This window comes from Pseudonaja textilis, chromosome 9 (assembly GCF_049901715.1).
Source record: "Pseudonaja textilis isolate UNSWEBS1 chromosome 9, rPseTex1.2, whole genome shotgun sequence".
Taxonomy (NCBI): Eukaryota; Metazoa; Chordata; class Lepidosauria; order Squamata; family Elapidae; genus Pseudonaja; species Pseudonaja textilis.
The window spans coordinates 16126954-16271132 of NC_141998.1; the positions used below are offsets into that span (position 1 = coordinate 16126954).

The following is a 144179-nucleotide window of genomic DNA, read 5'->3' on the forward strand; positions in this document are numbered from 1 at the left end:
CCACCCCTGATGTGGGTAGAAGTTCCTTCATTTTAGTTTATCTTCTGAGAAGGCCACCAAGAGTCCAGTGGTCCTGCAAACTATTCCTTGAGATGAAAATTGGCTACTGTTCACAAAAGTCCACCAAGAACAAATGAGATGTGGCAGATTTGTATCTGAAAGGCTTAAATGGCTTGAGTGGTGAAAAGGGAGTCTTGGATATGAGGTTAAGAGTGCAAGGATCTGCTGGGAAATTGGAGCTTCCTCAGGCCAACCCTCTGGCTTTGAAAGAGTCCAGAGGTAAGAAGCCATTAAAACAGAATGGAAAGAAAAGCAGAAACTGTGGTAAAGAAAACACACTGTTTTCTATGAAGCTGCTCTGCTAGCCAGAGATCCAAGCAAGCCTCCAAAGACACAATGCTAGTAGTCCCCAAACAGTCATTCAGTTTAGCAACCATATGAAGTTACAACAGCATTAAGAAAAGTGATTTATCCTCATCCTCACCATTATGATCCCCATGGTTACATGGTCAAAATTTGGGTACTTGACAACTGGCATGTATTTATAATGGTTGCTACATCCCAAGTTAATGGGATCACCATATACAACCTTCCCAGCTGTCTTCTGACAATCCAAGGCAGTGAGGGAAGTCGGATTCACTCAACAGTCACACAAGTCACTTAACTGTGGTGATTCACTAAACAACTGTGGCAAAAAAGAGCCTTCTATCCATCCCATTTGATCCTACTGGAAGGGATATTCCAGGCATTCTCAGTTAAAGAATGTCATCTATATAGGACCAAGGAAGCATCGCTTTTCTGTCACACCACCTGCCCTCCAGAACACCCAGAGGTGGTATTCAGCAGGTTCTGACCAGTTCTGGAGAACCGGTAGTGGAAATTTTGAGTAGTTCGGAGAACCAGCACCTCTGACTGGAGATTTTTCAGTATCCTTCCCCTGCCACGCCCACCAAGTCAGGCCCACAGAACCGGTAGTAAAGAAATTTGAATCCCACCACAGGGAACACTGTATCCCCTGAGATTATATTGGCCCTGACCTTGCCAGCATTTCACACAGTGTTGAAGACTTGGATGTGTTCCAGAGACAGAAGGTCAGGAGGTGAGATGGCCTGTTGAGAGATGTTTGTGATTGTTTGGTTTGATTTTGCCCTGTGCGACCACTGTAGACCCTACCCTTTGTTGCTATCTTTTTCCTGCAGTTTTTGACATGTCATTGGCTGCCCCAATTTGTATTTGCAAGATGGATGGCCATGTAAATCGATGAGATCAATATATAAGTCCAAAGCCTAGTGAGAAAGAGACGACAGATCACATACACCAAAACCCCATGTGATTCCAGCAAGGTTCAAATCCCAATGGCACAGGAAGAGTTCTAATTTCACAAATGTGTTCAGGAACAAGAGATCCTTAGCTTCGTGGTCTGAAAATTGGGTCTTGCTTGACTAGAGAGTGAATAATAATGCTACCTATTACATGAGAAGAAAAGAAACCCTGAGACATGAAGAGTGCCAAGCTACATTAATGTTATTTACGGAACTCTGTCACCGATGGAGACTGTTGCATTCCATTGAAACCATACTTGCTCTTTTGATGTTGGGTTTCCAGCTGCTAAGCATTGCTTGAGCGTCTTGTTTCTGGTGAGCAGGTTATGCCTTGTCATCAGCATGACTAATGGTTGCAAAGATATTACACCTCTCAATTTTTATATCCATGAAGACAACGTATGGCATGACTTTAAAGGCTGACATTTAGCACGAGTGAGACGCGAAAGAGGGGAGAAGAAGCATAACGGAGCATGATGTTTCTCTACCATGTTACACCTGAAAGTAAAACTGCACAGAGACACACACACACACACACACACACACACACTCACTTATGTTAACTAGCAAAGTATTCATCACAGCATTCCAATTGTCCCTGATCTCATTCGAGGTAATTAAAGAAACTGTTCATTGGGCTCCAGACATTTGGGAAATTCTCCAGCTCATGTTGTTTGGCATACAAATCCACCAAAATGCACATATCGAAGTAAATCAAATCAGAGGAAGAAAGATAGTTTGACAGATATGTTCATACATATGCAATGGCAGTGCATTATGAGCAAGGTCATGGCTAAAGAGCCTGGCTTTGGGTCAATGCTGAATTGGTAAATTCAGAGTAGCTTTCACTTAAGACTCTTTCTCATTTAACTGACCGGCTTTGTTTTATGATCTATAAGTGCACGTTTCAAGATTGGGCATCAAGATTGAAGCTTTTATTTTGAGGGGAGTAATTTGGCATGGGGTGAAAGTGAGGAAATCAGCAAGAAGGTGGGAGCAAATACAGAGAAAGTATTGGGAAAAGAGGGGAACAAAAGCAGGTTGATCAGGTTCTCCTGAGTAGAAGATGTTGCAAATTAATATATGAAGGCCAGTTGCCCGCATCACAATCACATGACCATTGGGATGGTACAACAATCACAACTTTGAGGATGGGCCGTAAATACTTTTTTCCCAACATTGTTGTAATTTTGAACCATTGTTAAATAAATGGTCATAAGCAGAGCACTATCTGCATATATATTGAAATCATTCGTCAATAATATATCCGCATTCTAGTTCTCCAAAAATGATCCAAAAGAGTTTTTCCTATAAAGAATGTCACACACCAAAGACTCCCACTTGCAGGTTATATTCTCTGCATAGAAAACAATCATACCCCCAAGATGGCAATGAATGGATCACAACCAACCAACCAACCAACCACACCCACCCACACACACATACACCGATGCCAAACAACCAAAAGGATGCCCTTAAAACACGTGGCAAAGAACATTCATGGAAGACTTAAAGACTCTAAACATCACATGGAAACGCTGAAGCCCTCACACAAGACCGAAAATGCTGGTGATTCCTTGCTACTTGATAAGCTAGAGAGCATGGGAGGATCTAATGATAAAATATTTCTACTTCCAAGTAGGCTCAACCCTAGAATATCTTGGTTTACATTGTGCAGCCTATTCATAGTCATTTCCCAGACCCAGATACTTGGGGGCAATATGCTGACTTTCTAAACTGCTTAGAGAGGGCTGTAAAGCAGGGGTCTCCAACCTTGGCCACTTTAAGACTTGTGGACTTCAACTCCCAGAGTTCCTCAGCCAGCGAAGCTGTGGGAGTTGAAGTCCACAAGTCTTAAAGTGGCCAAGGTTGGAGACCCTGCTGTAAAACACTATGAAGTGGTATATAGCCTTTCACTCAGCCTTTCATCCTTCCAAGGTGGATAAAATGAGGACCCAAATTGTTGGGGGCAAGAGGCTGACTCTGTAAACCACTTAGAGAGGGCTGTAAAGCACTATAAAGCGTCTAAGTGCTATTGCTATATAAGTCTATTGCTATTGCCAATGAGATGTAATCCTTCTAAGATGGGGTCCCCAAACTTGGCAACTTTAAGGCTTGTGGACTTCAACTCCCTGAATTCAGGGAGTTGAAGTCCACAAGCCTTAAAGTTGCCAGATTTGGGACCTCTGTTTTTAGACATGATCCATGGAGAAGTTTCTCCAGACCGTACGTGTGGGTTTGAATTGAATATACAGAACCACATGCCTACTCTCTCTTCTTGGTCAGAAACAAAGTTCATCCCAAGTGAAATCGATTCAGAGACGCACAACTCCCAAGAGAACTTGATAGAAGGAAATCCAAACAAGTCTGTGTTACATGTCCATGCAGGGAGGGGATTGCACTGGGAAATGAGGGGGAGAAGTGGAGGGCAAAAGGAGCACCGGCAAAATTCAGACTAATTATCCTCAAGGCTAGCATCTATGAGCTTTGGAAACAATGAAAGATCCTTAATCCAGAATGAAAAGCAAACACGACCTCGGCCATTGTCTCCCTGCTTCCCCTAATCAAGGCTAGAGGTCCTGCTCCTGTTTATAACACACATATTCAATTAAAAATCCCCAAAGACTCCCGTAATTGGTTCTCAAGAAAGGGGAAGGGAGGTGATGCCTCCTTGCCCCTCTCCTCCCTCTTCCCACCCCTACGAGGAAGGATGAAAGGAGCTTTGTTGTTTTCCTCTTAGCACTCCAGCCACTGCAAAAGTAACCTCATGTTTCAAGGCTGGGAAATCAGCCCGGCCAGAAGGAGCACTGAGAGGCTCCATAAGGCATGACAGTTGCAACCTGCTTGTGGATCTGAAAAGGCTCACTGGGTCTTGCAAAGAAAGAGGAATTTCATCCCTCGAAAATTTTGCAGGACGTAACTCGACTCCATTTTCCTTTCAATTGAGATGAAACGCGGAAGGCAAGTACAGCATTAAGGCAGAGGGCCCAAAGCTGTTAAAAACCTGGGGAGGGGGAACAGACATTCTGCATTCCCCCCTCCCCAGATTAATGGTATCTTCTGAAATGGGGGAGCTCATCAGCAAAGTAGTCCCCCATAGTTATTTCTCAAAGGGAATTCATAATTACATTGCTGCCTATCTGTCAATTAATCCCATATGAACTTGCCAGTTAGGATTCAGAACTGTTGGTAGATTCCACCCTTTTTAAGAAACATCCTGCATGCCATTTTCAGGTATGTCACTTTTCCACAAAGCTGAAAAAGCGAGAAAAACAATCAAATGAATCAGAGACAAGCAGGTCTTTAAAACTGGAAATCCTGAGCTTTCTTAATAAATCAACTAACTGACCAAGGCTCTTTGCGGTTCGTTGCTGATGTTTCTTGGCAGTTACTTGTTCATTAAACTCAGAAACAACAATTAAAAATCAGGCTGAGTGGATTCCCCTATCCCACTCCATGAACTTATTAATGTAGGCACTGACCTGATTCAAAAAGAATGACCTCAATATGAGAACTCAGGGCTAGACTTAGAAATGAAGGTGGAAGTTGTTTGTGGTGAACTGAATCCATGGATTCTTCAGGGAAGAAATGCCCTATTTGACAATGCAAACTATTGGTCATGCTAGAAAGACTAAGCCAATTAGGCTCCAGATTAGACCTGAAGTCAAAGCCAGGAACCTTGGAAGGCTGAAATGGTGGCAGTGCTCATCAGCTGGTGCGTTTGGATGAATTGTTTTTAATCATCAGCTCTGGCCACTGCTGCCAATTGCAGTGGCTCATCCTCCTCCTCCTCCCCCCCAGATCTAGTTGTCTAGTTGTAAAATATCATGCCATGGATTCAGTGTAAATGAATGGACTACCACTTCTGCTTCTTCAGCTCCCTTACTGTTCTGTCCTCACTACAAGTTAATCTGTCTGCAGCTCGACATGAAGCTAAACCCACCTATCCTCCAATAGAACAGATTATGTATATGGATTTAGATCCTTTATTGAAAGAATAGGATATGGTGAAACTGGAGAAAATAGGGATACATACAATGAGAACCAAATACAAAATAGGCAGTATTGAGTTGCTGCTGCACATAACAATTAATAAATACACTAAACTAAATCTCACCAGCAATGCTCTGTGTGGCATGTGGGTTTGTCCTTGGATGAACATGTGCCACAGATTAAGATAGATTCCTCTTTGTGCTTCTGTGTCCTCCAAATGCTAAAAGAAAATTGAGACTGGCTTCCCAGCATGCACTTGCTTTGAGAGTGCAGGCTGATGGGTAAAGGGATTGCTTCAGCTTCAAAAAATATAATTGGTATTTGTCCCTCTGGCCACTAGATGGGGCAAGAGAGCTACAACAGTATATATCAAAAGTTATATGCTGGGGCATGACACTTACCATTTTGATTCCTGGACATATGGAATATCCCATACAAAACTGGATCATATATAGATCAATGGGACTTCCATAATGTTATTGAGGGCAAGAGAGAGCATCTGAGAGGAAGACCATTTATGCAAATAAGGATACATGTTCAGACAGCAATCTAAACAGCAATCAAAAACTCCTTCAATTTCATAATTTGAATATTTTTATGTCCAAGGAATGGTGACAAAAGTTTTATGTGTTGGGATATTTTTTCCCCCAACCCTCCCATTCTCTGTGTTTTTCAATTACTTTCACAAGCTTGTTCCCATCTTCTCTTTTCATTCAGGTAATTGACTTAGAAAGGTTTAAGGAATTACCGTTAAAAAAATACCAAGTTGGATCTGAGACTGGAGACGCACATTCAGATCCATAATAAGCCATGGAAAGTCTCTGGATGATATTGGGAGAGTCTCTCTCTTTCTCCAGCTAACCAGCCTCAAATTATTGTCACTATGACAATGAACAGGGAAGAGACCTGTGAGTATGATGTCTTGAACTCTCAGAGGAAAAGAGGGAACTACACATTGTAATAACACACTAATGTACACAATGATTAAACCCAAACCAGCAATAATATAGTGACAATAGACACTTCTCATCCAGTGGTGGGATTCAATTTTTTTTCTACTGGTTCTGTTGGCGTGGCTTGGTGGGCATGGCAGGGGAAGGTTACTGCAAAATCCCATTCCCTCCCCACCCCACAACCTGCTTTCCAGCTCCGTTCTCCTGTGCAGGGCAACAAAAGAAGACCCAGCCAATCAGCTGGGACATGGGAGGCAGAGAATAGATGGGGGCGGGGCCAGTTAGAGGTGGTATTTGCTGGTTCTCCGAACTACTCAAAATTTCCGCTACCGGTTCTCCAGAACTGGTCAGAACCTGCTGAATACCACCTCTATTCTCATCCTATTCTTTTCTCACAGATTCAGGTCTAGAATTTGTGGGAAACTCTACAATAGAAATATGAAGATGGAAACCAGAAAAGGAATAGCATGGAGGGGCTACAGCAAAATGTCAAACTTTTCTGCTGCATCTTTTTGAACAAATCTCAGATGGGAACAATCAGGCTTTAAACTTAGCCCTTCTGAACTGTAGAAACTGCAGTAAGCTTTGGGAAACTGCAGTAAGCATACCCAAATGACAGGGTATATAAATGGGATTCTGACTAGGGCTGTGTGTATGTGTTTGCGTGAATGAGAAAGAGACTCTTTTCCCATTACACAGAAACAGCTGAAACAACATCTGCATTTTGGTATGTGTGGATTCTGTTATGTCCTGAGGACTCAAGGAGTTCTCACTCAGGTCCACTCACTTTATGTGGGCGTTATTCCCCCATTCCCATTGGTTGGTTCTCCCCAGCAGCCAGCTATAAAAGCAGGCTGCGGGGTCCAACCGGTTGCTGATTGCTGCGAGCCAGTTCCAGGCTTGGCAAGCACGGTCAGCCCTTTATTGTAAAATAAAGTATTGTTGCACTCATGCTCTGGTTCAGCCTCTCATTGCTCAAACTTAACACTGGCGACGAGGATGGGATGGCTACCAGAAGCACCTTGCAACCGCTGAGTCACTAGCCACCGATCCGCAGCCCAGAGAAAGCGATCGGCTGGCGACAAGGGAAACGCTGATCCGCAGCCAGAGAGAGAGCGGTCAGCCAACAAAACGAGCGATCAAAAAAGAGCAAACGCTGATCCGCAGCCAGAGAAAGCGGTCTGATTCAAAAGTTAGAAGCGTCTGTAGCCGCTTGTTAGCCCCGCTGCAGGGAAAGTGAAGTGCTGCGAGCCGCAGCCGCTCTGTATTTGGCGCGAAATTCAAACGGGTGTCATTTGAATTTCAAGCCAGTAGGAGACACAGCACAGCGCTGTAGGAAGTCACTAACGCCCACTTTTTGGCGCAAATCAAGACACCTCCAACGGCTAGCAGCCAATGTGGTAACCCAGAGAGAGAAAGAGAGGGTAGCAAAAAACCTCTCCAGAGCTGATATCACTAGTAACTCACGAGCGCCCGTAGTCCCAGAGAGATTTTTTTCCGCAGGTAGCCCAGCCGTTCCAGCACCATGAGTTCCAACCCAGTGTTCCCGGCGTTTAAACCAGACGAAGAGAAGTGGGAGTCGTATAAGAACCGCTTCAATCATTACATCGATGCGGTCGGCCTGGCGGACGCGGGAGAGCATCGGAAAAAATCCTATTTCCTAATCTACTGCGGAGCCACCGTTTACGATACCGCCGCAGCACTCGTAGCACCGAGAGAATTGAAAAACGTTCCGTGGTCCGAGTTACTTGAGATCCTCACTAACCACTACGCTCCCAGACCTTCACAAATCGCCAGGAGGTTCACGTTCCGTATGAGGAAGCAATCTAGTAAGGAGACCATCAATCAATATATGGCCGCCCTCAGAACAGCAGCCCTGCACTGCGGGTTTGGAACATACCTGGAGGACATGCTCCTCGATCAATTAGTTTGTGGGGTCAAGGATCTCAACCTACAGAGGCGCCTGTTAGCAAAAAAAGACCTCAACCTCGCGCAAGCGGTCGAGGAGGCCCTAGCAGCCGAGCTAGCAACGAACTCAGCCACCGAAATTCAGGGCCCAAGTGCCAAGCTAGCATCATTCCCAGTCCATTCCGAAGAGGTGGAAGCAGAGGAAACCCACAACGATGAAAACGACGTCCACCGCCTCGCCAACGACAGACGGTCGCAGGTAGGGGCCAAACAAGAATACACCGGTCCATCCAAGCACATCACATTGTGCCTAGCCTGTGGGGGATCGCATCAAAGGGCCACCTGCAAGTTTAAAGGAGCCACTTGCAACAACTGCCATAAGAGGGGGCACATCGCGAGAGTCTGCCAAGCCCCCCAAAGCGCTGCACACAGACCCCCGTCCTCGCACTCGGGACCACAGAGGCAAGTATTAAACTGTAGCACGCACCGCCTTGCCAGGCGTACTTGCCACACTGTTAGTAAAATTTCTCTCTCCGTTTCCCTAGAAGGTAAACCGTGCCACATGGAGGTTGACACAGGGTCAGCGCTCTCAATAATCTCGTGGAACACCCTCAAGAGACTCCACCCCAGCCTATCTACTACCCGGCTTCAGAGATGCCAGTTCGGTCTGAAGGACTACCAGGGAAGGCCATTCCCGTGATCGGCAGAGGCAAGTTCTTTGTCAGTTTTAGAGCTTTTAAAGGCCACCTACCTCTAGTGGTAGTTAACGGCAATCTACCCACCTTATTGGGGCTCGATTGGTTTCCCCACCTCGGCCTAGGGTTAACAGGAGTCCATGCTGTCTCAACCTCAGACACTGACTCCTTATTCGCTGACTACGCAGATGTGTTCAGCGAGGAGCTGGGGTGTTATAATGGAACCCCCATCTCGTTCACCGTTGACCCCCAGGCAGTCCCAATCAGATTAAAACCACGTAGAGTTCCATTTGCTATTCGACCAAAACTAGACGCTGAATTGGATAAACTACTAAAACAAGGGGTCATTGAGCCAACAGATTTCGCCAAGTGGGAGACGCCCATCGTCACACCCTTAAAAAGATGGTAGCCTGAGAATTTGCTCGGACTACAAGACAACAATCAATAAATATTTACAAGTTAGCACCTACCCTGTGCCCGTCATTCAGCACTTATTGCACACATTCGAGCCGGGCAGTATGTTTGCTAAATTGGACATGTCTCAAGCATATCAGCAGTTCCCTGTTGATAACCAAACAGCGGAACTTCAGACCATCGTCACTCACAGGGGTGCCTTCCGATGCAAGCGTCTCCAATTTGGCGTAAGTGTTGCCCCGGGTATTTTTCAATCCCTCATGGAGCGGATTTTGCAGGGCCTCCCTGGTGTAGTACCCTACTTCGACGACATCTTGGTCTCGGCCAGGGACAGACCCCAACTCTTCCAGAGAGTGCGAGCAGTGTTAGAGAGGTTCAGACAGCATGGCCTCAAGTTAAAAAAAGAAAAATGCGCCATTGCCACTAGACAGGTGGACTTTCTGGGTTATAAAATTGACGCCTCTGGCATTCACCCCCTGGAGTCCAAGGTTAGAGCAATCCACGAAGCTCCCACACCAACCTCCAAAACGGAGCTACAAGCTTTCTTGGGGCTGCTGAACTTTTATGCATCCTTCTTGCCCCATAAAGCCTCAGTAGCCGAACCCCTACACAGATTACTAGACAAAAAATCACCGTGGCACTGGGGGCACAAAGAAGACCAGGCGTTTAACGCCGTCAAATCACTACTTACGTCAGAGGCAGTGCTCATCCAATTCGACCCCAACCTTCCTTTAGTACTGGCAGCAGACGCATCCCCTTTTGGAATTGGGGCGGTCCTTAGTCACAGACTCCCCAATGGCACCGAGGCCCCCATCGCCTTCTTCTCCAGGACGCTCTCGGCCACGGAGCGAAATTACAGCCAAATAGACAAGGAAGCCCTAGCAGCTGTTGCAGCCGTGAAAAAGTTTCACGAATTCCTTTTGGCCACTTCTTGAACTGGTCACCGACCATAAGCCCCTCCTGGGCCTACTGGCCGGTGACAAACAGACACCTCAAGTCCTTTCCCCTAGGATGACAAGGTGGACACTTTTCCTAGCGGCCTACTCATACAAACTTATTCACCGCCCGGGCAAAACTCTATCCCACGCCGACGCTCTCAGTCGCTGCCCCTTACCCGCTCCGGCTGAAGACCCAGCTCCTGTCAACGCCATTTTCGAAATCACCCAGTTGGACCTGCCCATCACCGCCCTTGACATCGCCGCTAAAACCAAGGCAGACCAAACGCTCGCCCAGGTGCTCGACTGGGTGAGGGAGGGGTGGCCGGGAGGCAACGTTGATAACAAATTCGCACCCTTTAAGACTCGCATGCAGGAGCTGTCCAGTTTGCAGGGTTGTCTACTGTGGGGCACTCGAGTGGTCATTCCGACCTCGCTGCGTACCCGAGTCCTGGAGGCGTTGCACGAGGGACACCCCGGCATTGTGAGAATGAAGGCATTAGCACGCAGCTACGTGTGGTGGCCGGGTCTAGACGAGGACATTGTCAATTGGGTAAGTTCCTGCAGCATTTGCCAGGAATCCCGTCCTGCTCCCCCATCGCCACCCCTACCAGATGGGAGAGCCCCGCGCCCTTGGTCTAGAATCCATATCGATCTGGCCGGCCCGTGCATGGAAAGATGTTCCTAGTGGTCATGGACGCTTATTCCAAATGGATAGACGTGGCACAGCTATCCACGACCACCACACACTAGCAATCACCAACGTGTTAACGCGCCTGTTCGTTACACATGGACTACCCGACTCCATTGTCTCCGATAATGGCCCACAGTTCGCATCAGTAGAATTCAGCCGTTTTGCTGCCAACCTGGGCATTCGCCACATTTTCACAGCCCCATTTCACCCTGCCAGTAATGGGTTGGCTGAAAGGGCCGTCAGGACCACCAAAGAGGCCCTCGCTAGGTTTGGCAGGGATGACTGGCACCACAAACTCGCACGGTTCCTGATGAGCCAGCACTCAACCCCTGTGCAGTCACCAATAAGTCCCCAGCGGAACTTCTGATGGGCCGGCGCCTGAGGACTGTATTGGACAGATTGCACCCACAATACTGCCCTGACTCTCCCCTCGCTTCTACTTCGGGGGTTAGACATTTTATGTTACAGGAGCCGATATTCGCAAGGAATTTCGCTGGGGACCCACTTTGGATTCGAGGCGAGGTCATCGCCATCACCGGGCCGAGATTGTATAGAGTCAGGCTGGAGGATGGTCGCGTCTGGAGGAGACACATAGACCAGCTTAGAAGGCGCCTCAGCACCCTTGCCAACAAGAATCCAGAGTCTCCAGTCGAAGGGGAACCGTCTCATCCGCCGCCCAGCCACATCGTACCCAGCGACTCGTCTGCACCAGCGGTCGTTCCGGTCAGCCCAAACTCGGACAACAGCGCCCAGAGTGTTGACCAACCTGATCCAACCCACGAGAGCTCGACCCCAGTAACCAACCCGGTGGTTTCCGAGGATGCCCAGTCCAGAGAGAGTGTTGGCGACACTATGCCGGCTCGACCATCACAGACTGATACCGAACAGACAGACAATGTTCCCGAGTTGCGCCGTTCGGGCGCCAACACAAACCCCCGTCTACCTCAAGGACTATGCATGTTCGCATCTGGGGGAAGGGGTGTTATGTCCTGAGGACTCAAGGAGTTCTCACTCAGGTCCACTCACTTTATGTGGGCGTTATTCCCCCATTCCCATTGGTTGGTTCTCCCCAGCAGCCAGCTATAAAAGCAGGCTGCGGGGTCCAACCGGTTGCTGATTGCTGCGAGCCAGTTCCAGGCTTGGCAAGCACGGTCAGCCCTTTATTGTAAAATAAAGTATTGTTGCACTCATGCTCTGGTTCAGCCTCTCATTGCTCAAACTTAACAGATTCCTTAAAGCAATGTTTCTTATCCTCAGCAACTTTAAGATGCATGGGCTCCCACTCTCTTGTGGCTGGGGAATGCTGGGAATTGAAGTCCATACTTCTTTAAAGCTCCTGAGATTGAAAACCGCTGTCTTATAGCAGTGCCCTCACCAGCCACCTTAAGATAGAAATCTATAAATGTAAGAAAAATAAAATAAATAACAAACGTATTGTCATTGTTTAAGGGTAATAACGTTCATGTGACTTTTAAAACAGCAATAATTATTTTTTCTGCTTGCAAGGAGTGTTGACAAAGTTGGGCTGCTTCCTTGTATAGCAGAGAGATGTTATGCTCACAAAAGATCTGGAGAACCTCTTCCCAATCATTTTTGAAGTCTTCGTAGCCTACATGTATGCATGAATAAAGTATTTGTACGTGCATGAGCGAATGTGGTGGCTGCATTGGTATGGTCACCTTTGAAATATCATCGCAGAAGGACTCTGGGTATATTAAATAAAGCTTTCCGGCATTGATGTATTCACTTTCCCTCATTTTAGCTGGGACAGGAAAGAATGTAGCTGTTTGGTTAATGTACTAGTAAGTATCCGGAACCAAATTTCTGATTTCTATATCTGCTGAGATCATCTTCTGGATGCAACACACTTCTAAATTCATAGGCAAGGTTTGAAACAGAAACCAAACAAGACCTCCAGCCTTCCTTGTAAGAACTTCCAAAGATGCTTCCAGATTCAGACAGGGGAAACTTAGCCGCTTTATCTTTGCTTTTGCAGCAGCTGTCAGATTAAAAAAACAACTGGAAGAAATCCCATCTTACCTTGATAGTCCATTCCACAAGGGTATAAAATGTTGCCTGTGGTTAGGACTACACAAAGCATTCAAAAGAAATTCTTTGCACCACGCAGGAGTCAAAATGAAGCACTTTTCAAATTGCTAAAGCAATGATACGTTTTGCAAGATTCACACCGCTGTTTTAGAAGCAGTTTCCATTTCTCTCAAACTGATTTTTGGTCTTCAATGTCAAATCAGTGAGTTGTGGTTTTTTTTTCTTCTGCTGTCATCTCAATCTTCTTGAGAATTTCATTCCTCATGGAAAAAAAAATCTGGATATCCTGAAAGCTTGCATACTTTGTGACCTTCGAATTGTCCTGGAACAAGAAATATTGCTTTAAGATTGATTTAAGGAACAAACCTATCCTCTCCTTTCTCACAACATATTAACAGTTTCAGAGAACCCAAGTGCTTTATTTTGAACTGAGTATCATCACTGTGAAGTCTTAAGTCATGCTGTTCCAAAATCATTGACCATTTACTGATCACCAGAGATAATATATTACCCCAAACACCAATATTTATAATGAGAGGGGCACCAGGCAGAAATGATGAAACGCACGCCATGCAAAACTCTACTCTGTTCATACTTGCATTATAACATCATAGTTATGGCTGAGATAAATTTCTTCACATCGACTTACAGGTATGCACATTTCCCACAGAAGTCCATTGTGGCTTTTCCTTAACGTCTCTAGCCCTGTCCCAGAGTATCTCCAGCTTTGCTGCATTGGGTAGGAAGATAAGTACTTTTCCAGCATTAGGGAGAATATTATCCTGGACGCCATTGCAGTAGCCATGCCAAAGTTAGGCCTGTCAGGAAGCTCACGTAAATTTACTGGGCTTTCTTCATAGTTGGAATCTGAAACCAAGTCAGAGTGTCTTTGGTTATAGCTTCTTATTGCTGTCATGGTGCTACACAGGAAAGAAACCTTCAATCAAGACAGTTTGAATGAATACAGATATTCAGCCATCATGGCTGCATTTTAACAGACTTCTCCTGTGGTTAATTTCAACAGGAGTAAGAGGAAAGGTAGCATAAATTTTGGGTTTATGCATTGTTTCTGTCCTTGCATTTGTCTGTCAATTAGTAAATTACACCAACAAAGGGTCCTCAGTGCTGTCTGAGCTTGGTTGTTTTCCTGCAGACATTTCATCGCCCAAACTAAGTAACATCATCAGGATGATTTTACCAAATTTAGGTAAGTTGGGTAATGAAACATTTGCAAGAAAACAACCTGGAAATAAGGAGAAACTTTCTGACAGTGAGAACCACCAACCAATGGAACAGAAGTTGCCCTCGGAAGTTGTGGGAGCATCATCACTTGAGACTTTCAAGAAGAGATTGGACTGCCATCTGTCAGAAATGGTGTAGGGTCTTCCTGCTTGGGAGTGGGGGTGGGACTAGATGACCTACAAGGTCCCTTCCAACTCTGATTATCTGTATCTGTATGAAACCAAGCTCAGAGAGTACCAAGGGCCCTTCATTTCAACCCTGAACTACAGATATTGTTTTGTTGATAATGATGGAAGGTCCACACCCAACCTTATTCTTCAGTTTGCAAGGTTGTCACTTGGTGGTGTTAAACAGGTCTCTTTGCCATCTGATTAAAAGAGATTGAGAAATAGTTTAAGCATTAATGAAAAGAGCACAGCAAAAGACACAAATCTGCATGGCTATTCATTTAGCAATAAAGGCAATCCCTTAAGTAGAACAGCAATACTAATCTCTTCACGCAAATGATGGCCATCCTCAGCCTGTTGTTCAAGTATTAGCTGTTGATCTAGTTGGCTCCCATCCTCTCGATATTTATTATTTAATTTACACTTCGGCAGGCTTTCAAATAGAGAATTAACTCATAATCAGCCTTACATAGGAACAACCATTTCTCACTACAGGTTCCTTTTCAGCTGTAAAGGAGTAGCATTCAAAACAGTGGCTTTCATCCCAACATTCAGTCCTTATTTATATTCCTTCCTTCCATTTATTCATTTCTATTCTTTTCTTTCCTCCAAAAATTCACAAGGGTATATTTGTCATTACAGACACAACCCAGACTCTTGTGATTAATGGTAATTTGATTCCTGGTCTCCACAGACCTAATCCAACACTATCACTATCACCTCCAAGCTCTGCACTTTTTTAACAGATTAACAGAGTTGGAAGGGACCTTGTAGGTCATCTAGTCCAAACCCCCACCCAAGCAAAAGACCCTATACCATTTCTGACAGTCTCTTCTTGAAAGCTTCCAGTGATGATGCTCCCACAACTTCTGAAGGCAAGCTGTTCCATTGGTTGATTGCTCTCATTGTCAGAATTTTTTTCCCTTATTTCCAGGTTGAATCTCTCTTTGTTCAGTTTCTATCCATTATTACTTGTCTGGCCTTCAGGTGGCTTGGAAAATAGCTTGACCCCCTCTCCTCTCTGTGGCAGCCCCTCAAATATTGGAAGACTGCTATCCTGTCTCCCCTGGTCCTTCTCTTCACTAGACTAGTCATGCCCAGTTCCTGCAACCATTCATCGTCTCTTTTAGCCTCCAGTTTCACGTTCCCCCCCCCCCACCAATCCTCTTGGTTGCTCTTCTCTGCACTCTTAAATACTTAAATGCACTCTTAAATACAGGGACACAATCAGCGTTCATCTCATTGCTAAAATAGTCTAGCTTTTAGATAGCTTAAAGCAAATGGCAGCAAGCCACAATCAGGCTACCCGGCCAATCCCTTACACCTCTTCCAAATTGCAGGCACATTACTGCATATGTCAAATTGGGTGAATCACGGGGTTTCAAGAAACTAACGTGGTCTTGGTTCAAATTCAGCATCATGTTTTGGATTTGTTGATCTTCATAGCTTTTCAACCCCACCCCAGTTTTGGAATAGAATAGGATGAAATGCAAAGCAATCAAGCAAGTAAACAGATAAATAAATAATGTGAAACAGATGGAGAGGAGTCTGAGTAAACGTTTGGTAGCAGCAGTCTGTTTTCTTTGAGTTTCCACCTCAAAGGCAATCATAAGCCTTTGTCATACCCTCAGCTGAATTCCTTGAAGACTTACAAAATTCTTCATAAATCAGCTTCTGACAAACCTCAGGCCATCTGATCTTTCCCTATTGCTAATCCTCATCTGCCAGGGAAAGTTTTAGATCTCAGAGACCAAAGCTGAGAGAATCATTATGTGACAAGAAAACACTGCATGTTCCAATGGGTGGTATATATTAAAAAAAAAACTTGTCATTCTTTTCTTCTCTTTCCCAGTTTGTTCTGGAGGAGGATTGCTATCGTTTTAGTGGAAATCACAGATTTCTGCCAGTAACAATATCTTTAAAAACACTCCATGCTGTTCTGTTCCCATTTTCCTTCAGTTTGAGGTGGTAAAGACATATGGACAGCTAGATATAGGAAATCCATACCTCATCAAAACAAAACATTTCTCTGAAACAGGGAAGAGGAGAAGAATGCTTTTAGGGGTGTTAATTTACAGTTACACATTTTGAAACAACAACTGCCACTTAAATAAGATAAAAAAGATGGAGAATAATTGCTAAGTGCTCCAATTTCAAATTTTTCCATTTTTAGCAATCTCCATAGGCTTGGACTTGTGTTGCAAACAGAGAGCAGGTCATGAACACAGGACTAGCCTACAGTTATTCATATCTGATTTATTGGATATTTATGAACCAATTTTTTTTTTTACAGTTTGTAGCTGGAAGAAAGAATTGGCGTAACTATTGTGATGATATCAAATTTAACTGAATAAACAGGAACCCTGCTTCCCTTTTATTATCTCATGCCTTATTTTTCTCCTCCACCATGTTCAATCATCCCTTGCCATTGGATTAATGAAAACTGGAACAACAGTTTTAGGGAATCTATTGTCTGGTAAGAATATTTCCCTGAGCTTCATGTCTGACAAAAGATTTGGGCACTCTTAGGGCTTCTCAACCTTAGCAACTTGAAGAGGTGTGGACTTCAACTCCCAGAATTCCTCAGCTGGCTCAGGGATTCTGGGAGTTGACGTTCACACCTCTTCAAGTTGCCAAGGTTGAGAAACACTGTCTTACAGGGTAATTATTTGTTCGTTGCCAAGATCACCAATTTACACAACTTCCCTGACTGGAAAAGTTTGTAGAACAAAAAACAGCACAGAACTGGTAAGCTGTCTTACTTTAAGTATCCATTTCAACTTTCTCTCTTTTTTGTGGAAAAAAAGTCCCCTTGGCCTCCTCCCAGTTCCAAAATCCAACAGCATCTTTCTTTTGGTGTTCATGGTTATTCTAGTAATCTGGCAAGTCTCGAAGACTGAAGACAAAGCCAAGCTTGGTCCCTCAGATGCTGAAACCTCAGCCTGAGCCTTTGCCAGAATGAAAAAGAAAGCTCAGGAAGTGATGCACAAAATTAGTGATGCCTGCCAAGTCTCACTGGTAGAGTGCTCAGGTTGGCCTGCTTCCCTTCGGATCATTTTCTAGGTCAGACTAGGAAGTGAGCCAATGTGGTACACTCACCCTTCCTCCAACACTCTTCATCACTGCTCCCCTTTTAAAACTATTGGATTGTTTTAATCCATCCTGCCTGCTCAGAGCACTGTTAACCCTGGTTCCTCTATCTTCAAAGAGAATGAAACAAGACTTATAGGTCTACAGGCCAGTCAGCAAGGAATAATTGATTCCATCTTAGGACACGGCTATGGAAGTCATCAAATCACAGCCCATGTTTCCTCTCCAAGCTTTTCAGCTCATAAACTACTGACCTAGGAAGGATGGAAGGCTGAGCGAACCTTGAGAATATTCTTGCATCATGGAAGGCCTTGCCCAATTATCAACCAGCCTTTCTTGGCATCTTCTAAAAGTGTGGCTGGTTGGAAATCAGACTGAATACATCTGGAAGGCACCAAGATAGGGAAGACAGATGTCTCCTGGATCTGGGAACATTGAATAGGTAACATCTGGGACTTGCATGTTCCTTCAATGATCTTGTAGCATTCCAACTCAGAATTCCTGAACCATTGAAAAAAGGTATGCTTACTTATCCACTGAGATAAAAGAATTTTGGAATTTTGTTAGAATTCCAAAACAGAAGTGGGAAGGACAGTGGGAAGGACATCAACAGAAGTGGGAAGGACAGTGTTGGAAAATCCATACAGTCCTATCTCCTTTGAGAAAGATGATAATTTACTTGGTTTAACATAATGTTCCTTCACTTATCAACATTTCATGACTTCTTTTCTCCCTTTCTTTCATTTTTTCTTTTCCAAAATATGTTCTTTCTTGGTACATTAAAAGTTCATTCAGTCTCCGGAAATGAAGCATTTCTGCCAAGACCTCCGGCTGAGAAAATAGGAACAAGATGCTTCTTAGTTGCAAGAGATTTTTCTGCTGAATTGTCTAGTAGTATCTTAGGCTGAAGAACTCTGAAAGCTCAAAGAGCACCACTGGCAGATTTTAAAGCCATCACAGAAACACGTGGGATGAAAACAGCAGAAAAAACTTCCATTGCAAAAGAAAAGATGTCCCTCCATTGTACTGTAAGAGACCAAACATAGATCAAACAACATCTGATGGCCAGATCATAAGGGAACAGGTGATCTTCCATCATGTTACTTGTCTATGGAGATTCTCAGCCATCCAGGACATGGTTGTTCCAAAGGTGTTTTTTCAAGAAGCAATTGGACTTTCTTGTTTTTCTCTGAAGATGTTTTGCTTCTCATCCAAGAAGCTTCTTCAACTCTTCAAAGAAAAACAAGAAAGTCCACTTGCCTCTTGAAAAAACACCTTTGGGACATCATGTTACTTGATGACAGCAGGCTGGCCTAAGTAATGCAAGATAATCAATGTGGGGCTCACAGATCACAATCTCACAGCTAAAGCCTCTGCTACAAATAGTAGAGTTAATTGGAATATTCTGGTAAAGCTTAGGTATAGCTGAGGAGACATCAAAGCTCCATGGTGAAGGGTGGATGCTTCGAAGGCAGATGTTCAAATCCTAATTCAGAAGAATCGGGAAATAGGAAAGATCTCTGACACAGATCCTGGAAAGATATCAACCAATCAAACTGAACAACATTGAACCAGAGACAAATGGAAGCAACGATAGGAGACGTCCTTATGCAGGAACTGACAAGAGAGATCTTGTGCACATAAGCCTACCTGATGTTGTTGGATGAAATGTCAAATCGTGATTTGCAATGCCTTAAATGGCTGTCACTGGTGCAGTGCTGTGGACATAAGTGCGTATCATTTCAGGGTTTCCAATAAAATCAGTTACTTAGCAAGTGTTGTGCTTAGTAATGAACTCTTGAGAAATCATTTAGATAAAAGAAATAAATGGGAATTATCACAGTGGGGCTGTGTTTCCATCACCTAAAACAGGGGTGTCAAACTCAAGGCCCGGGAGCCACATCCGGCCCATGGGGTGCTTAGATCTGGCCCTTGGGGCCATCCTGGAAATAGCAAAGGACTGGCCCATGGTGCCTCTGCCAGCAAAAATGGAACTTGCGAATTTCACACATGCTCTGTCACCCAAGTTCCATTTTCTCTGGCAGAGAGTTGCAAGAGGTCATCACAACTGAAAATGGAGCTCAGGAGCCCGTTTTCGCTGGCAGAATGCTTGGCCACCACAAGCGCCCATGACACTGGTGATGTCATGCTGGCCACACCCACCCTGGTCACACCCATCCCAGCCCCCCAAGGTCAGACACAACCCTGATGTGGCCCTTAATGAAATCATGTTTGACACCCCTGACCTAAAACCTCAGTTTTGTTAACATTAACCCTATTGTCTATATTTTACTTTGGCCAACAAGTTTTAAGGTATTCTATTGTGCTTTAGGATTGCAATTTGCCTTTATATGTGGTAAACTGGAAATAAAAATCAATCCTATTCACAATTGCTCAGAAATGTTCATTCTGTTGCAGTTGCTTAGAGGAAGGGAAGGGAAGGGAAGGGGAGGGGAGGAATCTGGGGAAGGAGAGGGGAGAAAGCACGGAAGAGGGAAAAGGAAGGGGAGAGGAGGAGGAATCTGAGGAGGGGGAGGGGAAGAATCTGGGGAAAAGGAGGGACAGTGAGGGAATGTGGGGGGAAAGGAAGGGAAGGGAAGGTAGTTTTATAGACATTCTGGGACCATCAAAGCTTTGAGATCACAATGAGTGCGCTAGACATTATGGACATATAATCTGAAACAAAGGACTGTTAGGAGCTGACTAGGCCCAGCAGTTTCTCTCCACAAATCATTTCAAGAGGCCTTAGAGGTAAAGGTTGTATATTTTTCTAAATGAAGAGTCTGGATGGTGTGGCTCATAAGGTGAGCTGTGCTCTCCAGTTACACATAGGCAGCCAGAATGGCCTAACCACTTTGTGCATTTGTCTGTGAATCTCAAGTCAGTGACAAGCAGGCTACGATACTGTGAGCCAGATGGGAAATGTGGAAAACCCATTGCTGGATTTTGTTGGTTCATCTATTTCCAAGTTGTCAACATCCAGTTCTCCATCGCTCCTTCTCTCTCCATTCCCCAGTTCCAAGTGTAATTTGAGACAAGTTCCTGCCAGAGGGAACAGCTAGTGGTGTAGACTTCTCCTTCTAAGAATATTATAAAGAAATGAATTTTGTGCAGAACTTCTTGCCCTCAGAATGTTAAATGAAGATATAACCACTGACAGGGCTTGCTGTGTTCAGGTAGACTGAACAGATTTTGTGCAATTTTTAAGCTGCCCATGAATTTTGATGAGAAAGACATGTATCAGATAGTTGTCTATGGAGTTTCTCAGTCATCCAGGTCATAGTTGTCTCAAAGGTGCTTTTTCAAAAGGCAACTGGATTGTTTTTTCCTTGAGGGAGATGTTTGGCTTCTCATAGGCAAAAGTTTCTTGGGGTTCATCATTATGTCATTAAAAAGGGATGAAAAGCTGTCAATCAATATACACCAGCCTTTCATGTATGCCATAAAGCCCATCACCCCAATTGGTGATTGGAAATTTAGGTGCAGCAGTCCATTAACAATGGAAGTCCACCAGGAGACTGAAGAAGACCAGACTGAACCAAATAGATCAATAGTTTAATTAGTCCGTTCCCTGTAGTTCAAACACAAGGCCATTCGGCTGTCCCTTTCATACACCACTAGCCTGTAAATCTGTTGTATTTGCATACTGGAACTACTGTTAGTACAAGAGTTTTGGTTCAAGGCCTTTTTTTCTTGAGAATGTCATAAAATTATTCAACCCTCATAAATCAAACCATTTAAAAGTGGAGAACTCAAAGACATGTGCCTTGCAGTTATTTTATTTTATCCCCCCAGAAATTCCAAGTCTGACTATATCTCATCATCAATTCCAGACATATGACCTTTTGACCCAAAAGTAGCAAGCCAAGGAGATATCTCACTGTCTTCCATGGAGGGAGGGAGAATTTTTCAGGGAAATGGGGAATGAATAATCCATGCAAACTGATGTCAGCCTGCAGCCATGAACCTACGGACCCAGCTATAAATCAAGAGAGGGATAATAAGCACATCCATCAAATCATTGTTCGTGGTTTCAAGACAGAGATAAGGTTGATGTGTGCAGCCAAGGCTTATGTTTTCACAACAGTTGAAGAGTCACACATAGCCAGGCAATTAGGATTAACCCCATTTCCAGAGCTGCTGCAGTGCCCTGCCAGTTTCCTTGAAGGAAAATGTTCCAGTCCTTTGACAAAACCCACTGCTTCTCTGCAGAATCTTTTCTTAATTTTGCGAACAATGTCTTCACAATCCTGTCTATGGAGATTCTCAATCATCCAGGTCACGGTTGTCCCAAAGGTGCTTTTTCCAAAAGGCAACAGGACTTTCTTGGTTTTTGCCTTTGAAAACATTTTGCTTCTCATACAAGAAGTTTCTTCGATTTTTTAGAATTTTTCTTCGATGAAAAGCAAAACTTTTTTCAAAGAAAAAACCCCAAAAGTCCAGTTGCCTTTTGGAAAAGCACTCTTGGAACTTTCCCCATCCTTCACTATCACTAGGCTGTCCATCAGATGGACAACTTCTTACTAAAGATCTTAGAATGATGTTCCTTAAAGAACCGTATGCTCAGTATTGTTTATGAACCAAAATAGAATCATTTAAAACAATCTCTGATAATGTAGGATAAGTAGAAGAAGATGTATACAAGGCTTTGGACACATTCATTCAGAACCTTGTCAGATCAGAATCCTACTTATTGTAGCATTATTGACTTCCATTGATGATTCTGCAGTTTGGTGGTTAAGTAAGACTCCTTCTAGGGGTTCATATCAAAGAAAACCACAGAAACCTCAGATGAGATGGGAAAGCATGATGATCACACTGCCTGAACATAATAACCGCCACTAACTTAACGATACTGCTGAGTCCATGTAAAATAAACATAGCTGAGGACAGCTTTCAGATTCCCTGCAGGCAAAAAAATGGGCATTTGATTGACTCTGTACTCCCTCTTGTTCTGGTCTCCCAGGACCGTAAGCTTTGATCCCAATTTTTTTTCTTTCTTGGAACATTTTTGGAAAAACACTTTGAGGTACTTTGCAGTAAATAAACCCTCTTTCTCTCCAAGTGCTTGCAAAGAATAATTGAAATAAGATTGCTGTCTTCAGTTATAAAAGGAGCAAAGTCGATTTTGAACTGCCAAGTATAGTTGCAATTGTCTGGCAGGAAATCACCCTCAGCATCAGGCCATGGCTGTGAATATTTTTGTACTTGGCTCAATTGCCAGTCATTTCTTGTGGAGTCTAAATTACTGATTTAGTTTATATTAAATTTGAGAGATAATCCCTGAAATTATGGGCGTCTTTTCTGTTAAGGTTTCTGACTCCATCAGGTCAACAGCTCGGTTTTCAAATCCCTTTAGATCCTAAGCTGATCAATGGTGATCTGGCAATATAAACCACTTGAGTTGACACAATTCTGAATTTGAGACTTGGCAAATGCAAATCAAGATTTAGGCTGCTGTAAAAATGACTTGGCTAAAAAAAACCCAAAACCCTGAAATTCTTTTGAGCCCTTGAAAATTCTTCTCTTTCTCCAACTCCTCCCCACCTCCTCCTCCCTCCCCTTCTTGGTACAAACTTTAAAACAAACCACTTTAGGGTTAACGAATTTCAGTTTATACTTCAGTTATGTAACCTGTATATGTGTGGTGGGGGGAGGGGAAGGATTTTCTCCATAGAACCCTGTGGCCTCCAGCCACAGAAGAGAGAGATAAGTGGAATAATTATTTGTTGGCAGTGTATTCTTGCTCTCCTCATGCCTATCTTCTTATTTTGAAACCCAGTTACACCCTTAATGGGGCCGGTACCCAGTACCACCAGCTAATATTCTTGCAGTTCAGCCAGACTCAAAATTTCCTCAGATTTTCTCATGTCACTGCAACCTAGGTGATGGGTTGGGGAAGAGGGAGGGTGGAGGAGAAAGATAGATAGAGACAGGAGGGATGAGGAGGGGAAAGGGAAATCTGGTGGCTTTCCCAGAATTCGATGTCTTTTGGACGCTTGTGAATTCTTTCACATATCCCTCCCCTTCTGCTGGAAGCTTCAATCACAGCGCCTTCTGACAGTTGAGAAGAGCTGGTGGGGGCTCAACTCCTCCCTGGGGCCCGGCCCATTGTGGGAACAAACATATCATGCCTGCTGGTTTCATTAAAGGGCATCTGTGAATGCATGAAACCACTTAACTCCTTGAGTGCCTCAGGGCTCCTAAAGCACCACTCCAAATTGAGCGGTTAAATAGACACACCAGTCAGCTACAGAACTGGGCAGGGCCAGAGAGATTGAAAAACACCAGCAACACATTTTGCACGACAGGTAGTCCTTGACATAACAACAGGCTGTTTAAAATTACAATGGCACTGGAAAAAGTGACGTATGACCATTTCCCCATACTTATGACCATGCTCACGTGATTTACATTTGGATGCTTGGCAACTGGTTCACATGTATGACGGTTGCAGTGTCCCAGAGTCATGCGATCTCCTTTGCAACCTTCTGATGAGCAAAGACAATGAGGAAGTCAGATTCACTGAACAACCGTGTTACTAATTTAACAACCGGAGTGATCCACTTAACGAACGCGGCAAGAAAATTCGTAAAATGGGGTGAAGATCACTTAATAAATTTCTCACTTAGCAATTAATAAATTCTGGGCTCAATTGTGATTGTAAGTCGGGAATGAGCTGTATTTGTATTTAACCTGAGAAGCAGGGCGTTGTTCTGGAACAATTGCAGGGAGAACCTAAAGCCCAGAATTGGTTCCAGTTTGGCTGCCTGAGTACAGCTATTGACTTCCATCTAGTCATTTTCATCAAAGAATGTTTTGAGAGGAGGGGATGAAAAACATTCCTTCCAATAATGGAAGAATGCTTAGACAGAATTTCTTTCAACTCTCCTCTTTCTTCATAGAGAGGCAAGTTACCGACTGCACAAAGGCTGCATAACTTCACACTGCTTGATGGCTTACACCAACAGTTGAAATTTTCAACCCCATAAATATACTGTCTATGTTTATATAATACATTATACCTTACCACCATCCCACAAGGGCCTGGCTGATATCACTTGCTAAGACAGTGTCTCAATTTTTGTTCTGACCCATACCTGGTTCCAAAGAAGCAAACATGAGACAAAGGTAACAGCACAACCTTTTAATATTTCTTTACAAATCCGGTTCCTTCATGGGTAAAAGGCTGCTTCAAACCAATTAGCTCCAATAAGAAAGAGTCTTGCCAAGGTTTTGCAAGGCTGCCAAGAACACCAGAAAAAGTTACTAAGCAATAATTCAAACACAACTCAGATATTCCTAACGTCCACCAGGCTCGAGAGTAAATTTGCCTTCTGCAAAGAACTCCGGTTTCTCAGCTGGCTTTTAACTCCTCAGGGAGGGGCCATTACTTTTGCAGCCTTACTCCCGAGTCCGCCATGCTGCTGAAGCTGTCTTTCCTTCAAGCAGCCCCGTGTGCATGTGTGCTGGGTATGGGCTCCTCGGGGACCTCTTCATCGCTGCTGACAGCCTCCACAATCTCCAAAGGCAGCATTCCACTGCCTGATGGTCCTGGCTCCATTCCTGCATCACACACAGGTGCCTCATCTGAGTCTTCACTTTCGGAGCCCTCAGCCATCCACACCTGCTGCCGGAGAACCACAACAATTTCTCATAAAACCCTGAACCACTAACTACCCAACTCCATTTTAGCCTGGTTTAGCGAGTTGCACCAACTGCTCTTCAGCTTCTGAAGTCCAGTAGAATTCAGTAGTCAACTTCTTGAGCATGTAGGCATCTCTTCTCCAAGTATCAACTCATGTCTGATGCTTTAGCATTCCTTAAAATATAACTGCGTAAATCCTCGACTTATGACCATAACTGAGCCTAAAATTAGGATGTAAGTCCTGCCAGTCATTAAGTATGTCACCAGCTATTAGGAGAATACATTGTCCACAAAGGGCTGGGTTTTTTTTTTTCCTTTTGCTGGAAACTAGAGGTAAGTGCCAGCTTCCAGCAAAAAAAGTCATGAATTACTGTCATGTGTGGGATGCTGCAAACAGCCATAAATGCAGGTCAGTTTTCAGGTACCCAAAATGTGATCATGTGACCCCAGGGAGGGTATTATAACTTTGGGTATTTACTAAATGATTGTGATGACCCAAAGGGGCGTGGCACAAAGGCAACACAGTCAGATAAGCAATAAGAGTCCCTTTATTATCTCCAACTTCGGAGAAAACTCTCCCGGCAACAGCCTTTGACTGCAGAGAATTAAGTCCAAAACATGAGCAACACAAACTGTAACTTAAAGTCCAACAAGCCAAACTGAAGTAATTAGATTGGCAGGGCAGAAGCAAGAATTTCAGACTTGAAGGCACGGCAAAATTTACACAGTTGGGAAGATGCCAGAAACACAGATAAGCCACGACAACACAGGATAAAGTCATGTTTGCTCCCAGCAACCTGCCACATGCAGCCTGCCTTTCTTATCAACTGTCTTCCCAGCTGTAGCTAATGAAGGGAATCAGGGCCCTTTCCTCCCCCCATAAGCCACACAACCACATTGCTCTCTTCTCCGTTCCTCCCTGTGCTCCCTAGGATGAAGAGGGGTTAGGACTGATTCTTCCTCTGAATTCACCCTCCCTTGTTCTATCTCTTCCCTGCTCTGGCCAGCCAGACTTTGACCTTCCCCAGTTTTCTCCACAGCCAATGGAGCCACACTCCCACTCCCTGTTAGCTGTTTGACTTCCTCCTCGGATGCCAACAGGGGCATGACAGTGATTGTTTATAAGAGAAGACCTACCTGTATGCAGTATTGTTTCTAGATTGTAATTAAGGGAAGTGAATCTATATCTTGGACCAGTCCAGGGCATTTTACTGCCCCCAGGCCAGATCTGGCCCTTTGGCTGTTCATCTCCAGTCCTTTTAGATTGCTTTTATTTTGAAGATGACTATGTATTTTCTTCAATTTACATATATGCATGCAGGTATGCCTACACACTTTTACAGCCCTATTGGTTGAGCCCTCCACAACAGTCCCAGTTTCTCTTGTGGCCTCTTGGGAAAATGAATTGCTCACCCCTGTCCTAAAGAGCTATTGTAGTGCAGTGGTTAGAATGCAGTATTGCCGGCTAATTCTGCCAGCTGCCAGCAGTTCAATCCTGACCTAGAGGGTTGACTCAGCCTTCCATCCTCCTGAGGTTGGTAAAATGAGGATCCAGATTGTTGGGACAATAGGCTGGCTCTGCAAACTGCCTAAAGAGTGCTTTAAAGAAGTGGTATATAAGTCTAAGTCAGTGTTGGCTAACCTTTTCAGCACTGAGTGTCAAAACAGGAGTGTGCGTGCATGTGGGAATGCCAGAAACCAGAAGAGCAGCTCCCTGGTGCACGCATGCAGGAGCACCGGAAACCGGAAGAGCAGCTCAGCTTCCAGTTTCCTATGTGTATCTTTGGTTTCTGGTACACATGTGCCACAAAGACCAGCTGGCTGACATGCATGCGTGTACTGAAAACTGGAAGAGCAACAGGCGATGGCTGGCATGCCCAGAGAAATGGCTCTGTATGCCACTTCCGACACGTGTGTCATAGGTTCGCCATCACAGGCCTAAGTGCTTTTGCTATTGCTATAAATAAGCTAGGAGCAAGTCAGGTGAACAAGCAAGCAAGCAATAAATAAATAATTTTAGTTAGTTAATTAGTTAGTTTAGAAGCAAGTCAGGCTCTAATACAGAAACAGGTTTGAAGAAATTGTTCAATTGTCCACATCCTGCTTTAGTTTCTCCTTTTCTTTCTCCTTCTCTGTAACTGAGATGGTTTGTTTTCTTGGGCTTCTCACAAGAGCTCCTGTGTTTCCCCTTCATCCCCTTCCCTTTTAAATCCAATTGTGGTGCTCGAAGCTGTGGTGGGTCTTTATGCAGCTCATAAAACTCTCGGATAAAAGCTGAGATGGACAGCCAGGGTCAGAGTTCATACAATATACCCCGCCCTGTTTCATTTACAACTGGAAGTCACCTCATTAAATACAACACTTCTCTTCCCCACTTCCACCCCTTGGCTGAGTCTCCCTGCTCTTATTCAGGGAGGGGCCATGAAATTTCAGGTATAAGGCTGTTACTTTGCTGACTTCATACCCTTCCTATGGGCTGTGTGATGTTCATTTTTCATGCTTTAAGCCAGGCAGTGCTCACAATCACAAATATATTCTTGACTCTTTCAAGTCTCTGCCTTACTTGACTTTATTATTTTTAAAGAATATTTTAATGCAAATAAATGAATGGGAAGCTGATAGGTTGTGAAATCTCCAAATATGACTTTGGATTTTAAGTAGGTGCTTTAGAAAATAAAAATGGCAATGGGCTAGAACTCAGTGCTTTGTAAAAATGTAAAACTATTATAAGGATAGTGTGACGTATTAGCATACTTACCTGCAGTTGGTGGGTCCGTGGCAGGAGGAATTTTGAAGAGCCGTCACTGGCCACAGCTGTGAGCAGCCCGACTATAACAAGGGCTGCCATGGTTTCTTCGGCGCTCAGTCCTATACAGGAGTAAAACAGATTGGAATCATGCTGGTGTCCTGAGTCTTATTCCCATGACTTAACACTGGCAACAAAGGTGGGATACTGAGACAAAGGGAACCAGCTAGCACGTGGCGACCGACAAACACCAGCAATGCATCAAAGCGACGGCTGGAAACAACACGCCACCTGCACCTTTCGACCCGGCAACTGAAGACTGGGAATTGTATATCGACCGATTCCTCAAGTTACTTGAAGGAGTGAGCTCCATAATGTATTCAAAAGCAGGAAGAGAGCTGTCTTCCTCACCCATTGCGGTCCCACGGTATTTAAGATGGCCAAAGTGTTAGCAGCACCCTCCGATGTGAAAACGATGGCCTGGCTGGACCTGGAAAAATTACTGAAGGCTCACTACACACCAACCATTTCCTGCTTAATCAAAAGACATGAATTTTAATGACATGACCAAAAAGAAGGCGAGAGCATTGGCGATTTAGTTGCAATGCTGCAGGACATTGTCGGAGCATGGAAATTCCTAAACTTGGATGAAGCCATGAGGGACCGAGTGGCCCTGGGACTGAGAGAACTTATACTCCAGGGCCGATTATTTACAAAACCCAAAATAACGCTAAAAGAAGCAATAGGGGAAGCTACCACAGCAGAAGCAACGCAGAAATCAGTGGCCACCATGTGGAAGATGAACAAAGTGACACCGGAGACCCCCCAAAATACCATCACAACCCACCATGAGGACATCGAGTCCTCATCAGAAGACGACGAGGAAGAAAAAGGGGTAAATCAACTCTGGGCAGAAGAGGGCCGAAAGGACCAGAACGGAAAAAGGAGAGAATCTCGTTGTGCCAGTTGCAAGGGGAACCATCCACATTCTGAGTGCCATTTCCTAGATGCCATCTGCAAACACTGTGAACAGTGGGGACATATTGCTAGGGCATGCTGGGGATGAGAGAACTATGGCCCTAGACAAAGATGGAACAGCCCCCCCCCCGCCCCCGAGAGAGAAAGACAAACAGGGAGCCACTGGAACCAAGACAACAGAAACAGGTGAGGGAAAGAAACAAGCAACGGAAAGGAAGAAACACACTAGACGGTGACCATCAGATACTCCAACATGACAAATGCCAAGAAAGTATATGTCCAGGTCACCATAGAAGGCCAGTCATGTCAGATGGAAGTAGATTCAGGCTCATACTTGTCAATGGTATCATGGGACACCATAAAAAGACTGATACCAGACATGAGCTGGGAAGAACTTGAAAAACAAACACTAACACTGAAAGACTACCAGGGGAACAAAATCCCTGTAGCAGGTACCAGAAAATTCAAGGTAACATTCAAAAAATACACCAAAATTCTTCCATTAACCATAGTCAACTGGAATCGACCCAGCCTAGTGGGACTCGAATGGTTTGCACCATTAGGAATCGAGGTTACAAGGATAAACAGCATAACCAAAACAGAGTGGGAAGATGACCTGATGGAAGACTTCTGAGATGTATTCAATGGAGAACTGGGCAAGTATCAGGGGTCCCCAATTTCCTTTAGTCTAAACCCAAATATAGCCCCCATAAGACTAAAAGTGAGGCAGGTTCCTTTTGCACTAAAACCAAAAATCGATGAGCAATTGGATAAACTCATCGTACAAGGGGTTTTAGAACCAATTGACCATGCTAAGTGGGAAACCCCAATTGTTACACCAATTAAACTGGATGGGTCGGTGGGGATCTGCGGGGACTACAAAGCAACCCTTAACCACATGCTACAACAAAGTGCATACCTGGTTCCAGTGGTACAGCATCTATTAAATTCCCTGGGGGGTGGTAATCTTCACAAAACTAGACCTCGCACAGGCGTACCAACAGTTGCCCGTTGACCCTGAAACAGTGGAAGACCAGACAATTGTGACACACAGACTACAAATGTAAGAGACTGCAATTTGGTGTCAGCGTCGCCCCAGGGGTGTTCCAAAGCTTAATGGAACGCCTATTGCAAGGTATAAAAGGGGTGGTACCATACTTTGATGATGTCCTGGTATCCACCAGGAACAAAGAACAACTACATGACTGCCTAAGGAAAGTTCTGGCAAATTCAAGGAGGCAAGACTAAAAGTAAAAAAGGAGAAGTGCCAATTAGCTGCCAACAAAGTTCAATTCCTAGGATATTTTATAGACAGCGAAGGAATCCACCCCACTGGAAATAAAGTCAGAGCAATCAAGGAAGCCCCCAGACCCACAAATAAAACCGATCTACAAGCTTTCTTAGGACTCATTAACTTTTATAATATATTCCTACCGCAGAAAGCAACCACTGTGGAACCACTACACAGGTTGCTTGACAAGAAAGCAACCTGGTCCTGGGGGCAATGAGAAGAAATGGCATTCCAGGAGATAAAAAACTTGATCACATCAGACTCTGTACTAATACAATACAGCGAGACACTTCAAATAAGACTAACCTGTGATGCATCACCTTTAGGCATTGGTGCTGTACTCAGCCACGTACTACCCAATGGGAAGGAAGCACCCATAGCCTTCTATTCAAAGACTCTGTCAAAGCCGGAGCAGAACTACAGTCAACTAGATAAAGAGGCATTGGCCGCTGTCATTGGAATAAAACGTTTCCATGAATATATCTATGGGAGAACCTTCACACTAATCACAGACCACAAGCCACTCCTGGGCATAATTGCAGGAAACAAAGCTACACCTAATATATTATCACCACGAATGACAAGTTGGTCAGAATTTCTGGCTGCCTATAACTACAAACTGACCTACTGACCCGGAAAAGACATAAGACATGCTGATGCCCTCTACCTGACATAGAAGAAAATCCAGCACCAACCACATCTACACTACAAATACAGACATTAGAAAACCTACCCGTGGCGGCAGCAGACATTGCTAGGGAAACAGCTAGAGACAAAACCCTGGCGGGGATTTTAAATTGGGTAGGAAAAGGATGGCCAGAAACTGAGAGCAACAAGACCACCAAACCAATCCAGAATAGACAAACAGTACTCTCAATGCTAAAGGGATGCGTACTATGGGGGGGATGGGGTGGTCATACCAGACATTTTAAGGAAACGCATACTTGAATTGTTACATGAGGGACACCCGGGTATTGTAAAAATGAAATCCCTGGCAAGAAGTTATGTATGGTGGCCAGGGATGGATAAGGAAATAGGGGACTGTGTGGCAACATGTAAACGCTGCCAGGAATCTAGGCCAACACCCCCCCACAGCACCAAAACATGAATGGGAAACACCAAGGGGACCATGGTCAAGACTACACATTGATTTTGCAGGCCCAACCAAAGGATATACAGTTTTAATAGTCGTAGATGCTTACTCCAAATGGCTAGAGGTAAGCATCATGCACCCCACCACAACAGAAGCCGTCATTAGACAGCTCAGGAAACTTTTTGCAACACATGGCTTGCCAGATCTAATTGTATCTGACAACAGGCCACAATTCACAGCAACAACATTTGAGGAGTTTTTAGCACAACATGGGATAAGGCATGCACTGACAGCACTGGGATACCCAGGCACAAATGGACAGGTGGAACGTATAATACGTTACACAAAGGAAACATTACAAAAGCTGGGGCCTGGGGACACACAAGAAAAGATAGATAAGCTACTAAGCATTAGCACATGACACCCAGTGCCACAACAAGTAAAAGTCCAGCAGAATTACTAATAGGGAGGAAACTAAGATCACACCTAGACAGACTACACCCCACATATAGCCCAGAAAAACCAGCAGACTCCTCTAGCAGTTGCCACACATTTCAAACAGGGGACCCAGTATACACAAAAAATCTCATGGGGGAACCATTGTGGATACCAGCAAAAGTGACCCAGATAACCGGACCCTGTTCATACAGGGTAGACACCGAGGACGGGAGGAGCTGGAGGAGACACATAGACCAGTGCAGAACTAGAACCATGAAGGGAAACCTAAACAGACCCATGGAAGAGCGGGGAGACCTCTCAAACAGACAAAACACAAGTAGAAAGGGAGGGAAAGACCCTCCACGAACAAGAGAAATAACAGAACAAACCCTGACAACTATGCAGCAACCACTACTAACACTAGCCCCGGTTGGGAAACGCAAACACGTACCTGAGGCCAGGGAAGAAGGCAGGTCGGGGAGACAGGAACAGGTCCAGAAGGTTAATGGAAAAGCAGTCCCTAGTGGGAGCGGCCAGACCAGCTCAACCATCCAGGAAATTCCTGGTGGGAGCAGCATGGCCGACTCAACCTTCCAGGAGCTTCCAAGAAGATGGATCAGAAGGAACAACAGATCCGTCCGAACAGTCCAGAGGCCAACCCTCAACTGAGTTGTGCAGGTCCAGTCAAACCCATAAAAACCCCGCCTACCTACATGATTACGTATGATAGGCGAAGCTCAGATTGATTGGACTGGACCAAGGGGGGAGGAGTGTTATGTATTAGCAATTGGTCGGTCCGTGGCAGCGGGAATTTTGAAGAGCTGTCACTGGCCACAGCTGCGAGCAGTCCGACTATAACAAGGGCTGCCGTGGTTTCTTCGGCACTCAGTCCTATACGGAAGTAAAACAGATTGGAATCATGCTGGTGTCCTGAGTCTCATTCCCGCCACTTAACAGATAGGGTGACTTGGTAGATACCTTTAATTCTGAGATGGGGAGAGGAGGTTGTAACATAAAAATCTCACTTCCAAGTTTTAACAATGGGCTGGTAGTTTCTCCTTTGACATGCAATAGCAGGATCTAATATACAGTACAATAGAGTCTAATATTTTGAAACTAATCAAGGAGAGAAGAACCTAGAACTAAGAAGAAATTTCCTGACAGTTAGAACAATGAATCAGTAGAACAACTCCAGAAGTTGTGAATTCTCCAATGCTGGAAGCATTTAAGAAGAGATTGGACAACCATTTGTCTGAAATGATATAGGATCACCTGCCTGAGCAGGGGGTTGGACTAAAAGACCTCTAAGGTCCCTTCCAACTCTGTTATTCTTTTCTATAGTGTCCCAAAGATTTGCAGGCAGAGTGCTTGGGTGTCTGCACAATAGGGAAGACATCACCTTCAGAAGACGCACTCATCCTATTTCCCCAGCCAGCAGGAATTACATCATTCTTCTCAGAATCAGAATCAGGGATGGCATCACAACCAATGCAATGGTTTCTGAACCAATCCTTAATAATCCTTGTATTATTTTTGTACCTTACAGGCTGCCTTTTTCAATCTGATGTGCAACACATGTGTCTAAAGGGAGAAGAGAGGCCAACAATGTTTGATAGGCAATCAAATCTGGTTCTGATGTAGAGTCTTGTTTGCATACTGGGCAAGTCTCCAGCCTGAATTACATTTGGAGTTGACTTGACATAGAGCCCTTGCTTTCAATCTGAGTTCTTATATTTTATTTGGAACTTTCAAGCCCAAATAATATTATATTTGTACAGATAATCTGTTATGCTCTCTTTTGATGGTGGGGAAAGGGCTGGAGCCATTTATGAATAAACAAAATTTTGTAATATCTGGATGCTCTTCAGCAACTAAATATATATTTTTGAAGGAAGCAGATCAAGTCCATGAAGAGCATTAAGATGGTCTTCAAAGGAAATGATAGATTTTTTTTTGAGTATCAGCTGCTGGAGAACATGAGAAGGAGGTATTGTAACTAAGCAGTAGCAATTACACTTAGATTTATATACTACTTTGTAGTGGTTTACAGCTTTCTCTAAGTGGTTCACAGAGTCAATATATTGCCCCCAACAATCTGGGTCCTCATTTTACTAATCTAGGAAAGCTGGAAGGCTGAGTCCACCTTGAGCTGGTCAGAATCAAACTCCTGGCAGTGAGCAGAGTTAGCCTGCAATACTATGTTCTAACCACCTCCTAAGCTTAGCTTCTTGGCCTTCTTTAGACAGAGTGGGCCACTAGGCGAGGTTAAGAAAAGCAGATCATACTTCTACGTCCTATGCCATTATGTTCTTTTGCTGCTGAAGTCAATGTATGAAATGAGTTACTGTATAATATTTGAATAAGTTGAACAAGGGTCTCAAAACTGATGTCAATCCTCTCAGAGATCTGAGACATTAATTGTGATGTTTAGCTTACATACACTGGCCAAATTTGCATAACCCAGCCAACTCTATGTCTCCCAGGCACCTAGCTCATCTTCATCCACTGGCAGATCAGAACATGGGATGGCTGGGACTTTTGTGTTCCAGCCATTTGTTACACTTTCCCAGCCAGGGCAAATGGGACCAGGATGCTACTGTTTTTTTTCCCCTGGCCCATTTGTTCTCCTTCTGCTCTTAATCTTTTTTCTCTTTCTCCTGGTTCTTTTAGTCGATGGAACCTTCAGTGCCTTCATCTTGGCCCCCTAGGTCAGAAGGTGAGGAGTTTTTGGTGCTGACATTTCATAGTCTAGCTCCTGCCATTTAGTTTTGATTATGCTTCTTTCACAAACTGATGTCCTACAGGAATGGGTGGTGGGCTTTGCATATTAAAAGAACTAAATTGTTATCACAGAGACCCTTGATGTCACTGATTTTTGGATAGGAAGCAAAAGACGAAGGAATAAGAATGTCTCCTACATCATTATGAGACAAAAAAAAAAGCAGATACGGGAGGCTGATGATGTTAACCCACTTGACAAAATCCAAGTGCTCAAGATCTACTAAATTAAATTTCTATTAAATTTCTACATTGTTCAATCATGTACTGGCAGTGAGGTCATTAAGGAGAAAGAGTGCTTGTGGAGAAGACAGATGCTTCTCCCAGTCATCAAGTTGGAGAAAGCTAATATCAGCATTCTGGCAGTCACCCCCATTTACTGTAAATCATGAGTCTCGAGCCAAACTTCCAAAACTTAAAAAGGATTTATTGGGAGTTAACATGTCTGGCAATGCCTGGGTGATGCCACCTCTGAGACACATAATTCATGGTCACCCTTGACCCTGGTTTTCCCCACCCCCCTAGGGAATGTATCATAATTCATATTCTCCAATGGGACACATCCATAGCCAAGAGTCATCAATCATGTTCTCCAGTTAGAATTTTGCTCGGCAGAAACTTCAGTCACCTAGTTACTATCTTTTAAAACATTTGTGGAATGCACTTTCGATTTGCAAGCTCGTTGCACTGCTCCCCCCTCCCTTTCTGTTGGCAACTCTAAAAAGAGCATAGAAATATTTTATGAGTTGACAGCAGAACTTTTTAGGATACTCCTAGTGGGTCAGTTCTGAACAATGACAGAATGTCCCTTGAATATAGCATATCTGAGGAAGAGATTTATCTAAGCATCGAGTTTTCCTGGAAATAACTATGTTTATCTATATTGCAGGTAGCATGTGGACCAGGATCGAACAAAGGTGTAAGCAGGTCTGACTTCAATGTTCATCCAGATCTTCTTTCATGTCTATTAAAGCTGCAAGTAATCCAGAGGATTAGAGTATTGTACTCTGATATTTGGGGTGAACCATTCTCCTCTGGAATTCTGCTTCCTGCCTAAACCTGCTTGTATTGGCATCTTCAGCCAATGTCTTCCTGCCTTTCCAACACAACCCATTTGGTGCTTCCTTCCCGCTCCCCCAACTAAACACAATAGTGTCAACCAAAAGTGTGGATCTGTGATGAGATTCTCTCAAAAGTCAAACGGTGGTGTGTCTGTCTGAGAATTGTGCTGCCCTCTGCAGTTCATGGCATTGGTTCAGAAAATAGAAGGCCTCTTTTAACTTTAGATCCCTTATTTAAAGAGAAATGTACAATTTGCTTGTATTAAAGAGCTAAGTAAGGTTATTGGGGGTAATGGCATTCCTCAGCGTATTGCCTGCAGAACATATTTAAGAAACAGATGTGTTGCTTGAGGGTTTTTAAAAAAATTGTTAGTATTCCATTGTGCATTATTGCAGGTAGTTCTTGAATTATAGCCACAATTGGGACCAGAATTTCTATTGGTAAACAAGGTGATTGTTAAAGTGAGTCATGCCCAATTTTACCATGTTTTTTGCCCATGGGTTGTTAAACAAATCACTGCAGTTGTTAAATGAATTACACAGAAAATTCAATTGCTCCCATTGAGTTTGATTGGCAGAAACCATCTAGAAGCTTGCAAATGGCACTTACAGTACATGACCTCAAGATATCGCAAGCATGATAAATGCAGGTAGTCCTCAACGTACGACCAGAATTGAGAGCAACATTTCTGTTGCTAAGTGAAACATTTGTTAAGTGAATTTTGCTCCATTTTATGACCTTTTTTGCCACTGTTGTTAAGTGAATCCCTGCAGTTGTTAAATCAATAACCCGGTTGTTAAGTGAATCCTTGACTTTCCGTGTCAGAAGGTCACAAAAGTGGATCACAGGTTCCCGGAACAATGTGACCATCATAAATATGAGTCAGTTGCCAAGCATCCGATTTCTGACCATGTGACCCCGGGGAAGCTGCAATGGTTGTAAGTGTGAAAAACGATCCTCAGTCACTTTTCTCAGTGCATTTCTAACTTTATGACTTGTTAATCTAACATGCTAAACAACCTGTTGTAAGACGAGGACTACCTGTACACCTGTTCTGACCCAACCAGGTTCCCAAAGAGCAAACACAGACAAAGGCAGCAGCCCCCACCTTTTAAGGTTTAATAACAAATTCTGTTCTGAAGGCTGCTTTCCACTAATTAGCTCCAACAATAAAGAGCCTTGCCAAATTGTTTGTTAAGGCTGCCAAAAACCCAGAGATAAAAACTAATTTACAAAATTCTCCAAACACGAACTAAGATGTCCACCAGTTGAGCTTAAGAGCTTCTTTGCTTTCTGCAAGGAAAGTTTTTTCAAACCTGGCTTGTATCCTCTTGAGGGAGGGGCCATTAGCTTGCAGCCTTACTCCTGAGTTGCCTGTGCTGCTGTAATTGTTCTTTCCTCTGAGTAATCCTTGTGCATGTGCACTTGGCACAGGCTCCTCGGAAACCTCCTCGGCATTGCTGCTAGCGCCCGCAATCTCTGAAGGCAGCAGTCCACTCCCTGATGGTCCTGGTCCCTCATCAGAGTCATTGTTCTCCTCAGCCATCCACACTTGCTGCCGGCTAACCACAACACCAGTGGTGGGATTCAAAAAAATTACTACTGGTTCTGTGGGCGTGGCTAGGTGGGCGTGGCATGGCTTGGTGGGTGTGGGTTGGTGGGCATGGCAGGGAAAGGATACTGTAAAATCCCCATTCCTGGGGGAAGCTTACTGCAAAATCCCCATTCCCTCCCCACCCCACTAACCTGCTTTCCAGCTCTGTTCTCCTGTGCAGGACAACCAAAGAAGACCCAGCTGGTCAGCTGGAACTCAGGAGGCAGAGAATAGACACAGGTGGGGCCAGTCAGAGGTGGGATTTGCTGGTTCTCCAAACAACTCAACATTTCTGTTATGTCCTGAGGACTCTAGGAGTTCTCACTCAGGTCCTCTCACTTCGCGTGGGCGTTTCTTTCCCCATTCCCATTGGTTGGTTTCCCCCAGCAGCCTGCTATAAAAGCAGGCTGCAAAGTCCAAACCGTTGCTGATTGCTGCGAGCCAGTTCCTAGCGTGGCAAGCTCGGTCAGCCCTTTATTGTTACAATAAAGTATTGTTGCATTCATGCTCTGGTTCAGCCTCTCATTGCTCAAACGTAACACTGGCGACGAGGATGGGATGGCGACCAGAAGCACCATGCAACCGCTGAGTCACTAGCCTCCGATCTACAGCCCAGAGAGAGCGATCGGCTGGCGACTGGAGAAACGCTGATCCGCAGCCAGAGAGAGCGGGCAGCCAACAAAAAGAGCAAACGCGGATCCGCAGCCAGAGAAAGCGGTCTAAGTCAATAGTTAGAAGCGTCTGTAGCCGCTTGTTAGCCCAGCTACGGGGAAAGTGAAGCGCTGCGAGCCGCAGCCGCTCCGTATTGGCGCGAAATTCAAACGGGTGTCATTTGAATTTCGAACCAGTGAGAAACACAGCACAGCGCTGTAGGAAGTCACTAACGCCTACACTAGTGTGAATAGAGACACCTCCAACGGTTAACAGCCAATGTGGTAACCCAGAGAGAGGGAAAGAGAGGGTAGCAAAACCTCTCACGAGCTGAAGTCACACGAGCACCCGTTGTCCCAGAGAGATTCTTTTCGCAGGTAACCCAGCCGTTCCAGCACCATGAGTTCAAACCCAGTATTCCCGGCGTTCAAACCAGACGAAGAGAAGTGGGAATCGTATAAGAACCGCTTCAACCATTACATCGATGCGGTCGGCCTGGCAGATGCAGGAGAGCATCGGAAAAAATCCTATTTCCTTATCTACTGCGGGGCCACCGTTTATGATACCGCCGCAGCCCTCGTGGCGCCTAGAGAGTTAAAAAACGTTCCGTGGTCCGAGTTGCTCGAGATCCTCACTAACCACTACGCTCCTAGACCTTCACAAATCGCTAGGAGGTTCACGTTCCGTATGAGGAAGCAATCGAGCAAGGAGACCATTAATCAATATATGGCCGCCCTCAGAACAGCAGCCCTGCACTGCGGGTTTGGAACATACCTGGAGGACATGCTCCTCGATCAATTAGTTTGTGGGGTCAAGGATCTCAACCTACAAAGGCGCCTTCTAGCAAAAAAAGACCTCAACCTCGCGCAAGCAGTCGAGGAGGCCCTAGCCACCGAACTAGCAACAAACTCAGCCACCGAAATTCAGGGCCCAAGCGCCAAGCTGACATCGTTCCCAGTCCACTCCGAAGAGGTGAAAGCAGAGGAAACTCCCAACGATGAAAACGATGTTCACCGCCTCGCCAATGACAGACGGTCGCAGGTAGGGGCCAAACAAGAAAACACAGGTCCACCCAAACACATCACGCTGTGCCTAGCCTGTGGGGGATCGCATCAAAGGGCTACCTGCAAGTTCAAAGGAGCCACCTGCAACAACTGCCATAAGAAGGGGCACATCGCGAGAGTCTGCCAAGCCCCCCAAAACACCGCGCACAGACACCTTCCCTCGCACTCGGGACCACAGAGGCAAGTATTAAACTGTCGCACGCACCGCCTTGCCAAGCGTACTTGCCACACTGTTAGTAAAATTTCTCTTTCCGTTTCCCTAGAAGGTAAACCGTGCCACATGGAGGTTGACACAGGGTCAGCGCTCTCAATAATCTCGTGGAACACCCTCAAGAGACTCCACCCCAGCCTATCTACTACCCGGCTTCAGAGATGCCAATTCGGTCTGAAGGACTACCAGGGGAAGGCCATTCCTGTGATCGGCAGAGGCAAGTTCTTTGTCAGTTTTAGAGCTTTTAAAGGTCACCTACCTCTAGTGGTAGTTAACGGCAATCTACCCACCTTATTGGGGCTCGATTGGTTTCCCCACCTCGGCCTAGGGCTAACAGGAGTCCATGCTGTCTCAACCTCAGACACTGACTCCTTATTCGCTGACTATGCAGATGTGTTCAGCGAGGAGTTGGGGTGTTATAAAGGAACCCCCATCTCATTCTCAGTTGACCCCCAGGCAGTCCCAATCAGACTAAAACCACGTAGGGTTCCATTTGCTATTCGACCAAAACTAGATGCTGAATTGGATAAACTACTAAAACAAGGGGTCATTGAGCCAACAGATTTCGCCAGGTGGGAGACGCCCATTGTCACACCCCTCAAAAAAGATGGTAGCCTGAGAATTTGCTCAGACTACAAGACAACAATCAATAAATATTTACAAGTCAGCGCCTACCCTGTGCCCGTCATTCAGCACTTATTACACACATTCGAACCGGGCAGTATTTTTGCTAAATTGGACATGTCTCAAGCATATCAGCAGTTCCCTGTTGATAACCAAACAGCGGAACTTCAGACCATCGTAACTCACAGGGGTGCTTTCCGATGCAAGCGTCTCCAATTTGGCGTAAGTGTTGCCCCGGGTATTTTTCAATCCCTCATGGAGCGGATTTTACAGGGCCTCCCTGGCGTAGTACCCTACTTCGACGACATATTAGTCTCGGCCAGGGACAGACCCCAACTCTTCCAGAGAGTGCGAGCAGTGTTAGAGAGGTTCAGACAGCATGGCCTCAGGTTAAAAAAAGAAAAATGCGCCATTGCCACTAGACAGGTGGACTTTCTGGGCTATAAAATTGACACCTCTGGCATTCACCCCCTGGAGTCCAAGGTTAGGGCAATCCACGAAGCCCCCACACCAACCTCCAAAATGGAATTACAAGCTTTCTTGGGGTTGCTGAACTTTTACGCATCCTTCTTGCCCCACAAAGCCTCGGTAGCCGAACCCCTACACAGACTGCTAGACAAAAAGTCACCGTGGCACTGGGGACCCAAAGAAGACCAGGCATTTAACGCCGTCAAATCACTACTTACGTCAGAAGCAGTGCTTATCCAATTCGACCCCAACCTTCCTTTAGTACTGGCGGCAGACGCATCCCCTTTTGGAATTGGGGCGGTCCTTAGTCACCGACTCCCCAATGGCGCCGAAGCTCCCATCGCCTTTTTCTCCAGGACACTCTCGGCCACGGAGCGAAATTACAGTCAAATAGACAAGGAAGCCCTAGCAGCTGTCGCGGCCGTGAAAAAGTTTCACGAGTTCCTTTTTGGCCATTCCTTCGAACTGGTCACCGACCATAAGCCCCTCCTGGGCCTACTGGCCAGGGACAAACAGACCCCTCAAGTCCTTTCCCCTAAGATGACAAGGTGGACACTTTTCCTAGCGGCCTACTCATACAAACTTATTCACCGCCCGGGCAAAACTCTATCCCACGCCGACACCCTCAGTCGCTGCCCCCTATCCGTTCCGGCTGAAGACCCAGCTCCTATCAACGCCATTTTCGAGATCACCCAGTTGGACCTGCCCATCACTGCCCTTGACATTTCCGCTAAAACCAAGGCAGACCAAACGCTCGCCCAGGTGCTCGACTGGGTGAGGAGGGGGTGGCCGGGTGGAAATGTTGATAACAAATTCGCACCCTTTAAGACTCGCATGCAGGAGCTGTCCAGTTTGCAGGGATGTCTACTGTGGGACACTCGAGTGGTCATTCCGACCTCGCTGCGAAACCGAGTCATGGAAGCGTTGCACGAGGGACACCCCGGCATCGTGAGAATGAAGGCATTAGCACGCAGCTACGTGTGGTGGCCGGGTCTAGACGAGGACATTGCTAATTGGGTAAGTTCCTGCAGCATTTGCCAGGAATCCCGTCCTGCTCCCCCCATCGCAACCCCTACCAGATGGGAGAGCGCCAGCGCCCCTTGGTCTAGAATCCATATCGATCTGGCCGGCCCCGTGCATGGAAAGATGTTCCTAGTGGTCGTGGACGCTTATTCCAAATGGATTGACGTGGCACAGCTATCCACGACCACCACACTAGCTATCACCAACGCGTTAACCCGCCTGTTCGTTACACATGGGCTACCCGACTCCATTGTCTCCGATAATGGCCCACAATTCGCATCAGTAGAATTCAGCCGTTTTGCCGCCAACCTGGGCATTCGCCACATTTTCACAGCCCCATTTCACCCTGCCAGTAATGGGTTGGCGGAGAGAGCCGTCAGGACCACCAAAGAGGCCCTCGCTAGGTTTGGCAAGGATGACTGGCACCACAAACTCTCACGGTTCCTGATGAGCCAGCACTCAACACCCTGTTCAGTCACCAATAAGTCCCCAGCGGAGCTCCTGATGGGCCGGTGCATGAGGATCGTATTGGACAGACTGCACCCCCAATACTGCCCTGACTCCCCCCTCGCCTCTACTTCGGGGGTTAGACATTTTGTGTTACAGGAACCAGTATTCGCGAGGAACTTCGCTGGAGACCCACTATGGATTCCAGGCGAGGTCTTCGCCGTCACCGGGCCAAGATCGTACAGAGTCAGACTGGAGGATGGTCGCGTCTGGAGGAGACACATAGACCAGCTAAGAAGGCGCCACAGCACCCTTGCCAGTAAGAATCCAGAGTCACCAGTCGAGGGAGAACAACCTCATCCGCCGCTCAGCCTCATCGCACCCAACGCCCAGTCTGCACCAGCAGTCATCCCGGTCAGCCCAAACTCAGACGACAGCGCTCCGAGAGTCGACCAACCTGATCTGCTCAACCCCTGCAGCTGATCCTGTGGTTCCCGAGGATGCCCAAACCAGAGAGCGCGTTGGCGACACTATGGCGGTTCAACCGTCACAAACTGATACCGAACAGACAGACCACGTACCCGAACTGCGCCGTTCCGGGCGCCAGCACAAACCCCCCGTCTACCTCAAAGACTATGCATGTTCGCATCTGGGGTGAAGGGGTGTTATGTCCTGAGGACTCTAGGAGTTCTCACTCAGGTCCGCTCACTTTGCGTGGGCGTTTCTTTCCCCATTCCCATTGGTTGGTTTCCCCCAGCAGCCTGCTATAAAAGCAGGCTGCAAAGTCCAAACCGTTGCTGATTGCTGCGAGCCAGTTCCTAGCGTGGCAAGCTCGGTCAGCCCTTTATTGTTACAATAAAGTATTGTTGCATTCATGCTCTGGTTCAGCCTCTCATTGCTCAAACGTAACAATTTCCACTACCGGTTTTCCAGATCTGGTCAGAACCGGCTGAATACCATCTCTAATCTACACCCTAGTTGCCAAGCATCCTGATTTTGAACCGCTGATTGTGCAGATGCCACAATGTTCATAAAGTCAAGGAGAGGGTCGTAAGTCACTTCTTTTTAGCGCTGTTGCAACTTTGAGCCATTGATAAACAAACAGTTGTAAGTCAAGGACTAGCTGTAAATAGAATTCACCTATGGATTCTCCATCCAATTTCCTTCTTCAAAAGACACACTCATTGTTTCAACTACCTGGAGATGTTCTGTCCACTGATACTGTGAGAAGACGATGCCACTCATTTTCAGTAAATGCGCGTCAGCAGAAACAGAATTCTGGGAGCTTTTCAATCTCGACTCTTATATAATAGCAATCCCTGGGTGTGTTTGACGCAACTCTCAACGTTGCCTCTTCTACCTTTATTGTTCTCCAAGGTCTGGCCACACAGTAAGGGGACCTATCTGAGGCAGCAACGCTGTCCTGACTCAGCATCTCCTTTGTTTAAAAGAGAAAAACTTCCTGAAGTTTTAACAGTCTTTGTTTTTTCTTCTTTTTAAAAAAATCCTCTTGACCCTAGTCACATAAGAGAGGTCAGGGGCGTGAAAGGTTAATACCTTTTCACATGTAGGGGTCAAGAAGTTGCTACTGTTGTATAATTTGCCCCTCTTGTTTTCCCAGAGCCCTGTTCCTCCTTGGTCCACAAAGGCGGGGGAAAAAATCCAAACAAATCTGGTTGATAGCAGAAGACTTCAGCTGATGGGGGGGCAGGGGGCACGGAGAAGTACTTGATTGGGGCATCATCTTTTTGCCTTTTGACTTTGTGATGGTCTTCCCCAGGCTGGTGCCCTCCAGATGTGTTCATCCATGGAACGCACACTTATCAGCGGGAGTAGACAGCTGCATTCGTTCCTCCAAAATTGGCGTAGGCTAGCTGTCCTTCCCTGCCCCATTAATGTTGCAGTGGGCAGTTGAAATCCTGGTCTTTTGCACTGGGGGATGCCCCCCTTATTTCCTTTTTTAAAATATATTTTATGAACTTTTATTATCAGATAAAGTTAGAAAAATGAGAAAAAGTTAGAAAAATGAGGAAAAAAAAGAGAGAAGTGCAAAGAAGGAGCAGAAAGAAATGACTTCTGACTTAGGTTGTAGCAATGACAATCTACTTTGTCGCAATAGATTGCAAAAACAACACAACTTCAACTTTTTGCTTTTATATTTTATGACATTTCAGGCCATTTTGATGAAAACAGAGTCATCCTAATCATCAAAACCTAAAATCAAAGTTTCAATTTTTTTTCAGCTGCAAGCAAAAAGTCTAGAAGTGGTTTCCAAGTAGAAACACAATTAGATATATGTTTTTTCTTTTAGCAATCCCTTATTTTTTTAATTTTTTTTATTGCTTTTCTGTAATCCCTTGCATGGGGTGAAGTCAGGGTGACTGAATGGAGCTGAGCGTTTACTGGCCAGATGCCCTTCCTGACACCTATGCAGTGTTCACAGCAGACAATAACTCTTTGTGCCCAGAGAGAAAAATATCTGCCGATACCTAGGATTGAACTCACAACTTCCTGATTGTGAAACAAGAGCTCTACCTCTACCACCACCAGACCACTCAGAAACAAAATTAAATAAATATTTTTCTTTAATTAAAACAATCAATTTCACATCTCCATTAACTCCATCACCTGTACCACCCACTCTTTCATTGTAGATTAGGTTAGAATGATTAACAGAGTTGGAAGGGGCCTTGTAAGTAATGTAGTCCAACTGCCCACCCAAAGAGGAGACCCTATATCATTTCTGGCAGATGGCAGTCCAGTCTTTTCTTGAAGGCCTCCAGTGATGAAGCTCCCACAACTTTTGGAGGCAACTTCTGTTCCATTGGTTGATTGTTCTCACTGTCAGAAAGTTTCTCCTTATTTCCAGGTTGAATCTCTCCTTGTTCAGTTTCCATCCATTGTTCATTGTTTGTTCATCTGGTGCTTTGGAAAACAGCTTGACCCCTTCCTCCTCTCTGTGGCAGCCCCTCATATATTGGAACACTGCTATCCTGTCTCCCCTGGTCCTTCTCTTCACTAGACTAGCCAAGCCCAGTTCCTATAACCGTTCTTCATATGTTTTAGCCTCCAATCCCTTAATCATCCTGGTTGCTCTTCTCTGCACTTTTTCCGAGAGTCTCAACATGTTTTTTATAGTGTGGTGACCAAACTACAGTGACTTTTGAAAGGGAGGGAGGGAGGGGGAGAGGGGGAGAGAGAGGCTATATAATCAAAACTAAACCAGTTTCCAGATAAAACAAATGGATTCTGCACGAAATGGCTTCCTCAGGTTGGAATTGCCACTCCCCACCCTTCCTCTATTTTGACACCTTCCCATAAGGTTTGAAACAAGCCAGACGCTCCTGCAGCCTGGCCTCTTTTGAAAGCAGGAGATTACACTGTTCCAATTTAGGCAGACATACCCCATATATTACAGTTCAAGAGGGACAGGCAGAGGGGAAAGCTTAGTATCGTTCCCATCCCCCTGGGGAGCGTCAAGCCGGTATCTAATCCCTGCAGGATGAAATGGCGGGTGTGGGGGTGGAGGGGGGGGGGGATTCATACAATGGCCAGCAAAATTGTCTGGCTGCGCTGCACCAATTCCATAAGGAGGCCGCAAAGAGAACCACCTTCAGGGGTCGCCCCGCTGAAAAGAGGAGGTTGCGGCCAAGAATGTCTTTTCTCATGCAGATGCGTGGCTCGCTTGTTTCTCGCTCGCTCTTTTGCAGACACTGGCAAAGGCCTGACGCTGCTTTCTTGCCAGCCGCAGATGGTATCTAACTCTGAGCCCCACCAGTTTGACAGGGAAGGGGAAACAAATCTCCTTCTTTCTCTCTCCCTCTCCCTCTCCCTCCCTCTCTCTCATATGCGCTCTCTCTCTTTCTCTCCCTCTTTCCGTCTCTCATGCACACTCTCTTTCTCTCTCTCCCTCTCTCCCTCTCTTTCTCTTTCCCTCTCTCTCTCATGTGCTCTCTCTCCCTTTCTCTCTCTTTCTCTCTCTCTCTCTCATGTACTCTCTCTCCTTCTCTCCCTCTTTCCCTCTCTCATATGTGCTCTCTCTCTTTCTCTCTCTCTCTCTCTCTCATACGCTCTCCCTCTCTCCCTCTCTTTCTCTTTCCCTCTCTCTCTCATGTGCTCTCTCTCCCTCTCCTTCCCTTTCTCTCATACATACACTCTCTCCCCCTCTCTCTCTTTCTCTCCTTACTCTCTTTCTGTATAAAATTACTTAAAATTAGTAAGTGATTATTGATGTTTCATTTCAAAATAGCCATCAGCCAAACTAGCAAAAAGCGGGGAAAGCCTTGTTGTGCAAATGTTTTATTACAATTGCCATACAGCTTACCAACAGGATGGCTCCTGGATAAAATTCAGAAATATCTTTCAGAGGCCTGTTTTTCTTCCTCATCGACAAGTTGCCAGTCAAGGTGTATGAGCCCAATGTAGGGAAGAATAGCTTGGTTGCCTGCCCTTAATCCAAAGAACATTCCCTAGTTCAGAGCACAGGATTGCACAGCTAATATAATAGTTGAAAACCAGGGGTCAACGTAAGCAGTTGACCTGTAGGAGGAGACTTTGCCGTTAAGAGAGATCTGGTTTTCACTAGCTTGACAGCAGGACTGCCTTTATGATCCCAAACGCGCGCCACACACACACACACAAACACACACACAAACACACACGGGAAGACAGGGGAGGGAGGGAAAGGGAGAGGGGGAGAGGGAGGAAGAAAGAGAGGAAGGGAGAGGGAGAAAGGGAGAGGGAGAAGGTGAGGGAGAAGGAGAAGAAGAGGGGGGAGGGGGAGAAGGAGGGAGGGAGAGAGAGAGAGAGATGCTATCAGTTTGGATTTGTGAAAACAAGGAATCGGCCAAAGAACAGAGCAGAAGATTCTTCAATTGCATCACTGCTCATTGTTTCCCCAATACTACAAAAACAGCATCTCCTGGTATGATTATTCTGGGATCAAGAATGAATTGCACAATTCTATGCACAATGGGATGCCAAGATCAACTGTTACTCAGCCAAACGTTGTCATTTTCATCATAGTCTCTCAACCCCCCTCTACCCCACTATTTTTGGCAGGAACTTCAGAAAAGTCAGCCAGAATAATATTGTGCACCACTAAGGATGGGAACCTGTAAAAATGAAGAAGCCCCTCTGGCTAGTTCTGGAGGCCCAGGAACTGATGTTCATGGTTACAAGAGAAAGTTTTGGCAACCAGCTCCACTAATTCAAATTGCCTGAGCCATTGAGACTAAATAATCAGCAACCGGTGTTTCCCATAAACAAATGTTTTCATTTAGAAATAACAAACAATTTATAAAATGAAGGGATGAGGGGAAGATTCCACAGTATTTCAGGGTGGTTTTGTTTTTTGTTTACAAACAATTACACCAAAGTGACACCAACCGCTTTCACAGAAGAATGAGCAACTGGAAAATGTTGGCCTCAATTAGTTCTATTCATTTTGCTGGACACAAAATGGCTCACAGCAAAATAACCTGAGTTGGCTTGGTTTTCATGTTAGGGCCAGCTGAACTTGTCTTCTTCAGCTGGCAGATGTTAGATTCTGGGGTTTAGTTAGGGCAGGATTTTGCTGCTGATATCCAAAACTTTCTCATCATGAAAAGCAGGAGGGCTCACAACCCCGCTTTTAGACCCCTGGCTAAGAAGAGACTGCATAGCATGCAACACAACCTAGTGTGACTAATTCCTGTCTTTTTCACTTCCCCTCTTCCAGACAGTGCTAATCCCCTGACTCCGTCTTCCAATCTCATCTCCTTATCAAACCATATTCCCAGGAGTATGGCATGGTCAGGGGAATCTTCGATCAGAGGCCTGATTGATGCAGAGTGATTGATATTGTCTCATTCATCCTTAAGGGCAGAAAGACCCATACTGACAGTTCTTTTCATGCCCTGAAGATTTTGCATGACCTCATTAGTTTTCCTAGATGATCCAAGGTCCTGGAAGACAGCGTGATTCACTTTGATCCCAACTACGATTGCTGGCTGAAGGAACTCATCCTGAGAACATATAAGGGATGTTGGGTATGGTTAATCTTCAAGATGGTGCCCAGATCAGAGTTGGCAGCCCGTATCCTTGCATTTGGGTAGAATGGCCAAATCAGTGTCTTCTTTTCTTTTTGTCCTCTCTCCAGCCTATAATATGAGGGCTGCTGTGTCACATTGACAAACCAAGAGGAAGGAAGGAAGGAAGGAACAAAGGACCCAGTGTGCCATCCTGGCCATGTTGCATTCATCTACCTTCTCTTTCAAAGCCCAGTCTTATTTTTGCGTCTTTCTCTGCATGATAGGATGGCAGCTAAATTACCCAGGGATGAGTGATGTCAAGCTGGGAAGACGTTTTCCTGATCACAAGTGCTGACATATCGCTGCCAGAGAAAGCTCAGACCTCTCCTCTCAGCCTGGTGTAGTTGGAGAAATTGTTGTGATTCCACCCCTTGTGACTAGCTGACACTGAACAGGTCAGAGATACTTTTGACCTTCGTTGAAATGCTTTGGAAAATTACAGGATCTTTAATGCTCTTAGACATAGACTTGAGTTCATAACAGATAACATATGAAGGCACAATGCAGACTTTTGTATATTGTATACCATAAAGAGTGCCATTGTATATTAAATCACACCCTGTATGAGCATGCCTTTCATTTTACAGTCTGTCTTACAAAGAAAATTTCTGCTACTCCATGGGTCAAATGGTTTTTTGGGGGGGGCGGGGGTTAGAGGGAGGAAACTACTGGGGCTCTGTATGTTTTTTAAAAAAGTAAACAGATATAACATAAAACAGTGGTTCAGGCCAAGCCAAAATCTGATTTAATCAACATTTAACAGAATTAATCTCATTTCTCCCCATGAATGTAATCCTTTCCCCTTTCTGTCCATCAAAAGTGGCAATTCCCTGGCAACTTCTAAAGAGGCCCCAGTGGTTGCATGATCCAAGATTTTCCAAATTGTGCTTCTTTAAGCCACAAACCTTCTCACTGAATCTGTCACTGGCAGATGCTGCTGCAGGTTTCTGCAGGTAAGAGCCTAGAGCAGCCCAAATGGGTGGCCTGAACACGCAATCTCCCATTCCCTGCTTGGAGTTGTCAGTTATACGGCCGTCCACCTGCAAGCTCCAGCAACGGCTTCGGAATGTGACCTCTGTGCCCTCTTTTGCCTCTTGCAAAGGATCAGGCTTCATGCCACCCCATTATATTATAGCCCATGGCAGGAATCTAAGGGGGAGGGTTTGGTTCACCCAGGAAAGTAGATTGTGTCTTGGCTGCAACTAAACAAGCCCACCAGGAAGGAAGCTTATTAACAGTTGTGGACAGACAGCTGGTCTTGTAAGATAAACTCATCCCCTCTTGTTGCCCCAGAATGCCGGTCTCATGGCAACCCTTTGATTTGACTTGCTTTTGATTACTCTTGTATGTAAAGAGCATGGAGCAAAGCAAGTCCTCTCTCTCTAGAATCACCCTTTCCTACAAGAAAGACAAAGTGCCCAATAGAGGCCCTGCTGACGTTCTTGGAAAATGTAAAGTGTGGCTGGCCACAACTGAGCCTTTGTTCAAATTGGCCCACCTGTTCAGGTTAAGAAAAAGACATAATTTGAGGGCAGTAGAAGGCATTCTTGGCAGAAGAGGAGCATCAAAGCATCGATTCAGCCACTCCTGGTTCAGTGGAGCTCTCTCATGTCCTGAGGTGGTGGTAGATGTGGCTCTAAGTGCCACAAACAATAATGCTAAAGTGCCACCAAACCACTGGAAATTAACTCACTCCCCTCTGCACAAATACCAGAAATGTTGTCCAGTGGTGGGATGCAAAAAAGGTTTACTACCAGTTCTGTGGGTGTGGCTTGGTGGGCGTGGCTTGGTGGGCATGGCAGGGGAAGGATACTATAAAATCTCCATTCCCTCCCCACCCCACTAACCTGCTTTCCAGCTCCCTTCTCCTGTGCAGGGCAACCAAAGAAGACCCAGCCAATCAGCTGGAACTCAATGGGAGGCAGAGAATAGATGGGGGCAGGGCCAGTCAGAGGTGGTATTTGTCAGTTCTCCAAACTACTCAAAATTTCTGCTACCAGTTCTCCAGAACTAGTCGGAACTTGCTGAATATCACCTCTGATGTTGTCTCAGACAGATGCAGCCTCTGGGTTGAGTCTGTACGAAGAACAATGGTGAGGAATGGAGACCAAGTGGCATCAAATGCATATGGCATCTTCATACAAATGAAACGCATCAGGTAACTTCCTTTGTGTCATCATGACTATGCATTGTCCCCAAGGATGGTGTCAGGCATCTTGGAAAGTGGAATAAAATGGCTGCCAGAGGATGCAAAGTCAATGCAAATTCTAAGAGAAGAGTTGAAGAATTGTAGCAATTCTCAGAAGATATGTTCTGATCTAAGATAATGTTGACCCAGAGTTCTATTCCATGTACTCCACGTGCTTTGGTGGTTAACAGGGTGCAGTGTTATGGAAAGTGTGCTTCTGCAGGTTGGAGTCCCAGGCATTTAAAAGAAAACAGAGTTGGAAGGGACCTTGGAGGTCTTCTAGTCTAACCCCCTGGTGAAGCAGAAAACTCTATACCATTTCAGACAAATGGTTGTCCAATCTCTTCTTAAAAATATCCAGTGTTGGAGCACACACAACTTCTGGAGGCAGGTTGTTTCACTGGTTAATTGTTCCCCTTGTCAGGAAATTTCTCCTTAGTTTTAGGTTAGTTTGGAGCATTTCCCCAAGCATGCCTTGGGATGGGGTGGGGGGGGGGAGAGAGAGAGAGAGAGAGAGAGATTGCAAGCATTTGTTTTCTCAGAAATAGTTAAGCTCAGAGAGATAGAGAGGAAAAAAAACAAGCCCTAAAGACTTTCTGGAAAATTCTGTATCTGCAGACAAGAAACAGACCAGGGTGGTAATGTTGCTGTGACTTGGCATCCATTCAAGACAGCACATTCAGAAGGGCCTCCGGTGCGCTGTGTTCCTGGGAAGAGAAAAATTCAGCCAGGTCTGTTGCAAATCAGGACAGCCCCCTTTGCCAATATTTTCAGTCGGGTTTTTTTGGAAGGGGGGGTCTCCTTCACCCTTCCCTCCCTTTGCCATACTAGCACAGATAAATAATCTGATAAATATATTAAATAATGTGACAAAATTGCACCAAGTTCCCTAGCCCAAAGCAAAGCGGGACAATCCATTCGTTGATCTAGAAGGTTACTTTAGTTGTTATTGCTCTGGAAATTTGAACAGTCAGCTATTTATTAAGGAGAGTTCCATGCTAATTTTATTTTTACTTAAAGTATACAAACACTAAACTGTATTCATTATCTTTCTTTCTTTCTTTCCCCTCCCCTCCTCTCCCCTCCTCATTGTAAATGACAATAGCTATTAGTGTGTTGATTCAGAAGTGATGCCCATCTGGAGAAGAGAAGATAGTGTAATTGCTAGAAACTTTTGAAGAAATAAATCAGGAACTGCCTGCTTTTGGTCACATCTTTATTTCAAGACCCATATTTGGACTTTCACAAAGAGAGGAAAAAGTTTATTCCCTGACCCCATTATTTTAAAAAGAGTATGAATCCATCTCTCCATAGCAAATAGAAAGTTGGAGGAATTTTGGGGGGCAGCTACTCACAGCTGGGGTTAGCTTGTGTTTCTGAGAATTTATTGTGTTTCCCTTAGAGATGAAATACTGTTTTTCATTTATAATACTCAGTGCCCCTGAATCATTTCAAAAATAAGATCTCAAATGTCTTCCGCATTCATTGGAAGACAGGACAATAAACTTCAGCCATCTACATGAACATTGATCCAAATGGGTCCACATTATATTGGTGTGAATGCAGACACTGCTTCTTTGCTGCCTGATATATTTTTCAAATATGACGCATATCAAAAACCATCCTGTTTAACTCCACCATCTCCATTTACACTATCACCTAGGTTGCCTATTTGCTGCTCCCTGTGACTCACCCGGGGTAGATTTCTGGATTTCCTCTGAGTGAAGAATTTTAGGGATGAATCCGTCATTAGACAAAAAGTCTCAGTTTGGGAGTTTTTACGGTTTGGCTGGATGAACATTCTTCTGTACTGCTCAGCATCTGAATTCTGACAAAATGTGGTTTTAATTCTCCCCACTCCCTCCATACTTTCAATCTGGAATGTGTGCTAGATGGCAATAATCATTTTTTTCTCCTGTCAAACAAGTCTATTCGTCAAGTTATGAACTGAATTTTCTGGCCCTAGTCCCTCAGGGTTTTTCTTCTCAAGATTCATCTCAAAAGATTATCCTGCCTTCGAGTTTTCTGGTGAGAGTTTTCTTCCATCAGCATGCTTGTGATACTCTATTAACTCCAGAGAGGATTCATGAAATTTTGATTGTATAAAAACATTTAACGGCAGCCTTTCTCCCTCAACAAATGTTCCAGATGTTCTATGACAGTGACTGTCAGAGTTCTGGAAGTCATAGGACTCACCACATCTGGCAAATGGCAGGTTCAGAAGACTGGAACTAACTCACTGAAGTCAATAGGTATAATATTACTCAGTATTATATGCTTCATTTCAATGTAGCTGTCTGAGCATGTGTGAGTCTGGAACCAAAGTTATAAAAGAAAATGTGGTTTCTCTTAAAACAAGCAGCTGCCAGATTATTTTCTCTTTTACCGTGGAAGAGAACTCCAATTGACCATCTTGAATGGGACAAGTTCCATTTTCTTTTATTTATTCATTTATTCTCTTTGTATCATTAGCATTTAAAAGTTTTGGCTGAAGAGAAGTTATCCGAACCCAGGAGCACCATTCTTTTCTTTTTTGAATCCCAACCACTTCAGCTCATCAAAGGGTAACATGCCCTGTTTATTGGAGTCCGTAGCTGTGTCGAAAGTCTCAGAACAAAATAAAAACAAGGGAGAAAAGCAAGCACTGAACTCATTCTTGTTTCCATTTCGTAAAACCATCTCATTCCCAGGCATAGATTTTTCTGGTTGTTAAATCATTCATCTGTCACAAAATGCCTTTGTTTGCCAAAGGAAAATGAGAAGAAGAAAAAATACCCATAGTAGGAAAAATCAGAGGAAGTGCACCACCCGAAAACAGCCGTATAGCAAGAATGGAGAAAGTTTGCTGCTACACCAGGGCTCTCCAAGCTTGGCAACTTTAAGACTTGTGGGCTTCACCTCTCAGATCAAATAGGGCCAAAAACTATTAACTATTCAATAATTCAGTCCAGTTTTTTTAAGCTTAACACTGATAACACTTAGCAGTTCAACAGTGGTGAGTATATAATGTTTGTTTCTGACCTTTATGTACAGGTATGAAGCAGTGCTGATCTGAAGACTGTCCTTTTGAGTCTATAATTCAGAAGTTGAGTACACACAACAAACGTAAACAAGCTAAAATGGGGCTAGGTAATTGGTCATTTAGTTTTAGGCAACTCAGCAATTGCCTTAGCTTGCTATACAAATTAGGCCATCATCCTAAACCATCACATGTTGGGGCCAAACATTGTATATGGATGCAACAATTGTATTTTGTTAACCTGAGTTTAGCATATTGTGTTGAACTTCACCTGAATGTGTCCCAGAAGGTCGTTTTCATTGCCCCCTTCAAAATCTAACAACTGTTTAACACTTGTGGGAGAGACAGAGCCCATAATTTTTTAAAAAATCATCACCTTATATAGCAGAAATACTCTTAGTCTGCTAAATTGCAGAAGTACAGAATATGTGCTTACCATCAAAGAATATAACATGCAGCAGCATAGAGCAACAGTGGACTCTAAAAATAAATTTCTGTATTAGATAACTTGAGATGGAAAAGAGATAATAAACATCATGCCCAAAATTGGAAGACCAGCTTCTACATTTGAAGGAGAGGCATAATTCCTGGTACACTGTTAAATTTGGCTCAGAAATCATCAAAATCATCACATCTTTGCTTTAGATGTGCTTTAGTTCTCCAGTTTAACTTGGGTGGGCTACAGGGCCTAAAAACATTTGTCTTGATACTTTCAAAATGTTTTGAGTGCCAGAAAAGTATCCTTGAATTTACTTAGACTGCACCACCCCACCTGGATGGAGTGCTATGCTGTATATCAAGAATTTGGATATCTTTAAAAAGAAATGTACTAATCTAAATGGAAGTTTTCAGACAGGTTCTCACGGACACAAAGAATACTTTATGAGCTGGCTCAGAAAAATGAACTGATTTATTAATTTTCTAGAGAAGTTTTCCCTTGGCTAATGTCCACCAGAGGTACTGGAAGGTGCTACATATTCATGCAATTGTAATTCCTGGGAGTTTTCGTCCAATCTCATCAAGGTGTCCCAGAATGTGAAAGATTATGGGAATATTGCATCTAGTTTGGGTCACCACAGCACAAGCAGATGTTGAGATTCTAGAAAGAGTGCAGAGAAGAGCAACAAGGATTGTTAGGGGCTGGAGACTGATGTACACGATGAATGATTGTGAGAACAGGGTATGCCTAGTCGAAGAAAGAGAAGGACTGGGGTGACATGATAGCAGTCTTCCATTATCCAAGAGGCTGTCACAGAGAAGTGAGCTCAACCTATTTTCCAAAGCACCTGAGAGCAGGACAAGAAGTAACAGGTGGAAGCTTATCAAAGAGAGATCCAACAGTAGAAGAAGAATGCTGAGCTCATTGGCTGCTTGTGAAATCTTCAGTGATATCTGGTTAACCACTGCTGGAGAAAAAAAAATCAGATGTTCTGCTTTGCAGCCTTTTGGTCTAATCCAGCAACTTCTTCCCATGGTCCTTTGTGGAGTTGAACTACAGATCTAGTATTAGGCCAGAGATCACAGGTATTATAGCTTCTCTGTTTACAGCATAAAGCCTCTTCCTGGAGGAAATGGGATCTCTTCACTTTAATTCTGCAGTTGGTAATGCAACCTTGCTGGATCTTGAAAACATTGTCATCTAGAAGAAGACACGGAGGCATAGGAGAATTCACACGTTTCCTGTTAAAACCTGGTTTAGTGAATAAATCACAATGGATGGGGTTATCATAACACACTAAGCTATAAACCAAGGTTTGAAATGCATGATGGTTGGGTTTACCCAACATGAAGAACTGAAATCAAACTAATCATTATGGCTTAAGACAATATAAAGACCAATGAATGTTTACATTTATTTTCCTATAATAAATATTAGGCTGAGTTGCAAAACCATACTTTATTCCTTAGGCCTAAGTTGATTTATGCTCCATCTGTTGATATCATTTGCCCATCTAGGAAAGATTAGATGCCTAAAAACCTGCTATCCTTAGCTGAGATGTTAATCAATTCATCCCTCATGTGATATCACTAGGGCTTTCATCTTAGTTTAGGTTCATGAAGATCGTATGAGAGACATCTGTCTCAAGAACAAAATATTTTGAAATCTAAGGCACACTCCCACATCACTGATATTTTGACTTGGGCCGCACTCAGAAGACTATTCCATTTTGGCAATTATTTTGTTAACTCTCAGATTCTTCCTTTGAAACATACTCAGGTAAGCATCCTCCATCAAGTTTGTCCTTGCTAGTCTTATTATAGGGAGGTGCAGTGGTTTGGTGCTTAAGACGCTGCACTTGTTGGCTGGAAAGCCAGCAGCCCAGGTTCAAGCCCTGAGCGCCACGTGATAGGGTGAGCTCCCATCCTCACCCAGCTAGCAGTTCAAAAGCATGTAAATGCAAGTAGATTAATAGGTACAGCTTCAGTGCAAAGGTAACAATGATCTGTGTCATCCTGCTAGCCACATGACTGTGGAATGTCTTCAGACAGCACTGGCTCAATGACCTTGAAACTAAGTTGAGTACCACCCCCTAAATTCAGCTACAGCTAGCAGAGTAAAATCCATGGGGACTCTTCTACTTTTATTCTTATTCTACTTCCTCAGCTCACCTTTAATAACTGTCTGAGCAAAGCAGATACTTGTGTAGCCTCCTGTTAATCTTTCATAGAAACAACTATTGTCCATTTTATCTCTGGTTTTGCGGAACTTAGGATTATATGGCGTTCATTCACTTGATGTGGCATTTGATAGATCTATTGATACACAAATATAATTATTTGAGATAGAGGAGATTTTGTGGAGTTGGGTTAGAGAAACAGAGGAACACCTAAACAAGTGCCAAAGCTAAATGCAAGCAACAAGTGGGTGGATGAAGACTTCCCACACCGGGTCACAAGAAATTCAGATAGTGCCCTGAGATTCATTGGAAATTGATATAAATTATACAAACAAATAACCAGTTTCAACAAATCAAACCTGTTAGGCATTGGCAGGTCTATTATGTACTTAGAAAAAAATAGTGTAGGTATTTCAATGTTTGCTCCATCCTTTGATGGTAGAAAAAACAAAGCAATCCATCCAATAATTTCTTTATTCTTTCTGAGATTTTAATCAAGAACTATGTTTTCTGTTTTTCCTGTGCCAGTAGGAAGCAGAAGTGAATGAATACCACATCATCCTAATTTCCGCAGAACTGTTCCTAATGAAATCAGGACTAAATCTTACAGACAGCTTAAAATTCAAAGTATTTTCCTGAAATGAGTTGGTCCTTAATCTTTATTCGGTTGTTTACTGAGCTTGAGTTAAGTTTTCCACTCCAGTATATTAAAATTTTGTCCCAGTTACCTCTCAAAACCATAATAATAATTCAAGAGTGCCCTCTTCTGGTTAGCAGGCCACAAATTCAGGTTAAATGAAATGATTACTGTAATAACCAAAGTCCTATCAAAAGCTTAAAGATTTTTATAAAGGTCTCTTTTTGCACAAGAACCAAAACAATATTGTGTTTATCGCTGGAGGTTTCAAAAAATAAACTGGACAACTATTTGACTAGGGTACTCTAAGGCTGTTTGCCTTGACACAGGTTTCAGTCAGAAGACTTCCAGCCTTGTGATTCTGTGTGATTCACTATAGTTTGGCTTAGGCAACTTCTTGTACTTGGAAATTTGGGCCAAAGTAGGTTGAAGCAGAGAGGAGATATTGAGGGGATGGAGATTCCCTAGGAATTCTTGGGAAGTCAAGAAAAACATCCTGGGGAAAATCATGGCAAACTATTTTCAAAATATAGCTTCAGGGACAACTACTGTGTGGAGTGAAGTTCAGTTAAAAGTTGCCCTCTTTGCAACAAGTGGCAATATTTAATATTATATTGAATTGTGTTATTAAGTGCTGACTATTTTTAAGCAGATTGAACAGTCATGTGAACCCTAGTGGGTATTTTCTCCCCTTATTTTTCTCCTCTCCAGCTTTTCTTCATTCAGCCCACTTACTAACACCCTACACTTTAATTTCTCCCAAACAGTTGAGATTCCTGTTGCTGAGGTTCCTAAAAGCTTCCTGATTCCTCATGTCTTTCATTCTACCCAGAGGGTTGTTCTCAATGTGCAGGGCAGGATTTTGTTTTAGTTTTTAATATTAAACCCTTTCAAGGATGTTGACTATCATCAGATGGAACTGTTGCTTTACTTAATTGGAAAGTTAAAAGGAATGCTCTATTTAAAAAGACTGGGATACTGGTTGGGTGACCTGAAAGGACAGAATCAATAAGAAAATCATGCCTGGGTTTACATATTGTAGGCAGCCATCGTATATGTAATTATAATTTATAATATAACCTGCATCTGATGGTTGGTTTCTTCTTATTTCCATGAAGAAAATTCAAGAACCATCCAACCACTTTCTCTGCCTGAAGGTTTGATGGAAGATTTTAAAGGCTATTATTGTCTAGCAGTAAATCTCAATTTAGCTAGCATGGTTGGAGTGGTTTTAGGAGGAACTTAATAGTCCAGGGCTTCTTCTGATTTTGGGAATCATGATAGATTAGTTTACCTTTCTAAAGGGATGGTTGTACATTCCAAGCACTTTTCTCTTTGAAGAATTATAAATCATTCACATCCAAGTTTCAGAACATGAAGCCTCTTCCGTTCCTAGGACAAATTGTAAAATGTCAGTTTAACAGGTAAGCCATTAACTCTCAATATATAAGTCCACATTTGTTGACCCCCACATAAACAAGAAGCAATGGATGGGAAATAATCAAGGAGGGAACCAATCTAGAACTAAGGAGAAATTTCCCAACAGTGAGAACAATTAATCAGTGGAATCGTTTGCCTTCGGAAATTGTGGTTGCTCCATCAGTGTAGTTTTTAAGAAGCGATTGGACAACCAGTAGTCTGGAATGGTATAGGGTCTCCTGCTTGAGCAGAGTGTGGGACTAGATGACCTCCAAGGTCCTTTCCAACTTATTCCATTAAATTGTTGGCATTGGCTGGCATTTGGTATATTGCATGTTCCTTTTGCATTCTGAAAGAAAGGAAAAGAAAACATGGGATTGGGCTCATTTGTACGTAATTCAGTTGCATACAGTGGCACGGATGGGGCGCTTCTGGCCTTTTATATTAACCCATCTGTTACATAGGATCTTGAGAAAGGTTTTTCCTCCTCCTCCAGTGGTCGGATTCAAAAATTTTTACTACTAGTTCTTTGGGTGTGGCTTGGTGGCCGTGGCATGGTGGGTGTGGCAGGGGAAGGATACTATAAAATCTCCATTCCCTCCCCACTCCTGGGGGAAGGTTACCACAAAATCCCATTCCCTCCCCACCCCACTAACCTGCTTTTCAGCTCCATTCTCCTGTGCAGGGCAACCAAAGAAGAGCCAGCCTATCAGCTGGGACTCAAGAGTCAGAGAATAGATGGGAGTGGGGCCAGTCAAGGGTGGTATTTGCCGGTTCTCCGAACTACTCAAAATTCCTGCTACCGGTTTTCCAGAACTGGTTAGAATCTGCTGAATATACCACCTCTGTCGTCCTCCTCCCATAAGGCTGGGATTCTCCACTTCCTTTATTTCTCACACTTTCCCTATCCTTCAAGGAGGAAGAAACACATGACATGGACATAAGCACCAAAGAATGAGTCCATCAGCAGAAAACTGGCACAATCAGCAATTTCACCTGCCCCTTATAAGCATATTCCCCTCTGCCCCAGAAAAAGTAAAACAAGGTGTGAGTGTGGTTTTCAATCTCTCCAAGAACTAGCATTGTCTTTCCCACTTAAGGGAGATCTGCAATGACTCTGCAGGTTCATCCAGCAAATGCCTTCTCTAACAGAAGAAAATGCATGTGAGGAGATAGTAGAAGTTGGTTTAATGTAGGGTTTTTCAACCTTGGCAACTCTAAGATGTGAGGACTTCAATCCCAGAATTCCCCCAACCAGCATGTGTCTCAGCGATGCTGGCAGGTTGAAGATTTGGGGGAGTGGATGCAACAGTTCTTCCAATTTTCTTCAAGTACATGGTGAACATGATAAAATCGCATGAGCACGCTCACTGATAATATGTTAACAATAAACTCAAGTCCTACACTAAAATGCACAGGTTGTTCTTCCCTTTCTCCAAAATAAGACAACTGTATTTTTTCCTCTGGCTACTTTTTCCCTGAGTTTGAAGATTTGTGTTGGCTTTTTGTGTTTTGCTCATGATCAAAGTGACAGTAGGTTTATTAGCTTTGATCTACTTTGGAAAAGGGAGGTTCAAGAGATCTTTTTTGACGGAAATCATTGCATCTGGTCTCACTCTATTCCCTAGTATTCTATAGATGGTTGACCAGCTGGATGGTGAAAAGAAGAGTGTGGCTCTTCCACAGTCCCTGAACTTTAGGAAGATTGGCTTAGAATCTGAGAGAAGATAATCCATTTTTGATTTACCAGCCATATGCTGTCCTGATTTGTGCTTACAGATGCTATTTTTGAAATGGGTTCTGTTATTTTTATTTTTGACTCTCACTTTTGTTCCTTATCTATTATTAGCATGCTGTTTTCTCTTTATAGTAGAATCTTTCAAGTGCCTTCATTGCCAAAATGTTGCCCGAAATAATGTTTGCACACATGAGGAAAACACCTGTGATTCAGGATTGTGGAAATTCTGCTACACTCAACTGATTAGCAAAAGTGAGGCCAAGAGACAACCGTATTCAGTTTTTATGGCAGAAAATCCAGATTTATGCACTAACTGGATTTGAAGTTTCTGAGTTTTAATTAGCTCTGTAAGTAGAAAGATAAAATCTTTCTTTCCTTCTCTCTCTCTCTCTTTCTCTCTCTCCTCCAATTTGTTTTCCAGACTCTGTGATGACACATGTGAAACGTGGTTGTTCTCTGGTGTGCCGTAACTTGAAAAGGGGAGACATCGACTATGAAGAACGGATGTTGTGCTGTGTGAGAGACCTCTGCAACAGTCATAACTTCTGGACAAATGAGTAAATGAAGGAAGGAAGAAAACCAGGGATGTCCAACCTTGGCAACTTTAAGACTTGCAGACATCAACACTCAGAATTTCCCAGCCACCATGAATTTGGTGAGTTGATGGGTCCATGGGTCTTAAAGCTGCTAAGGTTGGATACCACTGATGTAGACTCTAGGGTGATTTATGGGAATAATGGATTTAACTGGTTATTTATGGGTTGCAAGCATGGAAAGGCTGAATGCATAACTCAATATTGTGCTAATTTAATGATACCAGTTTGAAGCCCATGGCTGCAGTTTTTCATAATACAGTAATCAATCATTAGAAACCAGATTTTGGGGGGTGGGACGGTTGCAAGATTTGTCCAGATGCACCTGTTTACCTTTCTGCCTAAATCAAAAATTGAGAGCCTTTCTTCTCTTTGCTTAGAATTACCCTAAGGCAAGCAATGTAAGAGTCCCCTTCCCCTGTATATTTTTCAGTTTTCAGTTAAAGGATTGCAGCATTAAGCTTTTGGGATGAGATGGCACAGTTATTTTAGTAATAGTAAATAAAATTAATAGATGGATTGGATCGCCTTCTGCTCCAACACTGAAAGTTTTTAAGAAGAGATTGGACAGCCATTTGCCTGAAATGCTGTAGAGTTTCCTGCCTGGGCAGAGGGGTTGTCTAGAAAATCTCCAAGGCCCCTTGTTATTCTATTCTGTTCTATTCTGTTCTGTTCTACTCTATACTCTACTGTACTTTACTCTATTCCTCCTTCTCCTCCTCTTCCTCCTCCACCTCCTCCCCCCTCCCTCTCCCTCTCCTTCTCTGAAATATGAAAATCTTTCCCAGACTGATGCTAATTCATAATGATATAGCTCACTAATGTTCAGCTATTGTCATGGAATTCGAGATCTCTTGTCACCTTCTTCTGTCAGGGTCACTTTAGAGGGAACGGTGAGTATTCGGGAAGATTGAAAAGATTGGACCCTTCATAGGAAATATTCGTCCCTTTGTCCCATCCATACGTGAAGGGCCTGGAAGAGCTCAATTGAAGCAATGTCATTTTGAGCAACTAGATGGTGATAGACTTCCATATGGTTCATTCTTAAATCTTTCTCTAGCCCTTTTTTTCCTTTATTGAATTCAATGTTTAAAAAGGATTTCACATTTATTGTTAATGTTTGAGCTCCATTATTAGTTGAAAAACTTAAATCCTCTTTCATTGATAATTTTTAAATCTACCATGTAAATTTGAGAAAATTCTTCATTTCCTGTAAAACTTAAGAACCTGCTCTCTTTGTTCTGTGGCTAATTAAAATTTAATTTTATACCCAGCATCATTTCTTTTTTTCTGTTCTATTTTGTTCCTACGTCTTATTCTGAAATGAAGTTTGTATTTTCTCTTCAGCATTTTTACTAATATATGATGTCTATTTTCCCATGCCTTGTGGGTTTCTTAATTCGTTGTCACAATGCATTGTGAAAATGTATTTTGATTTGCGTGCACACTGTTGAAATTGTCATGCTTCTCCCCCATCTACTCTGATGGTAATTCTCTTCTGCACCTTCTCTTTAATTTGGCAACCTTGTCAATCATAGCATTGCTGAAGGAATTCTGTAATTTTGAATAGATTTGGCCCACTATTTAAAGACTGAATTTCATGTTCTCTTCATACAGTATCAATATCCAATGCCTTTTGTTATTCTTGGAGATAGTTAATTAGAGGTTTCTGTTTCTAATCTCAGGTATGGCTCCAAGGCAAATCAAAGAACATCTGCATCAACACAGATTCTAAACCCTGTGGTCACCTTTAGACGTTCTTCAAAAATCTCTGCCAAGAAAATGAAAGAACTGATGTTTCAGTAACTGTGAGACATTAAATAGGTCAATTATCTGGACTGAAGTGCCCTCTTCCTTGTATATCTCAGAAGATGCTTTTTTGTGAATACAAAATTAGGAAAACTCTTAGGATGCCATCTTGGTCTCTCATATGGGAGGAGAGATGTAATACTGTAGCTAGAAAGCTGTGTGGACATTATTTGTTTTGGAATTCTCTTCTTGCAGTGACCTCCTTCAAGCATTCATTAGTCTACTTTGAACTGGTAGATGCTAGACTCAGATTTTAGTTTGTTCAGCCCAGGTTTTAGTAGTTATTTCACATTTATTGTTTCAAATTCTGAGCAGTTGAGTCTAGTTGTAAATGTATCTCTGCTGTAATAATAAAGGGGCTCGACACCTAGACTTAGACTGATGTCAGTATACTTTATCTGAAACTCATAGGCTGATTCCTACACAATACAGAAGGATGAAAAGGGGTTTTCGCAGGATTTAAGGATGGCAATCCTAGGAATCAGACAACACTTCTTCAAGTTACAAATGTATTCATGTCTGACTCTTTATACATGCAAAAGTCTTCAAAGTCACAGCACGTTGTTGCCGTAATTAAAGTTCCCTTTTTCTCCAAAACATTGCACTTATCCCCTGGGACAGTGCATCCTCTTTCACCAGTGTGGGGTGTTTCCTCTGTGGAAAAATTAAAAAAAAAAAAATCAGTGCACACAGAATGAAGCAATTACTGATGAAGCTAATCTAAAACATCCTCTCCAAAGCCAAATACAAAGACCTTCTCCTGCATGTTTTCCACCTGTTTTGATTCATTTTGTGATGAGAGAATTTGCTTTACAGATTCTCTCCCCTATTTTTTTTTTTTTTTAGAGAATTGCCCATAGTTCATGTTTGTGATTGTTGTTGATGTAGTAATTATACCATGGCTCAGGAGTACAGTGTAGGAATCTGGACCTTGCCTTTTATTGTGCAATCATTTCCTATGCTTTGCAACCTCCCTGGCTTCCCAATGCTTAATCTCAAAGAAAAAAAAGACTCATCATGAAACCTCTTCCAAGCAAAGAAACAATTGGAACTACTAAATCAGGGGTCTTCACACTTGACAGCTTTAAGACTTGTGGATTTCAACTCCCAGAATTCGTCCTCCCGTTATGTTAACTCAGGAATTAGTTCTGGGAGTTGAAGTCCACAAGTCTTAAACTTGCTAAGTTTGAAGACCCTTCTACTAAAGAGAAAGCCACACTTCCACCCACACTGTTAGGGAAAACAACCATATATAAACAACCCTCCCACAACTAGCACTGATATCATTAATTAATCAGTTAATGAAATGTCTACAAGCAAACAACAAAGCTAGAGAGCACCAAGAACTCCACAGTTTAGCCCTGAGCTACATATTGTCTCTTCTATTGGAATTCATAATATAGCATCAGTGACCAGCCATCTCATCTTACTCTATTCTACCTACATGATGCCATGACCCACAATTGCAGACTCCATAAAACAAATGATGGAGGCCAAATTTAGAAGGCTTACATAGATCATATTAAATTTCTCCTTGGTAATTAAAACAGCTTCTTTCTTTAAAAAAAAGCCCACAATGGGACAGAGGAATATATATTTCAAAGTTATCATAAATCCAGGAGTAGTGAAAGCAGTTCCAAACATGACTAGAATTTATTTATAGCTTTTTTTTCTCTGAGCAGCTTTGGGAAAGGTAATGGGCATGCTCAGTTATCTGTAAGTAACAAAGTACCTAATTTGAGATTGTTAAGCAATCACATTTATGCCTTAGCTGATATCAAAGAGATGTATGTTGACAAACTAAATCATGGGATATAAGCAGGCCAATGAACTTAACCAATAAGCAAGTGTGGTATAAATTAACGCTCATATGTATCTATTGGGGTGGGGGACTTACTTGCATAATATTTAACAAATTTGCAGAATTGTCCAGGCTCAGCCACACAGACCCCTGTTCCTTTGATACAACCAATTGTAGAATGGTAGCGTTTGCACACCTGGCATTTGAGGGCATCAACTACAGGATCAGGAAGAAAAACAATCCTTTATTAATCTAAAATGAAATATTAACTATTTCAGTGTCATATTCTCAGAGTTATATAACTAGCATAACCTCAGTGCAGTGCTATGAGTTTATGCATGGTAGTTGAATGCCAACCCTAATTCAGAAACCAACTTAATCCATTTACTTCACCAGATAAGCCTAGATTAATATTGTGCTGCTAAAATCTGGTATGAGTGGGAGTTCCTGTTGTGTTTGGGGAAATGGCTTCCATAACTACTACCACTCTGAATGACTTGGCCAACTATATAGATCCATCTTTCCTGCCATAGCAGAATAAAGAAGGAACACAAACTTTGTCATTGTTGGCATAGTGAGTTATTGTTACTCACCAAGAATACAGCAAAGCAAAACTAAAAAGCTAGGAAGCAGAATTTTGGCCATCATCTAGGTTCCCTGCAGAAGAGAAGTAGACCAAAGAACAAATGTCTTTCAAATGGAAGTGAGACCATAGGAGAAGAGAAGAAGGTAGAGAAACATTCTTTGATACATGTCCACCCATGTAAGCAACAAGCAGCCCTGATAGTCCAACGAGATGGAATTCTAGCTGCAATTTGAAAGGAACCCCACCTTCCAAGGGAGGGGTTAAAATTCCAGGACAGTTAAGCAAGAAGGCTGAAGTTCCACACAGTTGTGAGATGCACTGTAACAAAGGCATGGTTTTTAACTGACTGTAAGCTCTCAACGCATTAGGGTGTAAAATTCACCCACAAAATTCACCCCTTTCTCCATCAAATTATACTGTGATATTGATTGACTGGTACAAAATGCTACTGCCTGTGGATTAACCAACCAAAATACCAGAAAACCCCCTGTTTTACAGATATGCATTTGTTGACAGTAGGCTTTGAAGTCAAATTCCAGGTACTTGGAATTATTTATGTAAAATTATTTATGTAAAAATTATTTATGTAAAAGGTTCTCCTTATCTTTGGGACTCATATTGTTGCTGTCTGCTTCTCTGGCCATGAAGCAATCTCGCTGTGAATTCTTGCACAAGAAATCAAGGGAAGGGGACTCCAGAAAGAGATCTCCTTGATCATGGTACATCCCTTTGGAACAACCTGTCTGTGATGACCTGGGGTGTGGCACAAAGACAACCCAACCAGATTATAAGTAGGGGTCCCTTTATTAGCTCCAACTTTGTCCCCAATGTCTTGGTTATCTTTCAGTTTTGGAGAAAAACTCTCCCAGAAACCTGCAACAGCCTTTGGCTGCAAATATTCCAGTCCAAAATGTTATAAACAGAAAAATTTAAACTCTGAATCCAAGAAAGCAAGAAGAGATGAAGTAACATGGCAAACCAGTTGGGAGAATGCCAGGAACGCAGATAGCAGCAGCCAACATTTGACAAAATCAATATTTGTTCCCAGAAAATGCAGCTTGCAACTGCCTCTCCTTTAAACTCCCTCCCCAGGTGTGCCTTGTGAAGGGAATCAGGGCCCTCTCCTCCCTCATAAGCCACACAACCCATGTTGCTCTCTTCTCCATTCTTTCCTGCATGCCCTAGCCTAGGATGAAGAGGGGGTGGGCCTTGGTCTTCCTTTGAACTCCCTCTCCCTTGTTCTACCACTTCCCTGCTCTGCCCAGCCTGACTTTGCCCTTCCCAGTTTCCTCCACAGCCAACAAAGCCACTCTCCTGCTCCCTGTCAACAGTTCATCTTCTTTCTCGGATTCAGACTCCAAAGGGGGCATGACACTGTCTCCCGAGATTAGAGTGACCCCTTTCCCAATGGGCCTTTAGGCTAAAGGGCATAAAATTATTTGAAATAATCATGCTAGAAAGGTTTTTTCTTTGGTTTAGAGGCCAAATGATGCTTTGTTTTGTTGAATATGTTTTAGCAATAGCACTTAGATGTATATACCACTTTACAGCATTCTCTGGGTAGTGTATAGAATCAGAATATTGTCCCCAACAATCTGGGTCCTCACTTTACTGATCTTGAAGGGATGAAAGGCTGAGTCAACCTTGAGCTGGTCAGGATTGAACTCCAGGCTGTGGACAGAGTTTGCCTGCAATACTACATTCTAATTTTAATCTTGGATATGTTTTGATGTTTCATTGGCAGCTAGTTGAAAGATGGGGGTACAGCTAGTTCTTGTTTAGCAATCACAGTTGACCCCAAAACTCATTTAGTAGAGCAGTCAGTAAATGAAATCACCACACAAACTCACTTCAGCTTCCTTTTGCTTTACATGCCTGCACAAATCAGAAATGTGAAAACTGGATGTAAGTTAATGTCAGGCCCAGCCCAAGAATAACAGAACAATCCAGGCAAACTTCAGTTCTTTATTCATTTATACCACATAGACAGAATCTTGCCAGACTAAACCTATGCTACTTTTAATTGAATAGATACGTCCTGGGAGATTCTAGGAGTGGTTATCTTAAATCTGTTCCTCTTGCTCTGAGGAAACTCTGGCTGCTGTTGCCTTGTCCCCTTAGAATGTGCTACTTCATTATAGTCCATCACACCATCTCCCCCTTCATAGACACATTCCACCACAGTTAGATTTTCATTGTCACTATAACTGCCAATACTCACTAAATGAAGCTTCTACTAATACTTTATTCCAGCTCTAAGGAAAGCTTATCTTTTGATAAATGTTTTTTTTCAAGCAAGACAAAGGTTTTCAGGATAAGGATATGAACTGTACAGTAAATATGCCAAAAGCAATTAAACCAAGCTTTGTCTCCAGCCTTGTTCCCAGTCTATTGGCTGTTGCAGAAATCAGCATGGTTGCAACATTTGTTGATATGGCGGATGTATGTTCCTCCATCCACGTTCCTGCAATAAGGGGTACAACCAGTCCTAATATAAAGGAAAGTACGTTCTGGAAAAGAAGAAATACAAGTGAACACCCAGTGTTTTCGGAACAAATATTTTCCTTTTCACTTTTATAACAGTGGATGATAATGTTATTAACAATGGATAATAATATCTGTCTGTCTATCTATCTATCTATCTATCTATCTATCTATCTATCTATCTATCTATCTATCTAATTTGTCTATGCTAAACATATGTACTTATACCTGGATCGTTTTCCAAGTTCTTCTGGAAGACCCAGTCACTGCCTTTGTAGTTTTTTATCACCAATGCTCTAAAGAGGACATGTGGATTGACCAAGCACACAGTTATGACACAATTCACTGTCCAAACCAATCAAATTAGAAGATGGTTTAGCAAGGTGCAATTGGCTATGTGCATATAAGCAGCAATTTTGAGAACCAAAGGGTGACCCCCTGTTGTTTTCAAGAAGTGGATCTGATTTAGCAGACATTGTGGAGCAAATTCATGTCTCCTAATTGCCCAGGAGGGCAAAGTCCGATCTGATGTGGAGTGGTGTAGTATCCTTTGCTTATTGTCATCTCAATCTATTTCATGTTGGCAATACCAGTGTCCTATGCTTACCTGCAATGACTACCTGCCGGAAACAACTGTGTGGGATGGTTATTTGGCAGGGTGGTTTTTTTATTCGACATGTACCATTCGAATACTCACGGTAACAGTTATTGCACTTGAGGCCACCAACTGGACAAATAGAAAAAAATTGCATTGTAAATAAACTCAAGGAGTCTGAAAATTAAGATATAGCACAGCCTAAATCAGTCTCAGAGCCTAAAGCATAGGATGAACGGTTGCAGAAACTGGGAGTGCCTACTCTAGGCAAACTTGGAAAAGATGACTATCCTCCACCTTCCTTTCTATGATATAGGGACAAATTTGGAGACAGGGACAGGATTGAGAACAAGCATCAATGTTAATTTGGAATTTCTGGATCACTCCCATTTATTAAATGCAGTGTACATTAAACTGCTTGATAGCTAACGATCTTGTCCATTAAATTTCAGGTTCATATATCACGCCTCTTTTCATGCTTGAGCATGGTCTGTGCTATTGTCTGCGATGCTATACAATGACAGGTCTTCCTTGTTACTTTCTGGGAAGAGACTTTGTGGTCCCTGAAGCAGAACATCTAGAGTCAGTCACAGTTTTGTTCCATATAGTATTAAGCTTGTGAACTCTCAAGTTTCAGTGTGTGTTATATAAGTGTATGGCTAGATATATACTTTCTATCAGATCTCATAGATGCTTATTGGGATGCTGCCATTCTGCCGGATAAGGAGCCTGGAGGCATCTCATAGTTTATAGCCTTTTTCCTGATGCCTATGTATCCTGTACTTTGATTTACCTTCTTGGGAATGTAAGGGGGGGGAGGGCCATCTGTTTTATCTCAGTTCCAAAGCCTCTAAGCAAGAGACACCTGGGAACAACATCTTATCACCTTCTCAGCCTGCGCTTCTCAAAACAACTTTGCATCTGTGGATTGGCTTATTCAACATCAGATTGAGGGGAGGGGTTTCTAACTGCTTTATCGTAACGGAATTGCCCGAGAAAGTTTAGATCCTGCTTCCTTTGTCCTGCAATCCCTTTCCTTCAATAAAAGGTTCCTTTTGAAATGTTAATTGCTTGAAGAGTTTTTCTTTCTTGAGTGGAGAGGAGAGGCAGACCCTTACATAAAGCAAAGCAGGATCTGCAAAAGTGATTAATCTGGAGAAGCACTCGCTCTACCGAGGGGATCCTGAAAGCCATGTCCAAGCAAAGTGGTTAGCACTGAGAGGGAGAATGCTGGGTGAAACCTCCATCATCACCCAACCGGATGCAATCTCCTTGTAGCCCATTGAAGACATCAAGGCTGTTTTGGAGGACCCCATGAAACCAAGATGGTCAACCAGAGTAGAAGAGAAAGACAGGTGGGATGGAAGAACCAAAGGCATCACCCTTACTCAAGGCAGCTGGCAACCAGGCTGGAAATGCAAGCTGGAAGCCTTGTAGGACCAAGAGGAACTGGGTGAAGAACTGACTGGAGAAGATCAACTGAAAAAACATGTCATGTGTTTTGTGATAGAGGCTTTTGAGAATCTAAGAACCCAGAGGGCATGGGCCATTGTGAGAGAGGAGGCAAGGCAGCAGCAGCAGTTGACAGAGCCAGAGCTGCCACTCTGGACCCAGCTCAGATCAGGCAGACAGGACTGGGGGAGCAGCAGCCATCCTGGCAAACCCACCCCATGCAGTGCCATCTCCTGCAAATGTCCCAGGCCAGCCAAGAGCACTGCAGGTGGAAAGGAAACCGCCCCCTCCTGGGATTCAAGTGATGGTGACCCGCAGCAGTTGGAGTTCTTCCTGGTGCATGTTCTCCTGTACATGCAGGAATACAGACAGGATTTCCAAACTCAGGGTGCCCTGGGAGAGGCAGTAACCTGGTGGATGGTAACCATCCACAATGCCAATGCCCTGGTGCTGTGGAACTTTGATCATTCCATGATGGTTCTCTGCCACTATTTCAAGGACCCCTTGGCAGATTGAAAAGCCCAGGACCATATCAGAACCATGAAGCAAGGGGGCCTGCTGGTGACTGAATACACTGAGGAATTTCAATACCTTGACTGCCAAGTAGACTGGCCAGAAGACATCCTGGTGAGCTAAGTCAAGGACAGGCTGAATGATGACCTCTATCACACCTGCCTAGAGGGGCCCAAACTACCTCCATGACTGGTACGTCCTGGCTGAAGAGGTGGAGATTGACCTGGCCACAAACCAGTACTGAGCAGGGAGAACCTGGAAGAGATCCTCACCCCAGGGGAAGCAAGTGCCATTCAAGCCATGAACCACCCTCTCACCATGACCACCTGCCTGTTTCAAGTGCAGGAAAGAAGGGCATCGTACAGCTGGGTGCTGCTTAAAAACCCTCACTCGAAAGCCTGACCACCTATCAAGTGGAAAGTTCACGAAAACCACCCCATGCAGGAAAGATACTGCACTGAGAAGCAGAGAGGCCGTGGAGTTTTGCCTCCTCACAAAACCAGGGGAGGGCACTCCAGCTCACCAGGAGAAGACTCAGGGCTATTTGAAAGTGACCCTGAAGATGAGCCACTGGTAAGTGAACCAACTGAACTGGTCACACTGCCCCTAAGACTATTCATCCTCAGCCAGAAAAAAGAGTAAAGCTCTCAGCCCTCCTGGATACAGGATGTTCCCGATGCCTAATAAACCCAATCTTGGTGGGGAAATTGGGCATCCACCTATGGAAGCTAAAGACCGCCCCCATCACATTCTGCCAATTAGATAGGTCAGTTGTGGGGGGGGGAGGGGGGGGAGGAGCCTGCCAATTTTGCCACAGAACCCTCGGAAATAACCATGAGAGACTCATATGAGAGACTCATATTCATTGTGGCACCCAGAATGGAGTGGCCATTAATCCTGGGACTCATCTGCTGAAGAGATAGAACCTCAGAGTAACTAGAAAGAGGGGACCCTAAGATTCCAGTGGGAAGTGACGGGAGCAGATGAGCGAAGGGAGGAAATTTGGGAAAATCCAAAGAAACAGCTGTGGCTGGGAGGGCCAAGCCAGCTCAGGGTATACCCCAGGAATACAAGGACTTGGCTGAGGTGTTCAATGAAGAGGGCTTCAATGAGCTCCCCGCTCACTGCCAAGCTACCGAAACAAAAAATATACAGCATGTCCCCCAGGGAACTTGAGGAACTGTGAGTTTTCATAGATAAAAATCTGGCCAATGGTTTCATCCAACTAGCATGACCCAAAATAGCAGCACCATTACTGTTCCAAGAGAAGGATGGGTCTTTGCGCTTATGCATGGACTATAGAAATTTGAATACAGTAAGTGTGGATAATGTGTATCCTCTTCCCCTCATGAAAGACATGTTAGCCCACCTCTCCAAGCAGAAATTTTTTTCAAAACTGGACTTGAGGGAAGCCTACTATAGAGTCAGAATTAGGAAACACACCCTTAAGGTGTTTACTGTTCAAAGTGCTCCCATTTAGACTAAAGAGCATCCCCACTGTTTTCATGCAACCAATAAAGGAAGTGCTCCATGAGCACCTATACAAAGGAATTTTGGTGTACTTAGATGATATTTTAATATACACCAAAACAAAAGCGGAGCAGGTAAAGCTTGTCTGGCTTACTGCAAACTGTAGCCAAGACATCAGCATCCTGGAGAGTGATCTCTATAGATTTCAATGTAGAACTGCCAGAAAGTGGGGGGAACACCATTATTTGGGTTGTAACAGACTTGTTTTCTAAACAGGCACACTTTATTCCCTGCCAAAAGATCCCCATGGCCAAAGCACTTGCCAATATGTTTCTAAATCACATATACCATCTCCATGGTGCCTCCCCCTCAAAGGATAATATCTGATCAGGGGATCCAATTCACATCAAAGTTCTGGACAGCATTCCTAAGCCTTCTAGGTACCAATCAGGGCCTAAGTTCTAGCCATCCTCCTCCTACGAATGGGATGACAGAGAGAACTAACGGGGTTCTAGAGCAGTATTTAAGATGTTTTATCAATTACCAACAAGATAATTAAACTGAACTCCTGCCTTTTGTAGAGGTCGCATACAACAACTCTGTGCATTCCAGCCCTGGATTCGCCTTCTTTAGAGTTGCCATAGGCCAAAACTTTGACCCAATACCAGAACTACCAGTGGAGGAACCAACCATCCCCTCCCTTAAAGAGTGAATACAACAATTACAAAACACCTGGCCCCAGTGGTAAGAAAAGCTCTAAGTGATGTTAAAGCTGATAAAAAAGCACAAACTGATAAAAAAAAGGATGGAGCCTAAGCCATTTAAAATAGGGAATAAGCTGTACCTATCCAGCAAATACCTACAATCCTTGCAACCCTCCAAAAAACTAAGACCAAAGTTCATAGATCTTTTCCTATCACTCGGATCATCAACCCAGTAATGGTTGAATTACTGCTCCCTAAAACCCTCAGGAAGATCCACCCAGTATTTCATTACAGCCTATTGAAACCTAAAATTACCTCTCCACTGAGATCACCAGCAGACATCCTACCTACCCCTATCATAGCATCACGATAATATTAGGGTGAGCAGCACTTTGAGATGAAGGAAATCCTGGATTCTCGCATGTATCATGGCACAGTACCAAGTTTTGCTTGGAAACACTTGCCCCCTTCTCAGAATGAGTGGGTGGCTAAAAAACATGTTAGGGCCCCCAACTTGCTGAAAAGATTCCACTCACAGTATTCTAATAAACCCAGATAACTCACTGCTCTGATTTCTCTTTGTGCTTATTTTTCAGGTAGATTTCTCCTATTCCTAGGGAGGCAGCATGCCAGATCACCTAGATCTCTTCAGGACACTGCTATTCAGCTGGAGAGGGGGCCTGAGTGCAGTCCTTAGTTTATAGTCTTTTTCCTGATGCCTATGTATCCTGTACTTTGATTTACCTTCCTGGAAATGTAAGGGGAGAGGGCCATCTGTTTTATCTCAGTTCCAAAGCCTCTAGCAAGAGACGCCTGGGAACAGTGTCTTATCACCTTCTCAGCCTGCACTTCTCAAAACAACTTCACACCTGTGGATTGGCTTATTCAACATCAGACTGAGGGAAGGGGTTTCTAATTGCTTTATCTTAACTGAGTTGCTGTGAAAAGTTTAGATCTGCTTCCTTTGTCTTGCAATCCCTTTCCTTCAATAAAAGGCTCCTTTTAAAATGTTAATTGTTTCAAGAGTTTTACTTTCTTAAATTGAGAGGAGAGCACGCAACAGAATTTCATTTTTAATGTGTGCTAATGTACTCACAATAAAAAGGTTACCTTAATCTTAGCATATTGTTCAAGTATTTGTGAATGGTCCAATATTTCATGTGTAACAAAAATGCAGAGAGTCGGTTTGGTGTAGTGGATAAGCCATCAGGTTAAAAGTGGGGAAGCTGTAAATTCTAATCACACCTTCAACATGAAACCAGCTGGTTGACCTTGAGCCAGTCTCCATCTCTTACCCCTAGGTAGAAGAGCCACTTCTGAAATCAGTCAAGAAAACTGCTTGTTATTTCCCAGACAGTCATCAGGAGCCAAAGTTTACATAAATCTTTTAGCTCTTTGTTTTACAGCTCTTGGTAGTCCTTCCAACAGCATCCCCAAATATCAGTTCTCTAGCATTCTGAGATGAGAAGCATGCATTTTCTATAAGTTATCATGGTTTAAAAACATATTTTAAAATGCCAGCTCCCTCGTGATAATATGATATGAGTCCATTCACTTTATATCACTATATTGCCCAATTCAGGTATCCAAAAATATCGCTAACACATCTGGTCCTTGACCACCACAAATTTGCCCAGCATTCTTTAGTGAAACATTTTGAATGCTGCCATATATTGTAATTATGCCTTCCAAACAAATTAACAGTTCTAATGGTGATGGCCAGCTAATGATTTGGCACAGGGATTTCCAGCTTCTGGTCAAACCTGGTTAAAAGCTTACCCACTGTGATGGAAAGCAGAATGCAGAACCCAAGTGCTAGAGACTTGTTCATGATGTGAGTTTCTGCCCTCACACCAAATCTTTTCTTGGTATTTAACTATTATATTGCAGTGGCATGTAGGAGGCTCCAGGTAGGAGGATCATTAACTTAAGAACTTTCAGCTAGTTCAGGAAAAAGTAATGGTAAAGTTCAGTCCCAATTTGGGGATGGGCTCTTCAATCTTCAGTCAAACTCTGTATTCAGCATATTATCTGACAGATATTTGCAGGCACACAAAACAGATTAACAGAATTGGGAGGAATCTTGCAGCCATCTAGTCCAACCCCCCATCCAAGCAGGAGACCCTACACCAGGCTTGTCCAACCTGCGGCCCAAGGGCCGCATGCGGCCCAGGTCACCTTGTAATGCGGCCCAGTGCACACCCCAACCTTTGTGCCAGAGCCAGTGAGGAGGAGGAGGAAAAGCAGGCGCGAGGCAGGGCGAGGCGAGCGCCAGGCCAAGCAGCAACAGAAAAAGCAGGTGCCATCAGAGCGCCACCTCCTGCTGTTGCCACCACCACCATCGCCGCCGCTTCTGCCCCCGCTGCCACTTCTGCCCCTGCCGTCGCTGCCGCTTCTGTCCCCGCCTCTGCTTCTGCCCCCGCCACAGCTGCTGCTTCTGCCCCCGCTGCTGTTGCTGCTTCTGCCTTCCAGTCCTGCCTCATCCAGCCGGGCCATTTGCAGGAGGAGAGGTAGGCGCGAGGCGGGCGAGCTTTCTCCCCCCACCCCACAAAATTTGGCCGGAAAATAAACCATGATAAAAAAAACGTGATAAAAAAACTGTGATAAAAAATAATTTTAATAAATAATTAATAATAAAAACATCTCACTAACTTCATTTCCAAATAAATTTAATATGTTAACTATGTTTTCTACGGTTTTTTTGGATGATCAGGTATTGTTACTGTTATTTTATTTTATGTGCGGCCCAAACCAAATTTTCATCTTCTAATGTGGCCCAGGGAAGGTGAAAGGTTGGACACCCCTGCCCTACACCATTTCTGACAAATGGCAGTCCAATCTCTTCTTGAAAGCCTCCATTGATGAAGCTCCCACAACTTCCGAAGGCAACTTCTGTTCCATTGGTTGATTGTTCTCCCTGTCAGAAAATTTATCCTTATTTTCATGTTGAATCTTTCCTTGTTTAGTTTCCATCCATTATTTCTTGTCTGGCCTTCAGGTCCTTTGGAAAATAACTTGACCCCTTCCTCTCTGTGGCAGCCCCCCAAATATTGGAACACTGCTATCCTGTCTCCCCTGGTCCTTCTCTTCACTAGACTAGCCAAGCCAAGTTCCTGCAACCATTCTTCATATATTTTAGCCTCCAGTCCCCTAATCATCCTGGTTGCTCTTCTCTGCACTCTTTCTAGAGTCTCAACATCTTTTTTATAGCGTGGTGACCAACACTGGATGAAGTACTCTAGGTGTGGTCTTACTACATTATACAAAACTATAGCAGTCCTTAATTTAGCCTAGTTGGGTGGAGAAACTGATCACAGAGACTTTCCTATTGATCAACTTGAACTGCTTATTGTTGATCTCTCTTCTGTATTTCTTGCTTATTCACAGCTGTTTTAATCACCTGACTTTCCACAAAGGGAATTGTTGCAAAGTCTATATCCTTAAAGGTATAACATTGCTAGATGATGTCAGAATAAGTGGGAAAGGTTCTATCACACTAAAAAAATACTTACTGCAAGTACAAATCTATGTTTCTTATTTGTAAAATGTTGCTTTAGTGCTGTCTACTGCTAATTAGTGAATTATTCACTAGTCCTGAAAGATTATGGTCCAACACTTTTACAGGCACTTGTATCAGATTAAATTTCATTTGCACAGTACATATCCAAACTTCAGATCATGTTCCTAATTATTTAGGTGCATGGAAGAACCATATGATAACCTTGTTGAATCACCTACTCTAAATAAACAAAAGGATAATAAAATACTCTTGAAATTCAAACCCCCGGTTTTTCAGATCAAAGCAATTTGACTTGACTCAATCATTGGAGTCAAATTCCTTTTGCAGAACAGAGTGAATTCTTCCATCCCTAATTTTCTTTTTATGTGTTTGCATGGACTGCATCCAAAAACAGGGGGTGATTGTATGTTTTCAGCTTATATTTGTAGAATGTTTTCAATGCAAGAGAGCTGTATAGATATCAAGCTAATTTTGTAGAGCTGAGGAAGAAAAAAAATTAGTAGTATAGAATTAGTAGTATAGATTTAAATATAAAATTAGTAGTAAAGAATTAGTAGTATAAGGAATCCTGTCTGAGCAGGGAGTTGGACTAGAAGACCTCTGAGATCCCTTTCAACTCTGTTATAGAGTTCAACTGAAGATATCAGTATTTATCGCTGCTTCCTTTATAAGGTCTGATAAAGATTCATGCAAAGAAGGACTATATCAACTTGATTTTATTTGTTGTTTTTTCTAGTTGGTAGCAAAGACAGACAGACAGAATGCCTTGAATATCTTCTGCTTAGGAAGAAAAAATGAATTGTCTCAGCCTTTCCTTGATGAGAGCTTTCTAGATGAATTTTGATAACTATTTGAGGACCCAGAAGGCTGGAATAGATAGACTTTTGACCTGATTTGTTAGGCATCCCATAATAAGGCAATATTGGCCAAGCTGTGTGAGCTGATCATAGCCTTATGATCCCATTCATCCAAACAAGATGAAAAGGCATGCCCTCCAGAAGCCAATCATAAACTCCTCACCCATTGGGGTGGGATATAAATGGAGAGCACGGATAACTTACCAAGCATTGCTGACATTAAGATAGAAAAGGTGATATGAAGAAACACCTGCCTCTTGCGTTTTTGGTGCTGTTATTACTAAGACTTAACTTTTACATTACATGTAAGTCTCTGAAGCTAGTGAGCAGCAATTATTTTGGAATCCAGCCTCAACACTTTTTGAAAACAAATCTAGTCTTATACTAGAGAAGAAGAAACTGAAACGAGGAGTCATGATTTGTGAGTGCAATAGGATTTGGAGCCAATTTTTACTAATCACACCATGCTCTAGAGGCAAAGAAGGAAATAATGGGTCAATTTAAATACTTTTATTGATTTTAATATTTGGATCTTTGTTAATCGATGGTGGTTTTTTTAAGCCATGTTTTTTTAACCAGAAATAAAAGGTATTGATATTTCAGAGAAAGTCCAATAATTGGGAAACAGCCTAAGTGAATATATGCCCAAAAAGGGGTGGGTGGTGGGTGGGATATAAATCAAACTTTTCTTTCCATGTGATCTTTTTGTATCAAAGCACTTGCCCTCATAAAATATAAGCAGGACCTGGTATAGAAGTAGGAACTTAAAAAGTATTTTGCCACGGATTTCCTGGGAACTGATTTTTGTTCTCGGTTGGGTCAATGGTGGGGTGAAAATTGATAGAGAAGAAGTTCCAATACTATTATTGATGATGGTTATCACACAGACAGTGAGATATTTAGACTGGATTTGGAACATTTATCCACCTAGCGAGTCCTTCCAAAAAACCTGGGATAGACAGATGTTGTGTGGTGGTTTTAGGATATTGTCACAGGACATAAACTGTTCTGAGTGAAGTTGTCTTTTGCAATTGATCGATGATTTTGTCAGTGCCGTTGGTGTTCAAGTGGCGGTCCAGATGTTTGGGAATTGGTACCTATTACTTTTGGTACTACCTTTGATTTCTTATTATTTATCCTTTCCCTGCCCCTCCCCCCCAAAAGCATGCTGGATAAAATCATCCCATATACTCACCATTAAGTGGACTTTCTTTGATTATTTCTCCTTGGCTATACTTTGTAGAATGACCAACTTATCTATGCAAATTCATAGAGATAGTGATCTTATGAATACTGGTGTTAAGCCCTGTTATGCTCTGATATCCATCAAGCAAGAAAATGACATTGTAAGATCTGATCTTGGGTCATGTGGAAGGCATAGATCTGAAGAGTTTGCCTGCAGGATGTCAACCTCTATGAAAGGATGGTAATGTTTTAGGAGCAGAAAATGCAGTTATAAGGTGGTTGTACTTCTATTTCTGCATCACTTTGATACAGAGGTGGCATTCAGCAGGTTCTGACCAGTTCTGGAGAACCAATAGCGGAAATTTTGAGTAGTTTCGAGAACTGGCAAATCCCACCTCTGACTGGAGATTTTACAGTATCCTTCCCCTGCCATGCCCACCAAGCCACGCCCACAGAAAATTGAATCCCACCTCTGCTTTGATAGGTGAGGCGGTAGTGTGGCTTTTAGACTGTTGCTATGAAAGAAAAAGAAGTGCAGCCAGACATTTTGAAAAGTATTTTCATAACCTGTTTTGGTGGATCAGAACAATGTTTCAGGGATGATCCTAAGTGAACTTGGCTGACTTGGACAATTTTTCCTGCAAAATATAAATTAAAATCTACTGGATTTACTAATCTACCAAGATAAATAAAAAACATTCTTTTTATCTTGAATCTCACTTCTAAAAACTCTCTTTTTTCAGCTCTAAAATGCTCGCATTGTTTACTTCGACCTCCAGGCCATGCATGTTCCGATACCCAATCAATAAGATCTTGTCATTTAAATCGAGGAGAGTCCTGCTTCAGACAGACAGTGTATTTTGGTAAGTGTATACTGGCCATTCTGTAGCAAATCCTGATTTTCTATGAGCAGCTTGACACAGCAATAAAGATACATGTACTTGTAAGCAGCAGACATTTCTTCTCATTGTGTCTTACCTTAGCCAGCATCAATGCATCTTTAGAAACTTTCTCAGGAATGTTAATTCTCACAGGCAGAAACTCATTTCCTCCTTCTCTAAGTCTCAATGAAAGGTTGTTGAGTAAACCTAGAACTTTTTAAAAAACGATCAGGGAAGTTTCTCAAACTTTTTTGTTATCCTGACAGACAGGGGTGGGCTTCAAAATTTTTAGCAAAGTGTTTTCTGCCTGGTTGCTGGGTGGATGCAGCTATAGTGGGTGTGACCTAGTCAGCCTCCTGCACCACAACGTGGGGGAGGGGTGCTTTTGCCCTCCCCTGGCTCCAGAGGCTCTCTGAATCTGGAAACAGGCCCATTTCTGGCCTTCTCGAACTTCCAGGAGGCCCGTTTTTCACCCTCCCCGAGCCTCCACGTGCACCCTGCACTTACCTGAATCCAAAATGGGCTGACTTCTAGGAGGGGTAGGAGGGCCCCGCCAGGAGTGGGATTTGGGGGTTCTCCAGACTGCATAGAATCTTAGCTAGGGGCTCTCCCGAACCCCTGGGAACTCCCAGCAGCCCACCCCTACTGACAGATATCAAAGGGCAGAGGACCTCAATGCAAATAAATCAGAAAAGATCCCACTAAGATACCAGCAGGGCTTATTTACAAAGAATGGTCAGAATTTCTCAGCAGAACTCCTGAGTATCCAGCCTCCAGTTCTGTTTGTTGAGTTCCCTGGTTAGTTTTCTAAATCAAGGAAAGCATGTAAGGGATTTATTGACCAGGCAAAATGAAGAGGTGATCTGCTATGACATAATTTTCCAAGCGAAGGAAGTCTGTGGGCTGCCTTGAGAATTGCAGTAGCCAGATGCTTTACATTTAGAAAAAGGAAAAGCTTCATTCATGTTTATGATTTTATAAATGCCATGCTCAGAATGAATTAGGACACGAAGGGACCCAATCTGAGATGGTCACCAGCTTCAAACATTTATTCTTCCAAGCTTTTGGGCTCATGTTGGAGCCCAACATCATCAAGGAACCTCTCTCTCTCTCCAGAACATGTGTTATGTTCTGTATTAGCATTCTCAGAAAAACCCGCGCCCGATTGGCCCGCCTGAACTGAAGCCCGATTGGCTAAATGCCTGGCCGTGATTGGAGCGCCACGAACCTCCCGCGATTGGCCGAGCCGATCGCGGGAAATTCGAAGCGCTGCCATTGGCCGCCGAGCCGCCGGCCGGCTGTATAAAGCCAAGGGGTTTTACACAGTTGCTTTTGTCCATAACCAGAGCTGAATAAAAAGAGCTGAATGTTCACTTGCGTCTCGCCTCTTTTGTGACCCGATCCCGGATCTAACACTGGCGACGAGGATGGGATCGTGAGGCGAGGACCAACTAGCACGTGGCACCGGTGACCGGCATCTACAAGATGGCCAGTACCGTGCCACCCGCTCCATTCGACCCAGCGACCGAAGACTGGGAATCCTATATTGACCGCTTCCAGATGTTTCTGGAATGCAGCAATCTCAAGGACGCAAACGGCCAGAGGAAGCGGGCAGTATTCCTAACGCACTGCGGGGCCGCGGTGTTCAAAATGGCCAAGGCACTCGCGAGGCCCGCAGACGTTAAGGAGATGGATTGGGCTGATCTCGAACCCATCCTGCGCCGCCATTACGCCCCCACCGTGCCGATCCTCATCCGCAGGTATGATTTCTACCGCCGGGACCAGCGCGAAGGCGAGTCCATCAGCGATTTTGTGGCCCAGCTGCGGAACATGGGAGGCCCTTGCGAGTTCCCCGAACTGGACCAGGCGATCCGGGACCAACTCGTCCTCGGACTCCGAGATCCCGTGCTGCAGAGCCGGCTGATGGCCAAAGGCAACATCTCCCTCGCCGATGCCCTCGCCGAGGCCACCGCCGCCGAGGCCACCCGCCAGTCCGCAGCACGGATGAGACAAACCAACGCGCCGGAACGACCATCCACCAATGAGGCGACCCCAGCCGCCGCAAAGCCCCGGGACACCAGCCAGCGGGAGACAACCGCACACCATGGCGACCTCGAATCCCCGCCAGATACCGAGGAGGAGGACGAGGAGATCCATCGGTTGCAGACCGAGCGTGATCGCCGAGACCACCGGAGTCGTAAGTCGGGTTCCGGTGCGCTGGTGCGGTGGCGATCACCCCGCTCCGAATGCCGTTTCTCACGCCATTTGCAGGCATTGCGAGAAGCGGGGCACATCGCCAAGGTGTGCCGGAACAAGAAGAGCTACAGCCCGCACCGCCGAGGCGACAGCCCACGACGACGGGACGGCACCCCACCCAGACACCGAGACCGACCCACAGAGAGCCGGTGGAGCCGCGACAACCGGAGCCGACGACTCAGCGAGGCACAGCGGCGCGAAGAAACCCATCAGACGGTCGTCATCGGCCATTCGTCAACCACCGACGCCCGGAAGGTACACGTGGCCCTGAGCATCGAGGACCGGCCCTGCGAGATGGAGGTGGACTCCGGGTCCTTCCTCTCAATGGTATCATGGCGCACAATCAAGCGCCTGGTCCCGACCATCTGCCGCAACGAGCTGGACGACCAGAAGCTAATCCTGAAAGACTATCAGGGAAATCGCATCCCTGTAGTTGGCATCGGGCACTTCAAGGTAACATTCAAGAACCACACCGACATCCTGCCGCTCACGATAGTGGACCGGGACCGCCCCAGCCTGCTCGGCCTACAATGGTTTGCCCCGCTCGGAATCGAAGTAACCGGCATCCACCGCACGGACACGGCCGACTGGGAAGTGACCCTCGTGAGGGATTTCCAGGAAGTCTTCGACAACTCGCTAGGCAAGTACCGGGCCCCTATATCGTTCAACCTTAACCCCAATGTCGCGCCTATCCGCCTAAAGCCCGGCGAGTGCCCTTTGCGCTCAAACCGAAAATCGACGAGCAACTAGACAAGCTCGTCGCACAGGGGGTGCTTGAACCCATCGACCATGCCCGTTGGGAGACGCCCATAGTCACCCCCATCAAGCCCGACGGCTCCATTAGAATATCACGGGGACTATAAGGCCACCCTTAATCACGCGCTACAACAAAGCGCCTACCCGCACCAGTGGTGCAGCACCTCCTGCACTCACTGGGGAGGCCGGTCTTCGCAAAACTCGACTTGGCACAAGCCTACCAGCAACTGCCGGTCGATGCGGAGACCGCAGAAGCGCAAACGATTGTCACACACCGGGGGCTTTCGTTGCAACCGACTCCAATTGGAGTCAGCGTCGCCCGGGGTCTTCCAAAGCCTCATGGAGAGGCTCCTCCAGGGCATCAAAGGGGTGGTTCCATACTTTGACGACGTGCTGATCGCAGCCGCCGACAGAGAACAATTGGAGATCCGTTTAAGGCGGTGCTTAACAAATTCAAAACGCCGGCCTTAAAGTCAAAAGGGACAAATGCCAACTACACACCGAGAGGGTCGAATTCCTGGGCTACCTTCTGGACCGGCACGGAATACACCCGACCGGGAAGAAACTCAGGGCCATCAAGGAAGCCCCACACCAACCAACAAGGCGGAGCTTCAAGCATTTCTGGGGTTACTTAACTTTTACAATGTTTTCCTACCCCAAAAGGCGACCGTGGCGTGGAACCCCTACACCGCTACTCGATAAGGCAGCCACCTGGACCTGGGGAAGCGGGAAGAGACTGCGTTCCAACGAACCAAGGACCTGCTAACATCAGACGCGGTTTTGATTCAGTACAGCGAAACCCTCCCACTTTCAGTGACATGCGACGCCTCACCCTTCGGTATAGGGGCAGTCCTCAGCCACACCCTACCCGACGGGACGGAAGCACCCATCGCCTTCTTCTCCCGGACACTAGCAAAACCGGAAAGAAACTACAGTCAGCTAGACAAAGAGGCCCTCGCCATCGCCGCTGGAATTAAAAGATTCCACGAATACCTTTACGGCAGGAACTTCTCAATCATAACGGACCACAAGCCCCTGCTCGGAATACTCGCAGGGAACAAGGCCACCCGAACATCCTATCGCCCGGATGACAAGGTGGTCCGAATTCCTTGCAGCATACTCCTACGAACTCTCACACCGACCGGTAAGGCCATCCTACACGCGGACGCACTAAGCCGGGCACCGCTACCGGACGTAGATGACGACCCGGCACCCACAACGACGACTCTGCAGATCGAGACCATGCCATGCCCGCTCTTAACCGCGCCAGACATTGCCCATGAAACAAATAAAGACAAACGGCTGGCGCGGATACTGAGCTGGGTAGAGCGGGATGGCCAGAAGATGAAGGCAACGAATATTTTAAACCCTTCAGAAACCGCCAAACTGAGCTGTTCTCACAAAGGGCTGCATTCTCTGGGGTGACCGGGTAGTCATACCGGAAACACTGCGAGACAGAGTGTTGGCATTGCTGCACGAGGGACACCCAGGGATCGTCAAGATGAAAGCCCTGGCCAGGAGCTACGCTTGGTGGCCAGGGATGGACAAACAAATAGAAACTTGGGTGCGGGTGCAGCAAGTGCCAAGAGTCAAGAGCCAACCCCCGCCGCTCCAATCCGGGAGTGGGAAACCCCGAGAGGACCATGGTCGCGGTTGCACATAGACTTCGCCGGACCAACCAAGGGGTATACATTCCTCATCACCGTGAGCGCTTACTCCAACTGGTTGGAAGTAAGCACCATGAGAACAACAACAACGGAGGCGGTCATCGACAAGCTCAACAAACTCTTCGCGACGCACGGGTTACCGGACATCATAGTGTCGGACAACGGGCCCCAGTTCACGGCAATACTGTTTGAGAAATACCTGGCCGAGCGGGGCATCAGACACGCCCTAACCTCGACGGCTCACCCGGCGGCGAATGGTAGGGCGGAACGAATGGTCCAATACACAAAAAAGGCCATTCAGAAAATCGAAACCGGCGACATCCAGGAAAAAATAAACAAACTACTGTTCATACAACACATCACGCCAAGCACAACAACGAACAAGAGCCCAGCGGAACTGCTGATGGGGAGGAAACTACGATCCCCATTAGACCGCCTACACCCCACCTACAACCCAGATAGACCCCCGGACTCCTCCAGCCGGTACCGGTCATTCAACATCGGGGATGCCGTCTACGCAAAAAACTTCACGGGAGACCCTCTCTGGGTACCCGCACAAATAACGCAGGTAACTGGACCCCGATCATACAGACTACAAACAACAGACGGAAGGAGCTGGAAGCGGCACATCGACCAGCTACGGTCCAGACTAGCCTACAACACCCCCATCGACCCAACGACAACGACGGCCCAAGAGAGCAGAGGGGGAGGGGAAGCCTCAACCACCAACCTAGAAGCCAACAAAAGACTGGAACCAACTGGGACACACACCCCAGCGCAAGCCGGACACCACCCACCTAATGTCAGCAACGACCAAACAAGCCAACCAGACTTACCTACAGACCTCGACGCGTCGCAGACGGGTTCTTCACCTGGGAGGTACAGCCAAGCCAGCTCAACCAGCCCGGGAAAACCGAGCGGGAGCAACCAAAGCCACAACTCGACCGGCCCAGGAGACCCGGACGGGAGTTGCGGCGTCAGGCCTGGCTCACCTCACCAGGCGGTTCCATCGACGGAGTGGAGAGCGACGCGGAGCCCGTCCGAACCGGCCGGCGACCTCACACAGACTGAACCGCGCAAGTCAACTAGGCAAACTCGAAGCCCCGCCTACCTGCGCGACTACGTCACGACGCGGCGTCAGACGAAACCATGAGGGGAGGGGTGTTCTGTATTAGCATTCTCAGAAAAACCCGCGCCCGATTGGCCCGCCTGAACTGAAGCCCGATTGGCTAAATGCCTGGCCGTGATTGGAGCGCCACGAACCTCCCGCGATTGGCCGAGCCGATCGCGGGAAATTCGAAGCGCTGCCATTGGCCGCCGAGCCGCCGGCCGGCTGTATAAAGCCAAGGGGTTTTACACAGTTGCTTTTGTCCATAACCAGAGCTGAATAAAAAGAGCTGAATGTTCACTTGCGTCTCGCCTCTTTTGTGACCCGATCCCGGATCTAACATGTTACACAATGTATTTATATGGTTCCCAATTGTGTGTAGCTTTTAGTTGCCAATTAAGGTATTGTTGGCTGGCTGGATAGTATCATCAGTTGGTCCCGATGACCGATTCAGATTGGATCCTGCAACATTTTCCTAGGACATGTATGTTTCTCTTTTTTAATGTCAAGTTTTTTATTTTATATTCTTTATACATATCAATATGTGAACGATGTCATACCTGGGTATCATACATTTTAATACAAATAAACATAATTATTATTGCTCCCAATTATTACAAAGTAATGGCAACGTTCCCACCCCCAAGAGTTCAATTGGCTCATCCAATTAAATGTTGTGTATATCATCATGTGGACATCTCCAGGTGGTGATGAGGCCTATGTCCATTGACCTTGGCATATTTTGATAAAGAGTTGCAGCTGCGCATAGCACAGGATAGAAACCTAAGCAAGAATCTACCCCACCACCCAGTTTATACAGTTCTGGTTTGTAACACCTCCAGCTCCCATAACAATTCCCCCCTCTTTCCGTTACTTATGACAGGTGAAAGATGCAAAGCAAAGGGAGAAAATCTTGAAGGCTGACACCTGGTGCCTTTTTTGGTGGCAAAAAAAAAATATAAGACTGTGTCTTATTTTCGGGGAAACATGGTATCCTAATTATCTGGCCTATATAAGTCTAATAATAAGCACCTATGTATTCATGGAAGATCTTTTACTCTTTTTTATCTTTTTATCCATCATCTCTTGTCCACATCAGAACTTTTATTCTTTTTTTTTACTTGCCTCCCATATTCTTCTGTTAGATCTTTTACTTCATCCACTTCTAGTAAATATCCTGAATCTGCAATCTAACTTTTCTTCCCTTATCTACCCTTTCCCACTAATTTTAACGTTATCTGTTCTATCTCCTATCTCCTTCCCCAGGTATCTTCCTGTTTCTCCCATTTACTTTTAGATCTTTTAGAACATTTCCCTCCTGTTTTAATTCCTTAATCATTATTAATTTTGGTAACAACTACTCTTTGTTGTCTTCTTTTTGCTGTTCTCTCAGTTCCGCTTTCCCCTCCATTACTTCTGAGGGCTTCTTTCTTGCTCATTGTGCTGGTGTTTGCTCATTGTCCCTTGTATAATATTGTCCAGTTTTTGCTCTATACGATGAAATATTTCACCATCTCTTTGTGTTGTTCCTGTATAAAGTTTAAAACATCAGCTCCGTTCCATTTAAAAGTCTGCTCCTTTCCACCTTGCATTATGGCTTATTTGGTTTCATTTTTAACCAGTTGTCCAGGATTGGTTGATTCAAAACAGAGCCTGCCAAATCACGATTTTTAATATTTCATCAGTCAAATCAATTTTAAGTACACCAGGGTATTTTCCACACCTCTTCAAATCACTTTTCTACATTCAATAACATTCAGGTATTTTTTAACTGAAATTCTTGTTTATTATTCAAATTTCCAGTGATCTTGGAATATAGGTAAATGTAATCCAGTATTTTCAGTCCTTCAGGTAATTATTCCCAAGCTTGCACAATTCCCCTCTCATCAGCAGATGGTGCTCTTGCTTCAGCCTGTTTCAGCTTCTCTGCTATGTAGCTGGCAAGTTCAATTTTAATTTTTTTTTAAATTATAAATCCAATAAGTAGGCAGTATTTATAAAAAGGATCTTAAGTGTATGCTTCCAGCATTTTAAAAATTCCTTCTCAACACCGCATCCTTTGAGAGTTCAATTTCTCTGTAAAAATTCTCTTCTTAAATTCTCCAGTATTTTTCCAATGTGTCTATATGCTGCTTTAACAAATTGTTCTGGATATATTTCCTTGTAGATTCCTTGGGGTCAGATTTCAACAAAAATATTCTCTCACCCACTTCACATACCACTCACCTTCTCTTTGGTCCTGCACTGTCTTAGGTATTCAGACTGGTCCCGGTTTTATAGCAGCCATTTTGCTGATGCTGCATGTCATCTTCAGAGGGGGACTTTCTGAGTCAGGGAGGAGAGATGTGGCTCTCCTCGACCTGTATGGCAACCCCCTTTAATTCACCACCCCTTCAGCGTGGCTACGGCTACTTTTGGAACCCTCCAATGGGGAGAGCTTGGAGCGGGGCTGCGGAGCTTGCAGTCTTTGCTTCTAATAGCACCAGAAGTACAGCCGGAAGATGTTTATTTCTCTTCATAGCAATAACACTTAGCAATAGCACTTAGACTTATGTACCACTTCACAGTGTTTTACATCTCTGTGTAAGCAGTTTACAGAATCAGCATATTGACTCCAATACCCTGGGTCGTCATTTTACCAACCACAGAAGGATGGAAGGTTGAGTCAACCTTAAGCCAGTCAGGATCAAACTTCTGGCAATGGGCAGAACTAGTCTGCAATACTGCATTCTGCCCATTGTGCCACCACAATTCTTTCATTCATGATACATGAAATTTTTACACCGCAAAGGTGGGCTAAGCTAGGCACTTTCCAAAGGTACTGTCCTGCACATCCTATGGCCTTTGCTTGTTTAATTGGCAATAAACTTTCACCCCTACAACTGCCCAGTCAAATGGAGCTGTTTGACTCAAGAAGCCCAAGAAAGAAAGAAGCATGCAACCTCTTATGTTGTCTACAAGTTGTGAGAGGCTGCTTAGCATCAAGGCATTGGATAGAACGATAAGGAAAATCTGTTCCTGAAGGCACAGTTCTAAGAGATAAGCTAAGATCTCTTTTCTTCTACAGGTCGGGTCCCATTATACTCCAAGCTGGGTTGCATTAATAAATGTATAACTGTCACGGAAAAGAAGGAGAAGCTGAAGATCACTGAAACATTTTTTTGCTGTGCTTATGAAGATTATTGCAACGCATAAGAGAGCCTCCAACTTGGAGCTCCCTACATGTATCTGGTTTACAATTACCCAAATCCAGACATCAGGGGTGGCAGCAACTTGGAAAAGTCTTCTCTGAAGTGTGGGGTTGGGGCATTATCACTGTATCGACTTTCTTACTCAGAGGTCTCCAAACTTGGCAATTTTAAGGCTTGTGGACTTCAACTCCCAGAATTCTGGCTGAAGAATTCTGGGAGTTGAAGTCCACAAGTCTTAAAGCTGCCAAGTTTGGGGGACCCGTGCTCTTACTGAATAATCAATGCTTCGAAGCTGAAAGAGAGCTTTTTAGCATTATGTATCAAATAGTTTGGTGAATAAAAGTCTGCTTCCCCAGCTTTTTAAACCAGTTTCCTCTGTGCAAAGTCATCCAAAAGGATGTTTTTACATGCGTCAAGTCTGAATTATGGCACTTGAAGTCTTTGAGGGATTGTCTGCCCTGACGAATGCTTGATCAAAGCCCTCTCCTCAAGCTGGTTTACAAAGCCACAAACCCCACTTGCTCCAGAGGCCAAGGTCAAGCCAATGGGAAGAGGTTTCTAGGCATGGGATTCAAAAAAATTTGCTACAGGTTCAGTAGGCGTGACTTGGTGGGTCATGAGACTGGGTGAGCATGGCTAGGTGGTCACATGACTGGGTGGGCATGGCCAAGTTGATGTCATTCCTTTGCCCTAATGACCTACAAAAAGAACAACATCAACAGCCTGACACTGTTGATGTTACTCAGTTTCACTAGTCTGAGACTGAGCTAAAAATGGATTTAAGAATAACAGCCTGTAAGAATGCGATGTAAAGAATGACTGATATCTGTACAATTAATTAATAACTGAAGAATAAACACTTAAAATGAAATAACAATTACCAAACCAAGGGAGTTTATTACTTTGTGCCAGTATTGCCACAAAAATCTTTCCTAGCTAATTACATTAGCCTAGGTCTTACCTAGACTAACAGTCCCTAATGGAATGAGAGCTATAGCAGAGAGAGAGAAGCCAGGGGATTGAGGGGAAGCCATGTTTAGTCACCTAAGCTTTTTAGATTTTTCATCTTAAAAATGTACTGAAGCTTTTTTTCAGCATTCCAGCCAGGTGGCACTGTTCTGTGGGAACTTGGAAGTGCCAGAAACCTCACTGCACCAAAAACCTCAGAAGAGTGCCAAGAAACTCAAGCCTTCACCCTTTCACCCTTTAGGAAAACCAAGAATCACCAGCTGAAAGAGAAAACTCAGAGCAGACAGAGCTGACAATAGAAACAGTTAAGTGGAGCCATTAAGGTAAGGAGAATCAGGCTAAAAATAACTCATCAAGGCATTAATTAACTCATTAAGGCAGGAAGATAGGACCAGGGCAATCACTTTAACTAGAGGCACACAAATAAACCCATCAAGCTGCAGTAGCTTCAAAGGGAGCCTAAAAAGCTCAGATTCACACTTCTAATCTGCTTGCAACCCAGGAACGCTTGTGCAACCTAGCTGTGTCACATTAGCTTTTTACCTTCCTCCTTCATTAAAGAATCCCACTAGTGTGATAAATTTTTAAGAGAGTGGGGAATTGGGATCCAGGTCCAACAAAATGGGGACAAACAGAAAAGATATAGCACAAAATCATCTATGAAGTTAGGTCAAGAAGAATTAATTCCATAGGTACATCACAGAGCAATACTGAATTCTTTTTCTGAAATTTATTCCTTAGTTAAAAAGAACAGACATATATGAATTACGTTCCATATTGGGCTCAGCTTGTACTTAAGTCAAGTAGCTATTCCAGAGTTAGTGGTGTCATGGTTAAAAATAGAAGCAATGGTAAAGCAAGCTAGATTTAAAAGCAGAAATATTTTGTTGGGTATTTTAAAGGGAATACAATACATATTTAAATGTGTTAACAGCTGTTAGAATTGTGTTTGCACAACAGTGGAAAAACAAAGAGATACTAGATGAAAATGTAATTTAAAAAATTAGAATGTGCAGAAATGAATAGTTAATTTAAAAATTAAGGATAACTTTCCTCTTCCTCCTCTCAGACAAGAACACAACACCACACCATCAAGGTATGAAAACAACACAAAATCTCACAGGCACAGGGACAAGTTTCAAAATATATATTATAATATATATATTATATTATGTCACATAAAATTTACTTGCAAGCAAACTCACAAAATTAACTCACAACATACCATGTATGTAAATATTGATTTCTTTATTTTTTTAAAAAGCAACTTACTCGAAATCAGGCGAAGCAGGCAGTTGAGTTACTCGCAGACTCACAGAGTCACAGCTCTACCTTTCTCCAATCTGCTGCCTGAGTCTGCACTGAAAAATAGAAGCTTCAGTCTTCAGAGTCTGGGAAGGAAGGCAACACCCCAGACATTCAGCTCCACTGTCAAACCACTTCTTCTCCTTGTAGCACTGAGCTGAGCTCCTTGGCTTTTGAAATCCAGCATTCTTGGATTTCCAAAGTGCTTGGGTTCGGCATCTGGAGAGAAGCCACCATTTCAAAAGCCAAGCATCTCAATGCTACAAGGAGAAGAAAGAAGTGCCCCCCGGGAAGCCATTGGCAAGAGGTCTTTCCGTTCAGCTGGCATTCCAGATGCTGCGGGAAGCTTTGGAGGAAGCAAGGAGCCACACAGTGTGCTGCTATGCCGGGGAGGTGAGATAATGTGGGGCGGGGAGGAGCAGAGCAGGTGGGTGTGGCAAGCGGTGAGCTGGTGGGCAGGTGGGCAGGGGTGGGGCCAGATGGAGATTGTATTTGCCAGTTCTACAAACCACTGAAATTTTTCCCTAGAGGTTCACCCAAACCCCTCAGAATCCCCTGAATACCATCCCTGCTTTTCCAGCTCAAGAGTATGTACAAGAAGAATGAAAAAAATCAAGATGGTACTGCAGCTGTGCAATCAAACTGCTATTACTTTTTGGATTAACAGAATTGGAAGGGACCTTGTAGGTCATTGAGTCCAATGGTCACCAACCAGTGAGACAGGAACCATTGGTGATCCACAAGAAAATTTTGGTGGTCTACAGAGAAATGTCACCCCCACAGCACCCCCCAAAGCAATTAATCCAGGCTGCGTGGGAACATAAGGCTGTGCTGCCCACATGGCCTGTGGGAACACAATGCTTGTGTCACTTGCACTGTGAACAACAAGAGGTAGTGAGGGGAGGGGAGAAAGGGCAAAAGGGGTGAACTGGCACCACTTGTCCCACGCACCTGACCTGGCCACCAGGCTGCTACTTTCCACTTCTTTCTTCTTCTGCTTTTGGCTGCACGCAAGGAAAGCAGAAAACGTATTTCTTTCTCTCCCCCAAATTCTGCCAGAAATAAGTCTTTGGGACACTGCAAGGCATCCTGCTGCAAGAGGCTGCGCTGGCATGACAAGTTTCACAAAGACCCATTTCTGATGGAGTTTGGGGGAGAGAAAGAAAGACTTCTGCTGCTTCTGCTGATTTCCTTGCATGTTGCCAAAAGTCTCTCTCTCTCTCTCTCTCTCTCTCTCTCTCTCTCTCCCCCTGAGAATGGAGCTGGAGACAGTATCCTGCGATCCCAAATAAAGAATGATTAATGGGTAGGAAAACGGGGTGGGAAATTTTCCTGCAGACTTTTTTTGGGATTTTCCCAGGGTCTCTGGTCTGCAGGGTTTTAAATTATGAGTTTGGTGGTCCCTGAGGTCCAAAAGGTTGGCAACCCCGATCTAGTCCAATCCCACACCCAAGCAGGAGACTCTATTACACCATTTCCAACAAATGGTAGTCCAATCTATTCCTGAAAGACTCCCATGATGAAACTCCGGCAACTTCCAAAGGCAAGCTTTGGTTGATTGAGCTGTTCCTTTGTTATGTATTGTATGCACAATGCCTATAAAAGACCTGTGGGATAGAGAGATTGACATTGACATTGATTTAGCTTTCCCAGGTAATATCCCACTATATTACAGGACTACTGCAGCATAAGAACACATCCAGAGGAGATCCATATGAGAATACTGATAGTTAAACTGTGGCCATGAACACAGTACAAGTATACTTAACAATGCATTAATACATTTGTTTACTTCCATCTTTTGAAACCCCACTAAATTACCAATACTTTTTATAGAGTTGTCTGGCATCTGAGCCAAATTGGAAAAAAGAAATGTTATCAGAAAAAGTAGGGAGAAGATTTTCTCAAAAACCAAGGAAAAGGGCTAACCCCAGGATACAAATAGTCAAACTAGTCTGTTTAACCATTCAGCAGCAGAATATTCCGTGCTGATATATGAAAATCCTAAACCATTTATTCAATCAAGACCACTTTCATACTCTCATATTTCATAATTGTAGGAGATGATGGTGGCGTAGTGGTTAGAATGCAATACTGCAGGCTACTTCTGCTGTCTGATCGCTGCCAGCAATTCGGCAGTTCAAAGCTCACCAACTCAAAGTTGACTTAGCCTTCATCTTTCCGAGACCGGTAAAATGAGAACATAAATTGTTGGGGGCAACATCCTGACTCTGTAAACCGCTTAGACAGGGCTGTAAAGCACTGTGAAGCAGTATATAAGTCTGAGTGCCATTGCTATTTGCTATCAGGCCAAGCTTGAGAGAGGAATCAAGCACATCATCAGTCTTGAGTGCCTTTGGGCCCACAAGAGATCTAAATCCCAGCACATTTTGAATTCCATTGATTCTCATCTAAAGACCATTTGCTTTGGTCAGATTACTAGTTCAGATTCTAATAGAGAGTGATAGGATGTAATAAACATGCTGTCATTTGAACCATCTGGCTTTCTGATTTCTTTAGCAGATACTGTTCAACTTACAACAGTTCATTCAGTGACCATTCATAGTTACAATGATAACTTATAACCATTTTTTACACTTATGAACTTTGCAGCATCCCCATTATCATATGATCAAAATTCAGATGCTTGGCAACTGGTTCTTGCTTATGACTGTAGCTGTGTCCCAAGCTCATGTGATCAACTTTTGCGACCTTTTGACAAGCAAAGTCAGCCACATTCATTTAACAGCTGTGTTGCTAACTTATCAACTGCAGTGATTCACTTCATGATGGCAAGAAAGGTTGTAAAATGGGGCAAAACTCATTTAACTGACTCGCTTAACAACAGAAATTTTGGGCTCAATTGTGGTTGTAAGTCGAGGCCTACCTATAATTGTGCAAAAGTTTTAAATTACAGTCAGATATGTAGTTCTTTATTTAGTTAGTTCACCATACTCCAAACGCAGTAAAATTTGTTAAAAACATGGAATAAAACACAAACTACATTTATACCAAGTAGGACCTTGAATACCAGAATTACACAGTTGTAGTCATCACCCAAATCTAGGCAGTGAAGGCAACTTCATGGCTTTCTGGGGCAGGATGTTCCATGTCAAAGTCTAAAGAGGCAACTAACCTCAAGTATTTCAGGAAGTGATGAGACTGTGGGAAAGGGCTCTTCAGTGCCCTCTATACTCAGTTCACATGTCAATTGCTCTGAGATTAACACTGGATCCATTGGATAAAACTCACACTTGAGATTACACATGTGTAATTGTATGTGGAAATGACCTTGGGAGAGAGGGCAAAGAGATGCAACCAAAGGAATGGTTAGATAAAAAGTGGCTGAACCCACAGCAGCATTGTGGATGGGTCAAGAAGCTCAGAAGAAAGCCACCCTAGCTTCTTGGGTTGTAAAAGGGGTGATGGTGAGATGTGCTTTCAGACTTGCACGGTTATATGAATGTAGCTTTACGATAAAGTAGAATTAGCTCATCTGATTTTATTTCTTGTCTGATCTATCTTATAAGGCTGACATTGTGACAAGCTCACAGATGTCAAGGAGGTTGTGAACTGTGATTTCTCCCAGCACCACCTCACCATGGATCATGGCCTTTGCAAACTCTAAATAAACATGCTTTTATTGTTTCTGGTCTTCTGTCGCTTTTTTTATTATTATCACACCTCCTCTATTTGTTGAATCTTTCGACATTTTTAGACTTGTTCTTTCTTTTGTGTCTTGCCAAATATATCTTAATATTACTTTATTGAGTTCCTCAAAATATTTTTTCCAGTTTTATTGGAATTGTTTGAAATAGATATAATAATCTTGGCAATATATTCATTTTTATTGTAGCTATCCTACCTATCAGTGATAGTTGCAGGTTTTTCCATTTCTTCAGATCCGTTTTAATTTGCTGCATCAGTTTATAATAATTATCTTCCTTAATAGATATACATCTTGCTGTCAAATTAATCCTAAGTATTTTACTTTCTTATTGATCTGAATACCTGTTCTCTTCATTAACTCTTTTTGCTGCATATCTGTGGGATTTTTAACTAATATCTTAGTTTTCTCTTTATTTATTTTCAATCCTGCCATTTCACCACATTCCTCTAATTTTTTTTAGTTTAGGCCCTGTTTTTTGCAAATCTTCGAAAATAAAAACTAAATCATCTGCAAATGCCTGTAGGAGGGAGGGGGCTGATGTCACAGTGATACGATGCATCCCACAGGGCTCCATGGGTTCGTTCTGAAATTCAAACTGCAAGGAGGTTCTGATGGACCTAAATCACCTCAGAGGGTGAAATTAGAGAGCACACCCTGTTGATCTCAGGAAGCCCGCAAACTTCCTGATCAAGCCAGAGAAAGCTCTGAAACCAGCAGGAAGAAAATGACAGCCATTGTGTGCCTCATCAAAGCTGGGACAGCTGACTGATCAAGAAAATGCGAAGATTGAGGAAGAGTTTGAACAATCTGGGTGAGAGATTTCTAGCTTCTAGCTGCTATTTGAGGAATGAGCTCCCTGGACACAAGTCTGAGAGAGAGTGGCACCCCAAAACGAGGAGGTGGATTTGTTTCTCTTTCATCTCCCAAGAAAAGTGGCAAGCAAGCTAGAGAGCCATTTTTAAAACCAAAAAGAAGAAAAGAGAATTTTTTTAAGCAAGTGAAAGAACCTTAAAATTAGGAAGCTGGACCTCAAATATAATATTGATCAATCTGGAAAGCTTTGGGGGGATTATAAAATTTGGACTCAAAGAACTTTCTTTCTTTTGGAAAACCTGGACTGGATAAACAAAATGGAGAGAAGCAGAGCAACAATGTCACCTGCTGGCAGAAGTGGAAGGGTGCAAAGGTGCAAGGGAGAAAATAAAAGAAAATATAACCTTGAGAGATTGGAGAAGAAGAAGATAAAGGTTGGCTGTTAAAATAAATAACATCTATACCAGTAAGAAAGCATACTTATGCTATATAGTTGAGACAGAGTGTGAAACACTGAGACTATTTCATCTCTTTGTCTTTGTGGATTATAATCACATGTCTCTGGGATTACAATTAAATTACAAATACAATTAAAGCATCACAAAATGAAGAAAACTACATCTGTACCATCCTGAGCATCACCACCCAGCCCAGCAGGTCAAGATCATTAGACATGATGTTGCAACAAAAAAAATGAATATGATGCAGGCAGAGATGAAAGCTCTGCTCCAAGTCGTGCATGAAGATGTCAAGGAAAAAATAGGAAAAGTAGAGGATAAAATAGAAAATTTTTCAACAATAATGGTGAAAAATGAACAACCCATTCAGAAAGTGGAAAAGAAAGCTGAACAAACAGAGAAAAGAGTGGAAGAGGTCAATCACAGGCTTATATTGGCAGGTAAAAATCAGGAGAGAACAATAATATTGCTAGAAATGGATGAGGCCAATTACTACATACATTTTCAGAACATCAAAGAGAAAATGAGAAAATGCAGCAGGGATAATGGCAGAGCTGCTGGGAAATGTCTTAGAGATATCCAAAGAAAAGGTGTTCACCAAAATGGATGAAATATTTAGAGTTCATACAAGATATGTGACAAGAAACAGACTTCCCAGAGAGATACATGTGAAATTTACCAAAAAGCAATAAAAACAGAGGTACTACAAAGAGCAAGGGATTGAACTCATAAAATATAAAGAGAAAGAAATAGTAGTTCTAAAACACATTCCCGGGAGAGTAAGAAGATAAGAAGGGAATATTAATTTTTGACAAAACAGCTTATTAAGAATGGAGTAAACTTTAGATGGCTGATACTGGAGGGAATATTGGTGACTTGGATGGAGCAAAGACATAGATTAGATTCCATAGAAAAAGCGGAACCATTTTATGATCACTAATTTGGAACACAAGAGGGAATGATAATAATACAGGAAAAAGAGGATAGACAACAAGAGGAAGCCACGGGAGAGGGAGATATATAACAACAAAAAAGATGAAAGAGGACCAGAGGAAATAGCAAAGAGACAAGGGGCAAAGGCAAAAGAACAGAGAGAGATGAGAGTGACCAGAATAATAAAACCTATTTACAAGTAAAACTACGGAAGAAGAAATAAAATTATTGTCAATTAATGTAAATGGACTGAATACGGTTATAAAAAGGAAAAACATCTATAGTGAATTAGAAAAATTAAAGTTGGATATAATTTGCTCACAAGAGGTTCATATTAAAAAAACAGCACAATAAATTATTGAAATACCCCAAAATTGGGAAACTATACACCTCTCTATCACAACATAAGGAGAGGAGTAGCTCTTTATATAAAAGAAACAATAAATGCTAAACAAATATTTATGGATAAAGAATGGAGGATTTTGATGGTGAAGATAACAATGAATTACAAACAGATACTCCTGGTATCAATTTATGCACCAAATAGTAAACAAGGGGATTTTTATAGTAAGTCCTCTTGTTTACTACACAATTGGAGTATGAAAATATTTGTGCAGTATGAGACTTCAATGCAATTATAGATGTGGAACTAGATTATAAAACTTGGAAAAGTGGGGAAAAAAACAAGAAAATGCTTCCAAAGAATTGCTTTAAAATGGCTGAAGAACTAGGCATCCAAGATGTATGGTGAGAGATACATCCTGAGGAAAATCAATACTCATTCTATTCAAATAGGCATATGTCTTGGTCAAGAATTGATATGACATGGATGTCAGCCAAACTAACATCTAATGTACAAGAACTGAATACAGAAACAAGTGATTGGACAGACCATAATCCAATAAAAGTCACATGGAAAGGACAAAAAAGAAAATTAAGATGGATGTTTAACCAATCAATATTAAAAGACAAGGAATTTATTCAATTCATGGAAAAATAATTAGATTTTTTTTCTTTAAAAGGAATAGAAAAGAAGAGATCTTTTTTGCCCATATCTGCAAGTTCATCTGATTTCTCAGTACAGAAGAGTCTAAGCAGAGACTTCACATGCAAAGGTTCTCCAACTGTGCCAGGAAAAGGGTACAGGTTGCTTGAACTCAACCTACACATGTACCAGTTACATGGGTATACATGCTGTACAGATCATCAGATGAAAATGCCAAGACTGGGAGCAGGAACACCAGAACTAGCCCAAGGTCCATTTGTCCCTTCCCTTCTTGCATGATTTGATTAGCTCAAAGAAACTAGGAATGACGAACTTCTTGGAGAGAGGGGGAGTTTATCATATTGATGCATTTCGGTTCATTCATCCAAGCAAAATGATAAGGTAACTGCTTCCCACATCTGATTTGCAGAGGGGATAAAAATTCAGAGAGTGGTATCTTTGCCTGCTCTTGACTAGGGATGCAGAGCAGGGGACATGACAACACTTCTTCATATTGGGTTATGGATGCTCCTCACCACTGAACTAGGTAAGCCTCTAAGGCTCTGGGAACTGGGGAGATTTGAGGAGATACAACTAGGTCTGCTTAAGACAGGAAGAAAAGAAGTTGAATGCATTTGCCTGGATGTCACTATACTTTTCAACTCTCGTAGCTGCTGTCTCTCGAGCTGCCAAACTCTTAGAATTAAAAAGGTGAAATGAAGGGCTACGATGAGGGAATGTTACTATTATATAGTTATTATTTCCTTTTTTAAATTAGCATTTCAAAAAAAAAATCCAACTACTATGGGAGTTAGGGAGAGATGTAGACGTCTGATATTACATGCAGATGTTTAAAAGAAAGAGTGAGATGGATGGAGATAGATAGATAGATAGATAGATAGATAGATAGATAGATAGATAGATAGATAGATATATTGCTGTGAACTGTATCCAGTTTAGGAGAGCTACTTTTTTTTTGCAATTCATTATTTTCTCTCTCTCTTTTTAATCTCATTTCCCATTCTCTCCCTCCCAAGTTATTGGAATTAAATGCCATAACTGCCTATTCAAGAAACCTGGTGGCAATTGCATCACTAATCAAATTCCTTGCAGACTATACATTGGGCATGCTTGCTACAAGAAGACAGTCTACTTTGGTATGTGCCATAGTTATTTAGATCACGGTACTTTTTTTTTTTTCCTTTTCCTTTTAATCTTCTGCCAACCCCTCTATCAAGGAATCTGGATCCCAGATAAAACCAAATCTCCTTTTCTGAGAAGGACATTGATATATTCATAGGCCTTCTATCATAGCATGAGTAAAATAAACAGTAAAGATTTTACATTTCAATTACCGACACTGAACACTTCCTAAATTACTTCTGATTTCATATGTGGTATGTGTATCAATCAGTATCAATGAGTGAGTACTAATGACTTACAGCAGGGGTCCCCAACACCCAGCTGTGGCCTATTTGCAACAGGGCCACACAAGCGGTAGGCCAGCCGGCAGTTCAACTAGTTAAACTCAACTCAAGGTAAACCTCACCAAACATGATTGCAGGAAATACAATTTCAGCAACAGAGTGGCCAATGTTTGGAATACTCTACCTGACTGTGGTTTCTTCCCCAACCCCCAAAAACTTTAACCTTAGACTGTCTACTATTGACCTCACCCCTTTCCTAAGAGGTCTGTAGGGGGAGTGCATAAGTGCACCAACGTGCCTACTGTCCCTGTCCTATTGTTTCTTTTATTTTTCTTTTATGTATCCATTTCATGTATTCATAACTATGTTTATACTTATACCTGTTATCTTATAATTGCTTGACAAAATAAAATAAATACATAAATAAATAAATAGTTGGCCTGGCTACCCTCTCATCTCCCCACCACAGCTGGGCCACCAAGCCACAAAGGATGGGCACAGCTGACTTAGAGCAAAATCCACACATTTTCTTCTGGATATATCTAGAGGTGCCATTCAGCAGGTTCTGATCAGTTCTGGAGAACTGGTAGCAGAAATTTTGAGTAGTTCGGAGAACCAACAAATACCACTTCTAACTGGCCTTGCCCCGCTCTATTCTCTGCCTCTCGAGGAGAACAGAGCTGGAAAGCAGATTAGTGGGGTGGGGAGGGAATGGGATTTTGCAGTATCCTTCCCCTGCCACGCCCACCAAGCCACGCCCACAGAACCAGTAGTAAAAAAAATTAAATCCCACCACTGAGATATATGTATATGAAGCAATAATAGAAAGACAGATGCCTTTCAACATAGCTGTCCTTTGAACATCACTGTCCTTTTCATGTAATTTCTTCCAAGTGGCTCAGAAGAGAGCAAATTTCATTTCCTGGGTCCAGGGACATGGATACCATGCATACAGGTTAGAGGTGGTATATTCAGCAGGTTCTGACCAGTTCTGGTGAACCGGAAGCAGAAATTTTGAATAGTTCAGAGAACTGGCAAATCCCAGCTCGGAGTGGAGATTTTACAGTACCCTTCCCCTGCCACGCCCACCAAGCCACGCCCACAGAACCAGTAGTAAAAAAAATCTAATCCTACCACTGATACTGGCAGTTCTTGATTGACCACTATTGGGGTCACAATTTATATTGCTAAATAAGGCTGGTGTTAAATGAATCACACCCAATTTTATCACCTTTCATCCCAAAATTGTTAAACAAATTAAGTGTATCATGCAGGTGTTAACTGAACCGGGTTTCCTCCTCGGCTTTCTTCATTGGAAGCCAGCTGGGAAGGTCTCAAATGAGGATCACATGAACTTACAATGCTGCAACCACCAAAAGACATGATGGTTGCCAAACACCAGAAATTTGATCACGTGACCAATGGGAATGATGTAAGGGTTGCATAAGTCATTGTTTTCAATGCCATCATAACTCTGAATGATCACTAAAGGAATGGTTGTAAGTCAAGGACTGCAATGTATTCACTGTATATTCAGAGGTTATGGTTTACATTATAATGCTTAGGTAAGGCTTACAATTGCCATAAAATGAGCAAGGACCCTGACCTGTTTCCCCTCAAATAATGATACCAAAATAGCAGTGATGATTCCTCATCTTCTCTAGATTGTTTTCTGAAAAGGAGGGTTTCCTTAAGCACATCACCTTAATAAGTTATTTCTTTTGCTTCACAGGCAAAACTCTTCTATTTCATTTCCTGGGCTGTACCCCCAACTGTACTGAAGTTTATGAGCGATCCGAAGAGCAAATGATCACTCAGATGGTTACCTGTTGTTCTAACCGAGATTTCTGCAATGCTTAAGTAAGAAGTGAATGTTGGAAAGATGGGGTGGGAAAGAAAGAACTGTCCCCATGTCTTTGGTTTAGGATTACTATTGCTATTGCTGAGCAATTATCACAAAATTGTTTGTGGCATATTTTGGCACCTCTATCCTGAGAAGCTTGCAGATCCTTAACCTAGGATTTAAGCAATAGTTCAGCGGTAGTGGAATTCTCCACAAGTCCTAGTTGGATCTGCTCAATGGGACAATTGTACCATTTCTCCCAGCATATAATTGGCAGCCAAAAGTTGCCAAATTCTTGGTAATGAGATGATCAGCAAAGTCCCAAATTCCTTATTGCGGGTAGAAGGATGATATGAACGGTCTGCGTTTCAGTATCTGGCAGTAAGTGGCAAACCCATTTAAAATATGTATATAGCATCCATTGAATATATCAGATATCTCTTCACAGTCATTAGATATGATCTCGGTGTTGCAATTACATGAATGAATGATTGACTTTAGAAGTCAATAAACTTCTAAAAAAAATATTTCCCAGAATTCACTGTTCTGTAATATTCCCCTTCGGTCCATGGAGTAACCATTTTGGGATGTGAGCATTATTCCAGTTTTGGGGTAATGGACCTTGGTGTTCCAACCACATGAATGCCCAGGTCTAGTTCCCTGTTGAATAATCTATAAAAAGGCTTAGTTCAGCATTGGATCCTTACTTCCATCACCACGATGCATTTCAACTACATAATCCTCACTTTTGGACTGCTCATTTTTGCCATTGAGGATGCTGTTTCTCGAGGTAGGTAGATAAGATCTTTTCTCTACACCACTACATACAATCTCCTTGCAACCGCCTCTTTCTCTTCCAAGCCATGAGTAAGAACAGACTTGGTGGAGGAGCTCCCAGAATAGTATATTGCCTTTAGGAAGCCCTAAACAGAATAAAAGTCTCTTTTCTGCAATATTTCACTCACCTCTATAGCAATAGTACTTAGCACTTATATAATCACTCCACAATACTTCAGCAGAATTCTCTGAACATTTTACAGAGTCAGCAATTTGCCCCCAACAATACATGTCCTCATTTTACCAACCTCAGAAGGATGGAAGACTGAGTAAAGGTAGAGTTCAGTCAACACCATCCTTCTTAGTTCAGTAGTAACCATTATGGAATGTGAGCATTTTAAGGAGTTGGAGACCCTGACATAGTATAAAAAGACACAACTAAAATCTTTCTTGCATTCCTTGTGTAAGCTTCCCTATGAAGATGACATTATTCCAAAAACTACAGCTACTGTTTTTGTACATTGAGGAGGCGCAACAGATGCAGAGCAATGTATTTGGGCACTGCAATATAAACAACATATGAATTTTCCCACCCTAAGCACACACGACAAAGATTTTACTCTGGGTGAAGAAAGGTACATGTGAAATCTTTGGAAGAGGCCAATCCCACTCCCACATTCCAGGTGTCCCTCTCCTCAGTGTAGAATGTCCAGCTCCAGAAGAGGCTTTGACTTCAATCTGCTAGAGTACAGTCCTTAACCTTCCAGCAAATGGCAGGAAAGCTCTCCCTAACCATTTTCTCAGTCCACCTCAAAAGGCTGGAATCACAGCAATTGGGGGTGATGGTGGCTGGTAGCTCTTCCTCGGGGTGCAGGAGCTTCCATTGTCCAGGGTGCACCTCAGTTGCTTAAAGGGCTTCCAACGGCAATTGACAAAGATTGAAAATGCAGTGTTCTCACTATGGTTGGGAAGGCAAAGTATTTTCATTTCCTCTGGAGATTCAGGAGGATTTATCTTTATCTTCTTTTTAAATAGATTCTGAAATATTTGGAATCATGCAAATAACTTCAGGGTTTCCTTAAGATGGACAATCTGTCTTATTTTGTTCTTTTCAGTTTCCCCTCTACCTCCAGATGTATGTAAACTTCCCCAAAAAATAGGAAGGTGCAAAGCTTGGATCCTTCGTTTTTATTACAATGCAGCAATTTGGAGGTGTGAGCAATTCATTTATACTGGATGTGGAGGAAATGGAAACAACTTCGAAACTTTGGCTGAATGCAGAGCTACATGTCCAGCTTTTGGTAAGGAAGAAATTTTAGTCTTTGCCTTGACACACCATTTAAAGAAATGGCATTGTAGTCTTGTCTGTCAATCAATGATCTAAAAAGTGTTTGGTCCTAAAGTTAATTTAATCTCAGTTCAGCATTCTAGGCCCTGGACTAGTGAGGAGTTTATCAATCTTTTAAAATAGTAAAAATATAAAAAGATATTTCATAAAGAAGTGCTATAAAGGTAGCTTTCTTGTTTTTACTGTTTTTCTTGCAAAGAGTTGTGTGAGTATTTATAAGGGGGATCACCTTAGAATTGAGTTGCCCTGCACAGGAGAATGGAGCTGGAAAGCAGGTTCGTGGGGTGTGGAGGGAATGGGGATTTTGCAGATTCCTTCCCTTGGAGTGGGGAAGAACCATTTCTTTCCTGCTGTGAAGCATGGCATCATATAATGCATCAGGACATCACATTATGAACAAAATAAGGAAATAAAAAAAATGCACATACCGATAATCAGACAGAAAACACACTAAGGTCCATACCTCATTCTGCCTATGTTCAATTTTCCCGCTGAGGAGTTGGGTGCCCTACAAGCTAGAGCAGACTAAGGAACCAATGACATACTTGACTCTTCTACTGCTGACAACTTGATTTTGATTCTGTCTCCTTTCCAGAGTAACATTGACTCCAATTCCTGATCTCACTGATGGGATTGTTTGACAGGTGGAGTGGATTCAGCAGCTGAGGAAGGAATCCAAACTTCCATGGAGTCTCCCATGGAAACATATTGCATGCATTCGATTCTAAGCATACTCTTAAATAAACCTACAAATCCTTGGAATGTTCTGTCTTGTAACTATTATTTGCAATGCTCCTAAAATTCAGTCAGGCCTTTTATATCAGATACATGGAATGTTGAAATGTGTTTTATTGTACAAGAGAACACTGAGCATCAGACCTGGCAGGGATATTTCGTTAACCTCATACCCCCAGTCAACCCTTTGAAGGATAGTGAGAATAACTAGTGTATATCTAAGGTTGTAAAAGCTGTAATAATTCTTTTTCTATCTCTTTCAACATGACTTCAATTTATTAAGTACATTATTTTTTTTACTCTTTGCTATGGTCTACGTAGTACTACTTACACAGAATGAAGGCTACACACTGCAGTTATAGGAGAACTGTACTTGAGGTCCCTACATATCAACCCAGGGTTCCAACTGCAAGAATGTCTGTATTTCCTTATAGTGCCTAATCAAAAGTGGGTTGACTGAGTATGAGATACTGGTTTTCAACAGCAGAACCTATTTCATTACCTGCTCATTCAGACCTGTTCACTTTGTGGTTTCCAAATGCCTGTCACCAAACACATTTTCCAACTCAACACACAGTTGTGCATATCCACATACAACGTGGACTCCCTCTACACCCAAGAATGTTGATATTAAATTGAATAAGTGGAAAGCTCCTCCTTCATCAATGAGAAGATTGAGAAAATAACTGTTCCTTGAGATAGATGACTAGGGATACATAAAATAGCATTTCCTTTTTTTCTTTATTCTCAGTCACCTCCTAGTTTTGGGATAAGCATGATAAATATGGAGAATGCTCGGAAGACTGTTCCATTTTTATGAAAGGCATTTAGGTAAATGAGCAATAAGGACACCTTTTGGAATGAGAATAACATAAGAGACCAAGTAACAGGTAACATATCTGGCATATTATGGCACCTCTATTCTGAGAAGCTTGCAGATCCTTAACCTAGGATTTAAGAAATAGTTCAGCGGTAGTGGAATTCTCCACAAGTCCTAGTGGGGTCTGCTCAATGGGACAATTGTACCATTTTTCCCAGCATATAATTGGCTGCCAAAAGTTGCCAAATTCTTGGTAATGAGATGATCAGCAAAGTCCCAAATTCCTTATTGCAGGTAGAAGGATGATATGAACGGTCTGTGTTTCAGTATCTGACAGTAAGTGGCAAACCCATTTAAAATTTGTAGTAGAAAAGGGAGGAATTGAGGTGAAAGAAATGTCTGCTTTGCTATGAAATTCTGACACTGAAATACTGGAGGGGATGGGCACACAACCAGGTCAAACTAGCCCAACAGATGGTGTTTGTCCATCACAAAACCATGAATGCAGCTAGATATGCAAAGTTAGGAGAAGCTCGCCAGGATGGACAAGGTAAGCCAACAGAGGCAGCTGGAATAGTCTGTCTATCCTATTTCAGGGGAGGAAATACATGAGTAAGTAAGGTATGCAAATTCCATAGGAAGATTTAGAATTATTAAAATAAACTAAAGAAGTTGGACATTTCAGAACAAGGCAGACAAGAAGCAATGGATGGAAGGTAATCAAGGAGAGAAGCAATCTAGAACTAAGGAGAAATTTCCTGACAGTGAGAAAAAATAATCAGTGGAACAATTTGCCTCCAGAAGTTTTGAATGCTCCAACCCTGGAAATTTTTAAGAAAACCATTTGTCTGAAATAGAACAGAGTTTCTTGCCTGAGCAGGGGGTTGGACTAGAAGACCTCCAAGTTCTCTTCCAACCGTGTTGTTATGTTAAACATTCTCTCCTATCATTTGAATTTTGTAGGCAAGTCTTGATTTACAGAAACAAACTTACAGTAAAACCTACACCAGAGGGGTAGAGAGAACGGACTCCATACACAGTATGTCATTCTTAGAATGTAGCTCAACCACAGGATTGCCATTCCTCATAAACCTGATTGCATCTGAAATTTGGCTCCTAGTCCTTCGGAATGTCAAACCCCTTATTCTCCCTCGAAATCATAAAGATATTGTCAGCCAGATCTCCAGCCTGGGTTTTCCCTTTGATGCTTATTCCAAGGGAAATCAAAGAAACTTGGGGCACACGTATGTAGGCCTTTTCCCCATTGTTAGGATCATAAATCCAGTCATGGCACAGCTAGAGCTGCCCAAAACCCTTAGGCGGATCCAGGGATGAGATTCAATTGTTTTAACAAGTTCTGTGGGTATGGCTTAGTTGGTGGGTGTGGCTTGTGGTTATGTTATTGGCTGGGTGTGGCCAACTCAATATCACTCACATCGAGGCACGCATCTCCTCATCTGGTCTCTCATGACTGTGGGGATGCTGCAACAGTCATAAGTGTGAAAAATGGTCATAAGTAACTTTTTTCAGTGCCATTCTATAAGCAACACCAGAATGTTTCCTTCCTGCCTTCCTTACAGGATTAGGCCAGTAATTTCTTCTAACAACTGTTTCTCTGAACTGCTTAGAATGTTAACAACCATTTCTAGCGAATAGGTGCGAACTGGTAGAAACCCACCCCTGGACGGATCCAACCTGTGTTTCATGTTAGACTATTGAAACCTGAGCATGTATCTCCTCTTCAACCAGGCCAGCTTGCCCCTCCAGTTCCCATCCTCATTGAAGGTGAACAATATTTCAAGGTCAAAGAAATCCTGAATTCCAAGAAACATAGGGGGAAAGTACAGTATTTGGTAGCTTGGAAATATTTCCCTCTCTTACAGTCTGAATGGGTGAATGCTTGGGATGTCTGGGCCCCTAAACTCCTTCAACTGTTTCACACTAAATAGCCTGAAAAGCCATAATGTTATTTTGCTTCCATATATGGTACATTGCTTCTATCCTCTCTATTTTGTCTTATGTTTTTTCCTTAGGGCTAATGCCTCTACTGCAGGAGGGCCAAATGTCAGCTGGATCTCCAGCCTGGGTTTTCCCTTTGATGCTTGCTTGCTATCAGCTGCCATAGTATTGGGGATGGGGTCATGGCACAGGGGTTTGGGGTGTGTGCAGGTGGGAGGAATACCCATGTGAACTAAAAGGGAGATTTGCTCTCAAGAATAACTGTGATGCTGAATGGAGTTGTTTACACCCAGTCAAGGCCAACCATCCTAGAACTCCACATGGACAAAAACACCTGAAGATGTGCCCCACACTATGCGGGACGTGGACTGGACATTCAGCCTGCGTCCCTGGGGGAAGGGATTTGGGGAAATTTTCAATATGTAATTTTCACACCTTTTGGATTAGATCTTGCCTTTCTTTCGCTGCTATCATTTCAAAGTTAGTAAAAGTAGGTCTTCTCTACCACAATGGAGTCATGGATTTTCTTTCTTGGGTTTTGAACAGAGGTAGGACTGACACCATAGTGTTCTTTGCCAAAGGATTTTATCCTTTAAGTTAACCTCCCTCAGAAATTGCAGGTAGTCCTCGACTTACGACCACAATTGAGCCCAAAATTTATGTTCTTATGTGAGAAATTTGTTAAGTGAATTTTCCCCATTTTCTTGACAGAGTTTTTAAGGGAATCACTGCAGTTATTCAATTAGTAACACGGTTAAATGACCCCGGGACACGGCAATCGTCATAAATATGAACCAGTCGTCAAGCATCCAAATGTAAACCCCCTGACCCGAGGGATATGTCAGAGTATATTCATGACCTGGAATAGAGCATGGTGACAAGGTCAGCCAATGGATCGGCAAAGCAGCTAAGTCAGCCAATGAGAAATGTTTGGAAACTGAACCTAAAAGTAGCCTAGGCTCTATATTAAGCTCTGTAGCTCTGAAGCTGTGTTGAGCTCTGAGTCTGTCGACTGAAAATGAAACTGCTTCTCACCTCTGCTTGCCTGCTGAACTAAAGTGAAACTGACGTCTGTTTCGGAGCTGAAGCTGAATTGCTGTTCTGCTCTGCACTTGTAACATGCCTGCTGAAGTTACTTGCAACAAGCTTCTGTTTGAGTTTGCTCCATGTTGGAGAAATCTACAACTGGTTTGTAAAATCTATTTATTAGGTTTATAAAGACGTTAAATGAAGCATCAGCCATCTGTGTTTATTTTTCTGGCACTGAATTAATGCTGCAAAAACTCTGAATAGGATTCTGCAATGCTCCTAAGTGTGAAGAATGGTCATAAGTCATTTTTTTCAGTGCCATTATTACCTCAAATGGTCACTAAATGAACTCTTGTAAGTTGGGAAGTACCTATATATATTTCAGCTCCCAGCAGGGGCATTGTATAACTTCTATTCCATTTTGAGCCCCCATCAATTAAAACCTCTGGAAAGCAATGAACTAATGAATGTGGCAATTGTTTCAAACAAAACATAAGAATGACATTCAGCTAAATATGGTTATATTTTCCCAGTTTCTTTTATGAATCTTTATATATGTATATATCAATAAAAATTTGAACAACAATAGCAAGAACTAATACAAACTAAAGTTGAAGAAGAGGGAAAAAAAGAGAAAGGAAGAAATAAAACGCCAAAAGTGCCAAAAGGAAAAAAAAAAAGGGGGGGGGGACATTAAGAAATGCCTTCCAAATTTCACAGCAGGCATAAGTTGTGTAGCATGCCTTACTCCTTCCTATGATTTTAGAAAGTTGGTTTTTCTTCTTTTAACAGATAACAGATAACAGATAATCAGAGTTGGAAGGGACCTTGTAGGTCATCTAGTCCAACCCCCCGCCCAAGCGGGAGATCCTACACCATTTCTGACAAATGGCAGTCCAATCTCTTCTTGAAAGTCTCAAGTGATGGCGCTCCCACAACTTCCGAGGGCAAGGTGTTCATTTGGTTGATTGTTCTCACTGTCAGAGAATTTCTCCTTTCCAGGTTAAATCTCTCCTTGTTCAGTTTCCATCCATTATTCCTTGTCTGGCCTACAGGCACTTTAGAAAATAGCTTGACCCCTTCCTCCCTGTGGCAGCCCGTCAAATATTGGAAGACCTCACACAGACATACTTTCTGATCAAGTCATAGAAGGATGTGAGTTCTCTGGATAATGAAGGTGGTGTTACAAATGCTCCAAAATTACAATAAAAATCTTATAACCAAGAATCAGCATTAGTCCAGTGCAGTATGTCCTGTGCCTTGTTGTAGGCTACACCTGAATGCTTGAGTAAGGCATTATGAAAAATTTCTTCATCAGCTGGAAAAACATGAAAATTAGATTCACCCATAGATATTATTGGCCTTTGGGTAAGACAATCTCTTAGGACCCTTCTTCCCACCTCTGTGTGTATCTTATGAAATCACTTGTACTGTTTCCAAAGGCATTGAAGACTTTCTTGGGCCAAAATATGCCTTGAAATTGCCAAGTTAACAGCTAAAAGAAACTCTGAGGCAGAAAACGAGCATATTTTTAGGAGGGGGATCTCGTTATTCCAACTAATGCTTTTATGCTCCAAATGGGGCCCTTTTTTGTGAGATCTGGTACTGGCTACCAGCTAACTTGCTTCAAAATGGGTTGAAAGAATCTATGGAAGTCAACGAGACTATCAGCCATGATGGCCCCCTAAGAGCCTCTGAAGGCCATCCGCTGGGAAACCAGTGGGCTTCCTTGTTCAGAAGCTTGGCCACTGTGACAACAAGTATGTTTTAGGTAATGTGGCCCATGGATACCTTGAAGTCATATCACTTTTTTGCACTCATGCCTTCCTGTAACCTTACAGGTGGATTGTGTATTGAAACATCCTTCACCTTCCTTGTATTTACTCCAAAATAGGATAGTTAAGAGGTTCGATTATGAGAAAGAGAAAAACCCAAATATAGAGAAAATAAGGATATTATACATGCAGAATTCTGGAATAGAAATAAACTAGTGAATATCGCTACTTCTATAAAAATGGCTTGTTGTCTATCTTTGTCTACTTAACCCATGTAATGCAGAGGAGAAGACAAATAATGAGAAGCAGAATTTTCTTCATCTTCTGACTTCTTCAATTATGATATTACCAAGGAATAATAAGGCTTTGTTAGCAAACCTGGGGACAGTAGTAATTGGGAAAGGATTGTGTATGATGCTCACATAATATTTTTGGGAGGAAATCAGAGATTCTTTAACCATGTTAACAGAGGTCACAGATCATCTTAATAATTACAGGTCAATGACAAATGAAGTCCATATCCTTCTGTGCTCAGTTTCAAGTTAATGTTTAGAAGTCAAATAATAGAGTACCTAATAAGGACCCATATCTTAAAATTGTATTGCTTTGTGTACTGAGCTAATGGACAATGAACAAACAAGTCACAATCCATTGGGAAGCTTGATCTGCCCTGTTTGCATCTATCTGAAGATTATGATCTCTGCTTATCGGTGCATTGATTATTCTGCATCTCTCGGAATGTTGTGATGCAGCTCAGTATGTAGAATTAATTGCAGTGTTTCCAAACTGTTAAGTTATTGAAAGAGAGATGAATGAATAGATACCTTGAACGAAAAACAAATCCTGTCATTTGCTGAATAAAATACAGATAAATTGCCTAAAAGCTTCATTTTCAAGAAATGAAAATGTTTATGTTTATATGTTTGCATGCATTCTGGGAGTGATGTTATCAGTTAAAACATGTTGTGAAGATTTCTCATTTCAATTATTGATGCTGTGCTTCTCCTCCCAGGATATAAGATCACCTTATTTCTTTGTGCCCTTTGTAGCATGCACACTGGTGCTTGAGAATAAAACATGCTCCATCCCTGCCCTTTAAAAACAGAACGTTTTCATTACAGTGAAAGAAGGAAGACTTGTTAATGTCTCTATGTTTTGCTTTTTAAGGATTGGGGGTTGCTGAAGACCTACCAACAATACCACAATGATTTTCCCTCTACATAATGGTGTGAAATTAAGGTTCCTCAATTGGTATCAAAAGACAAAACCACAGAAAGGGAAAGAGTTGTCATTCAACACAGAATTCTTTTAAGGTTATCTTCGTTTTCCTGGGATTACATGAAATCAGTTGCTTCAAAAAGTTGACAGGTTGTGCATGTCCATTTAAAAATTCATGGATTCAATTTGTAATGCACACCTATGAGACTCCAGTCTATATACTCCATTAGTCAGGTTGGAATAGGCATCATTTTCTTCAGGATTCCTTTTCTAGATATTATAGGTTCTCTTTTTCTTGAGATTTCCTCTTCCCTCTGCAGAGTGGAGAAGGATGCAATAGAGAACCACAAAGACTTGCTCGTGTTTTGGACGGATGGTAGAGCCTCCTCGCCGACGGACGGTAGATCGCAACTTTCTGCGGCTGTCATCCATGCTCTTTCGTCGGAGAGCCCCAATCATTTTGATTAGGCGCTGAAACTGCCTTGGAGGGGCAGCGGAGTAAGAGGAAGCAGCAAGCCTGATTGTGGGGAGCCGCATCTCCCCTCCTGGGCTTGGTCTTCCCCCCACGAAGACGACTGCAGCGGTGGTCTAAAATGGCCACCCCAAAGAGGACGACTCAGCTGGACTAAGATTTGTGCAGGAGGGAAGAAAGAGGTGGATAACATCTGAATCGGGACAACTGGGCAATATAACTAAACAAAAATACCCCGGGATTAAGGTAACAGAATTTTTAAGAAAAGAAAAGTGAGAGGCGAAATTACAAAGGGACAGAGAAAAAAATATATATTTTTGACAGCTAAATGGGGCTTCGAACCAGGAAAGGAAGAAGCTGGAATTAAAGATTTAATAAAATTGGACTAAAATAATTTGGGAATAAACAAGTATAAAACTAAAACTGGACTTAAAGATTGTCAAAGAATAATAATAACAAAGTTTACAAATTGGAGACTGGACTCTGCTGGAATATTGAGGTTCGAAAAACCTTAAATAAAAAAATAGGGGAAAAAGGTGAAGACTTTGTATAATGGAGAGTGCCACCTTTTGATAAAAAATTTGGCTCAAATAAAAGGGAAAGCATCCTGTTTTTGAATGAACTGGTGTGGATATAACATTACAAAAATATTGAAACAAAGTAAGAATTTTAGAAAGTGAAAGCAGAACCAGAATAATGGAAAAAGCAAGGAAAGATTGTTTGTGGGACTGATTGACATTTTTGGTATAAACCCTGGACTGGAATAACTGAGAACCTTAAAAAACTGAAAGAAGAAAGAAGGAAAGTAAAAGTGGTTCTTTTTGTGGACTTTAACGATCATAAAATATAAGAATGATGATATCTCTTCGGGAATTAAAAATGGAACTTAAAAATATGAGAGAATTACTACAGGAAAGAGGCAAATCACTTTGCTCTGTGCTAGAAAAAATGGAAATGGTGATTGAAGAAGAAGAAAAATGTTCACAGGAGGAGGAATCGATTCAAGGAGAAGACATTTTAAATAGACAATTAACACAAAGAACGCTACAAAGAAGTGGGGAAAGAAGGAAGGTTAAGAAGTTGAGATTTAAGAAGGCAATTAAAAGAGGGAATACCTGTGAAGTCAGGAAAGGCAGGAAGACTCAGCAGAAAAGGGGAAAGGAAGATACTAAGAAAGAGAGGAGGGGGAGGAGAAGCAGTAAGAAACAGGCATGTGAAAGAAAGAAACACAGAACTAGTACAATGTTGAAAAGAAATTGTTTTTTCAGAGATAATGGTTGATGAATTAAAAAGGGGATTCTGCAGGGTGACAAGGGGTAATAAGAATATTTCTGCAATTAAAAATATTTAGAAAATAGAGTAATATAGATACTGATAACTCTTATTAAAGAGGGGGAAACATGCTGTGGAATCCAATTGAAAAGATGCAATGATTAATGGTTTATTGGGAATTAAGATGAGGGAATAAAGGTATATTCTAATCATTAAGGTGTCACACTCAAAATAGTAAAAGGGGGGAAACCTATACTTGTTCTTTTTTCTTTGTGTGTGTGTGTGTTAAAACTTGTATTAATCTAGAATTCATTTTAAAAAAGTGTAATGGAAAGGGAATATGACAGACTAAAGAACCAGCTAAATTAATAAGTTTAATATAGGTTATTAAAAGCAAGGAGAGACATTAAAAGCAAGGAGAGACATTATTACTACTATTAGGCAAATATATATTGTTTATTTTTATTTTTAAAATAAATATTAAAGGATTATATTTGAAATAATTGAAATGAAATAAAAAGATGTTTAGATTGAGAATAATGAAAGAATTTAGAATTAAACTTTATTATCATTATTATTAGGCAAACAGATACTGTTTATCTTTATATTTAAAAATAAATACTAAAGGATTATATTTGAAATAATTGAAATGAAACAAAAAGATGTTTCAATTAAGATTAATGAAAGAGGCTAGAATTAATGTGTTTGTTTCTCTCCTTACTGAAAATTTGGAATGGAAAAGGTAATAATAGAATTAAGTATGCATATATCAATGTATAATTGCTGTCATATTTGTATATAAAGGTGATGACCTGGAAATTTGTTGTCCACTCAAAAGAGATTTTTGTTTTTAATGTGAAAAACTGAATAAAGTTTTTTTTTTTAAAAAAAAGACTTGCTCGTGTTTTCTTTCCTTCCAGAGCTTGTTGTATTGAAATAAGATTGAAGAATTTGGTGGTACTTTGATTGGTATTGATGAAAGTGATCCTGACCTGTTGTCAAAGTCAGAGCTACAATTCACACAGACGTACTTTCTTAGCAATTCACAGATGGTTGTAAGGTGTTATAAATATTCCAAAATTACAACAAACAACTTGTGACCTAGAGTCAGCATTAGCCCAGTGCAGTATGTTCTGTGCTTCCTTTTGGTTACCCCTGAATGTTTGATTATGACATTATGAAAAATTTCTTAATCAACTGGAAAATACATTGAAATTAGACCCACCCAAAAATATTATATTCATATTGGTGAGATTCAGGTTCTGTTAGGAGTTTTCCCCACTCTGTGTGTATCTTATAAAAGCAGTTGTATGATTTTTTAAAACATTTTTTAATTGTATGAAATATAAAAAAGGAAAGGAAATAGGAAATAAGGGAAGGAAAGGGAACAGGAAAAGAGGGTGTGAAATGCAAGTGGGAAGAGAAAAAGAAAGAAAAGAGGGCATTGACTTGCAACTCTTCCTGGCACAGTACAAAATAAATACACTTCAACCTCAACTTTTGCTTTTACATATTAATATATAATTAGCCATTTCTATAATACCAAATCAACAAAACCAAAATAAAAGTTTCATTTTTTTCTTCACAAGCACAAATTCCAGAAATGATATCCAAATAAGAACATATTTTCCTCTTTAAATAAAGAATTCAATTTAATCATTCCTGCTTTATCTTCCTTGCTATGGAAATATTTCTATTTATACTGTTGAAAGGCTGGAAAATGCCTTTCTTCTGAGGATTCAGTTTTCCTGCTGGGAGTGCTCCAATACACAGAGGCAACTACTTGGGAGCAGGTTTCTTTAATTTTCAGGAAGGCAAGAGATAGCAAGAAGTCTGCGTTCCTGGGGCTAGCCAGCTTTGTGTAATAAACTCCTGATTTTTATACCTTTTCTCCTTTTGTGTGTGAGTGCTTGTGTTTGTATTTCAGGGGGTTGTCTTCATTTCCGCCAGAGGGTAAACTCTGCGGGGTGGTTTGATTGGATTATCAGTTTCATCCTAATGTTTTCTTATATTTGTTTGGTGGCAATCTCCTGTCTGCTATGGAATTCATTTCGTATCTTTTGTCTATTTGTTTTGCTGATTTGGCATGACCTTTTGTTTGTAAGGGATTTCTTTTTCTTGTTTCCCTAATTTTCTTAATTACTTTGGCTTTTGTCTAGGGGGCTTCTTTCAATACCTTTTATCAAATCTCTTTTCCTATGCAAGTTTGCTTTTATGGCTAGCCTGATGTTCCCCTCGCATTTTTCCTGCTTGGGTGTCACCCCTGTCCTGGTGAAGTTCCCTTTCCACAATACCTAGTAATTCTGTGAACTGTCACCATTTTTATTTACAAGACTTTAATCACAACCTGAAACAAGCCATCAAATTTTTAAAGCGATGGACTCATCAGATCATTTTCTGCAGCATAGCAATTAGAAGCTTGGAGGGAGAGAAAACAATTGAAAGTTGGAGAAAACAAGTTGTCCTGAATTGAGGGTGATATTGGAACATCATGACTGCTTTGTTTAGGGTGTGTTGCAGAAGTTACCATCATCACAACATTCTATTTTCAGAATGCCACGCATGACTTGCCCGAATGTCAGATGACATTCATTATTTGATTTAGTGCAGCCTTGTGCAATGAAATCTGTGGATTTTCCTATTGTAAAAGAAGAAAATAGATTAGCACATTGACAGCAAATCCTGAAGAACATACCAAAGAAAACTCTTTAGAACAGCTTTCAACATCCTGGTATCCTTTCCCCCCTCCCCCAAGATATTGTTATCCAATTAACCAAATTAGGTGAGAATTCTGGGAGGTGAGAATCTCAATTACAGGTGGTCACCAAGATTGGAATAGTCCGTAAAAATGGAAGGATTCAATCTGATAGATAGAAACTACAAATTACATGCCCCTTCTCTACTTTTTTCTCTACCCAGAACACAGAAAACAAGAGATTCATAAATACACCATCATATCTTTAATTGTCAAGTGTATCATGTGCAGATTGAATATTTTTATCTGAATAATACTGGATTTTAAGTCGAGACAAACATACCTTCATAATAAGTAATTTTACACTTTTGACCTGGTTTAGCAATACAGGTTTTCGGCTTCTTATTCATACAGCCAGATCCTATCTTACATTTGTAACGTCTATTGCAGATAAGAGCCTCAGCTGCTGGAAAAAGAAGAAAGAAAATCCAGATTGCATCACTATAATTAATATCTATAGCTTCAGAACTTATTTAACTTTAATTTCCCCAGTAGGTTAACTTGGCAGTTACATCACTAGAAAGGGATGCATTCATTTATTTGTTCATTTGTTCATTCATTCATTTGTTCATTCATTCATTCAACCACATCCATATTTTAAGAGTACCACAAATATTTGAACTAAAAATGAATTTTTGTAACATGTGATGTTGTTCAGTAAAACCAGAATACTCTGTTGCTTTTTGAAAGGAGGGTTTGAGTACAAAAAAATTGTTTTACATTTATTTTTATTTATTGATTTGATTTGTCAATCAATTATAAGTTAACAGGTATAAATATAAACATAGTTACGAATACATGAAATGGATACATATAAGAAAAATAAAAAGAATCAATAGGACAGGGACAGTAGGCACATTGGTGAGCTTATGCACGCCCCCTACAGACCTCTTAGGAAAGGGGTGAGGTCAATAGTAGACAGTCTAAGGTTAAAGTTTTGGGGGTTTGGGGAAGAAACCACAAAGTCAGGTAGAGTATTCCAGACATTGACCACTCTGTTGCTGAAGTCATATTTCCTGCATTCAAGTTTGGTGCGGTTATCCTTGAGTTTGTATCTATTGCTTGCTCTTGTTTTGTTATGGTTGAAGCTGAAGTATTCATTGACTGGTAGGACATTGCAATGTAAGATTTTATATGCTATACTTAGATTGGACCGAAGGCGGTGTAGTTCCAGATTTTCTAGGTCTACAATTTCAAGTCTGGTGGCATAAGGTATTCTGCAACGAGTAGAGGAGTGGAGAACTCTTCTTGTGAAATATTTCTAGACTTTCTCAACTGTGTTAATATCAGATACGTAATGTGGGTTCCAGACTGATGAGCTGTATTCGAGTATTGGTCTAGCAAATGTTTTATATGCTCTAGTTAGTAGTGTGATATTAGCAGAGAAAAAGCTACGTAGGATTAGGTTAACAACTCTTAATGCCTTTTTGGCTATGTAGTTACATTGGGCTCTAGCACTTCAAGGTCCTTGTCAGAGTTTGGATCATCAACAATGCCTTGACTATTCAGCTTGTATTTTATTTTCTGATTTTTTTTTTGCCAATATGTAAGACAGAGCATTTATTTGTTGAATATTGCATGTAAACATACTACCAGTTATGACAAAGAGAACTGTGTATATGAGTGAAAAATGTAAAGAATTTTGAATATTTTAATCCCCCTTTTTATTCATAGCCTGAATTGCCAGGTGACTGAAAGCCACAGTTACTCTTCAAGAGCTGGTTCACTTCATGGAACTGTAATATTAAACTGTGTATATCTGACAGAGTATTTTGCTATGGTAGACATGTCTCCACAGAAATCTTGTGGTGATTCCAAAAAGGCTTAAGAGCTTTGAACTTTAAAGCTTTTTTGTTGTTTTGTTTCAGGTACTCCTCAAACATTGAAACAAAGTATTAACCTCAAGCATTTATTCTACTCATTTTTAAGTTGTAAAACTGAGCTGAAACTTCCAACAATTAACTCAACATAAAAACTGTCAAGCTATTAAAAACTTTGGGACAGGAAGCCCTGTTCAAAAATGGTTTGCTAACTGTCAAGCAGTGGGATGCTTGTATAATGGCTGAACCAAAAGAACAAAAAGATGGAAATGTGTACAATATCCAGAAGTACACGCATTGTGGAAATACTGTTGAAAGCTCTCATTTTGGCTACTCACCCAAGGAAGAGCAAAGAAGGATGGCAATCAAGAACCACAAAGCCTTGCTCATATTTTCTTTCCTCCCAGCCTTTGTTGTTTTGAAATAAGGTCAAAGTTTGATAGAGTTGATGAAGATGATCCTCAAATGTTACCGAAGTCAGTAATACAACTCACACAGACATACTTTCTCATCAAGTCACAGAAGGATGTGAGTTCTCTGGATAATGAAGGTGGTGTTACAAATGCTCCAAAATTACAATAAAAATCTGATAACCAAGAATCAGCATTAGTCCAGTGCAGTATGTCCTGTGCCTTGTTGTAGGCTACACCTGAATGCTTGAGTAAGGCATTATGAAAAATTTCTTCATCAGCTGGAAAAACATGAAAATTAGATTTACCCGCAGATATTATTGGCCTTTGGGTAAGACAATCTCTTAGGACCCTTCTTCCCACCTCTGTATGTATCTTATGAAATCACTTGTACTGTTTCCAAAGGCATTGAAGACTTTCTTGGGCCAAAATATGCCTTGAAATTGCCAAGTTAACAGCTAAAAGAAAATCTGAGGCAGAAAACGAGCATATTTTTAGGAGGGGGATCTCGTTATTCCAACTAATGCTTTTATGCTCCAAATGGGGCCCTTTTTTGTGAGATCTGGTACTGGCTACCAGCTAACTTGCTTCAAAATGGGTTGAAAGAATCTATGGAAGTCAACGAGACTATCAGCCATGATGGCCGCCTAAGAGCCTCTGAAGGCCATCTGCTGGGAAACCAGTGAGCTTCCTTGTTCAGAAGCTTGGCCACTGTGACAACAAGTACGTTTTAGGTAATGTGGCCCATGGATACCTTGAAGTCATATCACTTTTTTGCACTCATGCCTTCCTGTAACCTTACAGGTAGATTGTGTATTGAAACATCCTTCACCTACCTTGTATTTACTCCAAAATAGGATAGTTAAGAGGTTCGATTATGAGAAAGAGAAAAACTCAAATATAGAGAAAATAAGGATATTATACATGCAGAATTCTGGAATAGAAATAAATTACTGAATATCGCTACTTCTATAAAAATGGCTTGTTGTCTATCTTTGTCTACTTAACCCATGCAGTGCAGCGAAGAAGCAGAATTTTCTTCATCTTCTGACTTCTTCAATTATGATATTACCAAGGAATAATAAGGCTTTGTTAGCAAACCTGGGGACAGTAATAATTGGGAAAGGATTGTGTGTGATGCTCACATAATATTTTTGGGAAGAAATCAGAGATTCTTTAACCATGTTAACAGAGGTCACAAATCATCTTAATAATTACAGGTCAATGACAAATGAAGTCCATATCCTTCTGTGCTCAGTTTCAAGTTAATGTTTAGAAGTCAAATAATAGAGTACCTAATAAGGACCCATATCTTAAAATTGTATTGCTTTGTGTACTGAGCTAATGGACAATGAACAAACAAGTCACAATCCATTGGGAATCTTGATCTGCCCTGTTATAAATTGGTGCTGGCATAAGTACATGAAGTGTTTGTATCTATCTGAAGATTATGATCTCTGCTTATCGGTGCATTGATTATTCTGCATCTCTCGGAATGTTGTGATGCAGCTCAGTATGTAGAATTAATTGTAGTGTTTCCAAACTGTTAAGTTATTGAAAGAGAGATGAATGAATAGATACCTTGAATGAAAAACAAATCCTGTCATTTGCTGAATAAAATACAGATAAATTGCCTAAAAGCTTCATTTTCAAGAAATGAAAATGTTTATGTTTATATGTTTGCATGCATTCTGGGAGTGATGTTATCACTTAAAACATGTTGTGAAGATTTCTCATTTCAATTATTGATGCTGTGCTTCTCCTCCCAGGATATAAAATCACCTTATTTCTTTGTGCCCTTTGTGGCATGCACACTGGTGCTTGAGAATAAAACATGCTCCATCCCTGCCCTTTAAAAACAGAACGTTTTCATTACAGTGAAAGAAGGAAGACTTGTTAATGTCTCTATGTTTTGCTTTTTAAGGATTGGGGGTTGCTGAAGACCTACCAACAATACCACAATGATTTTCCCTCTACATAATGGTGTGAAATTAAGGTTCCTCAATTGGTATCAAAAGACAAAACCATAGAAAGGGAAAGAGTTGTCATTCAACACAGAATTCTTTTAAGGTTATTTATTTCTTTTACCTCACAGCAGTGGTGTGATTCCAATTTTTTTACTACCAGTTCTATGGGGGTGGCCGTATTTGCAGGTTCTCCAAATTTCCGCTATCGGTTCTCCAGAACTGTTCAGAACCTGCTGAATACAACCTCTGACACAGACATACTTTCTGAGCAAATCACAGAAGAATGCAGGTTTTCTGGACATTGAAAATGATGTTGTAAATGCTCCAAAATTATCATAAAAATCTTATCACCAAGAATCAGCAACGCTCCAATACAGTATGCTCTGTGCCTCATTGTAGGCTATACTTAAGTGCTTGATTAAGACATGATGAACATTTTTAATCAAATGGAAAATACACTAAAATTGGACTTACTCACAGATATTATGCTTGTCTTGGTAAGACTTAAGTTCTGTTAGGGCCCTTCTTCCCCCTTCTGGTTGTATCTCATGAAGACACTTTTACCATTTCAGGGAGGTGTTGGAGACTTTCTTGGGCCAAACATATGCCTTGAAATTGCCAGATTAAGAGATAAAAGACAATTTGAGGCAGAAAATGAGCATATTTTGGAAAAATTATCTTTTGTCTGGTTTCTCCAGGTTTTCTACTCCAAATGAGGTCCTTCGCCATCTCCATGAAATATGATGCTGGTTACTAGCTTGCTTGCTTCATAAAAGTTTTGTATTATTTATTATTGTATAGGGTCTCCTTGAAGCTCTCCAAACTTTGTGGTGCTCTTACAGATATTTCATTAACATTGATGAAATGTCTGCCAGAAAACAACCATGCTCAGAGACCACCAAGGACCCTATAGTTCAATCTTTGCATTTTAGTTACTGACACTGGGCCTCTTCTAGACTACTTCTGAGTTCTATACGTGGTTTGTGTACCAGTGATTGAGAACTAATGACTTAGAACAAAACTCATGAATTTTTCTTCTGGATATACGTATATGAAGCAATAAAAAATGACAGATGCCTTTCAACAATTCTGTCCTTTTCCTGAAACTATTCCAAGTGGCTCTGTGCATTTCTTGCATACCATCATTCCTTCTCTATTTGGACAAGATAATACATATCATAGTAATTATCTTGGAGACAGTAGTGAGCTTCTGGTGATCCAACCGATGCAAATGATTTCTGAAAGAATACTCGACAATTTGTGCTCTTAGTCAAGTGTTTATTAGAGTCATTAGATGACAGACAAGCAGATCAACACAATTTGTGATTTGTATTTTGCAAATGTCAAGACTTAATATTGATAGGCAAATGTATATTAAGAGATTGATTGAAGAATTGTGACATATTATGTCATTAGTTTCACAATTTAGAAGCTTGGAGAAAGAAAACAATTGAAAGTATCAGAGAAAAATATAGCCTGAATTGAGGGTGATGTTGGAATAACATGCACTGCTTTTTTATGCTGTGTTGCAGAGGTCATGATCATCACAACATATGCTTTGATAAGTTACACCTTCGTGAAATGAACCAGTTGTATTACATTGAATATTAAGCCTAAAGCACCCTTGTAAAAATATACTTTTAAATTCTTCACCTGAAAAAGAAGAAAATCAATTGGCACACCTCCAAACACAAATTGCTTGGCACAAGATACCCTGAAGAGCTATCCAGGTAATAGCTTTACAGCAGCTTTCCCCTTCCTGGTACATGTCCCCCCTCTACCCCCAATCTATTGGTTTCCATTCTTGATTTGGGTGGGAATTTTTGGAATTGGGGAGGAATATTTTTATCTGAAAAATACCAGATTTTAAGTAGTAATGTACATACCTACAAAATATTCCAAAGGGCTCTGTACTCACAATTCTACAGCTTTTGTATTGTTTCATTTCTGATTGTGCTCATCAAACATCGAAGGAAAGTATTTTGGGACCAGGTAGATTACATTCCAGAGATTTGAAGGAACTGGCAGACCAGATCTCACAACCACCAAACAATACTTTTCAAAGATCCTGGAGCACCAGCAAATTACCAGATGACTCAAAAAGGTTTGTTGAAATTACAATTTTCAAAAAACAAAAAAAAACAAATCCACAATAGATCTATCGTGCCTGACTGTATTTTCTGAGCAAGTCACAGATGGATGTGTTTTCTGGATAATAAAAGTGGTGTTATAAGTACTCCAAAATTACAATGAAAACCTTATGACCGAGAATCAGCAATAGCCTGGTACAGTATGTTCTGTGTCTTGTTGTTGGCTACGCCTGAATGCTTAAGCAAGACATTATGAACATGTTCTAAATCAACTGGAAAATACATTGAAATTAGACTCACCGTAAGGTATTTTACCAAGATTGGTAAGATTCAAGTTCTGTTAGGACCTTTTTTTCCCATTCTGTGTGTATCTTTGTCAGAGTTTTTTTGCACCACATCCGACCAGCACACAAGTAAATAATTCTGCAGGATTCATTTACACAAGAAACTTCTTTATATACAATACCATATAGCAGAAGCCAGCATACAAAATCAGGAACACAGAAGCAATACCTTCAGAAGCAAGTCATTACAGAGGAGTGTCATTATATAGGAGAGAAGAGTTACAGAGGTGGCACTTCAAAGGAGGCACACAGATCCAATACACAGTCCAGTAAGCCTAAGCCACGTGCAGGCTCCAAACTATCACTTATGGCCCCATACAACAAATACTGTTTCAGCTTCCAAACAGTCCCCATTGGCTGAACTGTTACCATGTCTAATCCAAACATCCCCTTGGCTGACCTGTTACATGTCTTATGCTTTAACTCTTCACCATTGGCACAAATACCTCATCGTAGTATCTCACATTTTTCTTCTGTGAAAACCTTGTGCCATTAATCTTGCCTTGTATTGTACCTCATTGTTGGGTAGTACTTTCTTTTTGTACACCCACTTACATCCTACGACTTTGCATCCCTGTGGCAAAATCATAGATGTGAACACTTCATGTTCACCCATGGATTTCATTTCTTTGTCCATGGCTTCTTTCCCACTTTACTTGTCCAAATGCCAAAACTTCCTTATAGTTCTTTGGCTCATACCACACATTACACACCTTAACTTTACTAGCAGAATACCTGTCAGGTGGAATCCTCTTGTTCCATCACTCTGATCTACGTGGCATTGATTGCTGTTCTGTGTCAAACCTCTCTTGCTTCATATCTGAGTCATCTTCTGAGACCTCCTTTACTTGTGCTTTTTCAGTTTCTCCTCCCTGAATGCTGACACCATCATTAAGTGGGTTACTGTCACTAAGCGTATCACTATCACTAAGTGGATCATTCCAAAAGTTGGCATCAATTCTTTTCCAATTTTGCTCTGCAAAGGTTGCAGACCTTGAAATCATTATTCTCTTGCTTCCACTGCTAAAGTGATAGCTCTTTGAGCCAGGCTCATAGCCCATAAACCTTAGCTTTCTAGCCTTTGGTTGTCTCTTTCTTCTAATTGCTTTTGGAATATGCACCCATGCAGTGCTTTCAAATACCCTTAAACGTGCCACATAGCTTTCTCCCATATAACACTGCAAATGGAGTACCATTAATTGAGGAATTCCATAGCCTATTGTTTAAATAATTAGCAGTCAACATTGCTGCACCCCAACATGACCTGCTCAGACCAGAATCCTCCAACAGTGAGTCCTTCATTGTTTATAAGACACCATTCTGCCTCTCAGCTACACCATTCTCAGCTGTGTATATGGATTTGTGTGTCTGTGTTTTATTCCTAAATGTCCCAAGCACTGTTGACAATTTGCTGACATGAATTCTAAACCTCTGTCAGTTTGCAACTGGCATACCTGTTGTGTATATCTCCTTTCTACAAAGCTTACCCATTGCTTAAATTTCTGTAGCATCTCTATTTTACTCTTTACTAAATAGCAGAACTCAAATCTGCTGTAGTCATCTACAATGACCAGCACATACTTTGCTCCTCTCAAACTGGCTTACATTGGCTCCACCAAATCTTCATGTACCAGCTCAAGAGCTCTTGTCTGCCTTGTGTTACTTTTGCTCACTGGGAATGCCTTGGACTTTGATGTTTTACATTGGCTTACCTGTTACCATGTCTAATCCAAACAGTCCCCATTGGCTGACCGGTTGCCATGTTTATTCCAGTACATAATTACTTATATACTGACAATTTTATAATACCACTTGTACCATTTCCAAAGTTATTGAAGGTATTCTTGGGCCAAACATATGCCTTGAAATTGCCAGATTAACAGTAGAAAGATATTCTGAAGCAAAAGGGAGCATATTTCAGATAAAGTCTCTTTCTTCTATTCCCTATTCTGCTGTTTTTCCTCTCCAAATGGTGGCCTCCAACAGCTGTTTTCCATTTTAAAATTCAACCATTCCTTTATTCTTGCAAAATAATAATATTCTAACAATTTTTGCATTATTCCAGTTTATTTCTGAATATTTATGCATGTCTGCATTAACAACAGGTGTCTATACAAATTCTCCGTCATCCGGATCATGGTTGTCCCAAAGATGCTTTTTCAGGAGGCAACTGGACTTTCTTTGGTTTTCCTTGAAAACATGTTACTTCTCATCCAAGAAGAAACTGTGTGGATGAGATGCAAAACATAACACTAATAGTGTTTTATCAGAAAGAAAACAAATACTAGGGACTTGCAAGTGAAAACCACAGTTAAAAGAGGTTTCCAAATTATTGATAAGAAAATAACAGAAAAATTAATTGGAAGGGACCTTGGAGGTCTTCTAGTCCAACCTTCTGATCAAACAGACCCTATACCATTCCAGACAGATGGTTGTCCAATTTCTTCTATAAAGCTCCCTTTCTCACTAGTTAGAAAACGTAAACTCTTTTTCCTTGATAAATGTTTATGTCTACTATGTCGTTGTTGATTGATACAGATCTATTATGATTTGGTGTTCTCTTTTTTCCTCTATTGCCTTATTATGTGGTATTCCTTCTTTTATCTTAAGTAAAATAGGATATGAAAATATTTTGCTGGCATTGTTTTGTGCTGTTAAGAGAAAAGAAAAGAAGGAAAACTCAGACAAAAATATTTTTAACTGAGGAAGGAAGTTTTAATGAATTTCAACAATATTAACAATTATTTGTTGCAATAATCAAACATTTTCTCCAGGTAGTTAAAGAGATGTACCAGTATTGAAATACTAATTCTAGAATAGAATTAGTTGAGAATTAGAATTTTGTTGTCTTGCACTTTTTACATTGGAATATGTTTATATTTATCACTTTTCCTTCTTATAAATAACAATAATGTTGATGCTTATTCTACAGGTTTATGGTAAGACTATTTCCAAATTATCTTGAATTACTTGGTTATTTTTTTACATCTATAAGACAACAATAAAATAACCCCTTTTATATTATACAAAGCATATAATCTGAAATATCAACTTATTTGTATGTTTTTAGTAAAATGTTAGTGATTGTACTTAGACCATTGTGGCTTAGGCATCAGCATGAATACAATCCTTCTTTTAATACTCTTTGGATAAATGATTAACTAAAGAACGTGTGTATGTGACAGCTATTTAAAATAATCAGTTCCCGAGTGAAATCTAATTTTCTATTATGAAACATCCTGTATTTGGGAATGATGGAAGGACCTCAGAGGAAAGCAAGAAATAAATCAGAGAACAGGTTGACATTCTATAGTCCATGTCCAAACTCCAGCCATGTGGATTAGGATTTGAAGAGGTTACTGCCTTGGCTTTGCTCTGAGGTAGAAAACTGGTACCAGAAAATAGCAGTGGAGAATTTATGTTGAAGTGTGTGGCATTTGGAGGGGAGCCTCCAAGATGCCATGATCCCTTTTCTATTTGGATAAGAAAATACATATCATTGTATGTATTTTGGGAACAGTAGTGACCATCTTCTTGTGATCAAGGGGATAGAAACTATCTATGGTGGGATAATTGACTATTTGACCTCTTAGTGTTGTTCATTGGAGTCATTGGATGGCAGAGAGGCAGACAGGCAGATAAACAGATGTTTGTGATTTGCATTTTGGAGTTGCCAGCATTTAATATTTATCGGCAAAACCAGAGGTGGTATTCAGCAGGCTCTGACCTGTTCTGGAGAACCAGTAGCAGAAATTTTGAGTAGTTCAGAGAACTGGCAAATACCACCTCTGACTGGAGATTTTACAATATTAAACATTTCATGGCAGAAAATGGGACATATTTTTTCATTGGTATTCTAATTTAATATGAATTTAGTATACATACATGTATTAGATTAAACTGAATATAATTAGATAGATAGATAGATAGATAGATAGATAGATAGATAGATAGATAGACAGACTGACAGACCGATATTCTTGACAAAAGTGGAGAACATGTGCCTAGAAGAATTAACAAAGCACAGACTAAAGGATTATGCCTCTCGCAATTCATGCTTCTTCACTGGAACCAGATAAACATCTACAACTATATCGTGAAAAAATCTCTCATTTTTAAAGTGGTGAACTAATCGATAAATTTTCTGCAGCATACACTTTCAAAGCTTGAAGAAGGAAAAATAAATTGAAAGTAGTAGAGAAAAATATATGCTGAATTTAGGGTGGTGTCAGAAAACCATGACTGCTTCATTTATGGTGTGTTGCAGAGGTTACGATTGTTACAACATGTTGTTGTCACACTGCCCACATCTTTATAGGAAACCTTCCGAACACATTCTTTAAGAGATTTTGTGCACCGTTGTGTAATTATACCTTCAGGTCTTCCTTCTGTAAAAGAAGAAAATAGAGTAGCACACTTACATCATTGGTTCCACAGTCTACATCACTCGTTGCACAACAAATCCTGAGCACCATATCCTGAGAATAGGTTTCTACTTTTTAGTACCTCCAAGATATTGGTATCCAATGGGTGGGAATTGTGGGAATTGAGACTCTAAATTACAGGTGGCCACAAAGATTGGGAAAGTCTGTAAAAATGGAGTATACTTGATTTGATAGATCAAAATAAATAATTACAAACTCCCTGTCTACTTTCTCCTCTACCCAAAACACAGAAAACAAGAGCTTCATAAATACTCTACCATATTTTTAATTGACAAATGTGTGTAATGTGCAGAGCAAATATTTTTATCTGAGTAATATCAGATTTTAAGAAGAAACATACATACTTAGAGAATATCTAACAATTTGACACTTTTGACCTCTTTCAGCGGTACAAAGTGATGATGGTTTCATGACACAACCATTTCCAGCCTTATATTGTCTGCAGTTGTTGCAGGTAAGAGCTTCAGCTGCTGGAAAAAGAAGAAGATTGTATAAATATAATTAATTTCCACAGCTCCAAAATTTCTTTACCTCTCATTATCCCAAACTTTAACTAGGTAGTTGGTACCAATAGACTTATAGGCAAAATAGTGAAACTGGAAAAAAAATGAGAGGGAGGCTTTCATTCATTCACAAGGACACTTACATTTATACTGTTACCAATGGCCACATGATACTGAAACTGGGTAGTAAGCATGAGATTACCACAGTGTACTTAAAGTCACAATTGTTTTTCAAGTGCAGGTTCACCTTATGGCAGTAAAATTCTGAACTTTGTATGTGTGAGAAAGTATTTTGTTATGGTCAAAATGTTTCCACAGAAATGTTGTGGTGGTTCCAAAGGGGTTAAATGTTCTGGGCACAACAACTGCCAAAAAATTAAAAATATGGGACATAAACCACTCTTCAGAAAATGTGTGCTCATTCATAAGCAGAGGGACACTTATGGCTCAACTAAATGGACAAAATGGAGGAAATGAGTACAGTATACTAAAAATATATACCCAGGACTTCCGGTTTGAGCTTCTTCAGCGACAGACCGAAACCTGTGCTTGCTGCTGGAGCGCCCCAAGCCGGCTGGTTTCAGGGCTAAGCCACCCCATAGAGATGGTGAAGAGGGGGGAGACTGCCAGCAGGGTTGAGGAGAGCTGCATCTCTCCTCCCCAGATGGCCATTACTCCCTTTCCCGAAGGCAGTTGCAGCGGTGGTCAGAAATGGCCACCACAAAGAAGAACTCGACTGGAAAAGAATGTGCAGGAGGAAGATATGAAGAGAAAGTTTTGGTTAACTGGGTCAAACAGCAAAAGCAACAAATAAGGTACCCTGGAATTGAAACTGTTAAAAAACAATAACATTGTTCCCTAAGAAGATTTTTAAGCTGCGAAGGAGAGAGAAAAGGGAAAAGATTTGGTTTTCTCCTTTTCCTATTCTGACAGCTAAGAGACTTAAGCAAGAAATTGAAAAAAAAATCCACTTTGACATCAATAGGCATTTAATGCTGAAAATAAAAAGTCAAAGGGATAATAAAGATTTCTGGATAATTAAAAGCTTTTGAAAACAGGAAAAGAGAGAGGAAGAATAAAAGGGCAGGATCTGGAAGGGAGGAGACTGTCTGGAATTTAAAAAAAAAACTTACAGCAAAATCTCAACAAGACTTCCAAAAGATACTTTCGAATGGAAATATCGCAACAAAAACCCCAGGAAGAGAAATTCTGAAAAGAAATAAGAAGATATAACTCAGGACTATCTGGATTACTTGATGATTTCTGGATTTTTGGTTATTGTTTTGAATGACTAAAATCAATTGGGTGGTTGTTTAAATTTTTTAAAATGGCTCCGCTTTTAGAAGAACTGAAAATGGAGCTTAAAAAGTATAAAGAAGATGCACAAGAAGGGAGAAGTCCTTTTGGCTTCATATTTCAGTTTTTAGAAATGGAGATTTGGAATTATGAGAAACAACAAGAAATGCCTGCAGAACAAGAAGATTGCGACAAAGGAGCCATCTTTAATGAACAAATAATCTTAGATGCGGGGGGAAGGAAAGGGGAGAAGGAGAATAGAAAGTTTAAGACTGGGAAAAACAACTCCAAAAAAAATAGAGTGAAAAATAAGTACAAAATCAGAAAGCAACAGAAGAGGTAAATGCAGAAGAGAGAATTAGAACTAGATAGACAAGGGGGTAAAAAGGGGAGGGAGAAGAAGAGAGGGAAGAAAGAAAGGAAAAGAAGTTATAAAGGACAGAAGCAAAATATAGAGAAATAGAGAAAAGGGGCCTATTTAGAGATAATGGGTGAAAACTTAATGGAAAAAGGGATTCTGCAAAGGTACATAAGATAGTATGGTTATATCAGAAGCAGAAATAATTTTAGAAAATGTGAAACAATGTATGATTAAAATGTCTGATAAAATAGCTATCATAGTTCAGTGGAATGCTTGTCAATAAATAAATGTAACAAAAGGTATATTTAATGATTTTTAAAACATGTGAAGAGAAATAAGGGAAAAATTAATTATGGAGATTATATGTGTTTTTAAGGAAGTATGATATTTAATTGAAAAGAAGTGTTAGAGATGTTGTGGTTTTAATGATTATTAATGATAGAACTGAACTGGAATGGAATGAGGGTTTAATATTACATATATTTACAATCTTTCTTTTTTTTAAAAAGAATATAGTGTGTATTATAAGAATGTGCCAAGTAGAATTTGATTGGAAGTTATGTATTATGTATTATATGGAAGGTCATAAACTTAAGGTATATATTGAAGTTTAAATAAGAGTTGAATGGATGTAATTAAAAGATATAAAAGTGTCATACTCCAATTAGTAACTACAGGAGAAAATTTGTTTAATGAGAAAAGATAATATGAAATTGAAACAGAACAGACAAAAGTATAAATATAATGATTTGAATGAAGATGAGATAATCAAAATAAAATTGAGAAAATTAAAAGAAAAGAGAAAAAATATATAGAAAATGTAAAATAGTATATGGAATAGAATACAAAGAGGAGCATGAAATTGAGTTTTGTGTCTGTATAAAGAAGTTCAACCCGGGACCATGCTATTTTAAGAAAATATGTTTTACTTGTATTTTGTGTGTGAAAACTCGAATAAAACTTTTATATACATATGCATATGCATATATATATATGTGTGTGTGTGTGTGTGTGTGTGTGTATACACACACACACACACACATATTGCGGCAATACTGTTCAAACCGCTGATTTTGGTTACTCACCCAAGGCAGAGCAGAGAAGGATGACAACTGAGAACCACAAAGCCTTGCTCATGTTTTCTTTCCTTCCAGACTTTCTTGCTTTGAAATAAGGTTGAAGAATTTGGTGGAACTTTGATAGAATTGATGAAGATGATCTTGACCTCTTATCGAAATCACTTTTATAACTCACACAGACGTACTTTCTGGGCAAGTCACAGATGGATGTAAGTTCTCTGGATAACAAAGGTGGTGTTATAAAGACTCCAATATTACAATAAAAATCTAATGACCAAGAATCAGCAATAGACTGGTGCAATATGTTCTGTGCCTCCTGTAAGCTACACCTGAATGCTCGAGTAAAAATTATGAAAAACTTCCTAATCGACCAGAAAATGCACTGAAATTAGATTCAGTCACAGATATTATGCTCCAATTGGTAAGGCTCAAGTTCGGTTAGGATTCTTCTCCTCCACTCTCTGTGTATCTTACGATACATTTGTACCATTTTCCAAGCAATTGGAGATTTCCTTGGGCCAAACGTATGCCTTGAAATCGGCACATGAATAGCAGAAAGGTGAATTGATGCAAAAAGGAGCCCATTGAAGAAAAATTCTCTTTCTTCTATTCCCTATTCTGCTACCTTATCTCTATAAATGGTGGCCTCAAAAAGCTATCTTGCATTTTAAAATTCAATCATCCCTTTATTCTTGCTAGCTAATAATTTTCTAACCGTTTTTGCAGTATTTCAGTTTACTCCTGAACACCTACATGAGTGTATGCATTCACAACAAGTGTCTATGGAAATTCTCAGTCATCCAGGTCACTGTTGTCCCAAAGGTGCTTTTTCAAGAGGTAACTGGACTTCCTTTGTCTTTCCTTGAAGACATTTCAGTTCTCATCCAAGAATTTTGTTCAGTTCTGAGTCAAAACTGAAGAAACTCTCTGTATGAGAAGCAAAACATCTTCAAAGAAAAACAAAGAAGGTCTAGTTGCTTCTTGAGAAAGTTCTTTTGTTACCAGCAACTGGTCTGAACATAAGTCAGAAGTGTGAAACATTTCCTAGATGTGGCCTGCATTAGAAGAAGTATTGTATCAAAGATAAATGAAGTTGTGATGCCTCTTTGCTTAGATGTGTATTTGGACTCATGAATGAAGGCAAATACATATGTTCCAGGATGAGGTTGCATGATCCAAATTGGGTCAGTCACCAGGACCAGAACTTTTGTCTTCCAAGCTTTCAGACTCATGCTGGACCCATCCTCAGGGAACTTCTCTGTGTGGTCAGTTCTGGATGTGACTTTTATGTAGATTTGGATTTTCTGAAAGAGATTGTCAGGTTAGAAATGATTTCCTGAAGAGCAAACAAGATGATGCGGAGACATTTCTCAGTGTGTCCAATGACTCTCACCTCCATTCACCCTCCACGCTACCAACAGAGCTTGTGGAGATCATGGTCATGGTCTCCTGAGGCTCTGATAGGGTTGATGTGAGTCAAGGCATTCAAGATGATTTCCGGAGAGGAATTTTGGAGCACTTATTTTGTTTTCTGTCTTTAGTTCAGGAATTATGGTGAATTACAGCAGGATAGGCGAATTTCCCCAATAGTAACTGAGATACTCTCCTTTCCAGTTTTAAGTTGCCACTACAGGGGCAGATATGGTATATTAAACAACACTAAACTTTGGTCCATTTGATTCTACTCTGCTGGGCAATGCTGTAAGTTCCAAAGGCAGACTGACAGAAGAGACATTAATTGGAATATTTCTGTGCAAAGAGATAAGGAAGTGCAATTGCGCACTGATGAATGTACAAAAGTACATGCTGTATATTTGATATGGGGAAAAAGTATGCCTTTCTAACAATAGTGCTGTTTTATCAAAAAACAAAACAATTACTAAGGAGTTGCAAGTGAAACTCATGGTTGGAATCTGGCATTACTTAAATTTTAAAAAAAGTCAGCAAGCAGCGAGATTGAGGCAGATGACTGACTGTTTTGTATGATTCAGGGTTAAATGTTTCCATAACCTATCTTCCCTTTATTAAATTGGAATTCAATGTTTCCCATTTATTGATGAGAAAATAACATAAGTTGGAAGGGACCTTGGAGGTCTTCTAGTCCAACCTTCTGCTCAAACAAGAGACCCTATACCATTCCAGACAAATAGTTGTCAAATTTCTTCTAAAAAGCTCCCTTCACTAGTTAGAAAATGTAAACTCCTTTTGCTTGATAAGCGTTTATATCTCCTATCCTGCTGTTGATTAGTAGAGATCTATTATGATTTGATGTTCTCTTTTTTCCTCTATCACATATTTATGTAGTATATATCAGGAGTGTCAAACTCGAGGCCCACAGGCCAAATATGACCCATGGGGTACTTAGATCTGGCTTGTGGGGCTGCCCTGGAAACAGTGAAGGACAGGCCTACTGTGCCCATACCAGCAAAAGCAGATTTTGGGATGGGCGCATGTGGCCTTCCAAGGCTTGATTTTCATGGGCAGAGGGCTGCAGGACATCGAGTTGGCCGTGCCCATCCTGGCTGTGCCCATCCCGGCCATGCCCACACTCACCCCCTAAGGTCAAACACAACCCTGATGCGGCTCTCAGTGAAATCAAATTTGACACCCTTGGTATATACTTTATTTTATCTTTAGTGAAATAGGATGTGAAAATACTGTGCTACCTTGAAAAGGGACATTGAGACTTATGTAGCTAGTTGTCCTATCTGGGCCACAGCCAAACGGCCTCCTGGTAAACCAGCAGGCTTACTACAAAATGTAGACCAACGGCTCCATGGAAGGAAATCTCTAAGGATTTTATAGTGGAATTACCTGAAAGTGAGGGGAATACAGTTATTTGGGTAGTAACTGATTTGTTTTCCAAACAGGTACATTTGATACCTTGTCTGAAAATCCCATCTGCAAAAATGTTGGGTAAACTGTTTATTTTACATATCTACAGGTTATGTGGGGTTCCTGAATGCATAATCTCAGACAGGGGTGTCCAGTTTACCTCAAACTTTTGGAAGGAGTTCCTGAAGTTATTGGGCTCCACCCAGGGCTTAAGCTCCACCCACCACCCACAAACCAATGGGGCTTGTGAGAGAACTAACTCAGTATTGGAACAATATTTTTGATGTTATATAAATTATCAGCAAGATAATTGGGCTGACCTATTGCCATTTGCTGTGATGGCATATAATAATTTAGTACATAGTAGTACTGGGTTTACTCCGTTTAAAGTGGCTTCGGGACAAGACTTTGTACCCATACCCAAACACCTAATATTCAGTCATTAGATGAATGGATAACACACCTCCAGCTTACCTGGCCGGTTACCCGTAAAGCATTAGATGATGCTCATCAAGCTCATAAAAAAATTGCAGATAAAAAGAGAACTCCGCAAAAAAAATATCAAGTGGGTGACAAGGTCTTTTTATCCACTAGATATTTGCAGACCACACAAAAGTCAAAAAAGCTTGGACCTAAGTATGTTGGAACTTTCTCAATTGAACAAATTGTGAACCCTGTGGCAGTCCAACTGAAATTACCAAAAAGTCTTCGACAGATCTACGTTAGTTTATTAAAATCTATTCTATTACAGAATAGAACAGGATCATATTCTAATACAGTATTAGAAACAATACTGTAAGAAATCGCAACATTGGAAGGGACCTTCTATTTTGCAACACTAACAGTTTCCATCCTGTTAGAATTGGAATATGGAAAAAAATCTGCCCCATTTTTAATCAGACCAGAAAAGTGAGCTTGGAGTATCTGTGCTGCACTACAGCATGGATGTTGACCTCAAATAGAATCTGATGGCATTGATCTTTCCCTCATCAAAAATCACAGAAACTCCCCAATTGATCCCCCAAAGTCATTTCTTTGCACATCATTCTGGAGCAATTTGAAATCATATGCCCTGTTTATTGAAGTGATGGATAGATAAATATTGTCCATATATCTGACATTTGTGGGTTTCATTCTTCAGTTGTCAGCATTTAATATTGATAGGCCAATCTACATTAAATATTTGATTGCTGGAAGTGTGACATGTTTTATTATTAGTTCCATAATTTAATTTAATACATACATACATAACGTATCTCCTTGATAAAAGAGGAGACCAAGCATTTAGAAGAATGAACAAGTACACGCTAAAGGATTACACAGCTCACAATTTATGCTTCTTCACTGGAACTAGTAAATTCCCATAATACTACAAGCACAATCCAAACAAGCCACCACATCTTTAAAGCAAGGGACTAATCAGATCATTTTCTTCAGCGTAGCCTTCAGAAGCTTGGAGAAAGAAAAAAGAACAATTGAAAAAGGTAGAGAAAAATATGTCCTGAATTGGTGGTGATGTTAGACCATGATGGGTTGCTTTTTTTGTGGCATATTGCAGAGGTTAGTGTTACAACATACGGTTTCAATGGGGCCGGTTTCTGCATAGTGAACAGTCTTATCACATTTGTCGCTGGGGTCAGTGTATCCTAAGTGCGTTTTTCTTTCTGTTAAAGAAGAAAATAGATTAGCATATCCACATCATTGATTGAACAACAAATCCTCTGGAACATATCCAAGAATAGAATAGCTTTCCCCTTCCTGGTACCCCCCAAAATATTGATATCCATACCCCAAATTGCATGGGAAATCTGGGAATTGAGACAGTATGTAAAAATGGAATGTTTGATAGTGAGAAACTAGCAACTACATACCCCTTATCTATGTTCCTCTCTACCCAGAGCACAGAGAAAACAAGAATGTCATAAATTCTCTACTGTAATTTAATTGGAAACTGTGTGATGGGCGCAGAGAGAATAGTTTGATCTGAATAGTATCAGATTTTAAGTAGAAGCATACATACCTAAAAAAGTATTTATGATTTTACACTTTTGACCTGGTTCAGCAATACAAGTTATTAGACATGCACTTCTACAAATTCCTTTAAATCTGTTGCATTTACAGCAAGTAAGACCTTCAGCTGGTGAAGAGAGGAACAGCAAAATCTTGGATATAATCAATTTCTATAGCTATAGAATTAAAGAATATTCATTTCCCTGATATTTAAACTGGGTAGTATCAGATTACCACGGTACTTAAAACCACAATTGCTCTTCAAGAGCAGGTTCACTTTGTGGAACTAAAATATTGAACTGTGTATTTTGCTATGATAGACATGTCTGAACAAAAAAAAAATTGTGGTGATTCCAACAGGGCTTAAGAGCTCTGGACTCACAACTGTGACTCTGAAGCTTTTTTGTTGTTTCATTTCTGGTTGTACTCATCAGAAGTTGAAGTAAAGTATTGATCTCCACCACTTTTTTCTACTCATTTTTAAGCTGTAGAACTGAGTGAAAAAACTTCCGTTCAATTAAGTCACATAACAACTGTCAAACAATTAAAAATATGGGACATAAACCTTCCCCCACCTGCCTTCAGAATTCTCACTTAGTGTCAGCCTTCAAGATCTTCCTCCTTTCCTTTGCTTCTTTCTGGCTGCCCTGAGTAGAAGGGGGAAGTGTATGGGATGTAAGCTGCAAATGTTGCTAACTGATATTGTATAAACTGGGGAGGGTTTCTCATTCCTGCTTAGCTTTCTCTTCTCTGCGCAACTGCAACCCTTTATCTGAGTAAGCCAAGGTCAACTAATCATCACCGCCTGGAGATATCCGCATGATGTATTTTACTTCTTTTAATTGGAAGAACCGTTTGAACTGTTGGGGGTGAGAACATTTCACTCCCTTGATATATGTGATGTGCGTGCCTATTTACCCAGATTCAGAATTTTCTTGTTGCTACCACTGACTTCCAGTAAAAGACATCTTTTCTCTAATTACAAGAGTCTTTCTTTCCCGGATTTTGAACGGAGCACCAGCTGACATTTAGAGCAGTAGGAACTTGGGTTATGCTTCCACCAAGGACAAAATGGAGTACAGTACCCCAAAATACACTCATTCTGGAAATATGGTTGAAAGCTCTCATTTTGGCTACTCACCTAAGGAAGAGCAGAGAAGGATGGCAATCAAGAACCACAAAGCCTTGCTCATGTTTGCTTTCCTCCCAGCAATTGTTGCTTTGAAATAAGGTTGAAGAATTTGGTGGAACTTTGATAGAATTGACGAAGATGACCTGACCTGACATCAAAGTCAGCACAACAACTCACACTGACCTGCTTTCTCAGCAAATCAGATGGATATAAGACGAAGATGGTTACGGAGTTGGGAGGAGCTTGCGCCGTGACGATACAGCTTGCAATCGAGCTCCTCGATTGCAGCCGATATCTTTGTTACTGGTCGGTCCAAACGGACCTAAGCTGTCCCGTAGGGACAGCTATTGTGAAGAGCGTATCCTGTGGACTCTGGGGACATCGCAAAATCCCTGGATGACCCGGGAGAAGTTCTTTTTGCTGGCAGCGGAGAGGCAGCCCCCATGCTGCTGAAGTCGGGGCAGCTCCAGAAAGAACGGGTCTGAAAGAGAGTCTGTCAGTTGGGTGAGAAACTTTTTTTATCTTTTTTGAGTTTTGAAAGTTCACTCTGATTACTAGAAGAAACCTGTGTGATTTTTTTTGACAAAACTGACTAAGCGGCGTTTTTTCCAAGGGAGACGTCAAAGCGAGGCTTTATTTGCTTTTTTTTTTCTTTGCTACCGGACTTCATTGTTACTTACTGGATAACTAGACTGTTCCTTTTTATATTAATATATTTTATTCTCCCTTTGGATCTTTCATATTCTAATTTTTTTTTTAAGGCTAGAGGCTCCCTTTGCTTACTTTTTCTTTTTGTCTTTTATATATGTTTATATATTTCTTGCGGGCTTTTTTTATTTTAATTATGCTGTTCTGAGAGGAGGGGGGAAAGTGAGAACTAAGAAACTTTGTAACACTGCCAACTAGAGGCTTGGAAATATTTTCCTTGAACTGAAGAGAGATGTGAAAGACTCCTTCTCAAGGACATTTCCTGATAAGATAAAGGAAAGAGCCCTGTAGAATATTATTACAGGTGCTTTTCTGGATTCTTGTTTATAATTAAATATCTATGGTTTAGCTTTGAAGCTTGTGGGAAAGAGAAGAGAGTCATAATTAGAGCCTTGGACAACTAAGCAGAGTGCAGTGTATTGTTTTCTACATTCTTTTTCTAATTTTTTTTTTAGTTCCGCCACCCCCTCCACCAGCATTACCCGATATTTTTATATTAGTAAGGTTTTTATTCTTAACACTTATTTATTTGCAAGGGGAAGCCTTTGAATTTTTCATTTTTATTTTATTTTGATTTTTTTTCCTTTCCATTGGGACTTTTGCTTTTCTTTTTAATGTATATCAGTGGACTATCTTTTTTTTATTCTCAATTGAGATTTTTTTGGTTGGATTAAGGTGTGGAATTTGAAGAAACTTATTCTTTTTGTTCTTTTTTCTTTTTCTTCTTTTTGGCCTTAGTCTTGTTTATTATTATTATTACTGGGTTTTTTTTTTTTTTTTGTGGATTACTTTTTAATTGGATTAAGGTCAGGAAGAACTTGAAGAATTTTTTTTTTATTTCATTCTTTTTTCTTTTTTTCTTTCTCTTTTTTCTTCTTTTTCCCTTATTATTGGGTTTTTTATTATTGGCTTTTTTCATTTTGGATTATAATTGGCCACTCTTTTTTTTTCTTTTTTTGGACTAAAATTTGAAAGAACTTGAAGAGCTGGAACCATCTAAAATGAGTAAGAAACTTATACCTTCGGGTGCCTCTGTGTCTACCTCTGCCTCCCCACCATCTGGACAGCGTTCAATTCAGACAATGTTAAAGCAAGACAAAGAAAAAGAACAAGAAAGAGTAACCTTACAGATGATTATGCAAGGAATTCAAGATCTTAAGATAAAAACAGATACCATTGAACAAAGAACAGGGAGGACGGAGGAAAAAGTGGAAAATATTCAACAGATGATGGCAAAGTATGAGGAGAGACTTCAAAAAGTCGAAGAAGGGGGCAAACGAAGAAAGGAGAAGATTGGAAATATTGATAATAGACTAACAGTGATTGAACAAGAAAAAAGTGGGATGCTGAAGTGGGAGATGGAGAGGTCAGAATTTTATCTTAGATTTCAAAATATAGAAGAAGAAAAAGGAGAAGATTTGGCTGCGATAATGATAGGAATCCTGGCGGACGCCTTGGAAATAACAGAAGAGAAGATGATGGATGGAATAGATGAGATATATCGAGTTTTTATAAGATACGCGATGAGAAATAATCTGCCCAGAGAAGTCCATATTAGATTTACTAAAAAATCCATGAAGACACAAATTTTACAAGTGGCAAGAGAGAAGACATTGAAATATAAAGGTAAAGAAATTTTGGTCTTAAAACAAATACCTAGAAGAGTGAGAGAGATGAGAAGAGAATATCGATTTCTGACCAAAATGTTATTGAAAAAGGAGGTGAGTTACAGATGGTTGATCCCAGAAGGATTGATGTTTACATGGCAAGAACAGAGACATAGAATTGATTCAATTGAGAAAGCAGAACTTTTCTACGCAGAATTTTTTGGAGGGAGAGAAGGAGAGGCAGAAAAGGGGGTTTCATTAATTGAACCCCAAGAGGAACAAATGGAGATTGGAAAAGAAGAAGCTGCAGTAGGTGGACAGGTGGATATTAAAGATCAGTGTGAATCAAGACCCACGAGAGTGGTTAAATATAAATATAAATATAACCATGGAAGAGAAAAAATTGATTACAATGAATATAAATGGACTGAATTCAGCTGCTAAGAGAAGGAAGATTTTTCATAAATTAGGGAAACTAAAGTTTGATATAATTTGTTTACAAGAAGTACACATTAAAAAGCAACATGAACAATTGTTAGTACAACCAAAATTAGGAAAATTGTTTGCCTCTTTGATTCAATGTAAGAAAAGAGGGGTGGTTTTATATATCAAAGAGGCTACCCCAGCAAAATTGATTTATGCTGATGAAGATGGGAGAATATTAATGGTGGAAATAATGGACAACAATAGAAAGATACTTTTGACTGCAATTTATGCCCGAATGATAAACAGGAAGAATTTTATAAAAAATTACATACCAAGATGGCTGGACTGGACTATGTTAATATAATTATGATGGGAGACTTCAATGGAATTGTAGACAATAAACTTGATTATATTGCAACAACAGCAAAGTACAACAGAAAAACTCTTCCTAAATCTTTTTTTAAAATGATAGATGAATTAACTCTAAAAGACATATGGAGAGAAAGAAATGTTAAACTTAAGCAATATACTTTCTATTCAAATAGACATTTATCGTGGTCCAGACTTGATATGATTTGGATCTCAACAGACTTAATATCTAGCGTTCAAGAAGTAAATATTGAAACAAGTACTTGGGCTGATCATAACCCATTGACAATTAAATGGAAGGGACAAAAAAAAAGATCGAGATGGACGTTAAAAAATACTATTTTAAAGGAGAAAGAATTTACACAATGGATGGAGAAAGAATTGGCCTTTTTCTTTAAAGAAAATAGAAAAGAAGACACTTCAATACAGAATGTTTGGGACACAATGAAGGCTTATGCCAGAGGCTTGATAATAGACTATAGAAGAAAAAAGAATATTAGGAAAAGGCAAGCTTTCAAAGCCTTGGAGGATGAATATAAAAGACTCGAAAAAGAACTGCAGAAAATGCCACAGAAAAAAGACGTTAAACTGAAACTGGATATAACTAAACATAAAATGGACTTAATAGAGAAAGAAGAACTGGCACAGAAAATTAGGAATGCCAAACAGAATTATTTTGAAGATGCAAATAAGCCAGGTGGATGGCTAGCATATAAGTTGAGAAAGGAGAAAGAGTCGAGGAAAATATTGCAGTTAATAGATGACCAAGGTCAAACTTGTCATGGCAGCAAAGAGAAAAAAGAAATTATTCATGATTTTTACAAACATTTATATAAGAAAGAAGACATTGATGAGGAGAAAGTTAAACAGTACCTGCAGAATGCAAATTTACCTAAGATACCCAAAGAGACTGAAGAAATGCTAGAAAGTAATATAACAATGATGGAGTTAAGCCAAGCACTTAAGAAACAAAACAACGGAAAAGCACCAGGTCCAGATGGGTTTCCTGTAGAATTTTATAAAACCTTTCAAGAATCACTGTGTATTCCATTGTTAGAAGTTATGAATGAAGCTATGTTAAAAAAGATGATACCTAAAACATGGTCAGAGGCCTACATTACACTTATTCCAAAAGAGGAGGTGAATCTACTTCAAATTAAGAATTACAGACCGATTTCTTTATTAAATGCAGATTATAAAATCTTTGCTTCAATATTAGCAGAAAGACTTAAAAAATATTTGAATAATTTTATTCATCCAGACCAAAATGGATTTTTGCCAAAGCGACAAATTAGAGACAACATGAGAGTAATTCTGGATACTTTGGAATATTATGAGGCGCATCCTGAAAAGCAAATGGCCTTGATATTTTTAGACGCCCAAAAGGCATCCGATAATGTGAATTGGAGATTTATGTTACTTTTAATGGAACAGATGGGCTTTGCTAGAAGATTTATCCAGGCAATAGAAGCAATTTACAATGAACAAACAGCTAAGGTAATGATGGAGGGAGAATTTACAGATCCTATTAATATAAGAAAAGGCACAAGACAAGGTTGTCCTCTTTCTCCCTTGCTATTTATATTGACTTTGGAAGTGTTGAATAGAAATATCACAGAAGATAAAACTATAAAAGGAATGAAAATCAAAAAGGAAGAATTTAAACTACAAGCTTTTGCAGATGACCTAGTCTTTATCTTGGAAGATCCTATAGAAACAGCCTTGAAGCTGCTGGAAAAGATAGAGGCATATGGGGAGGTGGCCGGTCTGAAAATAAATAAAGATAAAACAAAGATTTTGTCAAAGAATATGTTGCTAAAACAAAGAGAAGAACTGGCAGAATTGTTAAAAATCCAAGTTACAAACAAGGTTAAGCATTTGGGGATATATTTGATGCCAAGATGTAGTACATTAAAAGAGAACAATTATATTAAACTTAAACAACAGATAGCCCAAGACCTGAAGAAATGGGAAAACCTACAATTGTCATTAATAGGAAGGATTTCAACAATTAAGATGAATATTCTATCCAGAATTTTATTTTTGTTTCAAACAATACCAATTAGGCTTGGAAAAGACTATTTTGAGGACTTAAATAAAATTGTTTTGAAGTATATATGGCAAGGCAAGAAAGCAAGGATAAAGTTAAAGCTTTTACAGGATGCCAGAACTAGAGGAGGGTTTGGCCTGCCTAATTGGGAGTTGTACTATCAAGCTGCAAATTTGATGTGGGTTAAAGAATGGATAACATTAAGGAAAACTAGATTGTTGACATTAGAAGGTCATGATTTGTTGTTGGGTTGGCATGCTTTTTTATGGTATAAGGGAACCAAAACACAGGGGTATTTTAGAAGACATTATATACGGGAGTCTCTGTGGTTAAACTGGGAGAAGACAAAAAAACAATGTTATTTGAAAATTCCAGTTTGGTTATCGACGATAGAAGCGTTTTCTTACCCTATAATTTATAAAAAGGAACAAACAGTTAGCTATGGGGAATTACTAGATGAAAAGGGTGAACTTAAATCGATACAAAAATTAGAGGAACAAGGTATACAGATGAATTGGTTTTCATATTTGCAAATACACTCAAGGTATGATGGGGATTCCAAAACAGAGGGATTTTATGATAAATAAACTGATTTAGATAAGATTTTGATGGGTACTGATGAAAAGGTGATTAAAAAATTATATGGTTACTTATTGGAAATTAAGCTAGAGGAAGAACAAGTTAAAGAAACTATGATTGCCTGGGGGGAGGAATTTTGGATATGGGATTGACTTAGAGAAATGGCAGAAATTATGGTTGCAAAACTATAAAATGACAATGTCTACAGCCTATAAAGAAAACTTGTATAAGATGTTTTACAGGTGGCATTTTCCCCCGACAAGGATAGCAAGAATGTTCAAGAACAAATCGGAAAAATGTTGGAAATGTCATCAGAAACCTGGTTCATACTACCATATGTGGTGGACTTGTGAGGATGCTAGAAAATATTGGACTAAAATCCTCATGTGGTTGGAAAAAATGACAAAGAAGCATATAGACTTGAAACCAGAGCTTTTCTTATTGGGAATCTTACCAGATGTTTATAGTAAAGAGTTGAAATATTTGATTGTAAATGTATTGACTGCGGCTAGGATTGTATTTGCAAAAAATTGGAAAAATGAGAAAATTCCATTGCAGGAAGGAGTTATAAAGAAAATATTGGAATGTGCTGAGATGAGTAGATTGACTTTTGAAATTAGAGAGCAAGAAGATTAGAACTATTGTGATTTGATGTTCTCTTTTTCCTCTATTGTCTTATTATGTAGTATTCCTTCTTTTTATCCTAAGTAAAATAGGATGTGAAGATACTGTGCTGGGTTTATTTTGTGCTGTTAAGAGAATAGATCAGAAAAACTCAGACAAATACATCTTTAACCAAGGTAGAAAGTTTTAATGCTTTTCAACAATATTAATAGAATAGAATAGAATTCTTTATTGGCCAAATGTTATTGGACACACCAGGAATTTGTCTTGGTGCAAATGCTCTCAACTGTACATAAAAGAAAAGATACATTCACCAAGAGTAAAGAATCATAAGGTACAACACTTAATAATAGTCATAGGGTATAGAATACAATAAGCAATCAAATAATACTAGGAAACAGTCAATAAAAATCATTAGGATGCAAGCATCAAGGTGACAGTTATACAGTTATAAGTGGGAGGAGATGGGTGAAAGGAAGGATGGGAGGATTAATAATAATAGTAATAGTAATGCAGACTTGGTAAATAGTTCGACAGTGTTAAAGGAATAGCAGAGTGATGGCATTCGAGGAATGACATGGAAACTGTGAAGGAAAATGTAAAGAATTGTAAAGAAAATGTAAAGAATTTAGAATATAGTAAGCCCCTTCTTTTTCTGATTCCTAGCCTAAGTTCGTTTCCCTGATACAGAAACTGGGTAGTAAGCATGAGATTACCATGATGTACTTAAAGCCACCATTGCTTTTCAAGTGCAAGTTCACTTTATGGCAGTGAAATATTGAACTTTGTATGTGTAAGAAAGTATTTTGTTATGGTTAAAATGTTTCCACAGAAATGTTGTGGTGGTTCCAAAGGGGTTAAATGCTCTGGGCACAACAACTGCCAAAAAATTAAAAATATGGGACATAAACCGCTCTTCAGAAAATGTGTGCTCATTCATAAGCAGTGGGACACTTGGTTTATGGCTCAATTAAATGGACAAAATGGAGGAAATGAGTACAGTATACTCAAAAAATTATACCCATTGCAGCAATACTGTTCAAACCACTGATTTTGGTTACTCACCCAAGGCAGAGCAGAGAAGGATGACAACTGAGAACCACAAAGCCTTGCTCATGTTTTCTTTCCTTACAGACTTTCTTGCTTTGAAATAAGGTTGAAGAATTTGGTGGAACTTTGATAGAATTGATGAAGATGATCTTGACCTCTTATCAAAATCAGTTTTATAACTCACACAGACGTACTTTCTGGGCAAGTCACAGATGGATGTAAGTTCTCTGGATAACAAAGGTGGTGTTATAAAGACTCGAATATTACAATAAAAATCTAATGACCAAGAATCAGCAATAGTGTTATGTCTGTGGAACTGGTTGGAGTTTCCAACCAGGCCCGCTGTTTGAGCGGGAGCACCAGCCACTCCCATTGGTTGGCTCCGTTTGACAGTTGGCTATATAAGCCGGCTGTCGAGCAGAGCCAGCCCTGTTGTCGCCCGCTGGTCTGCAAGTTAGCAAGCAGACGCGACAACCCTTTATTCTATGCAATAAAGCCTTGTTAGTTGTACGCTCTGGTCTCATGCCTCTTCCTTACCATCGCTCCACAACACTGGCGACGAGGATGGGATGGTCGAAGGCAAACCAGACGCGTCTGTCCTAAGAGCTGAAAATCACTGGAGCAAAGTCACAAGCGCTGTAGCCACAGCCGCTAACGCTCACAAGGAGCGCGAAATTCAAAACCGCCATTACTCGAGCTGCAGTCACTGAAGCGAGCCGCAGGCGCCATAGCCGCGGCCGCCCGCGCTCGCCAAGAGCGCGAAATTCAAAAAGAGCTATGTAGCCCAGAGAGACAGCCGCAGCCGCGCTCTTTTAAGAGTGCAATTTCAAATAACGACTGAAGTAGACGAACCTGCTTTTCTTTTCCACGATGAGTGCTAATCCAGCATTCCCACCATTCAAACCAAACGAGGAAACATGGGACTCCTACAAAAATCGATTCAGCCATTTTCTTGACGCCATCGGTTTAGCCGACGCCGCGGAGCATAGGAAGAAGTCCTATTTCCTGAGTTACTGCGGAGCAGCCGTCTTCGACACCGCTACGGCGTTGGTCACACCCCCGCCATCAGAAGCGTCCCTTGGGACGAGCTACAGGAAATACTTTCAAATCACTATTCGCCCAAGCCATCCCAGATAGCCAGAAGATATGCTTTCAGGGTCAGAAAACAGGCAGAGGGGGAGTCGATCAACGAATACATGGCCGCCCTGAGAACAGCTGCCTTACAGTGCGGTTTCAAAGAATATTTGGAAGACATGCTGTTGGACCAGATCGTCTGTGGGGTGAGAGACCTGAGACTCCAGAGGCGTTTGCTGGCAAAAAAGGACTTGAATCTAGCCTTAGCCATGGAAGAAGCCCTGGCTGCTGAGCTTTCGGCCCAGTCAGCAGCTGAGATTCAGGGCACTCAATCTAAACCCAGCGCGCCAACTGTCCATTCAGAAGAAGTAATCAGCGTAGAAGACCCCACAGACACATCTGACATTAATTGCCTTAAACATCAGAAGCCTTCACAGGTAGGAGCGGGGCAGAGAAACAACTTCACCCCCAAACAACCTCCCATGTGCCTAACCTGTGGAGGCTCCCACTCTAGGGCATCTTGCAGGTTCAGAGACGCCATCTGCCTGAACTGCCAAAGGAAGGGTCACCTCGCTAGAGTCTGCCAAGCAGGGCAATCTTTACCTCAAAGACCTCCACCACCTTCTAATTCCCAAAGGCAAGTGGAGGACTGCTATACCTGCTACCACGCTAACCATACTTCCCAAACCCCTGATAAAATTAAAATTTCTGTTTTCCTAGAAGGTAAACCCTGCAGGATGGAGGTGGACACGGGATCCATACTCTCAATCATCTCCTGGGATACCCTGAAGAAGATCCAGCCCAGACTGTCAAGGAAACAGCTTCAAAGATGCCACCTGACTCTGCGGGACTACCAGGGCAAGAACATTCCTGTCCTCGGGAAAGGCAAGTTCCTTGTTCAATTCCAAGCCTTTAAAGGCCATTTGCCTCTAGTGGTTGTTAATGGTACCCTCCCTAGTCTATTGGGACTTGATTGGTTTCCTTCTCTCGGCCTTAGTGTAACCGGGATCCATGCTGTCTCAACTTCTGATGTAGACACACTATTTTCTGATTTTTCCGACATACTTAGCAATGAGCTGGGTTGCTATTCTGGCACCCCCATATCATTCTCAGTAGACCCCCAGGCAATCCCTCTTCACTTAAAGCCACGCAGGGTGCCTTTCGCCATCCATCCCAAATTGGACGCAGAACTAGACAAACTACTTAAGCAAGGGGTGCTAGAACCTACGGATTTCGCCAAATGGGAGACCCCTATAGTCACCCCACTCAAGAAAGATGGCAGTTTGAGAATCTGCGCGGATTACAAAACCACGCTCAACCGTTATCTACAAGTCAGCGCATACCCTGTCCCCGTTATTCAGCATCTGTTACACACTTTCGAACCCGGCACCACCTTCGCCAAGTTAGACATGTCCCAGGCATACCAGCAGTTCCCTGTCGATGAGCAGACAGCGGAATTACAAACCATAGTTACACACAGGGGGGCATTCAAATGTAAATGCCTCCAATTTGGGGTCAGCGTGGCCCCAGGCATATTCCAGTCACTCATGGAGAGGATTCTCCAGGGTCTTCCAGGGGTTGTCCCCTATTTCGATGACATCTTAGTCTCAGCCACTAACCGGCCCCAGCTCATTCAGAGAGTCAGGACAGTGCTAGAGAAGTTTAGGCAGCATGGCCTCAAACTTAAGAGGGAGAAGTGCGCCATCGCCACTAGGCAGGTGGACTTTCTGGGTTACAGAATAGACACCTCTGGCATCCACCCAATTGAGTCCAAGGTGAAGGCCATCCATGAGGCACCCACACCCACCAACAAGACTGAACTTCAAGCCTTTCTGGGGCTCCTGAACTTTTACGCCTCATTCCTTCCGCACAAGGCATCTGTCACTGAACCATTACATAGACTGCTAGATAAAGACTCTCCCTGGCACTGGGGATCCAAAGAAGCCCATGCTTTCAAGTCAGTCAAGTCCTTACTCACATCAGAAGCGGTTCTAGTGCAGTTCGATCAACGCCTCCCCCTGGTCCTGGCTGCTGATGCATCCCCTTTTGGGATTGGGGCTGTACTGAGCCACAGACTCCCCAACGGTTCCGAGGCACCAATTGCTTTCTTTTCTAGGACCTTTTCTCCAACAGAGAGGAAC

At 41.8% G+C, this 144179-nt stretch overlaps 1 protein-coding gene and 1 long non-coding RNA gene across 2 annotated transcripts; one reads left to right on the forward strand and one right to left on the reverse strand.

Annotated features, from left to right (window-relative positions):
- Nucleotides 1–28460: 28460 nt before the first annotated feature.
- LOC113447681 (uncharacterized) lies at nucleotides 28461–60396 on the forward strand. Its single transcript, XM_087938758.1, has 3 exons — nucleotides 28461–28751; nucleotides 59310–59520; nucleotides 59690–60396. The coding sequence occupies exons 1-3, from the start codon at nucleotides 28461–28463 to the stop codon at nucleotides 59827–59829; spliced, it is 642 nt and encodes a 213-aa protein (XP_087794884.1). The 3' UTR covers nucleotides 59830–60396.
- A 5269-nt stretch (nucleotides 60397–65665) lies between these two features.
- On the reverse strand, nucleotides 65666–89216 carry LOC148125045 (uncharacterized). The gene is made up of 3 exons (XR_015744628.1): nucleotides 88938–89216; nucleotides 67149–67268; nucleotides 65666–66567 (listed from the first exon to the last, which is right to left on the reverse strand). It is a non-coding gene; the product is annotated as an uncharacterized LOC148125045 (long non-coding RNA).
- Between the last annotated feature and the right edge of the window lie 54963 nt (nucleotides 89217–144179).

Excerpts from the sequence above, each read along its gene's own strand:
- LOC113447681 (XM_087938758.1), top strand. The coding sequence starts at position 28,461 with ATGCTGCAGGACATTGTCGGAGCATGGAAATTCCTAAACTTGGATGAA. Across the intron at positions 28,752-59,309 it reads ACGACGAGGAAGAAAAAGGG|ATGCTATTTTTGAAATGGGT; the intron begins GTAAATCAACTC and ends TTGTGCTTACAG. Across the intron at positions 59,521-59,689 it reads CACTCAACTGATTAGCAAAA|ACTCTGTGATGACACATGTG; the intron begins GTGAGGCCAAGA and ends TTTGTTTTCCAG.